Raw genomic sequence first — 141,174 nt, forward strand, 5'->3', positions numbered from 1 at the left:
CCATGTGGTGGGGGAGGATTTGAGAAGAGGGAGAGTCAGAAAGGGGACACGAACCCCCAGATTGGTTCTCCTTTGGGATACATAGCGTTCTGGAGACACAGGCAGAAGGCTTTCCTGGAGGGCATCCCTGTGCAAAGCCTGGGGCAGGGGGGACCCCCACTGCCACTCTGTGTCACCTGGCATGAGGATCCCAGGTCAGCTCAGCAGCAGGAGGCTGGGGTGTGGGCTGTCACTTACCCCCAAGCATGTTTAACTCTGTCGCCTCACTGATACGCCCTGGGAGCCCTGTGGGGGCAGCGGGACAAACATCATCATCTCCATTTAAAGATAAGGAAATGGAGGCCCGGAAAGACGAAGCGCATCACCCGGGGTCACAGGCAGTGTCCCTTCGTAGGGCTTGTTTTCTGTACCAGGTCAGTGCTTGATTTATGTTTGCAGGTCCTTTGGATAGTTGGGTGAGGGAGTAAACGAACCTCCCACCACTCACTCCTTAAGGACCCCTGTACCGTGTTCACATCCCAACGGGATGCCGAATGGATAAAGCTATGAGGAGAGGCAGGAGTGCAAGCAGCTCACTGGGTGCCTTGTGCAAATTAGAGCCCAGAATCCTTCCTGTAAGCGATGCAGGGAGTGCAGCCTGGAGGGGGGGCGCCAGGGCTGGAGTGCGGTCCCCTTGCGCAGTGAGTAACCTGCACGACCATCCACAGGGGCCCTCAAGTGGGAGGGCAAGATCTGCACCGTGGATTTCCCCAGGGTGGTCGAGAGGGCGGTCCTGGGCCCAGACCTTGGAGACACAGTCTCAGCCCAGGGGTGGCCTAGAGGGGCAGTCAGCCACCCACTCACCGGCCAGCACCTCCACCAGGACCTTCCTGAGGGTGTCGGCCTCATCACCATAGAGACTCTGGCACTGGTAGAGGCCGGCGTCGTGGGCTTGAAGATTCCGCAGCGTAATGGTGAGTGTGCCCCCCAGGGCATCATCCACGATGGCCGTGCTCCCATTCCACCTCTTCAGGAAAGACAGCAGCCACGAGCGGTGGGTGCTGACGACCCGCTGGCACGTGCCCTCTTCATCCAGCTGGCGGCACCAGGCTTTGCGTCTGCCCCAGTGCTTCAAGGAGTTGTAGGGGCAGGAGACCTGCAGGGACCGGCCCGCCATGCCCTGGAATACGGTGGTGTTGTGGGCTCGGCACAGCTCTGGGGAGGAGACATTCACTCACTCTTCGCTCATTCACCAAACGTTTATTGAACACCTACTGTGCGCAGTGAACAAGGAGACAGAAGTCTTGCCCTTAAGGAGCTCAGCTTCCTGTATAAGTTGGGAGAAGGGGCACGGTCCACCATGAAACCCAGGTCCCCAGTCCGGCTTTAACACCGTTGGACTTGCTGGGCATTTTTAAAGAACTGTCCCTCTCTGGACCTATTTCCAGAGACGTCGGCCTTGAAGTTACCTCCGGTTCTCTTCCGCCCATTTTATCCCTATCACATGGGACCAAGACTTCTCCTCCAGGCTCTCCGTCTCAAGGGAGCGGGGCCAGTGGCCCCCTCGGGTCTGGGCTGGATGCCCGCCTCCCTGCCCTGGCCATTCGTGCTCACTCTGCAGCGGCCCACGCGGGCCCTGGCCCTGCCATCTCCTCCTTCTGACCTTCAGTTCCCAGCTTCCCTATTTCTGTGGCTTTGTTCCCCTTTCAGGAGAGACTCATCTCAGAGCTATTTTGGGGGGAGACATGAGGCTGCTATTTTGGAGACCCGTCTTGGCGTGGGGGAGATAGGCTTAAAGCGTGGTCTATTGCCAGGGCAGGGGCTGCAGGGGGTATCATCCGGAGCCCTCTGCCTCGACTTCCCCTCTCTTGGTCCTCCCTTACGCCATCCGCAACCATATGGCAAAAGAGACTTGGAAGACAAGATTAGGGTGCAGGTGGCCTGCCTTTTGAAGCAGAGAGACCTGAGGGAAGAGGGAGGGGGCATCCCTCTGCCTCCAGGCAGCCCCCCATCGCCCCCCATACCACTCCCCGCTAAGAAGCCTCAGGAGCAGGGCTCAGCTGGGACAGCCCCTCTGCTCACCATGTTTGCCTGTTGCCCTAGGGGAGCAAGAGGCACCTTACCCCAATGAAAAGAGGTAGTTGTGTGCAAGAACCTGGGGTGTCAACCCCCCATCTCCCTTCCAGGCCTGAGGACAAGAGGACCTTCACGTCAGCACAAGATGTACATCCTCAGTTACGGGTTGTTTTCCTCCTCTCTTTCTTCCCTCCCACCCTGCCATTCCTCTGGGGCCAGTGGTGCCTCATCTTCGGGGCTCTTACCGGTGCCCCCCCAAACTTCCCCCAACTGCTACCTAGTGCCTGAGGTACCACCATCAGAATTCCTTCCTTTTCTTTGTGGCCAGAATCCAGCAGCCCCTCATACTCCCACGTGCGTGAAGAGTCAGACAGTGGGTTCTCCTCCCGGGGAGGAAGGGAGAGTATGAAGAATGCGGGGCGAGTGGGGAAAAGCAGGGTGCAGACCATGCCGAGGACGTCAGCCGCCTTTATAGTTGGGCCCAGGGCTGCCCGCCCACCCACCCACTGGATACTCAAGAAGGGGAAGGAGAGAAGGCCTGGCCAGCGGCAAGACGGGCTCCTACCTGTGACAGCCACCAGGATGAGCAGGCGGAGAGGCTCCATGTCAGGCTTCCCTGGTGGAAGGCAGACACAGGGGACCTTGTGCAAGATCTCGTCTTTCCCTTGAAGTGCGGAAAGGAGAGGGGCAGGCGCGTCGAGTGCTGCCCACAGGAACTGGGCTTTTAGGGATTGAGAAATAGTCAGGACTGGGGTCTGGTTTTATGATTCAGGGAGGGGGTGTGGGGTGGGGGAGGAAGGGAGAGGAGGGGCCAGTCACTGCTGCCCAGGCGGCAATGGGAGGCTGAGGATCCCAGACCTCTGAGAGGCCAGCCTGCCCCACTGCCCGTCCCAGCCAGGGGGACCCCACATGGCAGGGGCTGGACAGTGTCCAAGGCTGTGGAGCCCAGCCCAGGGACCACAGTCCCCACTACTGTGCCCAGACCCTGCTCCAGCTTCAGTGCCTATCACACTCTGGCTGCAGCCTTGCAAGGACCAGGGGCCAGCTGGACCCTCATCTGGGACCTCCTAGTCCTTCCCTCCAGGCCAACATCCCTGTAGTGTAGGTAGACTTCAAGTCCTCCTTCCTCACTGCCTGTGTGTGCAACCACACCCCCCCCCCCACAACCTCTCTGTATCTCAGTCCTTACATCTGTATAGTGGGAATAAGAATAGTGTGTAGGGTTATTGGGAGGATAACATGGATTTCTACCGGCAAAGTGCTTTAGAATAGGGCCTGACACACGACAAGCACTCAGCAAATACTAACTAGTACTATCATCCCAGTTAAGGTGGGGGGAGGAAGGGGGGAGATGGGCTTTGCACGAGGGGGAGAATTTCTCTTCCACCTGCCGTCTCCTGCCCAAGCGTATCCTTTGCACAGCTGGGCGCCTCCACACACACCTATGGGACAACACAGGATGTGACATTTGCTGGAGTTTCCAGGGCTGGAGGTGTGCTTTCTCCACAGGTGCAGGGGTGGGGTGGGGGCACTTGAAGGGTGATCCAGGCACAGGGGTTTGCAGGTACAAAGCCACCAAAGTGTGAAATGGCTCTCAGCGGTCAGTCCTGGGATGGGGTGAGGGAGGAGTGGTAATTCCCAGGGGCGGGAAGGTGAGTCCTGCAGGGGGAAGTAGCAGAGAGGCCAGGAAGGGTCCACAGGCACCCACAGATCGTCAGAGTCTACTCTGGTTTCCTGCAAGCACTCACTGATTTGTTTTTATTTGTTTCTTTACTGTGCATCTACGGTATTTACAGGGAATGCGCCTAGAGATGGGGGTTAATGATGAACATAATTTAGTCCTTCACTCAGGAAACCAGCTCCCCAGTCTTGACTTAATGGCTTAGGGAATGAAGGGTCTGAGGCCACCTGAAAATCACTGGATAGGTCCCCTTCTACGGTCTTTTTATAAAGTCAGGATTATTGGCATATCATTTACATACACAAGAATTCACCCCGTTAGGTGTCTACCTCTATGAATTTTTTTTTTTCAACGTTTATTTATTTTTGGGACAGAGAGAGACAGAGCATGAACGGGGGAGGGGCAGAGAGAGAGGGAGACACAGAATCGGAAACAGGCTCCAGGCTCCGAGCCATCAGCCCAGAGCCCGACGCGGGGCTCGAACTCACGGACCGCGAGATCGTGACCTGGCTGAAGTCGGACGCTTAACCGACTGCGCCACCCAGGCGCCCCCGAATTTTGACAAATTCATACATCTGTGTAACAACCGCCACAATCAAAATATAGGACACTTCTATCAGCCCCCCAAAAAGCTCCCTCGTGCTCCTGCTAGCCAATCTCTTCCTTTCCAACTCAGGTCCTGGCAACCACTGATCTGACTTCTGTTCCTACGGCTTCCTGCCCTTTCTAGAATGTCCTATACCTGGAATTGTTTGATGTATAGCCTTGAGTTTGGCTTCTTTCACTTATGATAATGTATTCAATACACAGGAAGTTGTGCTCTTCAGTAATTCATTTACTTTTTATTGCTGAACAGTATTTCATTTTATGGCTGATGCATACCTTGTCTATCCATTCACCAGCTGATGAACATTTGAGTGGTTTCAAGTTGGGGGCGATTATGAAAAAAGCCACCATAGACATTCATGCACCTATATTTTGTGTGGTTATATGTGTTATTTCCCTTGGCTAAAACCCTAAGAGGGGTCACGTGGTAAGTGTGTGTCTAACTTTATAAATGCTGCCACACTGTGTTGCAAAATGGCTATACTATTTTTGTATCCTTGTCAAGACTTGATATTGTCAGGATTTGGAAAAGCCATTCTAATAATTTTGTGGCTATATCTCATTATGGTTTTAATTCTACTTTCATAATAACTAATGATGTTGAACATCTTATCATTGCCTGCTTTTTTTGAGAGAGAGAGAGAGGGAGGGAGAGGCAGTGCATGTGTATGGGGAGAGGGGCAGAGGGAGAGGGAGAAAGAGAATCTTAAGCAGGCTCTATGCTCAGCATGGAGCCCAATGCGGGGCTCGGTGTCCCAACTGTGATATCATGACCTGAGCCAAAATCAAGAATTGGACGCTCAACTGACTGAGGCTTCTGGGACTCAAACCCTTGCTCTCGAGCCCCCACCTCTCTCTCACCTCTGACTCCTCTCAGACTTGACCTTCTTTCTTTGTATTTGGACCATTGTTCTCTGACACTTCTAGCTGAAGCAGTTCTCCCATCCTTAGCATCTCATATTTTCTCAGACGGGGATCTTGGCCCCTGTCTAGAACCAGTACCTCCTCTCTTCAGGGCAGACACCTCCCGGGGAGTGAGGGTGTGTGTCTTCGCTCAAGTGCATGTGCCGGGATTGCTTTAGGTCATGGGCAAGCAGCAGCCAGTAGGCTAGGGGATGGCAGGCCCAAAGGGAAGATCTGGACGACAGCACAGGAGCTAGGAGGCAGGGATCCAGGCACTGAACCTGCCTCAGGTCATCACGGACATCACAGGACTGAGACAGAAGTGCAGGGAACCTCATCTGCCATGCGGTTGGATCAGGACTGGTCCAGATCCTGCCAGGATTGGGGAGGGTACCTAGCCTGCCTTTGGGGGCCAAGTGTGGGGATTAGAAGGCTGGATGGGACAGATGCAAAGTGGGGATTGAGCACACAGGTTTGGGCTTCTTACAGACCCATGCTTAATCCCAGCTCTGTTATTTACTGGCTGTGTGGCCTTGGGCAAGTTCCTAACTCTCTGGGCCGGCTTCACTATCTGGGTATGTAAAGGTAGGGCATGTTAAGTGATCAAAAAGGAAAGAAATAAGAAAAGAAAGAAAGAAAGAAAGAAAGAAAGAAAGAAAGAAAGAAGAAAGAAAGAAAAGGAGAAAGAAAAAAGAAAGAAAGAAAGAAAGAAAGAAAGAAAGAAAGAAAGAAAGAAAAGAAAGAAAAAAGAAAGAAAGAAAGAAAGAAGAAAGAAAGAAAGAAAGAAAGAAAGAAAAGGGCTAGAATTATTTTCCTTCCTCTTCCCTATATTTCTCTCTAAAATCTTCCTTCTTCCTGTCTATCTCCATCCCAGAATTTCATCTTCCATTTTCAAGATGGCAGCTTTCCCTATATCTTGTCTAGCTGTCTGTCTGTCTGTCTGTGTATCTCCCCTGGATGATCCCCAGGAGCTACTTTCTCACCTGTCTCCTCTCCTCCCGTGTCTTCAGGTCCTACTCCCCACCGCCCCCACCACCACCACCACACACACACCTTTTCCTCCGTGCTTACCTTGCCACAGACTCACCTGTCCTCACATCTTCTTTATCCATTCATCCATCGATGGACATTTGGGCTCTTTCCATACTTTGGCTATTGTTGATAGTGATGCTATAAACATTGGGGTGCATGTGCTGCTTTGCAACAGCATACCTGTATCCCTAGCAGTGCAATTGTGGGGCCGTAGGGTAGTTCTATTTTTAATTTTTTGAGGAAACTCCGTACTGTTTTCCAGGGTGGCTGCACCGGTTTGCATTCCGAACAGCAGTGCAAAAGAGATCCTCTTTCTCCTCATCCTCACCAACATCTGTTGTTGCTGAGTTGTTAAAGTTAGCCATTCTGATAGGTGTGAGGTGGTATCTCATTGTGGATTTGATTTATATTTCCCTGATGATAAGTGATGTTGAGCGTTTTTTCATGTGTCGGTTGGCCATCTGGATGTTTTCTTTGGAGAAGTTTCTATTTATGTCTTTTGCCCATTTCTTCACTGGATTATTTGTGTTTTGGGTGTTGAGTTTGATAAGTTCTTTATAGATTTTGGATTTATACATTATCTGATATGTCTTTTGCAAATATGTCCCATTCTGTCAGTTGCCTTTTAGTTTTGCTGATTGTTTCCTTCACTGTGCAGAAGCTTTTTTATTTCTTAGGGACAGCTTTGTTATTCACGCTCTTCAACTGCCCATTTGAGTCTGATCACCAGAAGACATGAATAGCCTCCTCCCAGCCCTCCTGGACTGACTTTTCTGCTGCCTTTCACCCCCGCTGACCGTGCTCCACTGCTGTCCCCACCCCTGCCCCATGCTATCCCTGTTCAGTCCTGCTCTGCCCCTGAGAGGCTGCCCCTTTGGACTCCATCACCCCAGCGCCTGGCCCCCTGGCTTACTACTGCTGGGTCTAGTGGAAGGGAGCTACAGGCAGGGGTTGGCAGTTAGGAGGAGAAATAAGTTGGAGTACTTACTTTCCCCTACTCCCTCCATGTCTGCCATGGCTCACACAGTGGCTGCCTTCCTCCGGAGCCATAACTCTGATTGGTGGTCCCTCTTCCACGGCTCCCGCTCTCACTTGGCTCCAAGAAGACAGTTCTCTCTCCTTGTTCTTTCAAGTTGGGGTGTTAACACTCCCTGTCTTTGGATGCATCGCCGTCCCTTGGTGGCCCGCTCATCCTTGTCCACTCCTCTATACGAACCCTGTTAAAATGATCGGCAATTGAACTCTCTTGTGCTTGCTGCCTGCTCCTGGAAGGGAACTTGCCCGACAGCTACCCCCTCCTGGGCATTCCTTTCCCTCTTACCCAGGAAGTGGGAGAGCCTGGAGCCCTCTTCCCAGGGGCACATTCATTTATTCCACCTATTTTCCAAGCTCCTACCACATGCCAGGCTCCATGCTAGACGCTAGGAAGGTGCATTGAGCACAGGAGTCACTGCCCCTTTGTTGCTAGATGCGGAAGTGATGTTGATATTGCAAATCTGTATTGGCAGGATTTTAAGACAATACCCTGGGTTCAGGGAGTGAAGGGAGACCTTTAAATGAGTCATCAGAGAGAGCTTGGGGACATTTCTGGTCATCTCAGGCAGAAAGGCACATCTGGGCCTCTGTTCTCAGTGTGAGTTGAGAAGTCAGGACGTCTGTTAAGGTGGAAGTGAGGGTCCAGGCTTGGACCACAGGGATCTGCCAACTGAAGGTGGGTCTTGCCATGGCCAGAAACAAAATGCCTTAAAAGTAAAAGAGAATTATTAGAGAATTGCAGCCTTTCTTTAGATTTTTTTTAATGTTTATTAATTTTTGAGAGAGAGAGACCCACAGTGAGAGCCAGGGAGGGGCAGAGACAGAGGGGGAGACACAGAATCCGAAACAGGCTCCAGGCTCTGAGCTGTCAGCACACAGCCTGACGTGGGGCTCGAACTCATGAACCGTGAGACCATGACCCGAACCCAAGTCAGACGCTTAACCGACTGAGCCACCCTGGCGCCCCAAGAATTGCAGCCTTTCTTAAAAGAAAGAAAACAGTTCCTCCCCAGTGGGGCGGATTCCCACCCCCAGCACTGAGTGGACCCCCCCCTAGTGGTGCTGTGCCCTTGTAATGCCCCGGACTGAGTCAGTCCACAAGTCCTTCCCTCTACACCCGGAGCACATTGGGCAGTCTGGGATCAACAAGGAAGTAAATCCTGAGACCAATGTGCATCTAGACCAGCCCTTCCTAACAGTATCTGACCACAAAACCCTTCTAAAAGTACTCTAAATTTTCAGACAATCCGCAGGAGCGCCAGAGTTACATTTACGCCTGGATTAGAGTAGAAAGCAATGACAGTCCTAAAGATAAATTCGTTGCTGCAAAATTTGATAATTTTCAAAACAACTTTTAAGCAGAATTTTTAAAATCACAATTTAGAAAAATCAGGTAATTTTTAAAGACCTAGTACTGAAATCACAGCAAGATAAAATGCTTATTAAATAGGGTTGTTAAATACATCAGTGATGTCCATGATTCCTTGGTAAATACTCCTTGTGCAGTTGAAACATCGGACCCACAAGCCACAGGCAATTTGCCCCAGGATCACCTGCCACAGTCATGTAGCACGCAGATTCAGAGGGAGCTTATTTCTATCATAATAACTATATAAAATGTGCTTAGCATTTTAAAAATCTTTTGAAAACTGTAGTCAATTAATTTTTATATGAAAAAATATAAAAATTAACTTTAAAAAGGTAAAAGTTGTCCATAATTCCACACTTAAAATACATGAGTTGGGGCACCTGGGTGGCTCAGTTGGTTAAGAGTCTGATCTTGATTTCAGCTCAGGTCATGATCTCACGATTCGTGAGTTCAAGCCTGGCATGGGGCTCTGTGCTGACAGCATGGAGCCTGCGTGGGATTCTCTCCCTCTTCCTCTGCTCCTCTCCCCCACTTGCAGTCTCTCTCTCTCTCTCTCTCTCTCTCAAAACAAAAACTAAAGAATAGAAAAAAAGAAGAAAAAACAGACAAGAATGTATGGAGTGCTTACTATGTGCGGGGCATTGTTCTAAACACCTTAAGTGTGTTTCGCCATTACCTGTGAGGTAGGTAATATTATTGTTCCAGGTAACCAAGATCCAGAGAAGTTAAATAACTTTCCTGAGGCCACACAGCTCATACAGGTGCAAGTGAGGTTTAGATCCGAGCAGTCTGGCTCCAGAGCCAGTCCGCCTAATCTTACTGAGTGGAATTTTCCTCCACTCTAATACCGCTCCCTGGAGATAATTTCTACTGATATTTTAGTGTTTGTTCATCTAGCCTTTTTGCTATGGTCACACAGAGACACAAACACAAAGGAGTTCATGCTAGACATATTATTTTGTGGCATTTTCACTTAATCTATCTGGAATATCTCTCCATATCAACAGATGTCTACATAATATTCCTTGGTATGAATGTAGCATAACTTCTTAATCAACCTCCCATTAATGGATATTAAAAGAGTTTCTAAGAGCCAACTTTTGCAAATTGTGATAAACACAACCTCCTTTTCCTTACGTTAAAACGTTTGAAGAAAATATGTTCCTAGCATGGGTTATTTTCACATGACACTTACTAATGTCTCTTAAAACGCTAATGTTTTGTGGTGCATTGGGAGGTGAATCTCAACACTTCTATAGCTGCAGGAAGCTTCGGGTTGCGATCCACTCCTTCTGCGTTCCAAGTCATGTAGCAGAACCCGCCATTAGTCACCCTTCCACCCCACATCGCCAGACCCTCCCCACAAACTCAAATATCTCAGCCTGGAAGACAAGACCTAAAACAGCAGGGACCAGAGAGATTTGGAGGATCCATTCTTTCCTCCCGCTCAGGCTCGGCTTCTTGACTTCTGAGTCTTTGGCTGAGGAGACATACTCCTTCAGTGAAGACACTAATGACCAGCAGGGGGAGGGCCAGGAAAACTAGGTTGAGGAGAGATTGGCTGAGGGTTTGGGGGTGAGCCAGCCTGTAGATGCCAGCCATTGACAGCAAGGTTAAGTGCAGAGTAAAGCTTCAGATTGTTGTGATGACTTTTTGTTGGTGTTAGCCTGGGGTTCCTTGAATGAAGCTCCTTGAAAGGACCCTCACCAAATCTAGCTGGTGGATTTGTTACATGCATGACCGCCGCAGTGGGTGGGAGAAGGGGCTTGTTTCGAGAAATCTGTAAAGATTCCAGGGAGAGAGAAGCCCAGGCAGAAGAGATAGTAGCGGTTAAGAAAAAGAAGGCCAGCCAAGTTTCTGACCTTCGGGAAGCTGTGGGAATTTAGAATTTACGTTAAGAACTTGTTTCACTGAGGCACCTGGGTGGCTCAGTTAAGCATCCCCCTTCAGCTCAGGTCGTGATCTCGCGGTCCGTGAGTTCGAGCCCCACGCGGGGCTCTGGGCTGACAGCTCAGAGCCTGGAGCCTGCTTCGGATTCTGGGTCTGCCCCTCCCCCCGCTCACACTCTGTCTCTCTCTCTCAAAAATAAACATCAAAAAAAAAAATTACAGTATACTTAGCACCAAAATGTACATATCCTGCCATGCTTACATTTTTTTCTGTTGTTCTACGTTGCATAACCTCCTGATGTAATAGGAACCTGATAACAGCAGGTGCATGGTGGTTTTATACTGTTACAGAGAAAATGCCATTTGGGGTGCCTAAATTCATTCACAGAACTAGATTTTTGACTGTGATTATTATCACGAACTCTCAGAATTAAAAAATATGAGGTATGTATCTATATATCTATGTCTATATCTGTATCTATATCTATATCTAAATCTATACCTATATCTGTTCCTGTATTTCTGTATCTACATATGAAGCATTACAGACATGTTTGAAGTCCCCAACCAATATACTGGGTAGAAATGTTTTTAGTTGAGATTTGAATTTATTTGATTGCTCATGAAGTTAACCATTATTTATGTTTTTCATTTTCTTGGGTGTGATTTTCTTCTCACCTATAAGTTGTCCACTAAAAATGGTGTGTCCTTTTACTAATTTATAAATCCTGGCTGCTAATCTTTTATCAGTGATATGCATTGCAAATTCCATTTCCCTGTCGGCAGCTTCTCCTCCCACTTTATTTCTGGTGTCTTCTTTTTGTACTCGAGTTTTTCATTTTAATATAGTCAAACACCACATTTCCCCTTGATGGTTTGAGCTTTTGATGTCTTGCTCAAGAAATATTCCTGTACCCTGAAGTCATGAAAACGCTTACATTTTTGTCTAAACATTTTATTGCTCAGCTATTGACATGGAGATTTGTAACCCACCTGGAATTCATTCTTGTGTAAGACATAGGCGGGAATCTAATTTTCTATTTTCCCCATATGGATAGATGGTTGCTCCCGGACCATGGCATATTCCTCTCCTCTGCCCCTGTTTCATATGCCTGCTCTGGCAGAAAATCAGGTTCCCACTTCTCACCCCCCAATTCTGTTGCCCTGGTCGATTTTCTAGTCTAGGATCACACTGTGGTTGTGAGAACATCACACTAAGTCTTGGTTTCCGGTCAGGTGAGACCATCTCCTTTTCCATTTGTTCTTCAACTTTGTCTTGGTTCTTCAGTTTGATTATTTATTGTTTATTGGTAACAAACTATCCCAAACCTTAGTGGCTTGAAACACTGACCAAAACAGAAAACAGACAAGTCGATGAACAAAACATTGACATACTGTGGGGCATGCATAAAGAGCATAGTGGGGGGCAAGGTGAAGGGAGGGTCCAACTGGCAGGCCCTCCGAGGATGGTGCCTAAAGCCTGCTGGTGTCCCAAAGGTCGAAGAGCATCTCTCTCCTGTGGGGCCTGAGCCTTGGGTGGCAGAAGGGGTGGTCCCCTCCCTGGGGCACGGCGGGCAGGAGGGACCCAGGCCTTTTTATCTGGGGACACTGGTTAATCAAGAATCCCTCTCCTCAAACTCCCCAGCTACATCAGCCACAGCCCTACCATCCCTTCTTGGCTCCTGGAGTTCTATCAGAAAAGGTCACGCTTCCCATCCTCTCCTAGCACCGTTAGCATTCTTCAGCTCTTGCCATGATTGCTTGCTGTTACTATTTTGTCATACGTCTACCCACTGTGCATGTGCGCGCGTGCGTACATGCAATGGGAACAGGGACCCAAAAGCACTGTGGCTAAAATTTCAGGTCTAGGATCCACCATTTATTAGCTATAAGACTTTGGGAAATTACTGAACTGTCTGCGTCTCAATTTCCCCATCTTTAAAATGAAGGGAAAGCACTTACCTCATGAGGTTGTTTAAGTCATTAAGGTATGTAGAGGAATGTGGCTATAAGAAACACTCCATAATTGTTGGCTTACTAGACTTAATCACCGCCCCTGAGCAGTGGCTGGAGGTCAGCAGGCCCCTATAAATACTGTGTAATGCCTATAACTCCAGGGGTTCTAGTCTGAGTAAATCCTTTAGCTTTGGACAGTGGCGGGAGGAACCTGACCCCTGGGATGGCTCGTGGTGTTATAGCCAGGAAACCCGAGTCGAGAAGACCATGGTGAAGATGGGCTCCCCCAGTGGGTTTGTAGACTAAAATATAGACCAAGAGGCACTGTCAGGAGCCTAGCACAACAGAGGACCAGAGGTCTAATGAGGCCGTAGGTCAGTGCTGATGGCCCTCTCAGAGCAAGGCCGGGTAGGGTGAGAGGTCAGGATACAGCAGGTGCCCAGCCTCTGGTAGTCAAATCTGGAGCACTGGAAGGGCAGGGAAGAGACCTGAGGAGCCAAGGTGATGCTCAGAACATCCTGCTCTCCACCTCTTTCAACTCGGGGTTGTTCCCAGATGTCCCCAACAGCCACAGACTCGGGACAGAACCACATCCTCAACACTGAGAACCTGGGATGTCACAAGTGACAAGGAATTACTTTGCCTTCCTCCCTGAAGAAGACCTCATCATCACACCCCAGCCTGCCAGACCTCAGACCACCCACCCTTTTCCTCTCCAACCCCTCTCCCTTCCTGGCCCTGAAGCAGCCACACTCTCAGGTCCCATCCTGGAGGCGAAGCTGATGTCTCACTGTGACTGATGGCAAACAAGTTCCTGTCTGACAAAACCATTCACACTGACCAATAAGCGGTGAATCCCCTGTCCTCCAAGAGATTGGGACAGACACTGTATGACTCACTGGAATTTTGCAGAAGGAATCTGGCCTCCCACTGGCAGTTGGATTTGATGATCTTTAAATGTCACCCTTGAGAAGTAATGAATCGGCAATTCAAGAAATCTTTCCCATGACATGGTAGGACAGCACCCTCTGCCCCCATGGCCTAGAATTCCCACAATCCAGAGTCACTCCTTGGAGGTGCAGAATAAGAGGGCCCATGTCTCCGTAAGAGCCCTGTGGAAGTGTACGTGGGCAAAGCAGGAGGTGGCCCTCAGCCTGCTCTGTTGGAGATGAAGCTAGCAAGGGAGTTGATGGTTTCCATGGAAGGGGAGGGAGCCCAGGTCAGTTCCCTACAGTGGCTGCAGGGGCCACTATAAGGAAGGAAGCTCTCATGCCTCCCACCCCTGCCCAGCAAGGCCAAGTGTTAGGAGGGACTCTTGAGTGGAGGACACTGCCCACATACTGGCAGGGTCATTTGTGAGAATCAAAATCAGGAGGTCAGGAAGGAGCTCTGGTGGAGGAAAAGAACTTTCCAGCCTGGCTTAGCAGCCCTGAGAGGTAGTTGGGGGTGGAGGGGGAGTTTCATGAGGAGAGTCACCAAAGAGGAACTTGCACAGTGTGTCAGGGTTTCACAGCCCCTGGTCAGGAAGGAAGTGAGGGTCACAGAGTGGGGCGAACATTGGGTCACTCAGAGGCACTGGGATCCAGACCCTATGTAATTGGACTTTGCTCTAATAGCCCTCCTCCTAGACCCTGGGGAGGGGAGCAGGCAGGTGTCTAGAAACCCCTTCTATGGGCCCCAGAGCCTGCCCAGCACAGCCTTTAGACTCAAAGCTTCTCTCCTCTGGAGTGGTAAGGACTTTCTTCTCCTCCCCCTTCCTCACCTCCTTTGTAGGAAGGGATGACCTTTTGCTGGTTTGGGACCATCTTTGTCCCACCAAAGTCCCCGTATCACTGGTAGGGCAACCCCACGCCTCACAGGTACTTGTTGAGTGCTCACTGCCCAGTGAAGTCTGCCTTCAGCTCCTGAGTTTCCCCCTCCAGGGCAGTCAAGTTGGAGGGCTGGGGTCTGCTTCCAGAGATGCTGGCATATTCCACAGTCAGAAGGGGGTCAGGCATGGGCCTCAGGTTGGGGTGGGTGTTGACATAGATGGAGTCCTCAAGGTCAAAGTTGTTCAGGTGGGTAAGTGAAGCATAGCAAATGGCCCCAGAGTCCTCGTCAGAGCCCATCTGTTGATTGGAGCCCTGGGAATCAAAGAAGATAGATGTTCATTGTACAGATCATAGCTGGGAATGGTCAGTGGCCCCCAGGCTGCCCAGAGCTGGGTGGAGAACAGAGACAGGGATAAGGTGTGGGACAGAGTATGGACCTTGCAGAGCCTCTGGGAATAGCTGAAGCCAGCAGAGTTGCCATCACTGACGATGTTTAAGAATAGGCTAAGGAAGGCTATGTTGGGTATGATCCATGGACCGGCATTGCCTGGCAGCTTGTTAAAATCTCAGGTTTCTTGGGGCGCCTGGGTGGCGCAGTCGGTTAAGTGTCCGACTTCAGCCAGGTCACGATCTCGCGGTCGTGAGTTCGAGCCCCGCGTCAGGCTCTGGGCTGATGGCTCAGAGCCTGGAGCCTGTTTCCGATTCTGTGTCTCCCTCTCTCTCTGCCCCTCCCCCGTTCATGCTCTGTCTCTCTCTGTCCCAAAAATAAATAAACGTTGGAAAAAAAAGAAAAAAAAATTAAAAAAAAAAAAAATCTCAGGTTCCACCCAAGATCTATTCAATCGGTCTCTGGGGGAGGGGCCCAAGAAATTCTGTTTGAACACGTTTTCCAGGTGACTTTTATGCATACTCAAGTTTGAGTAGCGCTGAGCTAGAACAGCACTTGGTAGAGGTGCCATTTGTAGAGTTGATTCCAGCATTACAGAGGGTTGAACCAGATGGCTTTAGATCCTCCCAATCCTGCAATTCTGTGGTTTCAAGAGTCTTAGATCTTTAGACAAGACACACCTACCCAAGGGCAACAGCTCGGCCCTCAGCTCCCGAAAAGAGAGCACTTAGGGAGCCATGCTTGTGCCGGGAGGCCCTCTTCCCCCTAGCCGACTGGACTGATGGAAGCCACACCATAGGCTGGCTCTGGACCCATGGGATGGACCCCCATTAATAGCTGTCTCCTGTGGGGGTGAAGGTCAAAAGCTGAAGCAGTCAACTTCTCTCTCTTGAAGAGGTTTGAATTGGGAAATATGGGGCAATGGGTATGTGCAGATGAGGCAACATCAGGAGTCACACGTGATTCCAGGCCCAGACTGAACAGAAACTACAAGTAAACACAAGCTGGGGAGCTAAAAAAGACAGTAACACTGACAGCAAAGATACCCAGGAAACCTGAGATCGCCTCTGCCCTGACGAGGAGTCTTTCCGGTGTTCAGTGGTCTTTTCCCTCTGGACTGAAATGTTGTCATAGATGTGGAGTTTGTCCTCACCTGTGAAGAAAAGAGTCCAGTTTGGGGCAGGGACCGCTCCCTAGGCTCCAGTCTCCTGCGAAGGCAAAGGGGATGGAGGCCCCCTCTGGGCAGAGGGGACCCTGGCAGGGGAGGGGCTGGGGCCCAGGCCCGGAAATCCCACCCTGCCCAGGACGTTGCAGGGAGGTCACAGTAGGGTCGCAGGCCCTGGCCAGTGCAGAGGAGTGTCCAGGGAGCAGAGGTTAGTGATAAGGAGCAAAACAAGCTGGCGGCCTGTGGCTCCTTTGCATAAAACTGGTAAGCTTAATCAACTCAAGTCACTGAAAGTTCCAAACTGAAACATCAATTTAAGTATAATTTATTTGCTGGGGAAGTTATCTATAACGTCTTTCAAATTTTTGGACCAGGAGCCACAATGAGAAACATTTTATCTTATTCCGGCACATACGAATACACACACTCACACACTCACACTCCTACACATACGTGCGCCCCCCCCCACACCCCTAAAAGTCCAATGAAAAAATATTTGTCCTTCCAGAGTGTACAAACCACTGTGACATTTTACCTTTTTATTTTGTTTTATGGAAATAGTATTGTGACCCACTAAATTGGCTTTGCACAGTTTGAAAAGTACAGATAGAAAATTTTACAATCCGGGGCACCTGGGTGGCTCAGTCGGTTAAGCGTCCGACTTCAGCTCAGGTCATGATCTCACAGTCTGTGAGTTCGAGCCCCACGTCGGGCTCTGTGCTGACAGCTTGGAACCTGGAACCTGCTTCGGATTCTGTGTTTCCCTCTCTCTCTGCCCCTGCCCCCCTCTGTCTCTCTCTCTGTCAAAAATAAAACAAACATAAAAAAACTTTTTTTTAATTTCACAATCCATTACTACGTTAGGATTTTTATAGCTTGAAAAATTAAAATCAATACGGCCCAGCATAACCCTGACTTGCTTCCACATTTCAATCTTGTCAACAGACACAACACTGGATTATATGGTTAATAAACACACAGCACATACATGCTAAACAAACCAAACAACAAAAACTAAGGCAGGAATCATTGAAAGGCACTAATCTGATAAGCCTTGCGCAAAATGCTGATGGCATGACATGTGGTTAATGCTAAAAACTTACAACTCAGAAGACTAAAAAGTCCTTCTTGTGCTTTTAGGGAGACAAAATTTAAAAACAACTGTGGCAACCAGGGGCGCCTGGGTGTCTCAGTCGGTTAAGCATCCAACTTCGGCTCAGGCCATATCTCCCAGCTCGCGGATCCGAGCCCTGAATCGGGCTCTGTGCTGGCAGCTCAGAGCCTGGATCCTGCTTCGGATTCTGTGCCTCCCTCTCTCTCTCTGCCCCTCCCCCTTCTCTCTCTCTCAAAAATACATAAAACATTAAGAAAATTAAGAAAACATAAATAAAAACAATAGTGACAATTAAAAACCAATACCGTTGACCAGAAAGGTTTTTAGATAAATTTGCTTAAAAATCTTTAACGATAGGTGGCTCAGTCAGTTAAACATTCAACCCTCGACTTTGGCTCAAGTCTTAATCTCACAGTTTGTGGGACGGAGCCCTGTGTCGGGCCGCACACTGTCAGTGCAGATTCTCTCTGTCTCCCTCTCTCTCTCTCTCTGCCCCTTCCCCTGCTTGCACTTTCCCTCTCTCAACAGAAATAGAGCTTTTTTAAAAAATAAAAAAAGTAAATCCTTACCTATAAAAATATGGCAAATTATACGATCCCAAAATGATAGCAGAATGCCCCATTTTAGGCAAATTAGGCTTAGAGGAAGCTGACCTTGAGCCTCTGAAGAGAATGATCCTGCCTGCTGTTCTGCCAAGCAAGAGCACCCAGGGGATCCTGGCCACCTTGTCTTGCGGGCCTCAATTTCCTTGGTGGTAGCATGGGCACAATGAGCCTGGTCCTCACAGCTCACGGGCACGAGGACATCATGGCCACGCCCTCAGGGGTCTGCTCTGAGCCAGCTCTGGGCTTTACCTTTCCCGGCACTTCCTCGGGCTTTCTTGAAGTACAGGATCATGAGGACCATGAGCACCAGCAACAGCAGGACGGCCACCGTCGAGGTGGGAATGATGAGATGCCAATTGCTTTCAGAGCTTGGGAATAAGGAACAGCCAGCAGGGTGAGGAAAGTGGGAGCCCACCTTCTACGGGGAAGCCATCCCTCTCCCCACGCGTGTGGTGGTCATGACAGCCCCTCCCGCTGAGCTGGCCAGGAGGCGGCCCCATGGTCAAGGACTCTGCCCCGTAAGCCATGCACGTCTAGCCACGTCTGGGCTATGTTTCCTCCTCTGTGAAAGGGAAATGGTACCAATGCCTGCTGTCTTTGCTCCTTTTCCCTTTTCTGGCTGCTGTCCCCTGACTTGCCCCCGGGGCCCCTGTTGCAGGGTCTGCACTCACCCCTCCAACCTGCTCCCCTAAACTATTCTTGGTCCCGGCTCTGTCACCTCAGCCTGCCTGTGAGAGGCGCTCAGCTCTCAGAGAACACTGGTTTCCTGTGACCCACAGTTCTGCCACATGATAAACACATCTGGATAGGGCCTGTCTTAAGTCGAAGGCAGAACACAAAGACAGGCTTTGTCACACCACCGCAGGCTCCCCAGGGCGGCAAGCGTCGAAGCCCTAAGCCCCGGAGGCAGCCACTTTAGGGACACCTCTCAGCTCCACGACCAGCTCCACCTGGTTTCTGGACATAGTGCCTTGAAGCAAGGAACCATGGTTTGTGAGAACCCCGGGTTCCCATCGCAGTGATGGTGGGTGGAGAGACGGCAGGGAGGATGGAGTCTGGAATAAGAGCGGCTATCAGGTCAGTCCCGGGGGGTCGGGGCCTAGAACCCATCAGGCAGGAGTAGAGAAGAAATCAGGCCGTGGGTTGTAGTAACGACAGAGTGCCCCCTTCCCCCGGACGCCTGTGGCCGGAAGAGGGGAGAGGCCAAGGAAGAAGCTCTGGGCACATGCCTGGCGCTGGGCCAGACACAATCCCACTTAATCCTCACGGCAACTCCGTAAGACGGTGGTTCTGCCCCGAGGCAAACTCGGCAGTGTCCGGAGACATTTTGGTTTGGTTGCCACACCTGGGTGGTCTCAGGGAGGTTTGTGCTGTTGCTGTCCCATGGGCAGAGGCCAGGGACGCTGCCGCACAGGACACCCCTCGCCACAAATGTCAGCCTTGCCCAAGGTAAGCCACCCTGCTGTAAGGTGAGAATGTCCACTGGCCCCATTTTGCAGATGCCAAAACTGAGGCTCCAAGAGGCCTGAAGCAAGTGACCTGAAGCATTCTGCCCCCCTGAGAGCCAGGCGTCTATGGGCATGCGGTAGCTGGAGGCATTTCACACAGTCGGCCATGGAGGGGGAGGAAGTGGAGGACAGAGAGGACCGGGAGGCAGGTGACAGTACCTGTCGGTGACAGGGCTGGCGGCGGAGGTCCAGGCTGTGGTGCCCCTGGTGCTCGTGGTGGTGAGCGTGGTTGTAGCTGAAAGACACGACCACGAGAGGAGCACTCCCATGTGTTTGCTCCCCATTGCGGGCTCCCCACTTCTAGCCCGTGGCCCTGGGGAGGAGGGGCCCACACAGGGCTCTGGGCCAAGTGGGGGTGTTACTCTGGGTGATGTGGACGTAGAAAGCTGTGGAAGCCCAGGAAGAAACTCTGGTGAAAGCAGAACCCATTTCTCTTGGGTTTTCCTCACAGTGACGTGCCACCGTGCAAGTGGCTTTAGATGAGGACCACACTATCACTTGGCTATATTCCAGTCTTTTCTGTGTTCTTTGAACATATCACGTACTCTCCACCCATAATGCTTCCCTCCCACCTGCCCCCACTTTTGTCTGGGGGTCCTGCGCCTTCAGTAAGGCCCAGGCGGTATCACCTCCTCTGGGGAGTCCTCCAGGAGAATCCATACCACTGCTTTCTCCACCCACCTGGTCTCTCCCTTCCACTGGGCCGCCACCCAACATGCTTCCATTATGCTGCCCACCACCCACCCTCCTAACCCTTTACCTATGTATCTGCCTTCCTGGGGTGGGCGGGTGCTGTGGGCTCCTCCAGCACAGGAGTGGGTCTCAAGGTTTCCGATTCCCCTTCTAGAGCACAACCCCTGCCCTACATGGGGGAGGGCGGTGAGCCACAGCTTAGGTGGTGACCGGCCAAGCAGCTGACCTGCGTCCTCCGGGTGCCCAGCTCACGGAATGGCTGAGCAGGCTTGGAAGGAGGGCAGGGGTCTGGGAAGATGCCATTCAGGCTCCAGCCATCACAGAGAAACTCCGTGGGGGGGGGGGGGGGCAGGTTTGCCACTTGGAGGTTGTTTTTTTTTTTTATTTTTTTTAACGTTTATTCATTTTTGAGAGACAGAGAGAGACAGATCATGAGCGGGGAAGGGGCAGAGAGAGAGGGAGACACAGAATTGAAGCAGGCTCCAGGCTCCGAGCCGACAGCACAGAGCCCGACGTGGGGCTCGAACCCACAAACCGTGAGATCATGACCTGAGCCGAAGTGGGACACTCAACCGACAGAGCCACCCAGGTGCCCCAACCACTCGGAGGTTTTCAAGAAATACACCGGGGGCCTCAGATGGGGAGCACCGCCAAGCTCCCCACCTGAGGCTTATGGTATCTCGACTATAAGGGGCAGGGCCAGGGTGAGGACCCATGTCTTCTGAGCCCTCGGCCGCCGCACCTCCCAACCTCACCCTCGAAGCCCCATGTCTGCCTCACTGACTGGCTGCCTCCTGCCTGTCCGCCATTTGTTAACCCAACTGGCTTCCTGGGACTCAAGCACAACCCTTTGAGAGAAGGTTAGGGGGTAGGGTCAGGGGTGGGGATGCCCAGGAGCGGCCCAGTCACCAGCCAGTCTCGTCAAGCCTGAGGGAGCCTTGGGGCGCCTGGGTGGCTCACTCGGTTAAGCGTCCGACTTCAGCCAGGTCACGATCTCGCGGTCCGTGAGTTCGAGCCCCGCGTCAGGCTCTGGGCTGATGGCTCAGAGCCTGGAGCCTGTTTCCGATTCTGTGTCTCCCTCTCTCTCTGCCCCTCCCCCGTTCATGCTCTGTCTCTCTCTGTCCCAAAAATAAATTAAAAAAAAACTTTGAAAGCCTGAGGGAGCCTTACGGTCATTAGAAATCAACGGACGAGTCTTGTCAGTAGCAACAAACCTGTTCAGAGACACATGTGATGGGAAAGGAAGAACCAAGTGAGCCAGCAGGTCTGAGTTCTGCTGGTTCTGCCTTTAATTCACGGTGACCTTGGGCAAAGGGCACTGGTTTTCGGCTGCGAGAGCCAAGAAGAAAATGCGTTTAGAGTCTTCTCTAGCTCTAACACCTGTGGTTCAGGAAGGCTGAGGACCACACGAAGAAGGGCAAGAACTCACCCCGAGATACCACCAGACGGAATTTTCTGAGAACAGAGATCTGTGAGGATTTGTAGAATCCACAGGAATAAAATCCGGAGTCCTTCACCCTGAGCTCAGTCATGGTGACGACGAAGTAGCCTAAACTGGAATAATCCTGAAGAGAGTTTCGAGGATCTCCGGACACTCTCGGGAGCCTGGTGTTGGAGGCTAACACGATACAAGTATCTGCTGCCATGTCCCTGCACCAGACTCTCATCACGTTTGAACCTGTCCAGGGCGGGTACAGGCACTTCACAGAGACCGTCTCCCCTTCCAGTTTGTGCAGCAACAGTGACTTCTGTTCCCAGGAACCTGAAAAGAAACTCGGGTCAGGGAGCAGTTCATCTGCCACTGCGGGGCCAGGAGATAGGTGCCTTCCTCCTCAGAAAGGGCCCCAGAGGCAGCCTCAGGCCACAGCCCCACCCCGCCCCTGTCCCCTTCTGGCCTGCCTCACCCGGCCACCTCCCCCTCCTCTTGCCCTGTTCCCTCCCTCGGTCCTCATCACCTGATGCCAGGAGAATCAGGACAGAGAGCAGCAGGTGTGTGCCCCCCCCGGCCATGGGCCCTCTTCTTGAGCCGGGGTGGGAGAGGGAAGTCCCGAGGACAGGGAGCTTCTGGCTTCTGGGGGACAGGGGTGGGGATTCAGCAGAGCCACCCTCGCTGGTCCGGGGGAAGAAGCGTGCTCCAACGGGGCAGGAGGAGGCCGGGGAGGAGGGGACCTTCCCGCTGCAGGTGCTACACGTGAGCCCCAAAAGGCGACAACCCCGAGACTGGACTGAGGCTCCAGGGGACTCTGCGTCTACTGCTGTGGCTCTCTTGTGCTCAGCCTCTTCCTCCTTGTCGCACTGGGGTTGGGATGTAGAAAGCTGTGGAAGCCCAGGAAGAAACTCTGGTGAAAGCAGAACCTGTTTCTCCTTTCTTTCTCCCCTCTAGCTGACCACTTCCTCCCAGCCCTCAGCTACCTCCTCCCCGCCCGGTAAAGCAGTGGCTGACGGGGAGTGTCCCAGTTAGGGGACCTTTGGAGGTGCCCAGTGGTCTGAGCCTTCTTGTCCAGGCCTGCCTGGGAGCTGGGGGGGTTGTGTGGGGACTGGAGGGGCAGAGGAGAAGAGAGAGGGAGAGTCATTTCCAGGAAGAGGTGCAGGGAATCAGGGAATATTCTGGCAAGGGTGGGAAAGAATGAAGCGGGGGAGCATAACTGGCAGGGGGGGGGGGGAAGAGGATCGGGGAGGCTGGAGGGGAGTCTCCCCACCCCAGTCACCCCATGTCCCCAGCTCCCAGCCTGCCATAATCACTCCCCAAGCATTTGTCCAAAGACCACAGTAATCAAGCACGTTTTTAAGAATAATTGTCATTAGAAGAGCCACGGAAAAACAATCACCACAGGCTGTGTATAGTTAATAAACAACGAAGAAAGGAGGACACCTTGTAAAAATGCAGTGTGGCAGGTCGGGTTTGTGGGGGCACAGATTCTGAGGTGGAGGTTAGCACGGGAGGCCTAACATGCCCGGGGACCAAGCCGGGAAGAGAAGGACAGGTCAACAGGAAGCTCAGGCCTGCAGAGATCTGAAGACAGGATGCTCTCCAGGGTGGCAAGGAGATGCCGGGGCTTTGGAGCCTGCGACAGCCGGTCAGGGGTGACGGGCCACCCTGGGAGGGGGGACTGCCCTTGGTGAGGCCTCTCTCTGCAGCTGAGGCAGCCCCCTGGGGGGAGGGGCGGGCAGAGGAGGCCTTCCGCTCTCCCTATTCCCAGCCCTGGGGTAACAAGTCCATCAGCCTGAAGGAGGACGATACACTGACTCAGTTTGGTGCAGACTGAGAAAACTTTTGCAGCCATCTGGGAGGACCGTGACCTTGAGGCTTGCTTGCCGGACTTCCAGTGGGAGCGCGTGTGTCCCACGGTGACAGATGTGTCTTCTATGTTCCGCAGAGCAGACATCCCCCCTAGCTGGGTTTTCTTTACGTGTCCCGGCCCTTGGTCACGACAGGAAGCCCTCCACGGGCGTGTCCTGTCATCACAGTCGATTGCTCAGGAAGCTTTGTTGCCTTAGCCACTAACAGCAGCAGCAGCAGCCTGTGTGATACCCCCCCCCCCCATGCACCCCCTGCCCAGGATCTCCTGAGGATCTGGATCCTCCTGCAGCTCCAGGGGAAAAAGGGTAAGGACAAGGAGAAAAATGAAAGGCTGGGGCTTTCAGGAAAACGTCCCCGAGCACTGGAGGTCCAAAGAGGCCACCCAGGCCCCAGCGGGGCTGGAGACCCGGGGCGGGGGCTCTGTATTCCTTTCCCAGTACCCTGTATCCTTCCTGGGGAGTGCACGTGGGAGCAGGCTCCAAGGGTGGGCACCTGGCACAGGCTCACCCAATTCCGGGAGCCCCTCATCCTCGGCAAACAGGAATGGGGGGGGGTCCCCTAACAGCTACCCTGACATCAGGGCACAGCCGAAGGCCTCTGCCTAGGTCCAGCACCCACCGCCTGAGGCCTGCCCGTGTGTCCCTCTGCCCTCCCTAGCCCCTTTCAATTTAGGGCACAACAGAGAAATAGGGCCCAGAGGGCTTTAGTGTGGACAAAGCATACGCTAGAGCTGGAGAAGAGCTTGGGGACGAGCAATCAGGAGGCATTTCCTCGGTGGTAAGAGGTTCCTGTCACTCTACTTGATCCTTGAAAGCAGTCTTGGGAGGTAGAGTTAGTGTCCTCTTTCACAACAGAGGACAATGAGGTCCGATAGGGTTAGTTACTTGCACAGGGTCACACAGTGACAGGGGGCATCCCTCAGTCCCCGTCCTGAGCCCTCTGCTGCTCTCCCACAGGCGGGGCTGTAAGTGTGCTGTTGCAGGATCTTGAATGGAGTGGGGGTCTGGGGGAGCTGTGTTCCCCAGGGAAATGAACCCCCTCCTAGTTGCACACCAAGGTCGTGGGCACGCCCTCCCGATAGAGAGGACCGATATCACTCTGGGTGCGCGCGCTTGTGTGTATGTCCTGACACCGGGCTTGTGGGTTCCTCAATCTGAGTCCCTCCTCTAGCGCCCCCTTCTGGACGCAGGAAAGAGATGCCTCTTCCCTGCGGTCCTCCAGGATTACGTTCTGACCCTTCCTGTCTCCCCACCTCCATTCTGGAGTGGCCCCCCAGCCACCCATCAAGGCCCTGGCTGTGTCACTCTCCTGACAATGACATCTGCTGTCCCTCCTGGGAGGGCCCTGCTCCAGGGGGAGAGTGGAAATGCCACACTGATCCCTAGGTGCTTATTCCAGTTGCTCCAGACTAGTAGGGCCCCTGCTCCAGGGGAGGAATCCAGCCCATACTCTCCAGCCTTCACGGCAGGCGAGGCCAAGTCTGAGCGGAGGCCAGTGAAGCAGAGGCCAGACTCCCTGCCCTCCTCTAGCCCCAGGCGTTCCTCCAGGCTGTGCTCAGCTCCAGGCTGTCCTTGCTGGGTCCCACGTGGCTCCTCTCTTCCCAGGGGACAATGAGTCCTTGGGAGCGGGTGGGCGATCCACCCTTTTCTGAACCGTGGCCTCCCCTGCGGTGGACTTCGGAGGGCCCTCTGCCTTCTGTGAGAGCTCAGGCCTGCAGCTGGGAACCGAGGGGAAGAGCCCTGAGTACAGCCCCCATCTGGGGACAGGCTGGTCCTGCAGCCAAGGGGCTCTGGGCAGCCTGGTCACAACTGTCCCTAGAGGGCCTGCCAATGGGTGACAGGCCGCAGTGGGTTGGTGGCCCAGGACTTCAGGGACAGGCACTGCGGTCAAGGCAGGGCACATCCAGAGACCCATCAGAGGGCACGGGGCCCCAAGGGTGGGGAGCTTAGGCCGCTCTGGGGTCCCCTGCTGCCAAACCCCTGTGGATCTCCAACTCTTGGTCACTGTTCCTTCTTCTCCTCCAGGGCGGGGCCCCGGAGACACCGGCTGCCTCTGAGACTCTCTCCTCCCCACGCACGTGGGGAAGCTTGAGGTGAGCAGAAGGCGGCTGAGGGCACAGGGTTCGGGATGGGGAGGGAGCAGCGGCCCACCCGTCTGCTCCCCTCTGCTGCATACAAGGGGCTCCTGAGCTCTCTACAAGGCTTCTCTGCCACCCAGCGGGGGCCTGGGACTTAGGATCCCCTCGGTGGCTTGCCCTGCAGTTTTCGGCCTCGTGCCCTCCATTCTGAGCGTTCTCAGGTTCTTGGCAGCCCAAGGGGTCTGAGCGGGCCAAGAGCAGCCTCTGGTTCTGCGGGGGGGAGGGGGGGGGCCTGAGTCCAGCATCGGTCTGGCTCCAGTTCACACAGGTCCCCATCTTAATCCTCCCCTGGCCTCCTAGGGCCCTTCCAGGAACAGCTTTCCTACTCCATAGTTAAGTGGCCTCGGACCAAGCAGGTTTCCACGGAGGCTCCGGGCTTCCAAGTGGGTCCCTCCAGGCTCTAGCAGGATTGTCGCACACCCTGTAGCCTGGGAGGACAAGGACAGAGATGAAGGGCAGGGCTCCGGTGCTCCCCTCCCCCCACCCTCCTGGGCCAGTCCATCCCTCCTTCTGGCTCTGCCCTCCACTTTCTGCTGGGTCGGCCCCGGGAGGGTCATGCGGCACCCTTCCTGTTCACCCACCCTCCTCCCTCCCCTGGGTGCCAAGCAGTCCTTCTGGCCGACAAAGGTGAGGACACACCGCCTGGGAATGGAGTGCAGGCGGGTGCTTTGGAAAGTGTGTCAAGCCCCAGTGCTCTGCCCTCAGGAGGCTGGGAGGGTGGGCTGTACTCACTCCCCATGTGTCTCTTCTTCCAGAACCCATAGACCACGATCAACATCACAGGCACTGGGAGGAAGGTCAGCACCCCCAGGAGCACAACGGGATATGAATCCTGGTGCCTGAGGGGACAGGACGGAGCGGGGAGGAGGTGAGCACCCAGCTCCCTCCTCCCAGACCCATGTCTTCCTGCGTGCGGCAGGAGAGGAGCCAGACCTGGAGAAATGCTGACAGGCCTTGGCCGGGGTGATGGCCTCCCTTCCTTGGGAACCCAGCTGTGGCAGGAGGAAGTGAGGAGCCTGGGGGTCAGGGGAAGAGTCCCAGGTGGAGGGGAGTATCTCCTCCACTGTTTCCCCAAATCCGCTCACTGCTGAGGACGAGGACAATTAAGGGACCCCCATTTGTGACAGAGGAGACTGAGAGTCTTGCTGTCCTCACAGTGGGAGCCTCTCGTGGTGGCCCTTCCTTCTGCTGTCCTCTGCAGCTGATGCAGGAGGGGCACAGCCTGTAACCCCTTGCCTGTAGCACTCCGTGTACACCAGCCCTCGGCACCTCCATTCAAATATTTTTTGGCCTGAGGACTTTCTCTTGTTATTGGAGCCCTCTCTCCCACCCAGGACAGGCAGCCCTCTACCAATGGCCAGTGGGAGTAGGTGTATTAATACCACAGCTCTCTTGCCCTGCAGGTGGGCGTCTGACGCAGGGCCCCAGAGCCCACCCCATGGGCTGAGCTCTGCTGCCCACAGTGGTGGTGGCTTGATTAGGTTCTCTACTGGCTCCCTGTCTCATTTCCCCGCGCTCTTTCCAGCATTCCTGGTCCCAGAGGTGGCTTCCGGGGGAACCCAATTTAAAGCATCCCCTATTTCCCACTTCCTACTCCCGAGGCCCATCCTTGTCCTGCCCCTACCTTCTCCTCTTCATCCACAGACTCTTAGGCTGACCCCTCCTCAGCCCTCACTTCCCACTGCCAGCCCGTATGGATGGCACCACTCCTTCCCAGCTTCTGGCGTCCTACCCACCCGCCATTCAGCAGCAGGCCAGACGGGCCTCCTGAAAGGGAAGGCCGGCTCGAAGTGGAGGCCCCAAGAACGGCCGCCATATCCGGTCAAACGTCATGCAGCCCCACGACCCCCGGGTACCTGTCAGGGGATAATTTGTTGATGAGAGACCCACGGGTATGGCACGTTCCCGTGGTGGGTGATCTGGCACGCGGGGGCCCAGCCCCGGTAGACACAGACACTGGGCCGGCAGAGGAGGCTCCGGCATCGCTGGGGGGCACAGTCACGGTCTGGGACCCCACGGTCCTCCCGGGCCCCATGGTAGAGGAGCCAGCGCTGGTGAAGCTGTAGCCTGTCATGGAGGTCAGTCTGATGGAGCCTGAGGCAGCGGAGGGCACGAGTCTGGTCATGGTGAAGAGACCAGGTGTGAGCGCTGTCACACTGGTGGTGAAAGGGGCATCGGGGCCTGAGGTGGGGGCTGGGCCCTCGGTGACGACAATTCCACTCTGGAGGATACTGGCCAGCTGTGGAAGAGGAGTGCTTCTCTTGATGGCGGAGGCTAAGGGGCCAGAGAGGGAGGAACGTTAGATCAGGAGGGGGTCTCGCTGATGGGAGCGGATCCCCGTCTCCCCTCCTGGGTCTTGTACCCAGGGCTCTGCTCTGCTGAGTGACCAGCTGTTGGTCAGGGAGAAGGAAGAGACTTTCTGTTTCTTTAGCCTGCCCTGTCGGGCCACCTGGGCCCAGAGGACACTCTCCTCCCCGCCCCCATCTCTCCAGTCACTTCCAGACCCTCCTCATTCCTGTGGGCCAAAGAGACTTCTTCACTATGATGTTGAACAGGGACTTTTCCAGGTGCTCCATAGTTGGCAAGTAGGGCCCAGGGACTGAAGACAGGGAAGCAACTGGGCATCAGTTGGGCGTCCGATTCTTGATTTCGGCTCAAGTCATGATCTCACAGATTCGTGAGTTCAAGCCCCGTGTCAGGCTCTGCGCTGGCAAAGTGGAACCTACTTGGAATTCTCTCTCTCCCTCTCTCTCTCTCTCTCTCTCTCTCTCTCTCTGCCCCTCCCCCACTGGCACAGTCTCTGTCTCTCTCAAAATAAGCAAACGAACTTAAAAAACAAAACACGGGGAAGCACTAAAGGCCCAAATTCCACAGAACACCTCAAGCAGCAGAGTCAGATGCCCTTCTCAGGGGCTTATGAAGAAACACCTGCTACGCTCACCCATCACCTCAGCCTTTTACATCCCGTTTTCGAGAAGGTTGGCGCTTGGATGGTAGAAGACGAGGGGGTTGCAGAAGGCTCCAGGTCCCATCTGGGGCAATGTGGAAACTATATCCGCAGAGAACAAGGGAACTGGAGAGAAACAGTGGGGGAGAGGGCTGCCATGGGCTGCCACGTGACATGACTGTGCATCACACGGACACATTCCAAAGGGCCAAATGGCCACCATGGAAGGTGCCCATCTTTCTGGGCAAGGGATCCCCAAACAAGCAACATTGGTGAGAGTGGGGGTAGGGGAAGAGGCTGACCTGGAGCCAGATCTCCACCATCACCCTACGCAGCAGTGGGGACACCCCCAAAGACCCTCCAGAGAACTCAGCATCTGGACACCCACCTCACAGAGGATCCCAAAGGGCTGGGTACAAAAGAGTGACATCCGACAGGGAGAGAGAACTCCTACAGTGGGCAGTGAAGACACACTACCACTCCCCTGCCTCCGCCCCTGCCTCGGTGCACCAGGGGGTTGGCAGGGGATGGCAGGGAGAGCGGACTGCCAAGAACCCCACCTTCCCTACCTGCCGAGACGAAGGAGAGGGAGTTAGGCAGCAGGCTACCCCCTTCCCCACTCCAGGTGGCTTGGTCTTCAGGAAGGAGTGGAGGGGCATATATTGCTAGAAGATTAGAGTTTTTAAACGGGCTGTGGACTTTTCTGTTTTCCTGATAACCGAAAAGGTCTGCAAAGTCGGAATCTCCCCAAACGGCCTTTAAGAGGTGGACCGTGAGATCTGACAAGGGGAGGGGGTGCTCAAAGAGAAAAGTGAAACCATTCCGTGTTTGTATCCCTGCAAAGGCAGAACTGGAGAGGGGGGATCAAGATTTGGCTCCACATCTCAGAGACAGTAGTTGCCCCGGCTCAGTCCCACAGAAAAGGAAGATACAGAGGGATCAGGAGAATGCGGAAGGGCGGATAACAAATTTCATCATCACTGGCTGCTTTTTTTTCAGATTTTCTTGCTGGTTCCTCGCCGTTTCCTATCGTATAAATTTGGGGGGGGGGGGGAACCTCGGGGCTTGGCCCTAACTCTCCTTTTCGACACTCAAGGGAGAGCTTTTACATTCCCTTGATTTTTTTTTTAATTTTTTTTTAACGTTTATTCATTTTTGAGAGACAGAGAGAGACAGGGCATGAGTGGGGAAGGGGCAGAGAGAGAGGGAGACACAGAATCCGAAGCAGCCTCCAGGCTCCGAGCTGTCAGCACAGAGCCCGATGTGGGGCTCAAACTCACGAACTGCAAAATCATGACCTGAGCCGAAGTTGGACGCTCAACCGACTGAGCCACCCGGGCGCCCCTACATTCCCTTGATTTTTTTTTACAGCTTCATTGTGACACCAGTCACATCCCACATACTGCGCCCATTTACAGCACCAAATTCAAGGGTCTTTAGTATATTCAGAGTCCCGCAACCACCACCACAGCCAGTGTTAGAATATTTGCATCATCTCCTCACCTTTTAGCTGTGACTCCTCTACCTCCTCCTTTTGTCCCCCCCCCCCCCCTCCGGCCCTAAACAACCACCAATCTGCTTTCTGTCTGTATAGATTTCTCGAATCCCCTAGACTTTAAACTGTCTTCACGGAGATACTTCCGAGTATATCCTCAGGTCTGACCTCTCACCTGAGCTCCAGGCTGCACATCTGCTGCCCACTTGGGGCTCCAGGAGGCACCTCAAACTTAACAGGACAAAATACAGCTCTTGGTATTTCTCCTCCAAACCAGCTCCTCTCCAGATTCGCCCTACTCAATAAATGGTACCGTCAGGCACCTCGCTGATGGACCAGAAAGCCTTAGGGTCACTCCTGATTCGTCCCTTTCGCTCACCTCCCACACGAGCAGATCCCGTCTTGCCTCCGGAGTGTACAGGGCGGGGGGCAGGAGGTCTGAACATCATAGATTTGAGCCCCTCCACTTCTCCCCGCCTCCAGGGCCCACGTCCTACTCTTAAGACACTGTCATTCTCAGCCAGAACACCCAACAGGGGTCTCTGTGCCCATCTCTTACCCTCTTCCACAATCCATCCTCCACAAAACAGCCATTAGGCTCTTAAAGACAAGCCACAACACACCCCTCTAAATTCTCCAATAGCTTCCTATTCTACTTGGAATAAAACTCAAACTCCACATCAGAGACTTTAGAGCTGCTGTTTGACTCTCCAGCCTCATCTCCTGCCACTCTGCCCCACACTCAATATGGACCAGCCACACAGGCCTGCCTTATACAGGCCCAGCTCCTTGTCACCTCAGGGCCTTTGCACATGCACCTAGAATACCCTCTGAAGGACCCATATTTCAACAGGGCTAAAAAGCTCTCATCACGCTGGGCTCTGCTTGATGTCATCTGCTCAGGAGAGTCCTCTCTGGTCTCCAGCACCTCAACGGCTCCCTCCGCCACTGAATTACTGAATAAAACACTGACCTGCTTTATTTTCTTAAGAACGTTTATGGTTACCTACCATTATTTGTCTGATGATGTGCGACTGCCTGTGGTCTCTCCCAGGGCAGGGCTGTGTCTGCGTTTGCTCACCCCTCTATCCTCAGAGCCTAGAACAGTCCCTGGCACATAGCTAGGGATGCAGTGAATATCTATTTAACAGAAGATGGAATAAAAACAAAGCACACAGCGCCCTAAGTATGAATCCTGTCTCTGCCACCTGCTAGCTCTGTGACCCTGGACAAGGTGAGATCCACAGAGGGCTTTTTAGATCTCATTTTCTTCATCGGTAAACTGGGGACAATAACGCCCATGAAGATGTCAGTAAAAATTGCGAAACCCTGCGGCACCCCAGGCCCACGGATGGATGATTATTCTTACTATATCTGCTGCGAATGGAGACTGGGGCAGGGAGGACACCCTCTACCCTCCCGTGCCCTGGCGGGCCGGCTCACCTGGAGACACCTCCAGAAGGAAGCCCGTCAGAGGGTACAGGGTCCCCGAGCTGTTGCGCATGCACCAGTACCGGCCCGAGTCCTGGCGCCTGAGGGCCGCCATGGTGATCTTGACTACCTTGGCCTTGGCGTCATCCTGCAGCAGGTAGCGTGGCCCCTGCGTCCAGACCCTGGTGAATCCAGGCTCGCACTTCTTCCTCCTGATTTTGCACCATACCTTGCCCTCCACGTGGTTTTTGCGGCTCTTGTAGGAGCACTGCACAGACAGAGTCTCCCCTTCCAGGTGCTGCACTTTAGTGTACACGTTCTCGGCAGGGACACCTGGGGAGACACTACTGGTGAGCGAGGTCTGGCCAGAGGTGGGGAAGGAGGCCTCTTGAAGGTCGAGGTGAAGGGAGAGGAGGTGGATATTGCCTGGAACTCACAGTTGTGGGGAGAGACACAGTCCTACGCTGAAAGATAGGGGAGATGCACGGGTATCTCCCCCAGTCAGATAGGGGAGATGCACGGGTATGGCCAATAGCTAGCTCCCAGTCTGAGAGGGGAGACACAAGCCACTCCCTCACGGAGCTTCCAGTCAGTTGGAGTAGACATTAGCCCTGCCCTCTGGGAGTTCCCAAACTGAGGAGGAAGACAATAGTCGTGGGCCCCTGGGGAGTCCTAGAATGGTGCAAAAGCTATAGGACTAGCCCTCAGGGAAGTCCCAGTCTGATGGTGGGGACACAGGCAAAGCCTTCAGGGAGCCCCAGACTAATGGGAGAAACTCAGCCCTTACACTCAGGGAGCTCCAACTGACACAGCCCCTTTCTTCATGGTATTCTCTAGCCCAACGGGAAGGTAACAACCCCATTTGCAGGGTCTTGTGGGAAAGACCCACGTCTTTGAGACAGAGGCACTGACACAGGTGCACAGCGAGACAGATGTACAGACGCAAACAGAAGTCACTAAGTTATAAAATTCCAGAACACAAGCAACTCAGGTAGATAAGAAAGTCCTGCCTTTGAAAAAAATTCAGAGTAAAAATGATTCACCAAGAAGTTTGTTTTAGTTATCTTCTAAATAGCAAGTTGTCTTAGTTCCTTTCATGTGGTATTTCATTTTAAAACGTTCTAGTTGCATAAAATCCATAGATTACAAACGCCCAAACAGGCATCTCAATTCTCAGTGGGGTGCAAACCAAAGAATTCACTGTTCGTCTACAGCATGTTACAGTCTCGGCCTAGAAACAAGATGTGGTCCGTGCATTTCACAATCCACAGCCTGGCAGGAAGAGAGTGGAACTAGAAGTGGGGGGTGGGCAATCAGGGGACAGGGAGAGAGAGAAAGCTGTGGTGCGCTCCCTCCACCCCTCTGCCCAAGGTAAGCTCAGTACTTACTCCTTTCACACCCCCAGAGCCTTTTGCACACATACACACGTTTCTCCCCAGCAGGACAGAGTAGAGAGCACACATTTTAGAGTCTAAAAATATATGGGTGGGCGCTTGGGCGGCTCAGTAGGTTAAGCGTCCGACTCTAGATTTCGGCTCAGGTCATGATCTCAGGGTTCGTGGGATCGAACCCCTTGTGGGGCTCTGTGCTGACAGCGTGGAGCCTGCTTGGGATCCTCTCTCTCCCTCTCTCTCTGCCCCTTCCCTCTCTCTCTCTCTCTCTCTTAAAATAAAATAATAATAATAAAATATAAGAATTAAAAAAATATGGGTTAAAACCCTGGTTCTACCATTGATAGTGCCTGGAACGTGGCCAGCGCACCACGTGCTTCCGTTTCTAAAATGCAGGTCGCTCCAGATTTCTCCAGTAGAGCCCAGAGCTGTGATAGCCAAGGACCCGGCACAGGATTTGAGACATCTGCCTGTTTCCAACCCAGCTACAGGAGAGCTGAAGCTCAGGGTAAGGTAACACCCTCTCTAAGCATCACTTTGCCCTGCACAAAGTGAAAGGAATGACCAAACTAAATTATTTGGGGAGAGGGAGGTTTGGGGGACCCCAAGATTGCTCCGCACAGGAGCAGAAGGAGGGGCTCCCTAGGGGAGGTGCATGGGTGGGGTGCCCTTGGAAAGGGTCTCCAGGGTGCTGGAGCCCATTTGAGCCCACCTTCCACCCCTCCCACAGGCAGTCACCAGAACTGAACAGGAAATGGTAACTTGGTTGCCATGGCAATAAGGGAGGCAGGAATGGGTGAGGCCCCCTCAAGGAGCATTTTGTGGGGTGGGCGAGGCCTTCAGAAATCGCTTCCGCTCAGGACAGGGGGATGGGGACAGGGGGTGGTGGCACAAACAACTGAGGGAGTTAAAGCACACACACGTGGTGCAATGATTCTTGTAAGAATCAAACAGCCCTTTCCCAACAAGGGAGGGAGGCTTTCTGTGTGAGGAAACTGAGTGTCCACGGTCAGAGGTCCTGAGCAGGCCTGGCAGATGAAGGGGCCCAACCAGAGAGGGTCTGGAGCTTTATCTTGGTTTGTGAGGCCTGTGGTAGCTTTGCCTGGGGCCAAATATAGGGATGCAACCTTCTCACTGTTCTCTGGTCAGGAGCCTCTAGGCCAGCCCCATCCTTCTCCTCCTCCAACCCCACAAAGCATGAAAGCGGGGAGGGTCTAGGAAAAGGCCACTCTCTCCCCGCCCCCCCCCCCCCCCAAGCCAGCTCTCCTGCCCTCTGGTCCTCTCACCTGAGACAGGGCCCTGGAGCCACAGTAGCAGCAGCAGCAGCAGCAGGAATGCGGGAGCCATGGCTCCATCCAGTTGGGGACAGTCACAGGCCAATAGGGGGCCAGGGACACCCCCCGCTCCAGGGTTAGGGCCCCAGGCCGCTGCAGGACGTGCCACTTAGGTCTGCCAGGGAAGGACCTGGCGTTCTGAAAGCGCAGTTGCCCATTTAGGGAAGTGAGGAAGTTGTAGGACCCACTGTGATCTGCAGACTGTGGGGCCCCGCAGAGTCTACTGAGCGCGAGGGCGGCGCTGGTTGCTGTTTACGCCCTCTTCTCCGAAACTTCGGGCAGGTGTGGCTGCTCCACCCAGTCTGGGCCCCCCCCCCCCCCCAGCCCGGGGACAGCTCTCGGGGTCAGAAGACTCCCCACCGTCTTCAACCCCCTCCCGGAAACTGGCTGACGGGGGTGCCCCTTAGTCTGAAGCAGGGGATCCGTCGAGGGGGCTGGGGTGAGTTTTCTGGACCCTGAGCTACAGACTCCCTGGGATTCCCTGGGCTTAGAGACCCAGGGGCAGGGGCTTGGGGCTAGGGCAGGGCACCTTGGTTCCTAAACACACACACACACACACACACACACACACACACACACACAGTTTTCTCCAAAACACATTCACAAGGAGATTCGTGTAAACTCACACTCATTCACGCAAGCCCTCTCATAAAGCGTTTCTGGCGGTTCCCTGCCCCTCCCCCTCTCTGCCAGGTTCCTGGCTGGTCAGAACCAGCTCACACTTGCGAAGAACCCCTCACGTGCTCACAGGCGATCTTACTTCTGTCACGGTTAGAGTGACAGGAGGAAAAGATGCAAATTGTACAGTGCAGTTTGGACTCAGGGAGGGGCTTCTGTGCTGTCACACGTGGGGTGCACACACACACACACACACAAACACACACAAGCTGTCTCTCCTTTTGACAACACACTTGTCTCCTAACCTTTATCCCTCTCTCCAGCTCTCCTACCATCCGGTCTAACCGCCCACCAGCTTTCGCGACGCCCCCTCCCTCCCGCAGGCTCCCCTCCCCCGCCTCTCCAGAAACCACGCCCCCAGCCCCTGGGCTCGCCCCGGCCCCCCTCAGGCACGCGCATGCCCACTGGACTTCCTCTAGCTCAACCCTATCTGGCCCAGACAGCCGCCAGGCTGCCTCCGAAATGACCCAGCATTTGGCCCAGGACCCCACCCTTCACTCAGTCCCGAGCGCTAAGAATCAGGAGGACAGCCTTCTGACATCCAGGAGCTGTGTCATCCGCTGTTTTGGGGGTGAGGGGACCTACACGATTGTGTGTGCTCCCCCTACTCACCCATGCCAACTTTCTTCTCCTTGGACAGGACTCAGTAACACATCTTAAACTGAGCTTGAACTCCCAAATCCCAGACCAAGGACGTTTGATTTTTGTTGACTCCAAACTTTAAGTCTCTTCACTTACTCTTCGTTCATTCATTCGTTCGTTCGTCTCTACAATCTTACACGCCACGCAAGGCGCCTGGCATTGGGGGTATAGGAATGAGTACACTTGTCACTCCAGACCTCTCAGCTCGCAATAGACGTGTTACACTTTCCTTATTCGCCCTTCCTTTTTAATACTTCTTCTCAGTCCTCAGAACCCGGCGTTCAAAGGCTATCTGCCCTTCCAGCACATGGGGTCTTCCTTCCTTCCTTCCTTCCCTCCAGCTCAGCACGAAGTGGTTTCAGGAGTGGGGGGTCCCAGTTATCTCTCGCGGGGACGTGTTGCCTGGAATCACAGTGATATTCATCTGCAGGGTTTTTTTTTTTTTTTTCTAGTAACTTAATCACAGTGGTTAATCACAGAATTCATTAACTTAGTGATTTTATTTTTTCACATAGATGTCTTGAATCTGCCTGGAGTCCATCTTTGTATTTAGTGTTAGGCAGGGATCCAGTACTTTGGGTTGCATGGACTCGGCCAGTTTTCTCAAGGATGTCTACCAAATAATGGGCCCTTCGCCCCATCGATTCGTGGCGCTTCCTTATAAGGTATGTTCCTGTGTATATATGGAGCTGTCTGGAAGTCTAGCCTGTGCCGTTGTCCATTTGTCACTTCTTCCTGTTCCAGCACCTAATGTCAGTTGTATTACTTAGTAGTAGGTCTTAATATTTGGTAGGATGAGTCCTATCTTTTTTTTCACGATGGACATAGCTATTTATGCATCTTTATTTTTCCATATAATTTTACAGTAAGTTTATCAAGTTCTCTAAAAATTAAACCGGGATGTGGGGCGATCTGGCTGCGATATGTCACCCCACCGATCACCAGGTTTGATTCGGTTGATCTGGCTGGCTAGGCGGGTGTTCCCTTTCTCCCTGACTGCTCCATGAGCGTCCCTCCTGAAGCTGCTTGCTTGGTCAAAGAGGATGACTTTCCCCAAAAGAGGAGGACGGAGGCCCGTTCTTCTCTCAAGGGCATAGAGTAGCTGTGCTCCCCTGCTAGAGGCTCCAAACAAACTCTCAAGGTCTATTTGAAGGAGAATGTAGGGTGGTCAAGCTTCCAAGACTCAAGACACATCCAAATGAGGTGCATGTGTCATTCTGCCTTTCTTTGAAAAAATAAAAAGTAAAATAAAATAAAATAAAATAAAATAAAATATTAAACTGAAAGTGTGTTTCAGATTACAGTTAGAGACTTATAATTTGGGGGAAATTGACATAACATTATTGTCTCTTTCAAGATCATAGATCATTTGTATTTATTCAGATCAAAGTTAAATTAATTCTTCCTTAATACATCACGGATTCTGTTGCTACTATGAATTGTATCTTATTTTGATTAGATGGTCTAGCTGATTATTTCTAGTGTAGGTAAACACTTTTGATTTTTGTCAGTTGATCCTATATCCGGAAACCTTGCTAAGCTCGCTCATGAGATTGAATAGCTTTTGGATTCTACTTATTTTTTCTAAGTAGATGATGCCAGCATCTCAAATCGTGACGGGTGTCCCTCTTCCTCGCTTCGGCCCTCCTTATGGCTTTGGCCAAGACCTCTAATACTACATGAGGCATTGGCGGTAGCTGTGGAAATCCCTGATTTGAATGTATACTTTCTTTACCTAGTTATATTTACTGTAGTCATTGCTATACAGTCTTGACCAAATTATTTCTTCCTATTTCTAGTTTATTAAGGTTTTTTTTAATAATAACAAATGTGTTGAACTATTCCGATGCTTTCTGCATCAGTTTACTTTCTTCTTGTAGTTTATTGATTTAGTTCATTTAGATTTCCTGACGTTAAACAGTCCTTTTGGTCCTGAGATAAACCCCACATGATCATAGCATTCGTTTTTGTTTTTTGTTTTTTTTTTTTTACCACACTGTTGACTTCAGTTAGCTAATATTTATTTTGGTTTTTACTCTATGTTCATCAGAGATAGAAACCTATAATTTAATTTTCTTGTTTTACCTTTTACTGGTTTCAAGATAAGATGACATTAGCTTCTTGAAATGAATGGGGTAGCTTTTGCTGCTTTTTTATTTTTTGCAAGCATCTTGTATAAAATATGAATCAAATGTTTCTTTTTTTTAAAGTTCTTTCTTTTTTTGTAAATGTTTATTAATTTGTTTTTGATAAAGAGAGAGAGAGAGGGAAGGGCAGAGAGAGGGAGAGAGGATCTGAAGCAGGCTCCACGCTCAGTGCAGAGCCCAACACAGGGCTCAACCCCACAACCCTGGGATCATGACCTGAGCTGAAATCAAGAATCAGACACTCGGGGCACCTGCATGGCTCAGTCGGTTGAGCATCTGACTTCAGCTCAAGTCACAATCTCACGGTTCGTGGGTTTGAGCCCCATGTCAGGCTTTGTGCTGACAGCTTGGAGCCTGCTTCGGATCCTCTGCCTGCCCTTCCCACCCCCCAAATAAATAAACATAAAAAAAAAAAAAAGAATCAGACACTCAACCAACTGAGCCAGCCAGGCTCCCCACATGTGGCAAACTTTCTGAGGCCCAAAGTATTATACTGTCAAAGTCCCAAAGTATTATGATCACATATTTGAGTGACAGTTTGGCTTGATATAAAATTCTAGGTATAAACTTCTTTTCTTCAGTCCTTTAATAATTTTACTCAACTGTCTTCTGGCATCCAGTGCTCCTCTTAAGAAGTCTAATGTAGATCTAATTCTCACTGTTTTGTCAGTGATCTGAAATTCTTTATAATTTACTCTTTGTCTTTGATGTTCTTACACAAGATGGGATGTTCTTTGATGGGTTTAGGGCTGTGTGTGTGTACATGTGTTTCCTATTTGCCCCTCTTGGCAAATTTTGAGTCCTTTTGGTCTGAGATCTTTCTTTTTTCTATAATTCTGAGAGATTTATATTGACTTTTTCTTCAAATATTTCTTCCTTTCCATCTTTTTTCTTTCGCAAGGATTATTAGTAACCATATGTTGGATGTTTCATGTCTCTTCACTCCTCTTTGATTCTCTTTGATTCTTTAATCTCTTTACAGGAACTTTCTGGGAGAATTCCTTGACTTTTCTTCCAGCTCGTGCTCCAGCCACATCTGTTTTTTTTTTTTCAATTTTTAATTTTTTTTCAATTTTTTATTTTAGAGAGAGAGAGAGAGCACAAGCAGGGGAAAGGGGCAAAGGAAGAAAAAGATAGATTCTTTTTGTTTTAATATTTTTTATTTATTTTTGAGACAGAGAGAGACAGAGCATGAGCAGGGGAGGGACAGAGAGAGAGACACACAGAATTGGAAGCAGGCTCCAGGTACTGAGCTGTCAGCACAGAGCCTGATGCGGGGCTTGAAGTCACAGACTGTCAGATCATGACCTGAGCTAAAGTCGGATGCTTAACCGACTGAGCCACCCAGGCGCCCCAAGAAAGATAGACTCTTAAGCAGACTCCATGCTCAGCACAGAGCCTGACACAGGATCACTCCCACGACCCTGGGATCATGTCCTGAGCCCAAATCAAGAGTCAGATGCTCAACTGACTCAGCCACCCAGGTGCTCCTGCTCTTTATATATCACATATATTGTGGTCTTTATTTCAATCATAATATTTTTCACAACTATTATTTTAATTTACCAGTGTTAATGGTTCTTGCTCTTGATTCATGTAATTTATGTCTTCCCCTTACCCTTTTAGGCATACCACTAATATTTACCTAGAATTATTGTGCTGTCAATTGTCATCGTTCTCCTTCGGATGGTCTCTCTTGTTTAGTATGATGTCACTCTTCAAGGTAGTAGTTCTCCTAAGACACCAAGTTGTTTTGACTTTTGAATTCAGATTCCTCTGGGGTGATCATATGCCCAGTCTGGTGATAGTAGAAGAATGGAAGGCTAAATCCTTCTACCTAGTAAACTTTAAAAGTGGGAGGGGGGGCCTGGGTGGCTCAGTCAGTTGAGCCTCTGACTTCAGCTCAGGTCATGATCTCACGGTTCGTGAGTTGGAGCCCCGAGTCGGGCTTTGTGCTGTCAGCACAGAGCCTGCTTTGGATCCTCTGTCCCTCTTTCTCTTTGCCCCTCTGCTGCTTGTGCTCTCTCTCTCTCTCTCTTTTTTCTCTCTCTCTCATTCTCTCAAAAATAAACATTTTAAAAAGGTGAGATAGGTAAGCCCTAGAGCACAAGGGTACCCCTTTGTATACCCACATTGCTGCCATTCCCAGCCTCTGGCCAGGGTTTCACCTTTAAACACTTTGGGAGATCCTCTTTAGTTTCTAACCCACCTGTCTTGGAGTTTGGAGAATGAAGGGGTTAGGGATCAAATGCCCATAGGCAGTTGATCATCTATCTTCATCAATACTCCACTGCTTTTGCTGGCCACTTGATCCCCTAGAGCACCTGTGACCTAAGCTTTTTCAGCCTGCTTCTACAATGAAGGGGAGGTTATGATGGTCTCAAAGCTCATGACTGCAAGAGTCAAGAGCAGAAATCAAAAATTTCTTCTCACCTGTTTTTTTGCTATGTTTCTGGCTACCATCTGCCCATCTGTGGTCACTTTCTACACCTCAGTACAGCCTCTGGCTTCCACATTATGTGGGTTCCACTGATCTCATTCCAAAAATCCCATGTCTAACTGAATTTTCTACAGTTCTTTCAGAGTTAATGACCTGTATCCTCCTCCTTATTCCTCTCTCCCCAGTTTTGAATCTGAGCCTTGGGGACTCCTCTGTAGCACCCTGTGCTTCAACCACCTTGGAAAGAATACTTGGGTCCCCTTTTCCTGATTCTGACACATGTGCATGAGCTATCTGGCCATCCCTTCCCAGGACCCTCCCTTCTGGTGTTGGTGAGACCCTTGCCTATCTGAGCTCAGAGCCATTGAGAGAGGGTGAGTAAGAGGTTCCCTCTGGAGAAGTGATCAGAACTAAGGAGGACACAAAGAAGGTAATTAATGCTCCGGGAACCAGAATAGAGAATACTATTGGCCTTCAAAAACCTTGAGAGGAAATGGAAAGGGGACACAGCTAGCTCTTTAGGGTCCCTCAGGCCAAGGGTAACTGATGCCTGGGATCTTTGTAATCAGCTGAAGTCCAGACTGGCACTGGGCTCAAAAGGGAGCAGTTTCTCCCCTGAGCTGGTGGGAAATAAGGGGATAGGGCTAGGACACGACGGTACAGGGTCTTCCTGGATAGACTTGCCTCCTAGGACACCCAGCCAGCCCTCTGGTCACAGAGCCACCCTGCTCCTGGCCGCAACCCTGACCTTCGCGCTCTGCATCTCACCTGAGGCCAGGAGTACAGCAGGACAGGTGGGCAGGAGCAGGTGTAGGGCTCCCCAAGCCATGCTACCCCAATCTGTTTCTGAAGATGAGAGAAGGGGCACCTCTGGGGAGAAGGAAGCATAACATAAGCCTGATTTTACCCCAGCTTCCCAGCATCTCTGAGCCAGAAGAACCGAGAAAGACCAACACCTTGATTGGAGAAGTGAGTACCTGACAGGTAGGCTTTGCGGGGAAAGGGGAGGGAGGAGCAGCCAGGCCTGAGTAGGGGGCCACCACCTGCAGGGTCTGTCTCTGGGCCTAGAGACCTCAGTCCTGCCTCAGTGGCTGTCTTTTGCCCAGCTTCTCCCCATGTCTGTCATGCCACACCTTCCACCCCATCACATTCCTCCACTGTTGCTGCAAAACGCTCTGAGAATGCCCAAGAAGAGAACCATAGTGAATGAAGAGGCCATTCCTCTATTCTTTCTCTCCATGCACTGCTTGCAGGTGGTCAGGGGGCAAGACAGGGACTCCATACCCAGGCATGGAGTCAATGATGTGTTTTCATCCTGGGGTTTCATCATTAGGATGGTCCCTGGGAAAGGTGGGGGCCAGGGGAGGAGAAGCACTGAGCATGGGTATCAGAGGGGAAGGTGGAAGGGACGGGTCCAAGGAGGGGGGCTCAGCACCAGCTCCATCACTTCTCATTCCCTATAGGCGCTCCACCAACATTGTTTGGAACAAAACTTGAGTGGGTGAAAGATGAAAAATGTGTGTGTAAAACATGCAGAAGAAAAGACAGCCAACGTTGGAATGAACTGAGCAACGAGATAAATAAAGTGGTAAAGTGTAAAATAACTATCCGTGAGTCCATATTGATATAAATGAATGACTGAATAAATTTACAGATAAGTGAATTCCAAAGAAGACTTCCAAATAATTTATATAGATACTCTGTCCTCAAGGTTGGCGGGGGCGGCGAGGGCGGGCGTAACCCCCACCCCTTCAGTATGGGCTGTCTGTGGTGCCTTCCTTCCAAAAAGAATAGCGTGGAAAGAGGGAAAGAATAACTTCACAGTGGACAAACCTGGCAAGCACCATCTCAGCCCCATGATCGAGATTAAGACCAACCATGATAATCATGTGGGTTGTAGGTACGGCCACCATGATCTGATGAGAATGGCATTTCCCTCTGTGGTATCCTCCCAAACCCCTAGCCCCATGAGAGAAAATATCAAACGAGTCTCAAATGAACAACAGGTATTTTTTAAGAATTTGGTTTGATTGAGGCACAAAGGACAGCAAACGCGGCCATTTAAGGGACGAGTTTATCTAAGGTCAGCACACCGACCATGTGTGGGGCCCAGTGTGTGCTGAACTCATATGGCTGGCTTTCCCAGTTGGTTATAACCTAGCACTTCCTAGGAAGTTCAGTCTTCAGAGAGTCCTGTTCTGGTAAAACAGGATTGTCTCACTTCCCTGAAACAAGTGGACACCCTGGTCTGCTCAAGGCCACACATGTTCCTGGATCTCTCTGCTCTGGTCCTGCTGTAGAACTAGGCCCCAGAGAGCCCCCAGGAGAAGAGTAACAGCAGAGGCAGGAGGTGGGAAGTTGGAATCTCTGAAGAAAATGAGCAGGAGGCCTGGAGCCCAAGCTCTCACTGGCCCAGATCAGAGGGGACAAGATGGAGGAGATGTCTACAGCCACTTCCTGTCTGTGACCACATGCTCTCACCACGGAGCTAATGTGAGCACTCAGCTACCCTTCATTAATTGGACTTCTAGACTCTGTTAGAGGCCTCAGCTTGCATTAAGACCCCACAGTCTGGGCCCACCCGTGTCTCTAGCCCCCAGTGTGTCTGGTTCCCCCATAGCCCTAGTCCTGACCGCCATGCTGGTCCTGCCTCAAACCGTGCTGAATGCCTCCCAAAGCTGCTCCCCAACTAGCCTCACAGGCATCGGGCCCCAAGGGGGTCCTCTTGCAAGAAGCTGGTGCAGAGGACTCTGGCCTGCAGCCACCACCCCACTCCCTGTATGCAGTGTCTGGCTGCTTACAACGGTACCTGACTCTGTGCTGTGTTCTGTCACTGCCCTACTGTGGACACTCTTCATTCCTCTCCAGACAGACTGTGAGTCCCCTGAAGGCCAGGCAGCTTTTTTCATTTACTGCATGAGCCTTGATTTGCTCGATGCTGTGGCATCGTCCGGACATGCCCCTTGATCTGATGGGGAAGGGACCATGGAGCACATCTCCAGCCTCTTGTGGAGACTGAGCTGCAAAGTAGGTCAGTGACTTGTCCAAGGTCTCACGGAGATGTCCCAGATGAGCCAGGGTGCATGTGAACCCTAGCCCCCAACACACACCCAGTGCTTTGCTCACTGATAAGCGGCCCTCATCCACCCTGGCTTCTGGCAGTGTGTCCCTGTCATCCCTCCTCCAGATGGGCTCTACTTGCCCTTGCAGACCCAAGGACAAGGCAGCATTGGGGAACACTCGGTGGGGAAAGAGGGGAAAGGATCGAGGCACCAAAATAATATGAGCCTATGCGCCCTTTCTTTGAGAATGAAAAATTAAAAGTGTGAGTCTCTTTTTACTGCTTTAATTGAATGGAAACTATAAACCAAACTACCCAGGTGTAAAAGTACCACGTGCTATAAAAAGTTTTAATCCATGTTAGTAAGAAGCTAAGTTTATAACAAGGAACTGAAAGCTTTGTTAACCCACTGGTTCTGTTGAAGGAAAAAGCTTAAAAGTAGGGTTGTCTGACAGAATTTCCTGCTGCGGTGGAAATGTCCTGAATCTTCCGTCACAGCCCCATAGCCAATAGCCACATGTGGTCATTGAGTGTCTGACATGTAGCAGGTGCCACTGAGGAACTGAATTTTTATTTTTCATTTAATTTAATTAACTTAAATGTGAAATAGCCACGTGTGGTTGGTGGCTAGAGTGTTAGCACAGCTTTTGATAACTGAGGTCAATTTGAACAACACTCTGCCCTGCTAATGAGGGGCAGACTTCTTTGTCGTGTGCTGTTTGTGAAAGTCGAAACTATAAAGCTAATAGAAGATCACGTATGAGAATATCTTTGCACATTTTCTTTTTTAAAAATTTTGTTGTTGTTTATTTCCGAGAGAGAGAGAGAGAGAGAGAAAGACAGAGAGACAGAGAAAGAATCCCAAGCAGGATTCGAGCTGTCAGCGCAAAGCCCATTGTGGGGCTTAAACTCACAAACTGGAGATCATGACCTGAGCTGACACCAAGATCTGACACTCAACCAACTGAGCCACCCTGGCGCCCCTCTTTGCACATTTTCTAAGAGACTATATTCAAAATATTATCGTGCTGCAGATTGGGAAGTACATCTTAAATAAGATCATCAAACCCAAGTCATAAAGGGAAAACAGGTGGATTTAATTACATGGTCGCCCGCTGGCTTCCCAAATATCAGCAACATGACCTTCAGAGAAGAGAAAGCTGAGTTTATTGCTGGTGGCGGTCAGGGAGAACATCGCCTCGGCAGAGCTGCGGGCAACATCTTAGAGGAAGGCAAGGTCAGAATTTATTGAGGCGTTCAGTTCAAGGCAGGCTTTGCAGAGCAGGGGCTGCACCAGGACTGGGGACAGATGGCAATACAACACTCCAGGATTGGCTAGGAACAGCAAGGTGAGGCAGTGGAGGCAGCGATTCAAAGATTCTTAGGGTGCAAACGACCTCTTGATGCTCGCCACATTGAAGAGTCACTGGATCTTCCAGGAAGTTTCTATAATGAACAATGAAACCATTTGCCTGGGCGAGAAAATGCCTGGAAAAGTAAAGTAATACTAACCAGAACAGTGGAATAGCAAAGGCGCGTTAATATAGACGGTGAGATGTGGCGAAGGAGGCATGTAGTTACAAGCAGTTTACGCTCACAGCCTAAACATTCATTTTCCAAGCGAAGGCTATCGTGGACAAAAGCAACATTGGCGAACAGCTCCATGTGGACCCTGGCCTCCTGCCTGCAGCCACAGGAGCCATGCGGGTAAAGGTCTACAGCTACTCAGAGTCGGGACGGACGGACTTGTCTCTTCCTAGAATGAGAGAGAATGTCGGTGAACACAGGCCACTCACCACCGCCTGATGCCCCTGGGAGACAGTTTCTCATCACCTCCCGTAAAGTGATAAGGGAAGAGGCATTCTGCTGACCCCTCAGAAGAGAGCTGCAGGCCATAACACCCCTGAGTGGCAGTCGCCAATGGGTTCCTCAGCAGCGGGTTATCACACGGCTCGAGGCAGTTCTCTGACCCCTTTTGTTTTGGTGTATGGGACCAGGACCCCACGGCTCATTGTATCTATCTTCTTTTTTTTTTTTTTTAATTTTTTTTAACATTTCTTTATTATGGAGAGACAGAGCATGAGCATGGGAGGGGCAGAGAAAGGAGGAGACCCAGAATCTGAAGCAGGCTCCAGACTCTGGGGCTGTCAGCACAGAACTCGACGCGGGACTCAGACTCACAGACTACAAGATCATGATCTGAGCCGAAGTCAGATGGCTAACCAACTGAGCTACCCAGGCGCCCCACGGCTCATTGTATCTTCTGCACCAAATCACTGAGGCTTGGGCCTGGGCTTGGCTTGATGTGTGTTGCCGGGTAACAGATGAGAGCCTGAGGGAAGCTATTTGCAGTGTCTACAACTGACTATGAATGAATATCTAAATGAGCCAAGAGGTTATTAAGACTCAGCAAGCAGAACATGGGGCATCTGGGTGGCTGGGTCGGTTGAGCTTCAACTCAGGTCATGATCTCGTGGTCTGTTGAGTTCGAGCCCAGCATCGGGTTCTGTGCTGACAGCCCGGAGCCTGGAGCCTGCTTTGGATTCTGTGTCTCCCTCTCTGCCCCTTCCCTGCTCGTGCTGTCTCAAAAATAAATAAACATTAAAAAAATATTTTTTAAAGAATCAGCAAGCAGGAGAAAGGAAGTTCAACAGCAAAATGATCAGAAGAAAGTGTTGTAAAACAGTAAAAATCCAAATGCCTAAGAAGCCCACGGATAGATGTTTGACCTCATTAGTTATCAGAGTTATCAGAGAAACACTCAAGTGAAAACACTGAGCTTTCACGTCGTACTCAGCAGACTGGCAGGAACTAGGAAGTTGAGTAAGATTCAGTATTGATGAAAATGTGAGAAAGTTCTGGAACTTCCACGTGGAATAAATGTGTGACTATCCTACATTCAGTGTCCAACTCCTGAATGCATACTCTATCGTGGTTACTATTGTTTGTGTCCTGTTTAGGAAATATTTGCCCACTCTAAGGTCCTATTTTCTGTTTTCTTTTAGAAGCTTTATTGTTTACACCTTTCATTTTTATGTCTATGATCCATTTTAGTTAATTTTGTGTATGGTGTGAGAGAAAGGTAAAAGCCTTTCTCACCCGCCCCAGGTGATTGCCCCATAAACCATCACCATCTATTGGGAAGACCAACCTTTGCCACTGAATCACAGAGGCACCTGTGTGGTAATCAGGCGACAACATATATGGGTGTGTTTCAACACAATGGAATCATACATAGCAGTAAAAATTTTAAAAAATCAAAGATTTAGATTTACATAGAGTAACAAGGACAGGATCAGAAGCAAGATTGAGTGAAATTTATAAACAGAGTTATAGTTTTCAAAACTACAGTTAAAAACAAACATGCGTTGGGGCACCTGGGTGGCTCAGTCAGTTAAGGGTCCAACCTGGATCAGCTCAGGTCATGACCTCACACTTCATGAGATTCAGCCCGTGGGACTCTGCACTGACATCACAGAGAGATGCCCTCTCTCCCTCTCTCTCTGCCCCTCCCCCGCTCATGCACATATGCACACATGCACTTTCTCTCTCAAAATAAATAAATAAATAAATAAATATTTAAAAATATAAATAAAAATAAACATGCATTAAAGATTCTTTTAAACTCATATTCAGTGAGTGAACCAGGCAGATGTTAGATCTGGTTAGAAAAGGAAGTCAAGAAGCATATATTTATATGGAGGAAAGCAATGTTGAATTGCAAGGGGAAACAAACCAGTTTGGTGTTTATTTCCGCCCCTCCCCCACCTCCATCCACAGCAGGGGAAGGAAGAAAAGGACAGAATCTGCATGTCTGTCACTTACCTATAACTTACATAGCTATAAAATAGCTCCCACAGAATCAGAAACAGAGAACCCAAGGGAGAGTGTGCTAGAGACAATGCAGTTTTCCACTAAAGTGCACATTATATTCTATTATATAAGAGAATGAAATGTGTATCGGGCGCCTGGGTAACTCAGTCGGTTGACTGAACTGAAGCTAGCTTGGGAATAAACTTTATATTGTTTAGAAATGCCCAGAAGGGCGTGGATGAATAGACAGAGCACAGAGGGGTCTGAAGGGAATGAAACTACTCTGTGTGGTACTCCAGCTGTGGGTACATGTCAGTGCACATTTGTCCAAACCCATAGCATGGACAACGCCAAGCGTGAGCCCTAAGGTGAACTATGGGCTTTTTGGGTGGCACTGATGTGTCCATGTAGATTCATGGATTCTACCACTCAGGGACAGGATGTCCATGGCAGGGGAAGCTGTGTATGGAGGGGTGGGCAGGGGTTAAAGCGGAACACTGTACCGTCTACTCGGTTTTTCTGGGAACCTAAAACTGCTCTCAAAAATAAAGTCTATTTTTTTTTAATGCCCAGAAGAGTGATGGTCTTGCCATAGGCTTTAGCAGGGGGCCAATGAGGTCTCTAGCCAAGCAAGGCAGTAAGAGGACAAATATAAGTGTCATCTGAATTACACTTTGTGAGTCCCAGTTGTTGTACTTAACACAGAAATCAATTGCCGTGCCCTTGGTCTTGATGACTCCCCCTGGGTTTCTTTGCACCCAGCCCTCCACGCTCCCCCACCTGGTACTGCTTTTCTCCCTCTGGGTAAGAGAGGGGCTGGGCAGAGATCTCACAAGAGAAGTTCAGGAAGCCTCTTATTTACACTGAACAGAGTGGAGTGTGGTATTTGTTAGGGGAGGAAGGCATGCCCGTCAGCTCCTGGAAGGTTAAGTCTGCTTCCCTGGGTGTGCTGTGTCCTGGGGACACTCCGGGAGGCTGCCTTGCCTGAGGAGGGACAGAAATGAACAGTATTTGAAAATGATGCGTCCATGTCAGCCCCAGCCTGCATCTTCCTCCCTCCTCTGAAGGAAAGGCTGGATTGCCAGTAGCAAAAATCCTCACCCCGCCCCTTCCACCCTTCCAGGGAGCCAGCCCAACCCCATTCACGTCACCCCCAGGGGCGGGCCCTGCCTCCTCTCCAAAGACTTCTGAGCACAGAAGTGAGGAAAGTCAGGGGATGGGTTCTGGGGAACCCCCGGGAACCTCTAAACCCACATCTGCAGCTGTTGCCTGTGTCCATTCATTCATCTCATTCATTTCCACCCAAGCCTGTCCCTGGCCCTCACTCGCCTGAGCGAGCCCCGGGCTTTCTGGACAGAGGCAAACAGGACTGAGAACAAGATGAATCCACATGTCAGAACAGTCGCCAACACCGGCAGGTCCTGGGAAAGGGCGAGCACTGGAATCCTAGGTTTGGCCCCCCAGAGTCCAAAAGGGTGGGGATCTGCCTGCTCCTGGCCATGAGAGCAGCCACACAGGGGTTCGCACCCTTTGAAGATGAGGCCTCTACTTTTCCCAGGATCTTAACCCTGACTCTCACCCCAAAGGAATCTACCTGGTCTCCTGCGCCTAACACCTCCCTTCTCCAGACTTCCTGCATAGCTGCTGGGTCACTCTGCACCCAGACCCTCACTCCTCCCCTCAGGGGACCTAGGAAAAGCCCTTTGTGTGCCCCACTGCTTATAGGACAAAGTGCATGTGACTACATGGCCTTCAAAGCTCTCCACCATTTGAATTTATGGTCCTGCGTTAACCTTACCCTCTTCTCGCCACTCAGCCCAACTGTCTACCTCTGTAGGCAGCACACTCTGTGCATGCGTTCCCACAACTTGCCCCTGGCATGGAACACCACTCCCTTTGTGCCTTCAGTGTTTCTCCTCCTCCAGGTAGTGTTTTCTGACCCCCACCTCTGGCCCCCACTCCCCAGCAAGTCTGGGTAGGGATGGACTTCTGTTGATCCCATTCCTTTGACTCCAAGGAAGAGGCTCTTGATTACTCAAATTGCACTGCACCTGGGCCACTTTTTCCAGGTGGTGCCTTGTAAGCAGGGGTATAATACACCTGTATGTCTTTAGCTCCCCAACCCCCAGCTCCTCTCCTCTGGGGCTGGTGGATGGGACTTTTGCTGCCTTGAGGTGATGACATTCAAGGCTTGCACTGGGGCTTCAGGATAGAAATAGAAGCAAAGGTCATTCTTCCTGCTAGGGTTCAGGACTCCCTTGGTCCACCTGGAGCAGGAGAAAGTCCTCCGTGTGGTCCAGCCTGGCTCTCCGGTGTCCACACGTGGGGCCTGAGCTGAGGGCCCCAACTAAGCCTTTACACTGCTTTACTCTGGCCTCCATGTAACAACCCTCATTCAGACACAACTTACCCTGGATCCAGATTGCCTTTGTTGGTTCTCTTGGCTAGTGCCATTTTCTAGAAGAGATAAAAAGCCTTTCTGAGCCTTGACTGACACTGGGTTCCTACTGGGTGCCCAGATAATGCTTGAGGAGGATGGGTCAACATATCCTGAGTTTGCCAGCCTATCTGCACAATCCAGCCACTCAGTCTGAGCCAGAGAGGGGCCTTCTTCTCCTACATGCTGAGTGGCCCTCTCCCAAGTTCGTTGCCATGGGACTAGACTCTGTTTGGGAGGGAAACATTCACACGGTCCTAGCAGGTCAAAGGTAGGGGCGTTCAATTGCATCCATTCCAACCCCCCAAGGAACAAGATAACAGGGAGTGCCCAAGGTCACTCAACAGACAAAACCAGCACTGGGACCCTCATTTCCTGACTCCATTCCTATATATCCTGTGACATACAGCTGGTCTCAGCCTTCAGGGTCTTTCAGCTCTCAGCACCCACGCCCACCCAGACCATCACAGTCACGTGATTGCTCATCTGCCACAATAGTCCTTCCGCCCTTGCTTCTGCCCCAACATGGAACTTGCCCATGAGACCAAGAACCTCCCTCCTGCCCTCCAGGGCCCACCTTCTGTCCTCTCAAATTCCCATTTCAGGCCTCCCTTCCTACAGTGGGATTGGGTGGACAATGTTATCACCTCCAAATATTCCCCCCCCCCAATATATTAAGTTTCTTTCTGTGGTCGGCAACTGCCATGCCCTCCCTCACCTGGCAAACTGAAGAAAAAGTCAAGAAGAATAAAGAAGGACTCCCCACAATCCACTGAGGGAAAGACTATCTCTGGGCACACCAACCCCTCCCCAGAAAGAAACCTTTTTAGAAGATTATGTTTTGTTTCCCTTGTGAGACTAATAATTCCTTCAGGCAGGAGCAATCTGTATTAGACTCGGTTTCCTTAGCCACAGTAGCCTGAAGTTCTCTGTAATTACTGGATGAAGCTACTATTTATTAGTCCTCCACAGCATCTTTTGTGGCTTGATGAAAGTAATTATGCTTACATTTATCCTGTACTAAACTTGATACACTTCTCATGCAAGAGTCCGGGATCGGTCACTCCTGATTATTTTTCTTGTTGTCTTTATTAAGATTTGAGTAAAGGAACCAGGCGGAAGGATAGATTCGGACCTGGTGGGCCCATGCCATCTGCTGGTGTCTGGGGTGGGCGAATTCTGCCAAGTGTAAAATATAAGGCCTTTGTTTCTCTGAACTCAATAAATACAGAAGAACCCAGAGAAATGGAGCCATTGAGTATCACCGTGGAGGAAGCCAGAAAGGGGTGAGAGACTTACTCAAGGTCACTGAGGATGTTCAGGGCACAGGGAGAATGGGAATTGGGCCAGCACACCTCCCCTCGTCCTGTTACAGCCCCCACCTCCCTGGGTGAAGAGCAAGGTGTTAGTGCTTCCACAGCATCCAGACACCAAGACCAAATTAATAAAATGTCCCTGGGGCGCCTGGGTGGCTCAGTCGGTTAAGCGTCCGACTCTTGATTTCGGCTCAGGTCATGATTTCGGCTCAGGTCATGATTTCACGGTTCATGAGTGCAAGCCCTGTGTCAGGCTCTGCACTGATGGTGCAAAGTCTGCTGGGGATTCTGTCTCCCTCTCGCTCTGCCCCTCCCCTGCTTGCTCTCTCTCTAGCTCTCTAAACAAATAAATAAAAATAAACTTTAAAAAAAATAATAAAAAAATAAAATGCCCCTGAGTAGAGGGCAATGAAACCCCTTAACTGACCGCATAAATCCTTTGCAACCAGCCGGTTAATTACTGGGTGTCACTGGATGTTTCTAAAGTCCTGGGGAATGACTATATTCTATGACGTGGGCTCAATATCTTCCCTCCGTCCTGCCTACAGCCCCATCAGTTTGCATAGTCAACTCTTTATTTCCAGATACTTTGCCGTCCGATTTAAGCCCAGCCCTCTCGTGATAGTCACATATTGGGGTTAGCAGGGCGTGGGCCAGCAGTGTCCTGTGGGGTGGAGGCCCCTCCAGCCCACCGGCTCCAAAAGGGAATGTTTCTCAAGAAGCTTGAGGCAAAATTGTCGGCCTCACCTTCCCAGCTCTGTGCTTTCCCAATAAACTGGCGGTGTCCCCACCAATAAGAAGCAACTCAAGGTCAGCGAAAGGCCCTTCATTTTGCTCTCTAGAATCTATCCCTCATCCACTACTTTTTAAATCCCTTGAGAAAGGGGGCAGCTTTCTATTGGCAAACTGGGCCCATTTCCAGGATTCACCGAGAACCATCCAGTCAAGGCGGGTTTCTGCAGGATCCCGGCTGCACCAAGTACCCGCTGAAAGATACAGCAAGTAATCTGACTTCTCGGAGCCTCCCACCCTTGTACCATGGGGGCAGCAGCACCTATTTCATAGAAGGGAGATGGACGAACCCAGTACTTGGCACAAAGTCGATGCTCAGGTGTCTAGTTCCTCTAGCAGGCTCTCTGACGTAGAGTAAGAGAATTTTTGAGATCACCTAACCCAACTTTCTTTTCTCGACAGGTGGGAAAGCTGAAGCCGAGGGAGGAGCTAGGTAGGACTTTCGCAAACTGACAGAGTGGGCGTGGAAGAACCCGGTGCACTGCTTTCAGGTCTGGAGCTTTTCCAGTTGCTTTCTCTGTGCCACCTGGCATCCAAAGCAGCCCTCTCAGCCTGTGGCTGAGGCCAGCCTCCGAAAAAGCCATTCCTTTCCTGGCCAGGGTCGCGCTGCTTCTCACCTTTGCACTGTTTCAGCCAAATCCATTTGGACAGGACATGGGGGTTCTGAGGTCAACCACACACCAGTGCAGCCCTAAGTCTTGCCACTGGAGCCCTGCCATTGTGACCTGGAATATGGGTTCCGTGGGACAACCTTCAACAGGTATCCCTGGTCTGGGCCCGTTTAGGTCTTTGTTTCTTTCTTTTCTTCTCTTTCCTTTTTTTTTTTTTTAATATTTTTTTTTTTGGAGAGAGAGAGAGAGAGACAGACAGACAGATAGACAAAGCAGGCTCCAGGCTCTGAGCTGTTAGCACAGAGCCCAATGTAAGGCTCCAACTCACAAACCGCGAGATCATGACCTGAGCCAAGACCAAAGCTTAACCGACTGAGCCACCCGGGCGCCCCTGGGTCTTTGCTTCTAAGTGTAAGAGCACACCACTGTCTCTGGGGGGCGCTGGCTCCTCACCCGCTGCCAGGCCTTCAGGCTGGAGTAGAGCATGACACTTTAAGAGCAGGCTGTGGTCAAGGTCTCTCCATCTAGCAGTCACTTTTGTTTCTCCTCTTCGCCTACAGCTTGGAATCCTAGAACGAGAAGTCAAAGTGTCGCACTGAGCAAATGTTCCTTCCGCCATCCCTACATCCACAGACCCCACCACAGCTACAAGGTCGCAGATCAAAAGTATTAGCAGCTCCATCAAGCACTTAAATATTTAAATATTAATATGTAATAGTACAAATATTTATTATTATAATTATAAATATTATTCAATATTAATATTTAATAACATAATATTAAATATTAAATAAATAAAATTATTTAAATAAATAATTTAGGATTTCTGTAAATTATTTTGAAATGGTTCAGCAATTTTATATATACATATATACGATATGCAATTGTATAGTTATATATCATGATATAATATAAACATACATATTTATAAATATACGTAATATGTGTTAATATATGTAATGAATTAATAAATACATTTATATTTACAATTAACATATTGATAAATATGTATCTCAGCAACGTACACACATATGGAGCAAATAATGCAAAGTATCAATTATGGTTGAATGTTTTGATCTAGGTAACAAGTTTACGGTGGCTATTCTTTCCGTATTTTGTAGACTGAAAAATTTTAATAATAGAATGGTAAAAAAAAAAAAAAGTGAAAGAGAACTTGACCCGTTTTACAACCCATGTTCTATTCTACCTGTGCTTCCCCAGACACGGCCCTGGCTTTCCAGCACCCAGTGCTTCGTCCCAGCCCCTGCCGTCCCCAGGCTGAGTGCTCTCCCCCACTCCTCTCCACCCACATCCACCCCTTCTGGTCCTAGAGGGAGTCTACCTGGACAGTTCCACCTGCGCTCATCTCCTTCCCTTTTCAACCCTCAATACCTTTGATCACCCTGCCCCTGTTTCCACTACCACCCCCACCACCATCATCACCCACCATAACTTTAGTTAAGCACTGATTATGCTCTAAATACCGATCATTAGAATTGTACATCAGTCTGCTGTTTAACTCTTAGGAAAAACCCCCTTAGGACAACACTTAGGTACCATTTACAAATAAATATTGAGGACCCTGAGGTTCAGAGGGGTTGGAGGACTTCCTGAGAGGACAAATGTAGAAAGTGGTAGAGATAGGATTTGAACCCAGCTCTGTCTGATTCCAGAACCCTCTTTTCCACACTGCCTCCCTGTGCCTTGCTAGAGGGACTTCCTTCCACCATATGTTTGTATTCATGCTGTGGCTTTGCCCTTTTGTTATTTACCTTTGCCTTCTACTAATGCCTCCTCTACCTCAGTGCCTGATTCCTTTAAGGAGAGACTGTATCTTACACTTTCCACCTCCCAGGAAATCAACACAGCGATAAGAGATTGTTCAGTTCACTTCGTGTAGTTTTCTTAACTTCACGGTGTACTGTAAAAAGCTCCAGATTCTGTTTCATCACCCAGTTCCTGCTGGGACAGGGTTAACTAACAGCCTGCATCCATTACCTTCTCTTCCCTTTCCTGTGTCTAGCCCACACCCTGATCCCATTCAGTCTCTCCTAAAGAAGTGAGAGAAACCCCTCTTAGCAGTACCATTTGGCCGTCTCCATCCCTCCCCCTGCATCTCCTTACCCGAGGCTCAGAGCAGCAGCAGCAGCAGTAGCCATGGCCACCCCAGAGCCCTGTCCCCTCCATCCTATCCCAGGATCCACTGGGTACTGGCTGTCCCAGGGCTCTTCCCATTGTTGGAGGATGTTGCCCCTCAGGGATGTCTTCCATGTTCCCAGAGAGGCTTGACTATTACTTTGCAGTTGAGAAGGGAAGTGTGAAGAGAGAGCAGCTCGGGAAAATGCAGAAGAAGAGAAAAGAGCAAACACTGCCCTTGTGACATCTTCCTTCCTGCTGCTATTACGTCACTGCCCATTAGTCAACACTCAATAGTGTCCCGTTCTCCACTATGCCAAGTCTGGACCCACCCCTCCATTCCACTCACCTCTTCAGGTCGCCAGGACATTCCATCCCCGGCCACTGACCACTACATCCTGCAACCCCTGTCTGGAATGACAGCATGCATCCAAATTTGGCTTGTCCTCCAAGACGGAGCTCAAACCTTTCTGATGATCTGCCTTCTTTAATCTTACTCCACACCACAGTTCTCAAGTATGGGCACGTGGCTAAATCACTCAGGAGGCTGGCAAACATACACATGCCTGAGCACCAACCCCCAGAGATTCCAATTTGCTCGGTCTGGGAAAGCTCTGGAATCTGCATTTTAACCAGCAGCCCAAGGGTTTCTGAGGCAAGTGGTCCAAACAGACAATGCCTGCAAAAGCTCCGTTTGAGGTCAGACGGGCCCCAAGGCGTTCGTCAGGCACCCGTCCTGTGTGCAAGTTGTGCGCATCCCTAAGCTCCCAGCCCAGGCAGAGGCATGAAGCCCGCAAACATGACAGTGCTAGCAGTAACCATGACAAATCAGATATTTGTCATCTTTTGGTTCTCCGGCACCCAATACCTTCTCCACCTGGGGGACATGCTTCAGTGCACGACTCTCACTAGGGCACAGAGCTCTACTTCCTCTACTATTAAGGGTGGAGGCAGAGATTTCTCCCGCCCCTCTCCCCAACATCTATGTGCCACACATGTGACTTGAACTAAGTTTGGCCAGACGCAATATCCTGTCCAGGATTCTGGATCCTGAAGGTGTGATACAAGATGCAGAGCCAGTTGGAGATGGCTGTCGCAGAAGAAGTTTAAGCACTGAGGGCCCAGGAAAAACATGGTGCCAAAGACAGGGTGACTTCAAGAGTGCAAGGGCAGGGGCACCAATGGCAACATCACTAGATTGTGTGACATTGTGAATTATAAGAAATACGTGTTTGGTCATTCAGATAATCGAAATATATTTCTCATATATATTTGGACTTCATCCACATCGTCTGGATCATAGCTCCCAAAGTCCTTGAAATTTCATGAGCCATTAGAGCAGTGGGAGCATCTTTTGTCATATTTGGTCTCTTGTCCTCACTTCCTGGAAACACTTCAGAGCCATAAAGGTGTCATGGATGTCCTGTTGTTCGTAACAAGCCCCTTGCTGCTACCTCTGAGTTTGTCAATGCGGTGACTTTTGGAAATCCTGGAAGGGATGGGGCTGTTTCCTGGGGAACTAACCTTGTGACAAGGGTTGAAACTTTCAGTTCCACCCCCTAATTTCTGGGGAAGGCAGAAGGGCTTGAATCAGTCACAAATGACCAATGAGTTCATCAATCATTCCTGTGTAATGGAGCCTCCATGAAAAAAAAAAAAAAAAGAGGGGGTTTGGAGTGCTTCCAGGCTGGGAAACCAGAATGTTTCCATGTGCCACTGTGCTGGGCTCCAAATTCCATGGGGACAGAAACCCCTTTGTTCAGGACCTTGCCTTATTTATTTTTCCGGCTGTTGATTCATACCCTTTAATAGTCTTTTATAAAACACCAGGAATCTAGTAGGTAAAATGTTTCTCAGTTCTGTGAGTTGCTCTAACAAATAGATGGAATCCAAGGAGGGGATCACTGGAACCTCCCAGAGCAGGTAGATTAGAAGCACAAGTGATAGCCCGCGCTTGTCAATGGCATCTAAAGATGGGGAGGGAGAGTCTTGTGGGACTGAGCCCTCAATCTGTGGAATCTGATGCTATCTCTGGGTCGATAGTATCAGAATTGAGTTGAATTTCAGGACACCCAGCTGGTGTCCCAGAATTGCCTGTTGATGTGGGGAAACCACCCCCTCCCGGAACATTCACACACACACATTGGAATTGGGTGCAGAATTCTAATCGGTGATCCAACCCTTTGACTGTCTCATGCCATGACCTTAACTGTGGCCTCTGCAGTCCGTTGCCTCTTGGTTTCCCCAGGTAGACTTCTGCAGTCTGTCCCTTTTATAAAAGAGTGCACTTTTATTCTCACTCTGCCTTCCTCCTCTGTCTGCTCTATAACTCCCCTGTAGCTCCCATGCTCACCCATGAAATAGATGTTCAGGCCCAGCCATGTCTTGCAAACTCTAACAGATTTAAATCAGTATTTTCTGATTTTCTACTTCTTCTGTTCTGAAAGGGAGAGGGGCCTATTTGTGGGCCACCATCCCTGCCCCTCGTGTGACACAAGGACAAGGGGCATTTAGACATAGGCAGAATTCCACCATGGACCATTCTTTATGGCTTCCAGGCCCTTGGTCTTCAGCAAAGGAACTCTAGCCTTTGTTCTTGCTAGTAAGTAGTGACTTACTGCTCATGCGGCCTCATTCTAGTCACATACTTCTATTTTTTTCATTTAACGTTTTATTTTGTTTTATTTTATTTTATTTTATTTTATCTTAGCTTATTCTATTTTAATTCCAATGTAGATAACATACAGTGTTATATTAGTTCCAGGTGTATAATGATTCAACAGTTCCATACATTACTCAGTGTTCATCAAGATAAGTGGACTCTTAACCCCCATCACCTATTTCCTCCATCCCCTCACCCACCTCCCTTCTGGTAACCATCAGTTTGGTCTCTATACTTAAGAGTCTATTCCTTGGTTTGGCACTCTCTTTCTTTTTCTTTTTCTCTTTTTTTTTTCTTTTCTTTCTTTCTTTTTTTTTTTTTTTTTTTTTTTTTTTGGCTCATTTGTTTCTTAAACTCCACATATGAGTGAAATCATATGGTATTTGCCTTTCTCTGACTGGCTTATTTCGCTTAGCATTATACTCTCTAGGTCCATCCTTGTTGATGCAAATGGCAAGATTTCATTCTTTTTTATGGCTGAGTAATATCTATTGTGTATCTACACCACATCTTCTTTATCCATTCATCTATGGATGGACACTTGGGCTGCTTCCATAGATTGGCTATTGTAAATAATGCTGCAATGAACTTAGGGGTGCATGTATCCATTCAAATTAGTGTTCTGTATTCTTTGGACAAATATCTAATAGTGTGATTCCTGGATCATAGGGTAATTCTATTTTTAATTTTTTGAGGAACCTCCATATTGTTTTCCACAGTGGCTGCACCAGTTTGCATTCCCACTGACAGTGCAAGAGAGTTCCCCTTTTTTCTACATCCTCACCAACACCTGTTGTTTCTTGTGTTGTTGATTTTAGCCATTCTGACAGGTGTGAGGTAATATCTCATTCTGGTTTTGATTTGCATTTCCCTGATGATGAGTGATGTTGAGCATCTTTTCATGTGTCTGTTGACCATCTGTATGTCTTCTTTGGAGAAATGTCTGTTCACATCTTCTGCCCATTTTTTTTCTTAAATTTTTTATGTTTTTATCTATTTTTGAGAGACAGAGAGTGAGCAGGGGAAGGACAGAAAGAGAGAGAGGGAGACACAGAATCCAAACCAGGCTCCAGGCTCTGAGCTGTCAGCACAGAGCCCGACACGGGTCTTGAAACCATGAACTATGAGATCCTGACCTGAGCCAAAGTCAGACGCTTAACCAACTGAGCCACCCAGGCACCCCTGCCCATTTTTTCATTGGATTATTTATGGGTTTTTTGGTGTTGAGTCATGTAAGTTCTTTGTATATTCTGGATACTAACCTTTTATCAGATATGTCATTTGCAAATAATGACATTCAGTAGATGGCCTTTTAGTTTTGTTGGTTGTTTCCTTTGTTGTGAAGAAGGTTTTTATTGTGATATAGTCTCAATAGTTTATTTTTTGCTTTTATTTCCCCTCCCTCGGCTGATGTCAGAGAAATTATTGCCCGTGTTTTCTTCTAGGGTTTTTATGGTTTCAGGTCTCACATTTAGGTCTTTAATCAATTTTGAATTTATTTTTGTGTGTGGTATAAGAGAGTGGCCCAGTTTCATTCTTTTGCATGGAGCTGTCCAGTTTTCCCAGTACCATTTGTCAAAGAGACTGTCTTTTTCACATTGCATATTCTTGCCTCTTTTGTCAAAGATTAATTTACCATATAATTATGGGTTTATTTCTGGGCTTTCTATTTTGTTCCATTGACCTATGTATCTACTTTTGTGCCAGTACCATACTGTTTTGATTAATACAGCTTTGTAATATAGAAGTCAGGAATTGTGATGTGTCCAGTTTTGTTTTGTTTTGTTTCTTCAAGATTGCTTTGGCTGTTCAGGGTCTTTTGTGTCTCCGTACAATTTTAGGATTGTTTGGTCTAGTTCTATGAAAAAGGCTGTTGGTGCTTAGATAGGGGTTACATTAAATCTGTAGCTTGCTTTGAGTAATATGGACACTTTAACAATATTTGTTCTCCCAAACCACAAGTATGGAATATCTTTCCATTTCTTTGTGCCATCTTCAAATTCTTTCATCAATGTTTTATAGTTTTTAGAGTATAGGTTTTTCACTCCTGGTTACATTTATTCCTAGGTATCATTATTTTTGGTGCAATTGTAAACGGGATTATTTTCTTAATTTCTCCTTCTACTGCTTCATTATTAGTGTATAGGAAGACAATGGATTTCTGTGCATTGATTTTGTATCCTGAGACCTTACTAGATTCATTTATCAGTTCTAACAGTTTTTTGTTGTTGGACTCTTTAGGGTCTTTTTATAGAGCATATCATGTCATCTACATATATAGTGAAAGTTTTACTTCTTTCTTACCATCTTGGATGCCTTTTATTTCTTTTTGTTGTCTGATTGCTGTGGCTAGGACTTCCAGTACTGTGTCAAATAAAAACAGTGAGAGTAGACATCCTTCTCTTGTTCCTGACCTTAGGGAGAAAGCTCTCAGTTTTCCCCCGTTGAGTATATTGTTAGCTCTGGGGTGTTTATGTAAGGCCTTATTACGTTGAGGTATGTTTCTACGCACTTACGTTTTGGCCTTCATGGGTATGTTCTAAGGATCCAGAGATCAAATGTTCCCCTGACAATGCACCCAATCGACAAATGAGATTCTCTATAAGTCCTATGCTTTGGATCTTATCTCATCCGATACCTTCCCAGGATACAACCTTTTGGTTGACTTGATTTCTCTATCCCAAATAAGGAATTCTTACCATGGTGTCTTGTCTTCTCCTCATTCCATGGTTTTCAACCCCCCTCTCTGGAAGTATGGGAAAGGGCCACAGATGAAAAGAGAAATTCATGCACCTGATTCTAGAGGAGAGGAAGGCCCAGGGGCAGGGAGAACAGGATGCTTCTGTAGTGGGAGCTCCTTCCAGGTCAGGCCTGAATGTTATGGCCCAGGGCAAGAACAAGGGCAGAATTAGCAGCAGTGCCCTCTGTATACACCGCACAACCCCCACAAGACAGCGACGCTGAAGAGCATTGGACTCTGTCTTTATTTAAGGCAAATCTGGAGCCGCTGGTAGAATGGGCATGTTTGCAGTCGAATCTTCTCTTCTGAGGGGACGAACTCACACACCCAAGGTTATTAGTGAATTAACCGAGCTGGGAAGGTGGGACCTGAGCCTTAGAGAAAACCTGTGTCACAGATTCAACTCCTGTCACTGTCCCTCCTTCCCTTCCTCCTCACACCCCTCCTCAGGCAAAATTGAGGTCAGAGGTTACTCTCATGGGTTCGCAGGCCTAGGGTCCAAATGACCTCTGTGTCACAGCCAACAGGACCGTGAAGACCAGGCTCTTGCTCAGGACTCCACACAACACGATAATGACGATGCTGGTCACAGAGACCCTGGGGGAAAGAAGAGACAATGAAGCTGCTACCACCGAGGCACGCCTCACACTTGAGTGTTTACAAAAGTCCTTCACGCCCCTTCTCTTAGCTGCTTAGGTCCTCCCAGCACCTGTCCCCATACTGACCAGCCCTGTGCCTTTAGTGTGTCCCATTGCCTAAAACTGCTGACTAAAAATATATCTAGTAAAGAGCATAGGCCCACGTGCAGAAGAGGCTTGGGGTGGGATGGGGGGAGGGGCGGGGAGGGCTGCCAGCTTGGGCTCCTCTTCCTCACTGAGATGCAGCAGAGAGCCAAGTTCCAGAAAGGAAACCTGGTTTCTAGTCTCAGCAGCAGAGCCTAGTTCCTTGGAGGGCCTCACTGCTCTGGCCTCTGTTTCCCCATCTGTAAACAGAAGCCAGTCCTCACCAAAATCCCACCATGATTTTTTTTACAGATTTTAGCATAATGATTCTAAAAGGCCTGGGAGGGGCGCCTGGGTGCCTCAGTCTATTAAGCGACTTCAGCTCAGGTCATGTTCTCATGGTTTGTGAGTTCGAGCCCCGCATCAGGCTCTGTGCTGACATCTCAGAGCCTGGAGCCTGATTCGAATTCTGTGTCTCGCTCTCTGTCTCTCTCTCTCTCTCTGCCCCTCTCCCACTCGCGCTCACTCTCTCTCTCTCTCTCTCAAAAAATAAAAATAAACATTAAAATAAATACATAAATAAAAGTCCTGGAAAAGCATTAGTGGATACCATAAGAAAGAGATGCCCATGAGTGAGGAAACTTGTCCTGTCTGGACAGACAGTGATATGGAAACGGATTACAGCACAGCTAATCTGCATGATAAGGCACGGGGTCAAAAGAAGTAGGCGGCAGTGAAACAAACAGAAGCCCAGCTGTGGACCTAATGTGACGTACAAATTTCACATCTAAGGAAATTGGCAGCCCAGGAGGAAGTCAAGGATTGTTTAGGAACTAATCTTGGGGCATCTGGATCGCAATATGAAGAAAAAGTCATCTTTTATACAATTTATAACATACAACAAAATACATCCCTCCCCCTCCCCCGCAAGAGGGACTAAAGATTTAAATAAAATGGGAAAAAAATAGTATCGAGGAAATAGCATCGAGCACATCAAGGAATAAAACAAAGCAATCGTTTAAACATCAACACATCTGCCCACGCAAAACTTAAAATCGAATGCGCGAACTCGCTGGCAAAGGGAGAAATGAGAGAATGGCCGTGGAAAGAGGCAGAGGCCCCTTTACGCTGCCAGGGGACTGGGAGCCTTCCTCCTTCACCTGGAGCTACACCTCCCAGCGGATGGTCAGGTTCAGTCCCTGGTGCTCTGTGAGGCTCTGTGGCTGGCGGTTACAATATCGCCCTACTTGGAGCGGGCGCAGCCGGCTGCTCAGCTGGGCTAACTGGGTGTTCAAGTCTCCTCTACCCTCCCAGCCCTATCACACTCTCATGCCCGGAGTGCCTGGAGGGCATCCACTCTTGAAGGCCATCGCCCACCGCACCCCTTTCTGAGGCTGCACACAGACTGCCCGACCACTGACCCCACCCCAGTGCCTGGGAATTCGTGTGCCCCTGGGCCGTGCCTGAGGGAAGACTGGGAATTCAGGAGTATAAACACTTCAGCTCCCACAGCCCCTGATGTACGCAAGGCCCATGGGTTCCACCAGAAACCCCTTGCGGGACTGAGTCCCAGAGTTCCCCACTGTGGGACAGGGCGTGGTAATGACACCCTTGCTAGGCTTCCTTCTTTTTGCCCTTTTTTTTTGTGCTTCCTATATTTGTACAAGACCTTTCTCTTTGTCTGCTTCTGGGGAACGCACCCTAAGGCAGGGGGACAGTGTCTTCCCCTGAGATGCTCCCCCATCCGGCCCCAGATTGGAAGCTCGCTTCTCCCATCACCTGGGCAAACAGCCTCCTGTACTAAATCATCTCTTTTTTCAAACAGTCCAAGGGCTCCTGCTTCCCTGGCTGGATTCTGACTGATAGAATGGTTCACATTAGTTAATAAAGTTAATAGAAGAGACGCAGCTTCTGGTAACAAAGTGGGCAAAAAGTATGCACTCTCAATTTCCATGCTGGAAAATCAAACTAATTTAAAAAGAAAACTGTTGGGTGGCTCAGTCGGTGAAGCATCCAACTCTTGATCTGGGCTCAGGTCACGATCTCAAGGTTTGTGAGTTCCAGCCCCTCATCGGGCTCTGTGCTGACAGCATGGAGCCTGCTTGGGATTCTCTCTCTCCCTCTCTCTCTACCCTGCCCCTGCTAGTGCTTTCTCTCTCTGTCTCTCTCTCTCTCAAAAATAAATAAATAAACTTAAAAAGAAAAGAAAAGAAAAATATCCATTCTCACTAGATCGTGTATTTAGTCCACAAAGGTTTAATAAGCACCTACTGTGTACCAAGCACTTAGGCTGGTACCAGCAAAACAACCATTAGGGGTGTGGGGAGGAAGGCAGTGCCTGTACCCTCCTGGAGCTCCTCGTGCATGGTAGGAGAGAGCTGAAAGCAGGCGTCAGTTCACATCCAATTTAGCAGGAGTATTTTCCACATACTAAATCCTTATAGGCAAAGGATCCCCACAGTGATAACTGCTTCACTTATACAGTGTGGATCGCAACACAAAGTGCTTCCAATCTTCGGAGGACCATTTGGCAATATGGATACAGAGTGATATAAACGTTCACATTCTCTGAAGGGAATTTCTTTTGAATAAATCATTTAAAAGAAGAAAAAGGATGTCTGCAAAAATGTTCATCTCAGAGTTATCAATACTATCAAAAATGATGAGGTACCTGGGTGGCTCAGTCAGTTAAGCGTCTGACTTCGGCTCAGGTCATGATCTCACGGTCTGTGAGTTTGAGCCCCCTGTTGGGCTCTGTGCTGACGCTCAGAGCCTGGAGCCTGCTTCGGACTCTGTCTCTGTCTCTTTCTCTCTGCCCCTCACCTGCTCACACTGTGTCTCTCTCTCTTAAAAATAAACATTAAAAAAAAAAAAGATGGGGTGCCTGGGTGGTTGAGTCGGTTGAGCATGCGACTTCAGCTCAGGTCATGATCTCGCAGTTTGTGAGTTCAAGTCCCACGCCTGGTTCTGTGCTGACAGCTCAGAGCCTGGAGCTTGCTTCAGATTCTGTGTCTCTCTCACTCTCTGCTCCTCCCTCGCTCACGCTCTGTCTCTTTCTATCTCTCAAAAATAAATAAATAAATAAATGTTAAAAAAAATAAAAACCATCTCAGTGTCTATAGACAGACAAGTGAAGACATAAGCTCTGGCTTTTCCACTGATAGAAAAAGATGCATTTGTTGAGATGACAATCACAAAGTCTAGCAACATCAAAGAACAGTTTTAGCATGGAAAAATAATGGCAAGTTTGTAATTAGAATTACTGCCATGTTAAATATGTATGAACATGAAGAGAGACTAGAAAGAGAATGTGGTGGGGCGCCTGGGTGGCGCAGTCGGTTAAGCGTCCGACTTCAGCCAGGTCACGATCTCGCGGTCCGTGAGTTCGAGCCCCGCGTCGGGCTCTGGGCTGATGGCTCAGAGCCTGGAGCCTGTTTCCGATTCTGTGTCTCCCTCTCTCTCTGCCCCTCCCCCGTTCATGCTCTGTCTCTCTCTGTCCCAAAAATAAATAAACGTTGAAAAAAAAAATTAAAAAAACAAAAAAACACATTAAAAAAAAAAAAAAAAAGAAAGAGAATGTGGAGTTAGGACGAGTTAGGTCAGCGGGAATATTTCTCTGTTAATTCAATACTTAATGATAAACACATTCAAAGATAAATCTACATTGAATAATGAACTGTAAAGAGGGGCATGCGTACAAAGCTAATGGTTCTTAACTTTGCCTGCCTATTAAGAAATCTCCTGAAGGTCTCATAAAAATAGTGAGACCAGCCCCATCTCCAGAAATACTGATCTATTGGCCTACAGGAGGGCACATGCATCGGTATTAAACACAAATCAAAACAAAAGTAAACACTCCAGGTAATCCTAACACATAGCAGCCGCTGAGAGCAGTTGGGCTAGGTTCTGGCTTCCAGCTCCACATTTTCTAGCCTCCCTACTTCTGATTAGACAAGGAAACAAGCCAGAGAGGGTTTGTGACTCACCCAAAGTCACACAGCCAATCAATCTGGCTGGCACTGGAACCCAGGGGCCCTCACTCTGAGTGCTTTCTCCACTACACCATTAGGCCCATGGAGTTGGCTGAGACCCATGGGAACTGAGCAAAGCTACCCTTTCCCTCTTCTTACTCCTCTAGTGTGCAAGGAAACAGGTGAACCGGGGAGAGTGGCAGCCGCTCCAACAGCCTCCTGCCCACTCTAGCACCACTCGCTTCCTCCCCGAGGAAGTTTCACCAGACTTGGGGGACTCAGGTCTGTGCCTGCCCTCCCCTGTCCCCCAACCATCACTCTCCACATCTTCTCAAGCACACGGACTCGGAATCAAACCAGGGGCCCAGAGACCTGAAAACATAGCTGGTGACATCTGTCACATTTGTGATGTTGACTCCAAAGCCAGGAGAGGAGAGGTCAGCAGTTGATTTGGGCGGGAGTTTGGTCACAGTCCTGGGTCTGTCAACGAGTGTGCCCTGGGCTCTGGTGGTGGTAGGAGGAAAGGTGGAAATCTGCAGTTTCCGGGTATGATTCTCGTCCGAGGCAGTGGTGTTTAAAGGATCTGCAAGAAAGCACATTGGATAAACAGATGGATAAATTGATGAATGAATTGTCAGGAAGTGGGTGGGTGGAAGGAAGGAAAGAAGGAACGAAGGAAGGATGGGAGGAAGGAAGGAAGGACGTAAGGAAAGAGGGAGAGATGGCAGGGTAAATGAAACTGAGGAGGGAAATGAACATGGCCATCCTGAAGCAAGTTTTGCTTTTGCTAAGATTAAAGAATTAGTGTGAGGTCAGCGTGGGTCAGAGACAGGAAAAAGGAAAGAAGGAAGGAAGAAAGAGAAGAAAAGAAAGAGGGAGAGGAGAGGAGGGAGGGAGCAGGGTAAGGAGGGAGAGAGAGGGAACAAAGGGAACTGTCAAGCTACTCCTGTCGTTGCAATTGCACTTGCCTGCCTTCACCAGTCCATCTGCCTCCACCTTCTTCAAGAATAATTCCCCAATTACTTGACCTTATACCATTCTCTGCCTTGCAATCACCAGAACCTGTAGCGTATTGCTTTTCAAGTTATCTTTTATTAATAGATTGCATATGAACTTTGCATTCCTTAGGCTTAGGATTCCCCAGGCGTTAGGAACTAGAACCTTCCTCCCTTTCCTCTCCTTCCTTAATTTCTCCAGTTAACATCTACCGAGGCCCTACTGTGTGCCAGGCGCTACATTCGTTGCTAGGGATACAGAGCTGAGAAAGGCACAGGCCATTTTCTCAGGGTGCTCAGAGATGAGCATGGGAGGCAGATAAGTCAACTGGCCACTACTATCCAGTGAGACCGCATCACCTATGAGAGGGGACCCAAGGTGAGCTCTGGAGCTTTGCTACCCAAAATGGGAGCCATAGGCCAGCCTTAGTGGCAGCATCACCAGTGAGCAGATCAGAAATGCTCAATCTAGGTCCTGCCCTAGACCTATGGTGTCAGAGACTGCTCTTTTGAAATAAGATCCCGGTGGTTTGTGCACACAGTAAAGTTTGAGAAGCACTGCTTTGGAAGCACACAGGAAGGCCATCAGATGCACCCTTGGGAAGGAAATAGCAGATCACAGAGGCTTTCCAAAGAAATGACTTCCACGTGGGGACCTACGGAATGAGACTAAGTTATCCAAGTCTACCACTCATCTTTCACTGTACCCCACTTCCTACAAGAGCACCCCAAATTAAGCTCTGCTACCCCAAGAGGAATCTCGTACATAGAAGGCCCTTCTTACTATTGGCCCAAATGCCTTTCAGAGACCTCAGATGAGAGACAAGGAACTTCTGGGAGAAGCCAAGATGCTAGAAATCCTAAGCCATGACCCTGTTGGTGCTACCACCACCACCCATACCCCCACCTGCCCTGGCTTTCCCCATCCTCTTACCCCCCTTCAGGTCACTTACCCTTGATCACCACCACGTGGAAAAGGGGGGACAGGACATCCGGCTCTTTGGAAAGGTAGTAGATCACACACCGATACAATCCTGAATCCTCCACTTGAAGATTGGTCATTTGGACGTGCAGGATGGCCTCACTGGGGATGTCTTCTAGGAAGTACCTGCCCTCCCGGACTTGACTAGGATTGCCTGAGGTACTCGTTGTTAAGGCCAGCGTCACAGGCTTCCTTCCATCTATCAGCTTCTGCCAAGCTTTCTGGCTGTAGGAGTACCTCTCGGTGGAGAAGGGACAATTTACATTCAGGGTCTCCCCCTCTTTTATAAATTTTTCTTCTTTTGATTCATTTTCAGCTTGGAGTTCTGTAAGCAGGGAAGCAGAGTTAGACCCTGTGAGGAATCCTCTTTTTCGGGTTCAACTACTCATTTTTCAGATAAGATCCTCAAGGCCTACAGAGAACATGCAACCTTCCCTGCGAGCCACATTAGACTCCAGATCTTTTTACTGTGAGTAATTTTTCTTTTACTCCAAGAGCTAGACTGCATGGTGTTGTGCAAACTTTCATAAATGATTGGTTTTGAGAGGGAAAAAATGCCCGATTGGAGACGGAACATGAGACATGTGCCGAGACCATGCACGACAGGGGTATGACAGAAGGGAAGATCATAGAGAAGGACATACAAGGTGATGAGTGGACGTGAAGGCATGATACTAGCCGAGAGTGATTCCTCCAAACAGCTAGGGGAACTGCATCTAAGTAGGGGACAGAGATCAATTCTGGTCTGGTCTAAGGAAGCTTTGCCAACAGGAGGGCCAAGTTGAGTGGAAATAGGAAGATCCAGATCTGTGTTTTTGGTTGGACACAACAGGGTTCTGTAACTTTACTGGGGGTCTACGGTTTATCCACTCAAGCCTGGGTTCCTTTCCTCTTTAGAACACCAAGTAATGGGCTGGACAGTAATGTTGGGTCACGCTGTGGGTCAGGCTACCACTACCTACAACTACTACTGCTTTTATTAATACTACCGCACGCACACACACTCAAATCCTCAGGCAATAGCTCTGAGAATGCCCATTGAAAAATGCCAACAGCTGCCCCTTTGATGGAGTGCCTGGGCTATCATCACAGCCCACCTGTATGTTCATCCCAGTGTGGGCCAAGAGTTCCAGCAGGCCCTCCGCCTTACCTTAAGAAGACTCAACTCAGAGACTCCTGGGGATTTTGAAAATGAAACCAGGCCAATTCTTCTGGGACCAGACTGCAGTTCCTAAGGAAACCTCAAAAGCAAGCTCCCTGGAAAGTCCCATGAACTCTGGTCAGAAATGTCCCTCCAAGAGACAGGCAAGGGGACTGGTTAACTCATTCATCAATGCGTGGCTGAGAGCCTGCTGTGTGCCAGGCACTGTGCTGAGCTCCGAGGAAGATACACACCTCCTCTGTCCACCCTCTGTAACATTAATGTAAGAGGTTATAGATAAATTATTTGCCAACTGCCTGGACAAGGTGGATGCTATGCTCTGAATGTGTGTGTCCCCCACCTCCCCAAATTCATATGTTGAAATCCAAGCCCCCAAGGTGACGGTGTTAGGAGATGATTAGGTCATGATTAATCCCATGAACGGGATTAGTGCCCTTAACAAAGAGGCTCCAGAGAGCTCCCTCGTCCCCTCCACCCTGTGAGGACATAGTGAGAAGTCCAAAGTCTACCACCCGGAAGAAGGCCGTCACCAAAACCCAACCAGACAGGCAGCATGATCTTGAACTTCCAGCCTTCAGACTGTGAGAAATAAGTACCTGTTGCTTATAAGCCACCCAGTCTGTGGTATTTTGTTAGAGTAGCTCAAACAGACGAAGAGAGTGGGAGTTACAGGAGTCTGAGATTATGCACGAATTTGCCTGTCCTTTGTGAGAGGAGACAGTAAGGAATCAGTGCTGGAGTGCTATGTGTGCACCATGTATACCACTGTGAGAAAGGAATACCTGATGTTAATAACCAAGAACAAAGAACAAAGAACAAATACCTTTTATTGCTAAGTGTTTAAAAGTACTATCTTGTTTCATCTCCCTGGCTTCATCACTGAAGCTTCAAAACGGATACGGTTGATACCTGTCATTATTCCTATTTCATAGATAAGAAAATTGAGGCACAGAAAGGTGATTTCATAACCCAGAGGTTATTAAGTGATTCACCCAAAGTTCCACAGTAGAAAGTGGTAGAGTCAGGATTCAAGCCTGAATAGTCTGACCCTAGACTTAGGTCCAAACCTCGGAGCTAGGTTGGCCAAGGAAGCTGTCTGGTTGGGATGAGAGCAGTCTCATCCAACGCCTGAATAGGTACCTAGCAATATTGGAGCTAGATGGAGTTTTTAGGTTACCCCCAACCCACCCCCATAAGACACAATGACATATACAGGGCTGGTTTTCTCCCACACAAATACACAAGCGTCAACCCTCCGTCTCCTCCCAGTTCTCCTTTGGAGAAACATGAATATGACACAAGGGAATGAGAACCAAGCTCTTGTCTGCCCATCTAGGTTATCACCCCAGCCCCGAGCAGATGCAGCATGCCGTGTGTGTGCAGGCTCTGCATGGTGAGTGTCTGTGATCTTGCTCAAAGTAGGTGGTTCCTGAAAAACACCCTTTCCTTATAATCTTTCCAAGGCAAAGCCTTCTTTTCCATGCTGTTGACATTTTCCCTCTCTCTGGTTTTATCCCAATTTATTCATAAGGATTGGGGTGGAGGGCAACTAAAGCCCCAAATGCTTTCATCTTTAGTGAAAGCATGAGCTGTACCACAAGAGAAGTGAGAGTGTGGTAATGGGGCAAATCCACCAAGCTAGGGCAACAATACCCTCCAACACCAGTAAACAGCAGCCACCTGTGGTTACAGCTCCCATGAAAATGGGCACCAGGCCCGTTCTCTTCACTTCTGTTCTGCTATGCCTCAGCAATAGCAGATTTCCCAGCCCATAGGTGGGCCCTGGGAAATATTTGTTTAATTATGTCTTTTAGGGTTAATAGATGGTCAACATCAGGGGCGCCTGGGTGGCTCAGTCAGTTAAGCGACCGACTCTTGGTTTCAGTTTGGGTCATGATCTCGAGATTCATGGGCTTGAGCCCCATGAGCTCTGCCAGTGCAGAGCCTGCTTGGGACTTTCTCTCTCCCTCTGTCTCTGCCCCTCCCCTGCTCATGGTCTCTCTCTCTCTCTCTCTCTCTCTCTCTCTCTCTCTCTTTCAAAATAAATAAAACTTAAAAAAAATAGATGGTCAACATCAAAAGCATCATGAGGGACTATAAAAAACAAAAGCTTCAAACTCAAACATTATTTCGGATCATGTCAAATTTAGGTTTGCTCTATCATTTTCCCATCCAGGGTTTTGCATATCTCTGACAACATCAAAACACACAGATAGCCCGTTTCCCTAATTCACCCCTTTTATTTCTGTTCTCAGGCCCTCTATATTCTCCCGATTCTGTTAAGTTTGGGCAGAGAAACCCAGTCTGGTATGTCTACCGGTTGACTCTATCCTGGGTGGCCACTTCCCCTGGAGCTTCCAAAGAAAAGGGAAGCTTTTTCTGTGGTGGGATCCCCAAGGTTCTGGGCAGAAGCCTTACCGGGTTCTTCACCTTACCTGAGATGAAGACCATCCACAGCAGCCCCCAGAGCCCAGCCTTCTTCATCCTTCATGTGTACCAACCCCAACAGCCACGGTGGTGCCTGGGACATTCTGACCTAGAGGCTCCAGAAGGTTGCACAACAGGATATGAAGCCATTACTGGGAGGTACTGAGGTTGATGCTCTGTTTCCGTCACTGGTTGCCTTGGTTCCAAACGTCAAGGACAGCACAGGAATCCAGAGACAGGGCTCAAGTCTCAGGCTTCTCTGAATCCCAGCTTCCTGTTCTCAGGGGATATTGACAATTGCCTTTTCAGCCAATCTTACAAAATTTTAGTGAGAATAATACTTGATGTAAGCAAAAGTAAGGTGTCACTATTATCAGGGAACTAGAGGGCCACCTTGCTCTCTCGAGGCCGGGTCTCCATCCCATCCAGTTCAATGTAGATAAGTGTACCACGTACATGGAGGGGTGGGTTTGGGATAATAATGCCTCACTTTTAGGGCTATTATGAGGATGAAATGGGGTCCCTATGAAAAGTGCCCAATACTGTACCTAATGCACATGTTTTTCTACATCCTGTCCTTACTCACCCCCACCCTGATTCCCTTGGCTTTTTCTGACTGGAGGCTCACCCCCTCTCCTCCTGGCTGTCCCACACCCTGCGCTTGCCCTCAGCCCCCTGTCACAGACGTGGCCTCGGAGCTCATGTAAGTGTAGGAAACCCCAGAAATGATTGGAGAGGACATGGCCGCTATTAAACAAGAATAGACTTAGTTTTGTTTTGTTTTTTTTAATGGAAACAGGATATAGGACAGGACAGTGATGGAAGAAGGAAAAATTCAACAGTTGTCATACTAGAAACAATAAAAGGCAAATTTCATGTTGTGGAAAATCCAATCAATAACAGAAAAGAGTCACTTCAGAAATACACCCAAATGTGAAATGAATATAGACATTTTGAAGAGCTCAGAAATACGTTACAGGGAGAGTCCTAGAAATCCAATAAATTGTCTACAAATAAGAGATGCTCCTGAATTATAATATGGAACAATGAGTCATAAATGAGGATGTATATAAATACTTTCAGCACAGTATAGCAACTACACTCAAGAATGCCATATTGCATATTCAGAAGTTGCTAAGAAAAGAGATCTGAAAATTCTCATCACACACAAAAGATTCTGTAACTGTGTATGGTGACATATGTTAACTAGACTTACCATGCTGATCATTTTGCAATAATACAAATATTGAATTATTATATTGTATGCTTGAAACTAATATAATGTTATATGTCAATGATACCTCAATTAAAAAAAACACTTGCTAGATCTGAAAAGAAATCTGGAATTGGAGATTGAAAGTCCAACAAAGGCAAGGAAAAAATTCATGAAGGGAGACCAAGGAAGCTTTCAGGTGAAAACTTTTAATTTCAATAAAAAGGTTTTTTGCAACATGGAACTCTGGGAACTCTGAAATACAGTAGGGAACTTCCTCAGAAAGTTAAAAATAGAACTACCCTAAGACTCCACAATTGCATATCTACTAGGTACTTACCGAAATAATACCTTTGGGTATTGTACCCAAAGGATACAAAAATACAAATTCGAGGGGGCACATGCACACCAATATTTAGCAGCACTATCGACAATAGCCAAACTATAGAAAGAGCCCAGATGTCCATCGACTAATGAATGGATAAAGATGTGCGTTGTGTATACATACGCGATGGAATACTACTCGGCAATCAAAAAGAACGAAATCTTGTTATTTGCAACTCCGTGGATGGACCTAGAGAGTATAATGCTAAGCAAAATAAGTCAGTCAGAGAAAGACAAATGCCATATGATTTCACTCATATATGGAATGTAAGAAACAAAACGGGTGAACGTAGAGGGGTAAGAAAGAGAGAGGCAGAAAACTGTCAACTATAGAAAACAGAGTGCTGCTGGATGGGAGGTGGGCAGGGGGGTGGGTTACATGGGTGATGGGGAGTAAGGCATACACTTGTGATGAGCACCAGGTGTGGTGTCGAAGGGTGGAATCCCTATCTTGTACACCTGAAACTACTAATACACTGTATGTGAACTAACTGGAATTTAAATAAAAACTTGAAAAATAAATAAATAAAAAGATTCCTGCGGCTAAACAAAGAGGGGAAAAAACACCTTGATTCCTTCAAAAGAACTGAAATGAGCAGGACTCAGGCTTCTTTTCTAAGCAACAAATGCTAAGAGGCAGTGGGATGATGTGTAAAGAACATTGGGACTAGAATTTTATGCCCACGCTGATTGCTATTCGAGTATAAAAACAACTAAGAGGTACGGTTATGTCTGCAAATTAAGAAAAAAATCCAAGGTTAACTTTGACTTTTTTTTTTAATGTTTATTTTTGAGAGAGACAGAGAAAGAAAGAGAGAGTGCAAGCAGGGGCAGGGCAGAGAGAGAGGGAGACACAGAATCCGAAACAGGCTCCAGGCTCTGAGCTGTCAGCATGGTACCCGACATGGGGCTCAAACTCACAAACTGTGAGACCATGATCTGAGCCGAGGTCAGAGGCTTAACCGACTGAGCCACCCCGGTGCCCCAACAAACTGCTTAATGTAGTAATTTCTAAAATATGCATAGTAATAGAGACACTGAAATCATATTATGACACCCTGCAAAGATTATTGTACTTAAGGTTTTACAAAGTTCCTTCTATTTCTTGTTCTATAAATAATATCAGAATCTAGTCTTCAGACTGTGCTTGGATTGAAATCTGCCAGACCCACTGTGTGTTTTACTCCTTCTGACCACAAGGAGGAAAAGTAGATGGAGGTTTTGAAATTTTCTGACTCAGAGAGGAGCCTACGTGATTTTTTACAGGGATGAGTCAGATTAGTACAGTTCATTTAACGAATCCCTTTTCTTACAACAAATTCCACACTTAAATAAATAACACAACACTTTCTAATTTTTTGTGTCTTCACATACTTTGTTTTGTGAGTCAATTTCCTACGAGATTAAGAGAGAATTTTTTTTCAGTGGTATTAGTTTTTGCTTCGTGTACTTTGAGGCTTTGTTATTTGCTGTGCGTACATTTCAGATCGTTAAATCTTCTGGGTGGATTGATGCTTTTATCATTATACAGCATCTATCTGTAGATATTCTCTTTTCTCTGAAGTCTACTTTAATCAGATATAAATATAGCCCCTCCTGCTTTCTTAAAACTTCATGTTGAGGCGCCTGGGTGGCTCAGTAGGTTGGGCATCCGACTTTGGCTGAGGTCATGATCTCACAGTTCGTGGGTTTGAGCCCCACGTTGGGGTCTGTGCTCAGAGCCCAGAGCCTGCTTCGGATTCTGTGTCTCCCTCTCTGTCTGCACCTCCCCTGCTCGCACTGGGTCTCTCAAAAATGAATAAAGGTTAAAAAAATTTTTTTTTCGCTTCATGTTGGCATGGTATAGTTTTTCCATTCTTTTTCTTTCAACTTACTTGATTATTGACTTTGAAGGGAGTTTTTTATAAGCAGTATCCGGTAATTGTGATCTCTCCACTCTGTCGATCTCTGTCTTGTGAGGGGCATATTTCGACAGTTTAAATTTAAGGTAATTGGGGTACCTGGGTGGCTCAGTCTGTTGAGCGTCTGACTCTTCATTTCAGCTCAGGTCATGATCTCTCGGCTCATGAGTTGGAGCCCCACATCAGGCTCTGCTCTGACAATGTGGAGCCTGCTTGGAATTCTCTCTCCCTCTCTCTGCCCCTCCCTCACTGGTGCTGTCTCTGTCTCTCTCAAAATAAATAAATAAAACTCAAAAAAAAAATCAAAAATAAATTTAAGGTAATTATTGATATGTTAGCTCTTTAGGACTTGCTTTCTATTTCTTTCCTGTTGGTTCTCATTCTTCTGTTTTCCGTGGGGGAACCTCCCTGTAAACAGCCCGAGGAGGATTTCTAACTAGCCCTGACGATCACAAGAAGCAGTTTGCAACTTTACACCATCCTAACTGAAGGTAGCACCCGAGAGCATTTAATGAGAATAAAATCTTTCTCTGCCTGTCCTGTCTGTTCGTTTTGTGCATTTGAGGTAAACATAATGTAAATATTCTCTACTCCTCTATCCCTAAGTTTTCTGAATGGTTGGATGACCCAAAGTATTTTTTAAACAATTAAAAAAATTTTTTTAACATTTATTCATTTTTGAGAGACAGAAAGAGACAGAGCATGAGCAGGGGAGGGATAGAGAGAGAGGGAGACACAGAATCTGAAGCAGGTTCCAGACTCCGAGCTGTCAGCACAGAACCTGACATTGGGCTCGAACTCATGGACTGTGAGATCATGACCTGAGCCGAAGTCAGATGTTCAATCAACTGAGCCACCCAGGTGCCCCAACATGGAGAATTTTTAATTCTCAAACTAGCTTTCCCATCAGGCTGCTATCTCTTAAGGCTTCTCATTTAATCATCTTAGGACTTGTGACTTGGGGTTTCTTTTCATTTCACTGAAGCTGAGTCAAAAGTTTGCTTTCACACTTAATCCTTTGGCAGCCAGAGCACCAGGAAGGTTTATTTTTAAGGTACCGTGAGCTTTTTTCTATTTCCTTGTCAAACATTATTTTCTTTTTTTTTTTTAATTTTTTTTTGCAACGTTTATTTATTTTTGGGACAGAGAGAGACAGAGCATGAATGGGGGAGGGGCAGAGAGAGAGGGAAACACAGAATCAGAAACAGGCTCCAGGCTCTGAGCCATCAGCCCAGAGCCTGACGCGGGGCTCGAACTCATGGACCGCGAGATCGTGACCTGGCTGAAGTCGGACGCTTAACCGACTGCGCCACCCAGGCGCCCCTCAAACATTATTTTCAACACTATCACAAAAGCCTGTACAAATATTATTCTGTTTTTTTTTTTTTTTTTTCTTCACCAAGTGGCCAAAGTCAATATGTCCCAATCGTCATGATGGGGTAAGGTAGCAGTTTCTTTCTTCATATGGATTGGTTAAGTGCATATCTGTTCTAACCTAGCTGGAATATATGTGTGACATTTTTAAACAATGGGATGATGCTTATCTTCTTTTCTGGCTCAAAAGAGGGCTCCACGGGGTCTAGGACACAGATCTCTCAGATCTGCTGCTGGTGTCTCTAAGAAGGCTCAATGAGACTTTTACTGGGAGTGGAAAAATCTGCACACTGGGACCAATTGTGGCCACTGGAACCACGGCCCTTGCCCTGATGAAATGCATTGCTGTGCGACACTCAGAGGAGTAGGATGCAAACATCCTGTCCCCCTCCTTCAGTCCCCCGGTCTCCCTCCAGCCTCCCTACTGACAAAGCACAACAGGGAACCAGCAGCTAAAGAAGTCTACTTTCAGAATCTCAGCTCAGACCAGAGTAGAGAGAGATTTAATCTGGGAGACAATTGAATAGCCAGCTTGCTCATAATGAACAAACAAGCCTCCCCCAGGTCATGGCATGGGAATCTTTCATGAGACTTGCTGACGGTGACTTTGAGCGGAGAACAGCCTTGGACGTGAAAACTCTTCTGCCCGCTCTGAAAACACACATACAATTAAATGTGAACATTTTTTTAACTCTGGGTGAAAAAAAATCAACCTCTATGTAGCACTCATTATTTTGTAAAGAAAAAGCCATTCTAGTTCTTCCTGAATACAATAAGATACTCAGCTTTTTGAGACTCAATTTGTCTTAATAAACTGACTGCTATTTCATTTTTGATGTTCACATAGTGACAGTTTGACCACTTGTATGTGGGGGGTGATGCTTTAAGCTGGCTTTTGTGCCTTTTACCACCACACAGGATGTCAAATACGTCCTCACTTGACAACACCAAGGTGGCACAGGCTAATCTTGAGTTCTCTCTTCCCAAACATGGAGTCAACCACCCTCCAAAAAGCTGAGAAGGCTTTAAGAGGAGAACAATATTAGGAACCAATATCTGGGACCAAGTAAAAACTATTAGTTGTTTCTCATGAGTATAATTATTACTGATGCAATCTTGCTTTATTTATTTTTTAATATTTTTTCAGGTTTTTATTTATTTATTTTGAAAGAGAGACAGAGAAAATGAGAGAGAGAGGGGCAGAAAGAGAGAGGGAGAGAGAGAATCACAAACAGGCTCCACACTGTTAGCTTGAAGCCCAATGAAGGGCTCAAACTCACAAACCATGAGATCATGACCTGAGCAAAACCAAGAGTCAGACACTTGACTGACTGAGCCACCCAGGTGCCCCTGATGCAATCCTGAAGTGGCTTTAAGCCACTTCAGAGGAAGAGCCAGAAAATACTTTAAAAAAAAAAAAAAAGGATTAATAATTTTTAAACTTCCCATAAAGAAAATCCCAGGACCAGATGACTTCCCTGGCGAATTCTACCAACCATTTAAAGAAGAGTTAACACCAATCTTTCACAAACTCTTCCAAAATATAGACAAGCGGGAACACTTCTCAACTAATCCTTTTTTTAAAATGCATTTTTCCATTTCTTTATTTTTGAGAGACAGAGCATGAGCAGGGAATGGGCAGAGAGAGAGGGAGACACAGAATCTGAAGCAGTCTCCAGGCTCTGAGCTGTCAGCACATACCCGGACACAGGACTCAAACCCAAAACCGTTAGATCATGACCTGAGCCAAAGTCGGATGCCTAACCAACTGAGCCACCCAGGCGCCCCTCTTCTCAATTAATTCTATGAGGCCAGTACTACCCTGATACCAAAACCAGACAAAGACATTACAAGAAAACTATAGACCAATATCTCTTATGAATATAGACATAAAAGTCCTCAACAAAACACAACCAAATTGAATGCAACAACGTATAAAAGAGAATTATACAACATGACCAAGCAGAATGTATTCCAGGGACGCAAGATTGGTTTAACATACGAAAATCAGCTAATGTAATACACCATGTAATAGAATAAAGGAGAAAAAAAAACACTTGGTCATCTTAACAGATGCAGAAAAAGCATTTGATAAAATCGAGCACCTTTTCAGGATAAAATAAGAAACCCTCAATAAATTAGAATAAGAAAGGAATTTCCTAGGGGTGCCTAGGTGGCTCAGTCGGTTAAGTGTCTGACTCTTGGTTTCAGCTAAGTCATGATCTCACAGTTCGTGAGTTTGAGCTCCATATTGGGCTCTGAACTGACAGTGCAAAGCCTGCTTGAGATTCTCTCTCTCTCCCTCCCTCTCTCTCTGCCCCTCCTCTGCTGATGCATGTTCTCTCTCTCAGAATACATAAATAAACTTAAAAAAAATTTTTTTAAAGAAGGAAATTTCCTCAAGTTACTAAAGGGCATCTATGAAAAACCCATGACTGATAGATACCATATTTAATGGTGAAAGACTAAAGCTTTCTTCTTAAGATCAGGAATAAGACAAGGATGCTTCTCTTGCTAATTCTATCCAATACTGTACTAGCGATTCTAGCCAGGGCAATTAGGCAAGAAAATGAAATAAAAGACATTCATATTAGAAAAAAATGAGGTAAAACTATATCTATTCACAAATGACCGGATCTTCTACATAGAAAATTCCAAGGAATAAAAAAAAAAAAAAAGGAAAGAAAGAAAGAAAGAAGCACTAGTAAACAATTTCAGCAAAGCTGCAGGATACAAGATCATTATACAAAATTCACTAGTATTTCTACACACTAGCAATGAACAATCTGAAATTGAACTTAAGAAAACAATTCCTTTATGATAACATCCAGGAGTATAAATATTTAGGAATAAATTTAACAAAAGAAAGGCAAGACTTGTACACTGAAAACTTCAAAACTGTTGAAAAAAAATTTCATCAGAATAAATGGAAAGACATCCTTATTCATAGATTGGAAGACTTCACATAATTAAAATGACAATATTCCCCCAATTTATCTACAGCTTAAATGAAATCCCTGTCAAAATTCTAACTTTCTTTTTTCAGAAATTGACAGCAAGTATATAAACATGTACACATAAATCAATAGGTTAGAATTGATGGTGTAGCAGTAAGCCCAGACATCTGTGATCAGTTGATTTTCAACAAAAGTGATAAGACAATTCAATAAGGAAAGGGTAGTCTTTCAATTAGTTTGCAAAAGTGCACATTTGAACCCCTTCTTCACACCATATACAAAACTTAACTCAAAATGAATCAAAGATGTAAATGTGAGAGCTAAAGTTATAAAACTTTTGAAGAAAACAAAGGAATAGAGGCACCTGGGTGACTCAGTCGGTTAAGCATTCGACTGGATTTTGGCTCAGGTCATGCATGATCTCATGGTCTGTGAGTTCGAGTCCCGTGTCGGGCTCTGTGCTGACAGCTCAGAACCTGGAGCCTGTTTCAGATTCTGTGTCTCCTCTCTCTGCCCTTCCCCTGCTTACACTCTGTCTCTCTCTCTCTCTTTCTCTCTCTCTGTCAAAAAGAAATAAAACATTAAAAAAAAAAAGATTAATGGCAAAGACCAAGCCAAACCCAACAGAAAATAGAATATATAATCCTGAAATGCACTTTTAGATGTATCCAAATCCACTTGAACTTTACTGTCATTTTCTATTGAATCTTGATATAAAATCACATTAATTAGATTTCTGTCTTTCATGATCTCTTTTTCTTGCTTTTAAAAAACATTTTCTTAATCTTAAAACATGTCACATATTGTCCTGCCATCCCATGTTTGAATTATACTTGTGCCAAACATAAGGTAATGTTAGGATGCTTCAAAAATTCTTGGTCTCTCTTCTTTCCTGGCACATTGTGGGATTGCAGTGCCCTGTGCCCTTTGAAGCAAGTATGGCATGTGATTTGCTTTGGCCAATGAATTATGAGCAAAAACCATACATATCAGTTGGAATGAGGCTTGAAGAGTCAGCACAGAATTCACCACATTTCCTTTTCCTCTAAAGTGGTTGTAGAAGCTTCTATCCACCAACTCTCTACTGTGGATAATGTCCACTATAGATTTATTTCCTTACTTTTCCATCTTGCATTTTAGGAAGAAGCAGCATGTTTATATTTTGACGAGTATACATAGGTATAGAGCTTGTGGGAACCGTACGAAGACTGTACTTTTTTAATTAAAAATTAAAATCCATTCTTTATTCCATTGGTCAAAAGTACGTATGTGTATATGTCTTTGTATATGTGCATTATATATATAATATATATTAGATCTTTAATTTGGATTCAATCCCTAAAATATACTAGTATTATTTTCTTTGACCACAATCCATTTTAATTTTGAACTCTAGTTTCCTTAAAAATATTTAGATAGGGGTGCCTGGGTGGCTCAGTTGGTTGAGCATACAACTCTTGATTTCAGCTCAGGTAATGATCTCACAGTTTGTGGGTTCAAGTCCCACATTGAGCTCTGTGCTAGCAGTGTGGAGCCTACTTGGGATTCTCTCTTCCTCTCTCTCTGCCCTTCCCCATCCCTCAAAATAAATAAATAAACTTTAAAAAATTTTAGATAGAAGTATTCACTTTCACAGTATTGCATTAGTCCAAACTTTATTAATAAATGGGGACGCCTGGGTGGCTCAGTTGGTTAAGTGTCCGACTTCAGCTCAGGTCATGATCTCGTGGTTTGTGAGTTCGAGCCCCATGGTGGGCTCTGAGCTGTCAGCATTCAGATTCTGTGTCTCCCTCTCTCTCTGCCCCTCCCCTGCTCATGCTCTGTCTCTCTCTCTCTCTCTCTCTGTCAAAAATAAATAAACATTAAAAAAAATTTTTTAAATAAGTTCATAAAATATGACTAGATTATGATTAACAATGAATTCAATTATATGGAGAATTATTATAGAAATACTATGTTTTTGAAACTTTACTGAAAGGTCCAAGTAGAATGATAGCACTGTGCTACACAATTCTCAATTTTACATAGATGATAAGAAACAATTTATATGGACACTAGTTTTTTATACAGTAACCAGTCTGACAATGGCGACTTTAAACTTTTTTTATAAAATAATTATATCAGAAACCCTCAGCCGTGTAAGTTTTAGTGGGGGAAAAAATGTCATTCATTCCACAGTAACTGCACTATTATCAAATAAAAGGAACACAAACTCACTTGCTTTAAAGGAATAAAGTTTTTTTATTTTATTTTTGAGACAGAGTGCGAGTAGGGGAGGGGCAGAGAAGGAGACACAGAATCCGAAGCAGGCTCCAGGCTCTGAGCTGTCAGCACAGAGCCCAACATGGGGCTCGAACCCACGAACCGTGAAGTCATGACCTGAGCCAAAGTTGGACGCTTCCCGGACTGAGCCACCCAGGTGCCCCAAAAGGAATAAAGTTTTAAAAATTAGATTAAAATTTTCCAAACTCAGATTTTTTTTGCAGGGGTTGGGATAGAGATCCAAAAACAAAACAAAACTCCTCAGGTCACAGCCTGGTATAAAGCTGAAGTCACCACTAGGGGAAGCAATTCTTAGCTGAATTGTTCTTACCCACCCCTTTGAGCTCTCCATATCCTAAGCATAAACAACTTGAGAGGCAATATGTGAAGATGTGCTGGCTGACAATTTTCTAGAGCTATGAAAAGTCAGTAAGCCACAGACACCGGTTATCATCAATCAGGCAACATAAACAAAAAGAAACCAACATCTTAGCATATTGCTGAGAAATTAAAGAGCCCAGAATAGAGAGGAAGCAGCCACCACTTATGAAGAACATTAAATGGCAAACTTCTCAGCTGCAATAATGCAAGCCAGAAGGCAATGGAATAAAATCACCAAAACGTTGGGAAAAATAACTTACACTAAAATTGTATACCTAACAAAACTCTCAAGAGTGACAGCTGTTTTTGTTAAGATTGGGTTCAGCTATAAGAATAGAGAAACTCGGGGCACCTGGGTGGCTCAGTCGGTTAAGCGTCCAACTCTTGATTTCGATCTTATGGTTTGGTTCGTGAGATTAAGCCCTGTGTCGGACTCTGTGCTGACAGTGCAGAGCCTGCTTGGGACTCTCTCTCTGCCCCTTCCCTGTGCATGTGTTCTCTCTCTCTCTCTCTCTCTCTCTCAAAATAAATAAACTTAAAAAAAAAACCCTCAAAATAACAGTGTTTAACCCAATTTAGAGATTTATTCCCATCTCAGGTAATGAGACAGCTATGCTGTCTCAGAGATGGATGGGGATTGTGCTCCCCAAACTTTTCAGGCCTCGTGTTTCCTCCAGCTCAGTGTGCTGCCATCCCCAGATGTGGTTCTTCTGTTCATGATCTAAGGCAACAGTCACCATTTCAAAATGCCTGTTCTTTACAGAAAATGATGATCACAGACGATGGAAGTCATTTTTTATAAAATAAAAATTTGCCCTTGTGTCAGCGTGCAATGTATTTTGTGATGTGCTGTTGGTCTGAGGAATCCACACTTCTGGGACATATGGTTCAGAGTCTGGAGGAATGATCTAGCCCTAATTTACATCCTGGCCATGGTGAGAATCAGACCAGGTCCTCTCCTCTCTTTCTCTTGAGACTGTAGAGCATCTGAAAATTATCTATAGCAATTATTGTCTGCTAGTCTTCCCAGACTTGGAGACACTATCTGAACTGTCATCAGTCATTTCTATCCTTCTTTTTTTTATTTTTTATTTTTTTTAAATTTTTTTTTTCAACGTTTATTTATTTTTGGGACAGAGAGAGACAGAGCACGAACGGGGGAGGGGCAGAGAGAGAGGGAGACACAGAATCGGAAACAGGCTCCAGGCTCTGAGCCATCAGCCCAGAGCCCGACGCGGGGCTCGAACTCACGGACCGTGAGATCGTGACCTGGCTGAAGTCGGACGCTTAACCGACTGCGCCACCCAGGCGCCCCCATTTCTACCCTTCTAAAATCCACAGGGCATTCCTCTCTACATGCTCCTAATTAGTCTGCTTTATATTTGACAGTTGCCCAGGCAAGTCATAATCAGAGGCCAAAGGGACACCTACTACTCTTAGCACTGGCTGCTGGCTGCTCAGGGCTTTCCAGAACCTCCCACCACCAGACCAACTCTGAGGTAAAGGTCAGGAATGCTCTTAGACATGGTCATGACTGGCATTCTAGGGAGGATCTCTGGACTATGGGCAAGTGCCCTGAGAACACAGACCAGAGTACTGGGAGGGTGATGCAGGGGCTGGTCACAGAAAGACAGATTTCCTCTCATCTTTGCTCCTGGATCCCTGGGCCAAAAGAAGGGGACAGAGGCAGAATGGGAAGGAGAAATCAGGAAATAGGGACAGGGACCGAGGAAAGGTGCAGGCTTGGTGAGGAAGGGCAGGTTTGTGGGGCTCAGGGGACCAGATCAGGGAATGGATTCATTCCATATTCTGAACTTTTCCTCCTCCTTTCTCTTCAGGTCATGCAGAAATGAAAGGAGAACATCAGTGGCGCTGCCTCTAGTTCAGTCTGGACCACAGGATCCATGAGCATTTCCAGCCAAGCCTGGACATTCAGGATGCATACTCGCTCCCCTCCCATGCATTTCTACTGGGCAGCCCCTGACCAATAAGCCACACAGCTCCCATGAAGGCAAAGTCCCAGACCTTGTGTGCATCTAGCACCTGTGATGCATTCCTTCCCCAGACCAAGGAATCTCAGACCTCCGCCTTAGCCTGGAGGACCCCCTCCTGCAGGGTTTCCCTCTAGTATCTCTGGCTCCGTAAATCTGCCAGTCACCACAGCTACTGCTGGAGTCACCTACAGTTCCTGTTCTCTCCCTCATTGACTGCCATGGCCAGTCAATTCTATCTCAACCTAATGCTCTTGCCTCCTCCTGCCACTTCCCTGGTCCCATCTCCCATCTACTCCCTTGTCACCTCTCCCCAGGCCACCACTGGAGCCTCCAGAAGCTGGTCTTGCTTCACACTCTGTCTGCTTCAATTCAGGCTGCTCACAGTTCTCAGACCAATGTTCCTGAAGCATATCTCTACCTAGTTAATTTGAAACTATCCACGGTTCAAAGAAGTCAATAATAAAAAGGCTACTAGCCTACTGAAAGATGTGCAAAGGACATGAACAAGCAGTTCACAGGAAAAAAGCAATGTAAACAGTCTGTCGACATCAGAAAGAGGATCACCCTCCCTTACGACTGAAAAGATGCAAAACAAAACAATGCCACAATATGATCTGGACCTATTAGATTAGCAAACAACTGGAAAGGTGATACCATTTAGCATTAGCAAGGGTTGGGGGGGGGCACCCTCGTGCACCTTTGGTTGTTAGAAGTACAAGCTGGTGTAACCCCCGAAGAGAACAATTCTGGCAACATCGAAAGAAATGCACATACCCACCAACCCAGCTAGAAATCTGCCTTATAGACGTGCCGCAAAATTGCAACGAAGTTTGTTGCATCACTGTTGGTAAGAGCCTTTTAAAACTTGCACAATCATTAGGGAAGTGCTTGATGGAACTGCAACAAAATGCCCTGCTGCTGATAGAAAGAATGAGTCTAACTGCCACGTGTAGATAAAGGGCAATCTCCAAGATCGAGGCCCAGTAATAAATAAACAAACAAATAAATAAATAAATAAATAAATAAATATGCAGGACTATATTGCGTGGTGTGTTTAGTGTAAAAAATGTGAAAAAAGGTAGGAGTATATGCTCTTAGAAAGATATGCCATTTTCTGAAGGAGTACATAAAAATCAGTTAACAGGTTGCCTTTGAGGGGGAAATCTAGAAGTTTTAGGGAAGGACAAGAAAGATCTTTACTTTTCATCGAACACTTCTAAACTGCTTGGAAATTTTTGTCACCATGCGCATGAATTTTTTTTTTCAACGTTTATTTATTTTTGGGACAGAGAGAGACAGAACATGAACGGGGGAGGGGCAGAGAGAGAGGGAGACACAGAATCGGAAACAGGCTCCAGGCTCTGAGCCATCAGCCCAGAGCCTGACGCGGGGCTCGAACTCACGGACCGCGAGATCGTGACCTGGCTGAAGTCGGACGCTTAACCGACTGCGCCACCCAGGCGCCCCTGCATGAATTTTTTTAATAGCATTTAATCTTCAGGTTCACAACAAAACTGAGCAGAAGGCACAGAGAATTCCCATATACCTCTTGCCCACCCCACAGAGTCCCCCATTATGACCATCCCCCACCAGAGTGGTACCTTTGTTGCAATCAATGAACCTCCACTGATACATCAGTACCACCCAAAGTCCATACATTACATTAGAGTTCACTCTTGGGGTTTTATATTCTACAGATTTGGACAAATGTGTAATGACATGTATCTACTATTACAGTATCACACAGAATAGTTTTACTGTCTTCTGTGGGATCTCTGTGAGGGATCTCTGTGATCCCTCTTTCCCCACCTAACCCCTGGCAATCTCTGATCTTTTTTACTGTCCCCATAGTTTTACCTTTTCCAGAATGTTATGTAGTTGGAATCACATGGTATGTAGCATTTTCGGATTGGCGTCTTTCACTTAGCAATATGTATTTTCCTACGTGTCTTTTCATGGCCTGATAGCTCATTTCTTTTTAGTGCTGAATAATATTTCATCGTCTGGATGTGCCACAGTTTATCCGTTTACCTACTGAAGGATGTCTTGTTTGCTTCCAAGTTTTGGCAATTATACATAAAACTGCTATCAACACTCATATGCAGCTTTTTGTGTGGACATACGTTTTCAACTCCTTTGGGTAAATAACCAAGGAGTATGACTACTAAATTCTATGGTAAACATATGTTTAGTTTTGTAAGAAGCCACCAGTTTTCTAACGTGGCTGTACCATTTTGCATTCCCACCAACAATGAATGAGAGCTCCTGTTCCACCTTCTTCCAGCATTTGGTATTGGCAGTGTTTTGGATTTGAGCCATTCTAATAGATGTGCAGTGAACTCTATTAATTTTAATATTATTAAATATTAAGTAATTATTAATATTAATTTGCATTTCCTTAATGACATATGATGTCAACATCTTTGTGTATGTTTATTTGCCATCAGTACATATTCTTTGAGAAGATGTCCATCAGGTCTTTTACTCATTTTTAAAAAAAAATTTTTTTTAGGGTTTATTTTTGATGCAGGGAGACAGAGCACGAGTGGGGGAGGGGCAGAGAGAGAGGGAGACAAAGAATCTGAAACAGGCTCCAGGCCCTGAGCTGTCAGCACAGAGCCCAACATGGGGCTTGAACCCATAAACCACAAGATCATGACCTGAGCCAAAGTCAGACGCTTAACCAACGGAGCCACCCAGGCACCCCTGGGTCGTTTGCTCATTTTTGAGTTATTTGTTATTGTTGGTTTTTGAGAATTTTTTGTATGTTTTATATGATAGTTCTTTATCAGATATATCTTTTGCAGATACTTTCTTACAGTTTGTGACTTGTCTTTTCATTCTCTTGATAGTGTCTTTCACAGAGCATAAGGTTTCTTTTTTTTTTTTTTTTAATTTTTTTTTTCAACGTTTATTTATTTTTGGGACAGAGAGAGAGACAGAGCATGAACGGGGGAGGGGCAGAGAGAGAGGGAGACACAGAATCGGAAACAGGCTCCAGGCTCTGAGCCATCAGCCCAGAGCCCGACACGGGGCTCGAACTCACGGACCGCGAGATCGTGACCTGGCTGAAGTCGGACGCTTAACCGACTGCGCCACCCAGGCGCCCCAAGGTTTCTTTTTTTTTAAGTGGGCTCTATATCCAGTGTGAGGCTTGAACTCACAGCCCCATGATCAAGAGTCTCATGCTCTATTGGCTGGGCCAGACAGGTGCCCCTAAGCTTTTAATTTTAATAAAGTCCAGCTTATTAATTATTCTTTCATGGATCATGTCTTTGACATTGTACCTAAAAAGTCATCATAATACCCGAGGCTATCTTCTAGGAGTTTTATAATTTTATGTTTTACATGTAGGTGTATGATCCATTTTGAGTTCATTTTTGGGAAAGGTGTAATGTCTGTTTCTCAATTCATCTTTTCCATGTGACTGTCTAGCACCATTTGATGAAAAGAGTATCTTTCCTTCATTATGTTGCCTTTGCTCCTTTGTTAAAAATCAGTTGACTATATTCACCTGGATTTACTTCTGAACTCTCTATTCTGCTCCATTGACCTACTTGTCTGTTCTTTCACCAATACCACACTGTCTTGATTACTGTAGCCTTTTATAGCAAGTCTTGGGGCACCTGGGTGGCGCAGTCGGTTAAGGGTCCGACTTCAGCCAGGTCACGATCTAGCGGTCCGGGAGTTCGAGCCCCGCGTCGGGCTCTGGGCTGATGGCTCAGAGCCTGGAGCCTGTTTCCGGTTCTGTGTCTCCCTCTCTCTCTGCCCCTCCCCCGTTCATGCTCTGTCTCTCTCTGTCCCAAAAATAAATAAACGTTGAAAAAAAAAATTTTTTTATAGCAAGTCTTGATGTTGGGTAGTGGCGGTTCTCCAATTTTGTTCTTCTTCTCCAATATGTATCGGCTATTTTGAATCTTTTCCCTCTCCATATAAATTTTGGAATCATTTTGCCAATATCCTCAGAATAACCTGCTGGGATTTTGATTCAGACTGCATTGAATCTATCTATAGACCAGCTGGAAAGAACTGATATTTTGACAATATTGAATCTTGATATATACATGGACATGGAATATTTCTCCATTTATTTAGCTCTGCTTTGATTTTTTTTAAATCGGAGTTTTGTAGTATTTCTCATAAGGATTGTGTACATAACTTTGTTATATTATATCTAAGTATTCCGTTTTTGGTGGTGATAATATAAATGGTGTTGTATTTTTAGTTTAAAATTCCACTCACTCATCACTGATATATAGAAAAGCAATTGACTTTTGTATGTTAACTTTACAACCTGCAAACTTGTTGTAACTACTTACTAGTACCAGGAGAATTTCATTGTTGTTATTGATTCAGATTTTCTACATAGATGATCATATCATCTGGAAATAGTTTTTTTCTTCCCTCTCAATCTATATACCATTTGTTTCCTTTTCTTGTCTTATTGCATAAACAAAGACTTCCAGTACAATTTGAAAAGCCGTAGTTGGAGGGGACATCTTTGCCCTTTTCTAATATTAGTGAGAAAAATATTCATTCCTCACTGTTAAGTATGATGAGAGCCAGTGTTTTTAATGTTTTTTTTTATCAAGTTAAAGAAGTTCCCTTCTATTCCTAGTTTGCTGAAAGTTTTCATAAATGGGTGTTGAATTTTGTCAAATGCTTTTTCTCCATTTATTGATCTGATCATGTGATTTTTCTTCTTTAGCCTATTGATGTAATAAATTACATTAAATGATTTTAAAATGTTGAAACCAGCCTTATATTCCTGCACTAAATCTATTTGGTTATGGTATAGAATTATTTTCATATATTGTTGAATATAATTTGGTAAGATTTTATTGACGATAAAATCTTCATTCATGTACATGTTCATGAAAGATATTGGTCTGTAGTTTTCTTGTGATCTCTTTGGTTTGAGGATGAGAGTAATTTTAACCTCATAGAATGAGTAGGAAGTAGGGTCTCTGAGTCTGTCTTCCAGAAGAGATTGGAGAGAATTGGCATAATTTCATCCTTAAAAGTTTGGTAGACTTCACCATTAAACCCATTTGGGGTTTAAACAAATGGTTTAAACAGGTGCTTTCTGTTTTAGAAAGTTATTATTGATTTGATTGCTGTAATAGATATAGGCTTATCCATATTGTCTATTTCTTCTTGTGTGAGTTTTGGCAGATTCGGTCTTTTAAGGAATTCATCCATTTCATCTAGGTTATCAGATGTATAGGCATGGAATTGTTCATAGCATTCCTTTATTATCTTTTTGATGTCCTTGAAATCTGTAGTGATCCCCATCATTCATATCTGCTATTAGTGATTTGTGTTTTCTCTTTTTTTCTTAGTAAGCCTGGCTAAAAGCTAGTCAATTTTATTAATCTTTTCAAAGAATCAGCTTTTGGTTTTGCTTCTTTTCTCTACTGATTTCTTTTCAATTTCATTCATTTCTGCTCTAGTTCTTATTATTTCTTTTCATCTGCTTACGTAAACAAAATTTGCTTCTCCTTTGCTCTTCTTTTTCTAACTTCCTAAGGTAGAAACCTAGATTATTGATTTTAGGTCTTTCTTCTTTTTTAATATATGCAATTAGTGCTATAAATTTCTTGGGGCTCCTGGGCGGCTCAGTTGGTTGAGCGTCCGACTTCAGCTCAGGTCATGATCTCACGGTTTGTGGGTTTGAGCCCACATCAGGCTCTGTGCTGACAGCTCAGAGCCTGGAGCTTGCTTCGGATTCTGTGTCTCCTTCTCTCTCTGCCCCTCCCCCACTTGTGCTCTGTCTCTTTCTGTCTCTCAAAAATAAATAAATGTAAAAAAATTTTTAAATAAAAAATGCTATAGGGGCGCCTGGGTGGCGCAGTCGGTTGAGCGTCCGACTTCAGCCAGGTCACGATCTCGCGGTCCGTGAGTTCGAGCCCCGCGTCGGGCTCTGGGCTGATGGCTCAGAGCCTGGAGCCTGTTTCCAATTCTGTGTCTCCCTCTCTCTCTGCCCCTCCCCCGTTCATGCTCTGTCTCTCTCTGTCCCAAAAATAAATAAACGTTGAAAAAAAAAAAATTTAAAAAAAAATTAAAAAAAAAAAAAAAATGCTATAAATTTCCCTATCAGCACTGCTTTCACCGTATCCTACAACTTTTGATAAGTTGTGTTTTCATTTAGTTCAAAATAGTTTTTTAATTATCTTGAGATTTCTTCTTTGACCCATGTGTTACTTAGAAGTATGTTGTTTGAGCTCATGTATTTTGGGATTTTTCAGTTATCTTTCTGTTATTGGTTTCTAGTTTAATTCTACTGTGGTCTGAGAATAGACATTGTATAATTTATGTATTCTTTTAATTGGGTAAGGTTTTATGGCCCTGAATGTGGTCTATCTTGGTAAATGTTTCGTGTAAGCTTGAGAAGGATGTGTATCTGCTGTTGGTGGATGAAGTAGTGTATAGATGTCAATTATATTCAGTTGATAGATGGTGTTGTTGAGTTCAACTATGTCCATACTGGATCTGTCCATTTCTGATAGAGGGGTGTTGAAGTCTCCAACTATAATAGTGGATGTATCGATTTCTCCTTGCAGTTCTATCAGTTTTTGCCTCATGTAACTTGACACTGTTGTTAGGTGCATAGATGGTAAGGATTATTGTGTCTTCTTGGAGAATTGACCCCTCTATCCTAATATAATTTCCTTCTTTATCCCTAATGATTTTCCTTGCTCTGAAGCCTGCGTTATCTGAAATTAGTATGGGTAGTCCTGCTTGCTTCAAATCTATTTTTCATTTCTTTCTCTCTTCTTCAGGTATTTCTTTTACACACATTACACATTTTGTAGCTGTCCCACAGTTCTTGGATATTGGCTCTGGTTTTGTTTGTTTGCTTCAGTCTTTCCTTTTTCTCTTTGTTTTTCAGTTTAGGGAGTTTCTATTGATATATCCTCAGACTCAGATATTCTTTCCTCAACCATGTCCAGTCTACCAAGAAGTCCATTGAAAATATTCTTCATTTTTTTTAACATTTATTTATTTTTGAGACAGAGAGAGAGCATGAACGGGGGAGGGTCAGAGACAGAGGGAGACACAGAATCTGAAACAGGCTCCAGGCTCTGAGCTGTCAGCACAGAGCCCGACGCGGGGCTTGAACTCACAGACCACGAGATCGTGACCTAAGCCGAAGTCGGATGCTCAACCGACTGAGCCACCCAGTCGCCCTGAAAATATTCTTCATTTTTGTTACAATGTTTTTTACTTCTAGCAATTCTTTTTTATTTTTCACAGGATGTCCATTTCTCTCCTTATATTTCCCACTGTTCTCGTATGTTTTCTGCTTTTTTCATTACAGCCCTTAGTGTATTCATCACAGTTTTGTTTTTTTTTTATTTTTATTTTTTTTACTTTTTTTTTTTCAACGTTTATTTATTTTTGGGACAGAGAGAGACAGAGCATGAACAGGGGAGGGGCAGAGAGAGAGGGAGACACAGAATCGGAAACAGGCTCCAGGCTCTGAGCCATCAGCCCAGGGCCCGACGCGGGGCTCGAACTCACGGACTGCGAGATCGTGACCTGGCTGAAGTCGGACGCTTAACCGACTGCGCCACCCAGGCGCCCCCATCACAGTTTTTAAAATTCCTGATCTGATAATTCCACTATTCTTGCCATATGTAAGTCTGCTTCTGGTGCTTGCTCAGTCTCCTCAAGCTGTGCATTTTTGCCTTTTAGTATGCCTTGTAATTTTTTCCTGATAGATAGATATAATGTACTGAGTAAAAGTATCCCGGTAACGAGGGCTTTAGTAATGTGGTGGTAAATTGTAGGAGGAGGGCAAGACTGATTAGAACTCAGTCTTTTAGTGAGCTCATGCCCTTAGACTGTGAACTTCACACATGGTTCTCCGTTTTTGCTCCCCTCCTTAGCGGGGACAGGATAGCTAAAGGCAGCTACAGTTGAGAAGGCTAAAGCATCCTGACACTGGAGTTGAGTATTTTCCTTCCCTCAGCGTAGTTGGACTCTGATAAAATCCCAGCAGTTTAGGCTCTGATAAAATGGTTTCTCTTGAGAATAGATCTCAAGGAAGAACAGAATGCTCTGGTATGTTTCAAAATGATTCCTTTTTCCCTCCCCCTACTAGAGCACAAGGGAATTTTTCTCCAGTATTCCCTGCAAGAACCTGGTATAGATCCTGAAAGTAAAACTCATTAAATTGTGGGACCTCCCTAGTAGTGGCCCCCTGGAGCCTTTATCTCTCAGATTTGTCCACACTGAGCCTCCAGCAATTCATCAATGATTGTTCAGGTTTTCCTACCCTAGTACTGGTCCCAACAAAGGTTTCTGCCCTTGGGGTTTTACTCTGTAAGTTGTGACTTTTTGTATTTTGTATCCACCTGTATGCCTCTCTGATTTGGGGACAGCATTCACTCTGGGACCTCGCTTCTCTGACAGATCTAGAAAGAATTGCTGATTTTTTTAGTTTGTTCAAGATTGCTGTTAAGATGAATGACAACTTCACCCTCCTTATATGCCAGACTGGATACCAGAAGTCTTATTTTTTTAAGGGCATTTAATGTAAATAAGTTCTCATAATGCCTCACTGCTACTAGAAGTTTCTATCTCTTTGGCATGGCTTTATCTGTGAAGTGACTCAACCATTATTCAACTTGATCACCTTTTGTTCTAAAAAATTAATATATGATCCACAAAGGAGTAGAAAGCTGTAAAGATTTTGGAGAATGCCCCATCCATTCTGGTCTTGTAATGTCAACATGCAAAGGTCAGCCATGAGTGTTTGTCCCATTGTGTGATTCAACCCCACATGCAGAAATGGGAATAGAAGAGAATATGACATAGGAAAAAGCACAGAATATAGTAGTGATATGTGTGCCTGGAAAAAGTCATGTGGATGTGTACACGTGAATGTGTGTTTGTGTTTAGCCCATAAGTATGTGTGTGCATCTGTGTGAAGTGTGTGTGTGTGTGTGTGTGTGTGTGTGTATACATGAGTAGGTGTGTGGTATATGCGTGAGGGTGTTTGTATATCCTTACTCTCAGAGCCTTGAACATAACATTGCTTGAAGCCCATGGGGAGTGGGTTGAGTGTGCGGGGTTTTTTGGTAAAACTGAGGAAATGAAAACATTCCAGATGAAAGCAGGATATATGTGAGCTGTGGGAGAACATGCCTTTTGTCTTGGGTCAGGGTGGTAACCCTTAGGAGTCTGGCTGACGGACAGGGAAAGCTGACAGAGGAGCTACCAGTGATCAGGAGCTCTCCTGGGATCTGTGCCATGCTCTCTGGTCACTGGGAAGATGAACCCTTGAGAGGACCGCCACCATTTTCCAGGCTTGGCCTCCACTTTGGTGAGTGTCCTACAGGGTCAGGCCACCCTCACAGGATGAAGTGTCAGTGTCCCAAGCCATGTTTGAAGATTCTTGGGCATTGCTTTCCTCAGGTGCCTCCAGTCCCAAGAAGGGTATAGTGAAACCTTGGAGTCACATGACTTCCAGAAAAGCCCCCCACCCCCACCACAGGTTCCCAAGAGCAGAGCAGTTTAAAGTTGACCTCCTACTCCCTTCAGGATCAATTTGCTTATTGACAACTGTTCCTGAGAAACATGTTTATCAAACGGAGTAGTGGTTCCTTCACAGTATTACGGGTGTAGCTCTTTTGAAGATTTTTGCAAATGCTTGGGTCCTGCCTCTGTTGGGTAAAACTTTGAGTAGCTCAGAAGTAAATTTTGTTCCATTAGTTTTTACTATTTTCCTACTTATACTGAGTATTTATCCAGTTTTCAGTATATCATATGCAAATTATCAAACTCAACCCTTGTGAGTGCTCTAGCCCGTTTTCCCAGAATAGAAAGTTATTTTCTGTATGATATGTCTGTCTTAGAAATAAATGAATGAAATGGGAGAAGAGTCATATAGAGTCCCATACACTTCTGCTGAATTTTAGTTCTCATGGCACTTAAATCACAAAGCCCTATTCCTCTAGAGCCCCACCATTTAGGTTTATAGTTCTACTACTCCACCTTTTATGAGCCATCTGAATTAAGTTGCAAAACCTCTATAAGTGTTTGATTTTTCATCTCCAAAATGTTTAACATCAGTGGTTCCCTCACTGGTGTTTCTAAGGATTATATGAATTAATCTTCTGAAAGGACTGAGAGCAGGGGTGCCTGGGTGGCTCAGTTGGTTGGGCATCCGACTTTGGCTCAGGTCATGATCTCATGGTTTGTGAGTTTGAGCCCCACGTTGGGCTCTGTGTTGACAGCTCAGAGCCTGGAGCCTGCTTCAGATTCTGTGTCTCCTTCTCTCTCTCTCCTGTCCCTCCTCTACTCATGTTCTCTCTCTCTCTCTCAAATAAATTTTCTAAAAATTAAAAAAAATTTTTTGGAAGGACTTAGAACAGAGTCTGGTACATACTATTCAATAAATTCCAGATCCGGAAATAGTAAATATTTACTACCTACTGCTATAGGTCAAGCACTGTTCTTGGGCTGGGGATACCAGAATAAACAAGATGAACAAAGTCCCTGTCCTCAGAGAGCTTACTTTCCAGTGGAGGGGAATGGAATATCACGTGCTGACAAGTGTTAGGGAGAAAAAAGAGAAAGTGGGGAAAGGGAAGGTGTCCTGGTTTTATACTGTTTTTAACTCCGATCAGCTGGAATTGCAGTTCTCAAAACTCGGTTCCCTCTGTGGATCCAGGTTAGGGTTTGTCACAAGAGCAACCTGCATGAGATTTGGAAGAAGCGAAAAGGCAGACATGGTGCCCTGAAGGCTGGTGTTGGGGCTATACCGACACTGGTGTTGCTACACTCACCTGGTCGATGTGGGGCAGCTCCTGGTCCATAGCTCCTGTGACTCAGCCTCCAGAGTCCTGGGCCTGGAGCCACAGCTCCTCTGGCAGGCCACCCTCGCCGCTGAGGTTGGAAGGCAGTGGAAGGCAGTGGCCGGCCCTACTTTGTCTTTCTGGGTCTCCATCTGTCCTCACTCTCCCTTCCTTCAAGTGCAACTTTTCTTTCAGTTGTCAGCACTGCTGACACACAGTGACGTTAGGCCAAACTCCAGCTGCCAAGTTCACCTCACAGACTTGTTCCCCAGATCTCACCATTGTGTAAGGTCTGCGCCGTATAATTTCCATAATCCCAAATGATTCGAGATGCTTCCACTTCCCCAAACATGGCCTGACTGATCAGAGGGTGCCATCTGGAAGTGGGGAGCTGGTATTTCATACAGGGGACAGAGAGGCCTTCACTGATAGGGAGACATCTAAGCAAAGAAAGAAAGGAAGGAACAAGGCATCTACTGTTCTGGAGGAAGAGCATTCAGGCAGAGGGATGAAAAGTACAAAGACCTGGGGATGGGAGTGTGTTCAATAAACAGCAAAGAGGTGAGTAGTCTGAGCCAAACTGGAAAGGAAGAGTGTTTAGAGAGGGGTCAGGGAGAGGGAGGGGCCGGATCTCAGGAGACCTTGTGGGCCATTTTATGAATTTAGTCTTTTACTCTGAAAAGGGAAGCCATTGAATGGTTTGGAGCTGATCAACAGTTTAAAAGGATTATTTCTATTGTAGGGACAACACACTGTAGGGAAATAAGGGTAGAAACAGAGAAATCAGCTGGGAAGCTATTGCAAAAATCTAGGTGAGAAATGATGATGGCCTGGTAGAGGTGGTGGCAGGTGACCAGATAAACAATAAGGTTTCCTCAGGGACTGGATATAGGCCATGAGAGAAAGAGGGCGGAGTACAGTGTAGCCCCAGTTATTGGCTTGGTTTTTAACTATTTTCTTTTTTCCTAGAAGGACACTAGTTAGAAAAGTTCTAAAAGAAAATTACATGAAATATGTGCTGAATCTGGTAATAGAACTTTCTTAGCATGACCCAATGGCAGAAACCATACGAGAAAGATTGGAAAATCTGATGGTATGAAAAAGTTATAACAGGGGCACTTGGATGGCTCAGTCGGTTAAGCGTCTGACTCTGGATTTCGGCTCAGGTCATGATCTCATGGTTTGTGGAATTGATCCCTGCATTGGGCTCTATGCTGATATCTTGGAGCCTCTCTCTCTCTCTCTCTCTCTCTTTCCCCGCCCCTCCCCTACTCATGCGCGCTTGCTCTCGCATTTTCTTTCTCAAAATAAATAAATAAACGTTTAAAAAATTATAACATACGGGCACCTGGGTGGCTCAACCAGGTAAGCTTCCGACTCCGTGAGTTCGAGCCCCACATGGGGCTCTGCACTGACAGCTCAGAGCCTGGAGCCTGTTTCAGATTCTGTGTCTTCCTCTCTCTCTCTGCCCCTCCCCCTCTTGTGCTCTCTCTATCTCTAAACAGGAAATAAACATTAAAAAGAAGTTATAACATAAAATAAAGTTACAACACAAAGTAAAAGGACAAACTAAGAAAAAAGTCTATATGTGAACATGTAATATCCAAAGCATTGTTACATGTAATATGTAATGTCTTTGAAATCAACTAGAAAGATATAAACATGAATGGAAGAGGGATCTAAGACATCAGTGAGAAATTCACTGGAGAAGAAATACAAATGGACAAAGAGCCAATGTGAAATTGTTCAACATACCTTAGTGATCAAAGAAATGCAAATTAAAACCACAAGGGCACATATTTGTTTTACTACCAGACTGACAGGTTGTGATATCACAGAACAGCCCTCGAAATTAAAAAATAAAGATGCCAGCAAGAATTAAAATACCCATGAAAGGACTGGAATAGTAAGTTGAGGAAATCTACCCGGAAGTAGAAGTAAGGGAGAAGGAGACTGGGAATGGGAGAGGGAATGAGAAAGGCAGAGAAATGGCAGAGAAAAAAGAAGACAGCTGGTCCAAAAGGCTACTATTTGAATAAAAGAAGTTCTAGACTGTGTTGTATACCTGAAACTATATATGACGCTGTATGTTATCTATACTAGTGGTTTTTTAATTAAAAATGTAAAAAGGATACATAGATAGATAGATGATAGATGAAAGTTCTAGAAAGACAAACAGAGAAAACAGAGGAGGAAACCATCCCTCATCAAACTCAGGAAATTTCTAGATTGCAAAGGCCACTCGCTGTGCGGAACAAATGGATAGAAGTAGACCTGCTCTGAGTCTCCTTGCTGTGGCACTGGAGGGCGCTGGGAGCAAAGACGAGTATAGCAAAGTGGGAACGATAGATCACTGGTCAGAGTTCTCATGATGGCCTCAGCCTTTTTAACAATGGTGGAAACTAGAAGGTAATAGAGCAAAGCCTTCAGAATTCTGAGGACAATGATTTCCAACTCAAAATATTAGGTCAGCCAACCTACTAATATCAGGGTGGAAAAGGACATTTTTAAGATCTAAATGGTCTCAAAATGTATTTTCCATTTCTTCTTTCTCCGTTGTCGACAGCTGGGTCCCACCAGTACAAAGAAATAAACAGAGGTACTGGAAACAAGAAAATATAGCACAGAAAGACAAAGAGAAGCCCCGGGGTCATGAGGGAGAGAGACCCTGAATGATTGCTGTGCACCAGGTGCCGAGGGCAAGGTGTCCACACTGGGGCCACAGAAGGCTGCAGGAATGACATTTTTAAAGTTTTTTTAAACATTTGTTTGTTTTTTGAGAGACAGAGAGAGACAGTATGAGCAGGGAAAGGACAAAGAGAGAGGGAGACACAGAATCCAAAGCAGGCTCCAGGCTCTGAGCTGTCAGCACAGAGCCCAACATGGGGCTCGAACTCATGAGACATGAGATCATGGACTGAGCTGGAGTTGGACGCTCAACCAACTGAGCCACCCAGGCGCCCCATGGAATGACATTTTTTAGAGGAGAATCAGTAGAATACTTGACATGTCAGAATGTCTTGAGAGGAGATTCAGACACGTGGCCAAGAATTGGGGGGCTGAATTATATCATAACATAAAAAAATAAAAATTTTAATAGGCAATTATTTAAATTCTAGTTAAGACAAACTGTCATACAGAAAAGGAAATAGTAATAATGGCTTACTGCATGGGACAAAAGTGCATGAAGAGAAAGACAATTTTTTTTTCTTGAGATTGCCTGGAATTCACACTGAACACTTGGACCTCTAGCACCCTGGTAGAACTTCAGCAAAATAACCCCCTCTACCCACAAGGGAATCTGTGCACAGCACACCCCCAGAATATTGTCCCCATTTTGCAACCATGATGAAATTAGATTAAAAATAAGTGACAAAAATATGGCTGAAAGTAGATATTTGAAAAATTAAAACCACATTTCAAAATAACTTGTGGTTGAAATTCACAGAGGAATGGACAGAGGGAGTACTTCCTAAAATGTGAGATTATTCCTTTCAATTTAGGGACCAGACAAGCATCCTCATTCTCCTTTCCTCCAGCCATCTTTGTGCTGAAAAGCCAAGACAATGACTTAAGACAAGAAAAACAGAAAGCATAGGGATCAGAAGCAGGTGTTAAAACTCAACATTGTGTGCAGGTGAGATGATTATCTACGTAGAAATTCCAAAAACATACACAATAAATCATCCAAAATAACAAGAGAAATTATCAAGTCAACCAATATAAGATAGAAATACAAAACTCAATTATGTTTCCATTCACCAGGAATGATTACGAGCGTAAGTTGTGTTTATCTTTAACACAGAATTACATCAGCTATGTAAACTTGTCTTTATAGTCTGACTGCCTTCTGATTTATTCCGTATTTTTAACTACAGCTGCCTCATCTTTCATCTCATTTTTTACTTTTTACCTCAGTAAACAGAGGCAAGTCTCCAATCTATGCTTTCAAAGAAAGTTACCCTAGGTTCTTTCATATGAAAACTCTTTGGGTTGTCTTTATAAAATTAGGACAGTTTAATGAGGCATAAAATTACTGGCTCACAATATTTTCCCCTCTTCTCAAGAAAGGATAATTTGTTGTCTTCTAGCATTTAGTGCAGTGGCAGAAAACTCTGAAACCAAGATTGCTATTAAGTCCTTTAGAAGTAACCCTTTCTTCCCCTCCCCACGTTAATGCTCATAGATTTTTCTTAGTTATCATAGAAAAAAATTTTTGCTAGATATGCCTAGAAGAATATGGTTGGCACTACTAGTATTCAGCAGTATTCAGTTTACTTTTATTTCTAGACACTTGGGAGGATCATATTTCTCAGCCTCCGTGGAATTGGACAAGGCGATATTGCTTGCTTTACTCAAAGAAATGTAGATGAAATGCACTTCCAGATGAGAGTGCAGAATTGCTGATCTTTCTGGCAGTTTTCCCCTGCTGTTGAAGCACTTGTTGACTTGGCAGGATGGTACGATTGAAGCATCCTGGAACACAGAGCTAACCTTGGAGGATAATACCTTGATCGTGTGCCTAGACCTTCAGGAGACATTGCACAGGAGAGAAAAAATCTTTGGCATTGGGAAGCCACTAAAAGTTAGGGGTTGTTGTTTTTTCTTTTTTTTTTTGCTCCAGCATGAAGGAGCCTATCCTCACCATAAGATACAGATCTCTTTTCATTGATTTTTTCTTTTGATCAGTACATGCGGTTTCTTTGCTTCACTTCAAATTTCTTTTACAACATCTTAGGTGATTTTGTCCAAGTATAAGCTAATGTTAGTCTTCTGAGCACTTTTAAGATAGGCTAAGCTAAGCTATGATATTCTGTAGATTAGGTGTATTAAATTCATTTTTTACTTACAATGTGTTTATGGGAGCATAATCCCACCGTAAGTCAAGGAATATCTGTATTTTATATCATGATGACTTAACCAAAGGAGCAACTGTGATTCAAGAATATTGGCAGCTAGGCTCACACACTCTCCCCACCCCACGTAGGAATGTTACAGGGATTCATTTTTAAAGGGGAATGGCCAGTTCATGAGAAAAGTACTACAGATACTGAGAGTGGGATGTCCTTCAAAAAGAAAAGCGGTTTAGCCTGATTAATCTAGATCAGTGGTTCCCACTGGGGGTGATTTTGCCTTCCAATGGGAAATTTGTCTATGTTTAGCCAAGTTTGGTTGTCATGACTGAAGGGGTGGGTGCTACTTGCATCTAGTGGGTAGAAGCCAGGGGTGCTCCTAAACATCTACAAAGCATAGGACAGCCTCCAAAGCAAAGAATTATCTGGCCCAAAATGTCAATAGTGCCAAAGCTGAGAAACTCTGCAGCAACATTCAGCAACCCACACATGCAAATTCCCTATCACTTTTATGCTGCAGTCTTTCTTCTCTAACTTTTCATCTTTAAAAATTTACAAATATACACCAAAATATAAATAATAATGAATATGTGTAACAATACATCTTAAGAAAGCCTCTAATATATAGCACAAAAACTTTAACATATATAAAGGAACATGAGGAAAATAAATAATGCAGGGACCTGAATTAAGCAATTCGAAAGCCTTATACATCATATCTTTAGAAAGAAAAGAGAAGACATCCATGAAACTAGGACAGAATACTAGACAAAGAGGCTCTTCTGAGAATAAAAATAGTACCTTTGCAGTTAAACATACAATGACAATAAGATAATTCAATAGAATAATTGGAAGATAACACTGGCAAATGTTTGGGGAAGAATAAAGCAAAAAGAGGTGAAAATTAACAGAGAAAATATGAGAAATATGAACCACCAACCCAAGAAACCAAATAAATGAAGAGACATCCTATATTCACGGATTGGAAGACTCAACACTGTTAAGGTGCCCATTGTTCTAGAAGTTCAACATAATGCCCCATAAAGAATTTTCTTGTAGAGGGGCGCCTGGGTGGCGCAGTCGGTTGAGCGTCCGACTTCAGCCAGGTCACGATCTCGCGGTCCGGGAGTTCGAGCCCCGCGTCGGGCTCTGGGCTGATGGCTCAGAGCCTGGAGCCTGTTTCCGATTCTGTGTCTCCCTCTCTCTCTGCCCCTCCCCCGTTCATGCTCTGTCTCTCTCTGTCCCAAAAATAAATAAATAAACGTTGAAAAAAAAATTTTTTTAATAAAAAATTAAAAAAAAAAGAATTTTCTTGTAGAAATTGATAAGATGATTCTAAAATGTTATGGAAAAGCAAAGGACTTAGAAAAACCAGAAAGAAGTGGTGGAAAAAGAACTTGGAGGACTTGCACTAGCTGATTTTAAGACTTACTATAAAGCAATAGTAATTAAAAGAGTGTCGTATTAGCTAAAAGATAAATATATCTATGGAAAAGAATTGAGATTTCAGACACAGATCTATTTTGTGTATTTAACTGATCTTTATAAAGGCATCAAAGCAACTCAATGGAGGAGGAAAATCTGAAACAACTGGATATCCAAATGAAAATAAGTGAACATCAACACACAAAAATTAACTAGATGTTGATTTTAGATGTAAACATAAAAGCTAAAGCTATAAAGCTTCTAGAAGAAAAACATTTCAAAATGCTGCTATAACATTTGGGGTGGCCAAAGATTCTTAGGACTTAGAAAACATTAAAGAAAGAAATTGGACTTTATCAAAATTAAAATTGTTTGTTCCTCCAGAGACACTATTAAGAAAATGAGGGGCGCCTGGGTGGCGCAGTCGGTTAAGCGTCCGACTTCAGCCAGGTCACGATCTCGCGGTCCGTGAGTTCGAGCCCCGCGTCAGGCTCTGGGCTGATGGCTCGGAGCCTGGAGCCTGTTTCCGATTCTGTGTCTCCCTCTCTCTCTGCCCCTCCCCCGTTCATGCTCTGTCTCTCTCTGTCCCAAAAATAAATAAACGTTGAAAAAAAAAAAAAAAAGAAAAAGAAAATGAACAGGCCAGTCACAGACCAAGATAAAATATGTGCAATTCAAAGATTGGAAAAAAGATTTATATCCAGAATATCTAAAGGATTCCTAGAACCCAATACTAGAAAGAAAAAGATCCAACGAAAAATGGGCAAAAGCTGGAACAGGAACTTCCTAAGAGAGGATGTGGTAATGGCTAGTAAGCACAGGAAAAATGTTCATCATCATTACTCATCAGGGAAATGCAAAGAGAAACTACAGTGAGATTTCTCTATGCATCTACCAGAATAGCCAAAATTAAAAACACTGTCAATACCAAAAGTTGACAAGGATGTAAAGGAACCAGAAACTCTCATATATTGTTTGGTTGCGGGATGAGAGAGTATGAAAATAGTACAATAACTTGGAAATTTGCCTAGCAGTTTCTCATAAAGTTAAACATATTCTTACTCTACAACCCAGCAATTCCATCTCCATGGTATTTAACCAAAGGGGAGAAAATGCATGTGATGAGCTGAACTGAATACCTCCAGATTCATGTGTTTAAGTTCTAACCCCTTGTACTTCAGAGTGTGACTGTATTTGGAGTTAGGGTATTTAAAGAGTTAAGCCAAGATGAGGTCAGTAGATTAGGGAGGACCGAAATTTAACAAACCTGGTGTCTTTATGAGAAGAGAGGAGGACACAGATAAGTACAGAGGAATAACCACGTGAAGACACAGGGAGAAGACTGTCATCTACAAGCCAAGGAGAGAGTCCTCAAGACACCAGTCCTGTTCATACCTTGACCTCAGACTCCTAGCTTCCAGAACTGCGAGAAAATTAATTTCTGTCATGTAAGCTATCCAGTCTGTGGCATTTCATTCTGGCAGCCCTGGGAAACTGTTACAATGTATGCCCATACAAAGACTTGTTTGAGAATGATCACAGCAACGTGATTCATTTTAGCCACATCACTCAAATGTCAACAGCTAAAGGGATAAACAAATGAGGTATATTCATCCGGTGGAATATGACTTAGGAACATAAAGGAATGAATGCACGTAGCAACAGAGACGAAACTCAGAAACACTGTGGTGAAGGCAAATGCCACACAAAAGATCATGTACTCTATTATTGTGCTTCTAAGAAGTTCTAGAAGAAACAAAGGTAATAATCTATGTGGAAGAAATCAGAGTAATGTGGCTGCCTCTGGCAGTGAATCTGTTCTATATATTGATAGGGGAGCGGGTTCTGTGCATTTGCCAAAGCTCATCAAATTATACATTTCAGATCTGTGTGTTTCACTGTATGTAAAATAGTAATTAAAAATGTCAACCTCAATAAAATCGTAAACAAAAACAATGAAAAGGAAAAGGAAAGAGAGACTTGGAGGATATGTCCATAAAGCCTAACATTTGTGTAATAGAAATTTCACAGAAAGAGAAAAAAAACAGAAAATGGAAGAAAGATTATAAAAGAATTAAAGAAAATACACCTCAGAATTAAGGATATGATTTTCCAGACTGAAGAGGCCCACTGGGCACTCAGCACAATAAATGGCAAAAAAAAAAAAAAAAAAAAAAAAAAAAATCCACATCAATACACATCAGCATGGAATTTCAGAGCACTGGAGGAGAATGGGGGAGGGGGACAATCCTAAAAGCCCCAAGAGCAAGAGAAAAAAACCAAAACTCATCATCAGTGGATTGGAAATATAAATGGCATCAGGCTTCTCAAAAGTAAGGGAAGATGTTGGAAGGAATGTTCCAGTAAAAAGGATAAACTCAGAAAGAGAAAGGAAATTCAGGAGAGAGCACGTCCAACACCAAGTGGAAGCCAAGGGCATGCCCAAGAAGATGGCGAGGAGAAATCACAGAAGGTTGTGCATCAGGCTTACAGGGAAACCAGCACATCAGGAAGATGCCTGGCAGGTCTGGGGTGTCTCAAGGGAATGATCCAATGGATGACTTCATGTGTTTGAAACTCCGAAATGAATTTTACACTTTTGGTAGAGAGTTTAGAAATTAATCCATGGTGAATATGCAGAAAATAAAATAAATGAAAATAAGGCAAGTTGGGATATAATCAAAAATTATACTGAAAGAGTGCCTGGATAGTGCAGTCGGTTAAATGTCCGACTTCAGCTCAGGTCATGATCTCACCGTTCATGGGGTCGAGCCCCGCATTGGGCTCTGCGCTGACCGTGCAGAGCCTGCTTGGGATTCTCTCTCTCCTCTCTCTGCCCCTCCCAATGTATGCTCTCTCTCTCTCTCTGTCTCTCTCTCTCTCAAAATAAATAAATTAGTAGGTAATATCAAAATCTGGAAAATGAGCAAATAACAGTATAAGATTTGTTTCTTATCTTCCACAAGTAGAGACATAAATATCAGAATAAACAGATAAGAGATGTTCCTTCAGAGGAATGGGACCTGGGCGCACAGGGGTACAGTGTGAGACTGCTTTGGATTTTCAAGTCTGGTACAATTATTTGCCTTTTCATTTTTTTATTTACTTTTTTTACTGAAGTATAGTTGGCATACTTTTTAAAACCGACATCTAGGGGCGCCTGGGTGGCTCAGTCGGTTAAGCGTCCGACTTCAGCCAGGTCACGATCTCGCGGTCCGTGAGTTCGAGCCCCGCGTCAGGCTCTGGGCTGATGGCTCAGAGCCTGGAGCCTGTTTCCGATTCTGTGTCTCCCTCTCTCTCTGCCCCTCCCCCGTTCATGCTCTGTCTCTCTCTGTCCCCCCAAAAAATAAATAAACGTTGAAAAAAAATTAAAAAAAAAAATAAATAAGTAAATAAAAATAAAACCGACATCTAGGGGACATACCATTATTTTCCTTTTTAAACAACAGCAATCATGACACATGTCAAATTACTTAGAAAAGTGTTTAAAACTGTTTCTTCACAACCAGGTGCCTCTTTTTTTTTTATTGTTCATAGCAGCTTTATTCACAACAGCCCCAAATGCGAAAGAACCCAAATGTCCATGAACAGTGGAATGGATGAATAAATTACTCGTTCTGCCTTTTAATTCATTGCCATACTGCCCCTCCAGGAAGACGCTATCAGTTATGTCCTTCCCTTTTCCCTACACATCTCCAGCCCGGAATATGATCATATTTATTTTAATCTTCTTTGAACTAACAGGCAAAGCATGGGGTCTTGCTTCATTTCTCATTTCTTTGATTATCAGCCATTTTGGACACATGTTCATACATATCATTCATTCGTTCCTTATTCTGTAATGAATGATGTGTTCGTAGCCTTAGCCCTTTTAAAATGGAAACATCTGCCTGATTCTTACTTATTTAAGAGAAAGATGTTTGGGCACTAAAGCTATTGACCCTTTCATCTGACATATAGGATGGAAACACTTTTCATTCATGGTTGTATACTTTTAAAATTTGCGTCATTTTTGGAAACAGCAAATATTACATTTGTATGTGGTATGAACGAAGGATATTTCCCATATCGGGAAGAACAGGAACCGAAGCTGGCTGCAGTGGGCATTGGTGGCCGGGAGACCAGCTGAACCATGAGCTGGCAGAGAAACAGGTAACCCAGGAGAGGAGGGAGAGGCACAGGTTAGGGGGAGGGTGCCTACCAGTTGGGTTTGGTCCACTGGGTGGAAGAGGGGCAGCCTGGATGCCCAGGAAGAGTCTCACAGGTGGTGGGTTCTTGCTTTGTGGACATGGTGTTGGAGAAGGCAATGGGGGGGGGGGTCCTCAGCTCTGGGGTGAGAGGTGCCGCCACAGTGGTAGATTCAGGTGCTGGGAGGTGTCTTCCGGAAACACAGGAATGGCCTTTTCTTGGAGGCCCCAGGTCTCAGTGGTCATGGAGGATCAGGAGGAGGTGGGGGGACTGTAGGCTCAGTGGGGAGTGCTCAAGGGCCCTGGGGTCTTGGTGGGGCCAGGGGCAGCCACTTCTGCTACTCCCACAATGCCGGCGGAGACCTGAGAAGCAGGGAAGGGGGTTCAGAAACACACTCACCGTCTATTCCGTGCCTCCTTCATCTGTCCTGCTTCCGGCCCCACCCCCTGTCCATTCCTGAAGTCTCCCCTTGTCACCAGGCCCTCATCTTCTTCTCCCTGCCCATGCTTTCCCCTTCAGGACAGAATGATACAAAGTCCTGGGATGGGAGTTCTAGAGCATGAGCTAAGGGCTCAAGGGTTAGGACGACCCTTAGAAGGGACTTCGGGGTGTGTAGGTCTTGTCGCTGACGGAGGTGATGTCTGATGGAGGTGATGAATACCTGTGTGTGTGTGTGTGTGTGTGTGTGTGTGCGCGCGTGTGCATGTGTCTGGTACATCAGCGTGGTTAGGGGAGGATGCCTGAGACCAGCCTCAAAACTGGGCAACCCAGCTGCTGTGGGTAGACATGACCCCAAGGGCCTGAGTTTGAATGTCAGAGAAGACGGTGGCTTATAACAACCAAATGAGTTCACAGAGACAGACGAGGTGAAAGAAACATTTAAATTGATACAAGTTACAATTGATAACAATGCCACCTGTGTGACTCCTGGCTACTTCTGTCCTACAGCACCTCTCTCCCAGGAGACAAGCTTTCCCCTGCCCCACTGGCCCCACTCACCTGGGCTCTGTAGGTCAGAAACAGGAGGAGGGCTGTCAAAGCCATGATCTTGGTCACGAGGAGTCCACACAACAGCACCACGAAAGTGCTGTCAGGCAGGCTGTAGGAGAAGGGAGAAGGAGGAGGGGAGGATCCAGGCTGGGGAGAGCAGCCCCTGAACTCAGCATGGGGCTGGAGCCTGTTTATGGGCCAGACGCAACCCCAGCTCACTGGGGTGAGCCACAGGGACTGCCTGGAACAGAATCCTGAGAACGCAGGAACCTCGGGTGCAGGGAGAGGTTAGCCAGGAAATAAGCAATGATCAAAGTTCTCGTTTCTCTGGGTGATGCTATCAGGGCATGCCACATCTCCAATGAACAGGGAGAAGGCCATTGGTCCCGAAGGAAAAGCAGAGGGAGAGAGCGCCCACAACTATAGCCGGCACCCAGAGGTGCCCATGGAGAATCTCTAAGCCCCAAAGGAGCACTGGACCGGGAGACAGAAGGCCTGGATCTTAGTTCTGCTTTGGGCCTGAAGTAGCTGAGTAACTCTGGACAGGCCTCATTCTTCTTGCCTGTGAATCAGCACTAATGGAAGATGTTGCATTCTGATATGTAGCTATTTCTGCTCCATCATGGGGGAAGTTTAGAGTCATTCCTTCACCCTTGGGGTGAGACCTGAGACCTTGGGACCCCTTTCAGACGTCTAGGTCCCCCTGGTCTCCTGAATCAGAGCCCGTACGAGTCACCAGCTTCCCAGCCCCCTCCCTTCAGGTGGGACCCCAGATCTACCAGTCCTCAGAGCCATTGATGAAGGTTGAAATGGTTGTCACTAGAAAAGTAAGTGTGATTGATGCCCACAGAGAAGGCAGCGGCAGCCTAGAGTCCCCAGAGGGAGAGGGGTCAGCCCCCAAAGCCTGAGAGGAAGAGGGGGAGGGGCCAGAGCCAGCCTCCAGGGTCCCTCAGGCCAGGGCTGACTGGGCTAGGGAGCTAGGGAGCTTCCCAGAGCTAGTAGAAAGAGACAAGCAGGGGCTAGGGGAGGCCTGGGCTGAGAGAGAAGCCTAATACTGGGTCCCCAAACCCCCAAGAGCAGGGAGAGTCAGGAGCCCTCCTGTGGAAAAGGCACAAGCCACTTGTCCCAAAGGCATGGCCCTTTCACCATCAGAGTCTCAAGACACTTCTGGTCTGAACCAAGGTCCTGAGCAACCAGCTCAGGTCTGGCCTGGGAGAGACCTAGGCCACAGGACCCCACACAGACACCCCGTGCCTATACAGGGTGGCCAGTTTTGGGGGTCGGTGGCTGAGGTTGGGTCTGAGCCATTGTGTGGACAAGGGCTCTGTGCCCAGTGGGCCCCAAATTGTCTTATACCTGCTGAGACAGGACACCCAAGGATGGAGGCAATGGCCTGAATATGGGGACTAGGGACTTAACTGCCCGTAGTCAGTATGGAAGGGAGCAGGGAGCTGGTGGGATCTGGGGAAGGAAGCGAGGGAAGGAGGTGAGCGGTTTCATTTCCCCCACCAGACACCCCAGGCAGGCCCCTCCCCTCTCTGCAAAAAGCTCACTTGAAGCCACCACCAAACTGATGTTTTTGAGGATAGTGATGCTTTTCATAGGACCTCTGTCTATTCCACACCAGTACGCTCCTGAACTTTTCTTCGTGATCTCTGTTACGATGACACGAAAGAAGCCAGCAGCAGGGTTGTCCCAGATGAAATGTGGAGGGCTTTGGGCCATTACCTGGGGACTGGTGCTGGTGACTAACTTCAAGCAATAACCGGGTTTCGACCAGGTTTTGTTCTGATGCTCACCTAGCAGGGGGGCGGATGGGCATTTCACAGAGAGTACCTGGTCCTGTATGGCCCACACCAACTCATCCTTCTGGCTCTGCACCCAGGAGCCTAGGAAACAAGTCCTCAGGTGAGGCTAGGGAATGGGACACAGCCACACTCACAGCAAGAGCCCAGATGGCCCTCCAGCCCCAGCACCACACTGCCACCCTGTCCCGCCATCCCACAGTCCACTGCACACCTCTCCTCACCAACCTCCCTTCCTCCTTCCCTCCCTCCCTCCCTCTCTCACCCTGTCCCCCTGGAGCCACCTCCTCCCCCTGTCCCTTACCTGAGGCCAGCAGCAGCAGGACCAGCCACAGGTGTAGGGCCTCCCAGGTCATATCGCCCTCTCCCTGTGCTAGGGTGTATGGAGGAAGGGGTGTGCAGGGTGGCTACAGCATGGAGAGACCCAGGAGCCAGGTCTGACCGTGCCCAGATGTCCCAGCACATTGAATACAAGATTGAGAAAGGAAAGGTCTTGATTGGGTAAGTATGAGGCCTGCAGGGCGGGTTCTGTGGGCAGTGAGAAGGTGGGGGCCTCGTAGGGGAACCTCCAGCCACTGAGGGAGGGGGGATCCCTGCTTCAGCCTCGCTCAGCTCAGCCGGATGGCCCAGACACTGTGGCTGTTGCTGGCTCCCCCTGCCCACCCCACACCCCACACCCCACCTAGCACTTACAGGGGAAGCTAGGTAAATAAGAGACCATCCCACTTCTTACAATCTCTGTTCCTTTCCCTTCATCCTTTGAAACACCTGACTTTATCCACCCACCTCCCACAAGCCAGGGAAGAACTGGCCGAAGGCAGGTAGGGACTATTAGAGGCCGCACCAGCCCTTAAGTACCTGTGGTCCCCAGGGAGAGCAGAGAGGCCCTGCCTGGCCTGCAGGGCATGGTTGAAACCCAGGCACACCTACAGGTAGACTCCTCACAGCCCCTGAGATCCATCGTGACAAATAGGAGCCATAGGAAAAGGTCCCCAGGCAGTCCAACCCCAAGGCAACTCCCCCGACTATCACGCACCCTTCTCACACACCCCAAAGGTCAGCTCCAACAACTATGGCACCGTATTAAACGCCCAAATGCCAAATCCCACATGATGTCGCGTTTAGTGGTCTCTTTGGTGGGCAGGTTTGTAGGAAGATCACCGGGACTCCACATGATATTGGATAGAAAGCACATTTCCCATCTACACTGTCATAAACAGTGACTGCTGTGGTGGAAATAAGCGTGAAGCAATCAGCTAGAGCTACTAAGATTTTATAGAAGTTGGACCTGGGCTGGGTGCGCCCCCAGGCACCTGAACCATCCACCTCTGACCGTGATCCCAGGGGGGCAACAGTCGAGACACCGGGCGGCGGACCCCCGACTCCCTCCTGGACTCACAGCACCCTGACTGTCTCCCTTGGTGCAGGAGGCTTGTCAGATCCGAGTTTTTAATCAGTGCCCTTTGGACAAACTTTGCACAGGTGCTAGGAGGGAATGTCTGAGTAGTGGGAGTCCGGATCGTGAGGGAAATCTGCGTTTTCCATTCTGAGGCGTTACCCAGCAGGTACAAGGAGAGAGGGGAGGGGATTTCAGTTTTATGGAATCAAAGCAAGGGGAAAAGGGACTTGAGGAAAAAGAGCAAAAACAGATTTGCGACGTCGGGTTTCCAAAGCCTGGTCACGAGAGTATTTAACTCTGGAGTTCCCAAACTTGTCTGCACCTTAGAATCACCGGGGGCTCCTGAAAAAACTGTCAAAGTCCAAGCCACCACCAGACCAAGGAACCTAGCCCAGTGGGGGTGCGCCCAGGCATCAGTGTCCATGAGGCTGCTCGCGTGACCTCAGTGTGTAGACAAGTCTGGGGACCAGGGATCTAATTTAATTTCCACAAAATCCTTGGGAAGCAGTCGCTACCCCATTTCACCATAGGGAAATTGAGTCCCGAGGAATCTTGGTGATTTCCTTAAGGTTCCCTGGTGAATTGGCATCGCTGAGCTCCTTCTGCAGCCAGTGCCACCTACCCTGGCCCCCCTCACTTCCCCCTCCTCCCCTCACCACCCCCCCTCCCGCCCCCCCAAGACAGGAAGCACATTAGGAGTTGGGCCGTCCTGCAGCGCCACCGAAGTCAGGGGAGAGCTTAGCGGAGACGGACGGGCTACCCTGCCCCCTGCTGGCTGGAGAGCGCCATTACCACATATGACATTCTAGAGTCTTCCCTTTCCCCCTCCCTGCACTGCCCCAAGGTCACCTTCCTCTTACACTGCCTTCCCCGTGGCCCTCAGCCCTTCTAACCTGCTTTGCTGTGAGACAAGGAGATCCCCCCCTTCGCAGCAGACAGGGAGCAAGTGGAGGGTGGCGTCACCATTTCTCTGAGCTGGGGGCTCCGCACCAGTGTCTGAGTCGGGGGTCTTAGATTCCCCGAGGATGCAGACAGTGCACAGCATCTGGGCCTTCAGACCTGGCCCGGCCGGAGCGCAGTGGGATCCCCAGGGATGAAAACAGCAGAGACAGGACCCCAAATCAATCTCTGGCCCCCAATCCTGGAAAGGTCACCTCTTCAGAGGTACATGTCTCTCTCTCCCAGGAGGAGCCTTGGCCACAGGGCTGTGTGGGAACTGGGCTCTGGGAGGTGGCCAGGAAGTGTGGGACTAGGGTTTGCTGTCAATGAATGGCGCTGTCGGTGGCCCTGGTAGAGGAAATAGCCTTGGGTGGCCCCGGTTACCTCTGGAATCCCACTCTGTTGACCATCTAGGGAGAACCTGCCTTCTTCCTCCAAACCCAAGATTCAGGACATGAGAAGAAACTGGGAGAACCACAATAGTCCCAGGAGAGGTAAGGAAAGGCAACTCCGCCTGCCTAGTCCTCCCTCCCAGCATGGCTGCAGGGACACAGGGACTTGTCGAGCACAAGAAGCCAGAGGCACCATAAGAATGTCCTGAAGGGAAGGGACGGAGCAGCAAGGAACTGAAAGCACTTTCATTCCCAGGACAGAAGGCCGCCGGGCTGCTCGTTCTCTCCAGAAGGACATCATACGGGCACCAGGCCTGGGATAAGAATGTTTTGTCTGGTGCCAGACGTACTCATGACCCAGTATGGAATACCCTGCAGGTGCACGGCCTGTCAAGATGCCAAATACTACGTTGTATGTGCTTGCTGTTATCAAACAATTTGCAAAAAATAAAAGAGGCTTGAGCCAGGGGACCCAGGCGTTGGCTCCTGGAGAGTCTGAGCCCCCTGCTTTGCAACTCTCTCCTCACCACACCTTCAGGCCCTGTCTCTCTACAGCTGGCTCCAGAACAGGGACCTGAAGGTGGCCGTTTGCCACACGGCTGAAGAAGTGCCACGGGAACCGAAGGGAACTTTGGAGCCGGGAAGCTCATCCTTCGGGATTTCTGCAGGGTAAATATGGGGAATTCTACCTCACCTAGTTAGGACTCATACATTCAGCTCTTGCAGACTTTATTAAAGAGCTCAAGGGTAAGAGTGAACCGTTCTGCGTTTGAGGGTTTGTTTTATTTGGTAAAGAATCATTGTTATTGGTTTACGCCCTCTGGCAAAAATGCTCTGAATCAGAAACAATGGAATTTGGTTTTCTGTGCTTTGCACTGCACTTATCAACAAGGAGAAGCCATCCCTCTCTCTCTTCCCATATGGTCTTTATGTAATTTAATTTCCCTGACTTTACAGCCCTTGCAGTCAGAATCGGAGGAAGATGGGGGCACTGGTCCTCGCAACCCCTCACTGGCTGAAAGCGATCATGAGCTTGTGGATAATGAGGACTGGGAGCCCAGCTCCTAGGCCCACCACCAGAGGGACAGAAACTTACGGGGGTCCCGGGTTAATGGCCCAGAGATAGCTGCAGCTCAAGCTTCCGCACCCCTGCCTCCCGCACTGCCCCACGGTCCTGAGCAGGTCAATCCTTTTGAGGAAACTAAATGTTCTGCTTATACAGAAAACCCATTTGTTGATACCTCTGCTTGGAGCATCACAGTTCCTGTTTCCCCCATGATGCAGATGCTTCAACAAGCTAAGGCTGCAGGGACACTGAATTAATGGCTAGTATGCCTGCAGTTTATCCCGTTAACATTACCCAAATTCCTCCTAATCAATATCCGCAGGGAGGGCAACAATTTGATCAGGTTCCTTTAAGTTTTAAGGTAATCAAGGATTTAAAACAGGCTTGCACACAATTCGGTGTTAATTCCCCTTATACGTTGGGATTGATGTCTGGTTTAGCGAATTCAAAGCGACTCTTTCCATGGGACTGGGAGGTCCTAGGTTGCAATGTCCTACGTGCTTCTGAATTTTTGCAATTTAGAACTTGATGGGATGAAGAAGCACAGACACAGGCCCGGCGTGATGCCACCATCAATGCTCCTGTGCCCATTACCCGGGAGCAACTTACCAGGCTGGGCAATGGTTTTGGCATACAGGTTCAGCTTCAGTACCATGATCAAGCCGTGATACAAGTTAGATTGTGCTTCCTTGGTGCCTGGGAGAAAATAGCTACCCTGGGACAAGCTACACCCTTTTTTGTTCAAGTTAAACAGAGTCCTAAGGAGCCCTATGTAGATTTCATCCCTGGACTAAAGGATGTTATCAGGCGGGTTTACCTGATCTCTTACAGCTGCTGGCTTTTGATAATGCTAATAAGGAATGCCAACAAGCTTTATGCCCAGTGAAGGCTCAAGGAGGTGATTTAACTGATTATTTAAAGGCCTGTCAAGATACCAGCTCAGAGGGCTATAAAATGGGGCTACTGGCAGCGGCGATTCAAGGCACTGGACCTTACAAACAGTCCAAGTCTTTTCGCTGTGGCAAATTGGGACATTATAAAAGGGATTGTCAACAGCCTAGTCTTAACAATTCCGGTGATCCACCTTGGCCACCAGAACAAAATACTAAACCTCCCCCTCCCCAACCTCCCCAACCTCCCTGCCCCTGCAATAAAGGGTATCATTTTGCAAATCAATGTAGATCTAAATTCCATTAGAATGGAGATCCCCAGCCAGTCTGGGTCGGGAAACAGGATATCGCCCCCCCCACCCCCACCCAGGGCCCAAATGTAAACAATGTGGGGAATCAGATTCCATGTTGTTATCCTGTGAGCATCGGGACTTATCAGGCAAATCCATGACCTCCTCCAGGTCACAGGAGGGAGCGCTGCATTAGATATCCCAGCCCCAGATTCTCTGGTCCTTGAACCTTCCATGGGAACTTATAAGGTTAAAACTGGGATTTATGGCCCTCTTCCTTCAGGGTTCCTTGGCCTTCTTATTGGACAAAGTAGTCTTACATCCAAGGGAGTTCATGTCCACTTAGGAATTACAGATGCTGGTTTTAAGGATGAAATTTTAGTAATGATTAGTACTTCTGTTCCTTATTGTGTCATGGCAGGAGATCGCATTACTCAACTATTGTTTTTGCCTTACGTTGCTTTAAATTCCATGCCCATAGAAGAGCAGGGAGGGTTTGGATCTTCTGGCAAACAAGTATCTTGGCAAACATTTCTAAAGGACAGAAGGCCTGAGATGAGCTTACAAATTAACGGAAAACCACTTACTGGCCTGCTAGATTCAGGAGCTGATGTCTGAGTTTTGGCCTAAGAATTGGCAACTTCGACCTGTATCCACAGTCTTTACGGGTATAGGAAAAGCTATTGATATCCAACAGTGTTGAAATTTTTCTATGTAAAGGGCCTGAAGGCCAGGCTGCTACTATCCAGCCTTATGTTACTGAAATAGCTTCTAATCTGTGGGGAAGAGACCTATTAAGTCAATGGGGAGCATATATTAATACTCCTTATGTTTCTCCTGCTGCAACCAATATTATGTCCAAAATGAATTATAATCCATTCAAAGGGCTTGGACAACAAGAAAATGGGCATATGGAGCCAATTATTGCCAAAATGCAGTCTCCTTATATAGGGCTGGGATATCCTGTACAGAATTCAAATTTAGAGTAAAGGCCATTGTTCCTGAACAACGTTATGTCTCACCATTAAAATAGTTAACAACCACCCCCATGTGGGTGGTACAGTGGCCTTTTCCGAAAGAGAAATTAGAGGCTTTAGAGCAATTACTGCAAGAACAATTGGATGCAGGCCATAGAGAAATGTCGACCAGTCCATGGAATTCTCCTGTGTTTGTGATAAAGAAAAAATCTGGGAAATGGAGAATGTTGACTGACTTAAGGAAGGTAAACGAGATCATACAACCTATGGGATCTTTGCAACCTGGGCTCCCATCTCCTACTATGATTCCTCAGAACTGGTCATTAATTATAGTAGATTTAGAAGATGGTTTTTTCACAGTTCTACCACAGCCAGATGATAGGAAAAATTTGTTTTTTCTATACCTTCATACAATCATGTGGCTCCTGTGAAACGCTATCAATGGGAAGTACTTCCGCCAGGTATGCTTAATAGCCCTACTATGTGTCAGCATCTTGTTAATCCGCCGCTTTCACAATTACACATTTGGTTTCCACAGGTGTTGATTATCCATTACATGGATGATATTCTTTTTGCTGCAGAAATGCCTACACAGGTAGAAGATCTTTATCAGGCCGCTAGATTATTGTTACCCAAATATGGCCTAATAATAGCAGAGGAAAAGGTGCAACCCCAAGATCCCTTCCTTTATCTTGGTGCAAAAATTCATAAGGCAACCACCATTCCCCAAAAAGTACAGATTTGCCGAGATACTTTGAAAACTTTAAATGCTTTCCAGACGTTACTAGGAAATACAAATTGGTTGCGACCTGCTTTGGGAATCTCGACTTATACCTTATCATCTTTTCCTAACATTAGCCAGTGATCCCAACCTTAACAGCCCTAGGGGCCTCACAGAGGCAGAAGCTGAATTATAATGGATTGAAAATCATATACAGCTCACTCGTATTCGACTTAATGTTCCTCTTCAATTATTGATTTTTCTTGCTCCACATTCTCCAACTGCAGTCTTATGGCAGGATGGGGGAATCTTCGAATGGCAGTTTTTACCAAATAAGGACACTAAAATTCTTACCATATAGCTGGATAAAATTGGGAATATAATTTGGAGAGGCCAATCCCGATTACGTGTGCTTAATGGTGGTGATCCCTCCTCTATAGTTATTCCCTTACCGTGTCAACAAATTGACATGGCTTACCAAACTAATATACAATGGCAAATAGCTTTATCCGATTACGTAGGGAAATTAGACGATCACTATCCAAGGGACAAAATTTTGTCATTTCTCAAGGTTACATCGTGGATTTGGCCAAAGATAATTCGAGACCGGCCTTTAGCAGATGCTGACACATATTTTACAGATGGAAACGGTCATGGTAGAGCTTCTATACACAGTCCTATCTCTAAGGCCTGGCAGACACCCTATACATCTACCCAAAAGGCTGAATTAGCAGCTGTTATAGAATCGTTGCATCTTGTACCTGCCTCCCTCAATGTTGTGACAGATTCACAATATGTGTGGCTCACAGTCCTAAATATTGAAACTGCACATGTTGTTCCACGAAATGAATCACATCATCTGTTTTTGCATCTACAAGAATTAATATGACATAGGCAACACCCTTTATGTATCACTCATATTCGCAGTCATTCTAACCTTCCTGGCCCACTAGCCTTTGAAAATTCCATTGCGGATGACTTTTTACAAGGCACCTTACAGATGACACAACAGGAGCGTACGCTTCACCATACTAATGCTCGAGGACTTGCCCGTAGACACGCTGTAACACACGCTCAGTCAAAAGACATCGTTAGTGCCTGTCCTTCTTGCAAGCCCCTCACTGTGGCTCCATACACCTCCAGACTGAATCCTTGTGGACTACAGGCAAATGAACTTTGGCAATCTGATGTTACCCATATTCCTGCATTTGGTAAGCTCTCTTAAGTGCATGTTACTGTGGATACCTTCTCCAGATATATGTGGGTCACAACAGGTACCAGAGAAAAGGTGATACACGTTATTGCTCATTTCCTTAAAACCTTTGCAATTCTAGGTATCCCACAACGCATTAAAACTGATAATGGCCCTGTGTATATATCTTATAAGGTACCCCGCTTCTTTGCAGCCCAACAAATTACTCATCTTACTGGCAATCCCTATAACCTTCAAGGTCAAGGGATCATAGAACTGACTCATCAGGTGCTTAGAAACGTGTTAATTAAACAAAAAGGGAGAGGAGAAGAAGGACTTAGACCTACACCATGGGAACAATTACATCGTGCCTTATATACTTTAAATTTCTTGGACATACGAGGACCCCATACATGTTCTTCTGCTGAGGTACACTGGCACAGGCAAAATGTCACCCCTGTTCATCAGCCGGTATATTGGAAAGATGAGAAGGGACATTGGGAAAAGGGAGAGGTTGTTGTGTGGGGTAGAGGGTGTGCTTATGTCTCTACAAATCAAGGCTACCCGTGGTTACCCAGTCACGGCTTGAAACCCAGGCATGAGCCAATCCAAGCAACCTCAGTTCAACATGACCTCACCAGTCGAAGAATTTCACAGAATGTCCATCCAGAATTGGATGTGCCCAATGCACCATGGCCTCTCCCAAGGTGCACTAGGACGGCTCAACTTCCTACCTGGGGACAAGTTAAGAGGTTGACACATGATGCTGAAAAAATATTGATGCAGACTCGCAGCCCGCAAGTCATCACTCGCGGCCATCACTACTACGGTAAGTGCTGCTAACTATGCTTACTGGGCTTATCTCCCTCATCCACCTCTCAGTCAGGGTGTAAATTGGTATGACTCCTCCATGCCAATATATACAAACGACACTGAATGGACATCTGGGCCATTTGACAGCAGAGGACCACATAGGCCAAATGAAGAAGGTACTGTTACGGATAATTATCCTATAGGGATTGAAGGTCCTCCTATATGTTTTGGTTATGGGAAACACTGCCTCAAAAGTAAGCCTCAAGCATGGCTATCTATTATTAAAAATGGGACCCACCACAAACATATTTTCTTACTATCAGCCCATTCTCTCATTGGCTCCAATCTTACAATTAATGACACTCCTCCAATGCTTCCATCTTGTGCTACTCGTACATTGTCAGAATGGGATGGATGGGATCCCAGTCATTGATTGGAGCCCTATGGGCTCAGCTCACCTTAAAAATTCATTACAAAATCTACGATAGTATGTTCATAATCATACTGTCAGCACCACTGCCAATGACTCAATCGTTTGGCACGGTGGAGGATTTTCTGCGCCCAGTCCTCATTTACGACAAGGACCATTACAAAAGCATATATGGAAATTAACTGCTGCCCTCCACCCTTTACATCCCTGGAAGGGCACATATTATAACAACAGCTCTAGCAATATTTCTACTTTGCCCTTCATGGTCAATAGTACCCAGTACATACGGGCTTGTGTCCGTTTGCCATACGCACTACTGACAGGACAGATAGGTTGGAATGATTCTGAGTCCCTTATAACTTATATTAATTGCTCATTATACACCTGTCTTAACAATTCTATACCCTTCAATATGTCATCCGAAAGCTTGTATTTACTTACAGCACACACTGGCCTGTGGCTGCCGGTTCACATGTCTCGACCACGGCAACATGCTCCAGAAATGCATCTGATGGACCACGCTCTACGGCTCTTCATCGATCCCGATGGTTTGCTGGAATGCTTGTTGCAGCTATTATAAACATTATTGCTGTGACTGCCGCCGCAGCTACTGCGGCTGTCTCGTTGCACCAATCTGTGCAGACAGTTACGATTGCACAACGATGGCATGAGAAATCACGCCGATTTTGGAAGACACAGTGGGATAATGACAGTAGACTGTCCAGTGAGATTGCAGGCCTACAACAGGCTGTGATATTGCTGGGGGATCAATTAGTGAGCCTACAAACACAAAAATCATTAAAATGTGATTGGGACACTACATCAGTATGTGTAACCCCATTACCATTTAATAACACTAAATTTCCATGGAATGATGTTACGAGGCACTTGCTCGGGCAATCTAATGTGTCCAGGGACACTCAACATCTGCAAGCAGAGATATATGAGACTTTCAAAACAAATCTGGACATGTTATCCGGTTCTTAGATCTTAGAAAGTTATATCAGATGGATTGAGAAAATTAAACCCCGTAGAGCATATTAAGATTTTTAGTCTCTATTGCTAGTCTGTTTGTATTAATAGGCAGTGTATTTATCCGTGCATGTGCAGTCTGGTGCCGGGGACAACGAGCCTGTCAATGGACCAACTGACAGCTCAGGTTATACAATGTCCTCCTACAGTCATTGTATACAAACAAAAAGGAGATGTTGGAGAACAAGAAGCCAGAGGCACCATAAGAATGTCCTGAAGGGAAGGGACGGAGCAGCAAGGAACTGAAAGCACTTTCATTCCCAGGACAGAAGGCCGCCGGGCTGCTCGTTCTCTCCAGAAGGACATCATACGGGCACCAGGCCTGGGATAAGAATGTTTTGTCTGGTGCCAGACGTACTCATGACCCAGTATGGAATACCCTGCAGGTGCACGGCCTGTCAAGATGCCAAATACTACGTTGTATGTGCTTGCTGTTATCAGACAAATGGCAAAAATAAAAAAGGCTTGAGCCAGGAGACTCCTGGAGAGTCTTAGCCCCCTGCTCTGTGATTCTCTCGTCACCGCACCCTTAGGCCCTGTCTCTCTACAGGGACTCAGTTTCCCCGGCTATAAAACAAGAAAATTGCACCTTCTGTCCCATCAAGTCTATGAGGTCAATAGCTCTAGTAAACTTCTAAAGCCTTTCCCTGGGTGCTTTTTCCCTGGGTTTTCCTGCCTGGGGCCCCTCTGGTCTGGGGTCCCTACAGAGGTTTCTAGCAGTCCAGAAGAATGTTCAGGGCCAAATGTCTGAGTTGAGTGGGCCTGAGTTTCTTGTTTCCCAACCCCTCCCACCACTCCCAGCCCCCCAAACACACACACACACACACACACACACACACGGTCAGGCTGATCAATCCTCCCATACTTCCGAAAGCTCAGCTTTAATTCTGTGTCCTCCAGGGCCAGGTACAGGACTTGCAGGTAAGACCCTGCATGGTGGGAGTCTGGTGGGTGGCTTTTGTTATCTTTTAGGTAGAAGGAGAAGGCAAGGATTCCAGACACTGAAAAAGGTCTGGTGGGTTTGGTGACAAAGGATATCATGTATTTGAAAGCCCTTATAACTTTCCAGTTTGACACAAACTTGGGACAGATATGAAACTCTAGCACCATTGATTCACATGTGATATTTATCCAAGTTTTACAATATCGTACAATAGAGGAAAACGCAAGTTCTTTGAGGGGTTTTTCTTAATTATAGAATTTTTCCATTTTTTTCCATCTTGACCATGATAACAGTTTGTTTTTATTTTGTTTAAGGTTTTATTTATTTTTGAGAGAGACAAGAGCACGAGCGGAGAAGGGACAGAGAGAGAAGGAGACACAGAATCAGAAGCAGGCTCCAGGGTCTGAGCTGTCAGCACAGAGCCTGACTCTGTGAGTTCAAGCCTCGAACTCACGAACCGTGAGATCATGACCTGAGCTGAAGTCAGACGTTTAACCTACTGAGCCACCCAGGTGCCTCATCATGAGAATGGTTTTAAAACATGTGTGTGACCCTGAGCAGTCATTTAAAGAAATGAGCCTGCCCTTACTTTGATCTGAGCAAGCACACAACTTTCTTGTCAGTGAAACCGTTAAGACAGGTCTGGGGCAGAGAATAAGGGCCTGTCTTTTGGCGTGGTTAGCTTCGTACCAGGTCAGGCTTTCTCCTTTTTTCTTCCTCTTTTTCTCTCCTCATGCTGCCATCTGCTAGGGTGTGAGGTCCCCTCTGGTCTGGGCTCCGGGGGCCAGCACTGTCACCACCGGCTGTCACTGGCCTCACCCAGCCACAGGACTCCACCAGGCCGCTGTATAGGAAAAATCCCCTCTGATCCAGGTCTGTTATCTTTTGTACATATTGTCGAATGTAGTATGCTAATATTTTGCTCAGGATATGCGTGATCATGAGAGATATTGGTCGGCCATTTCCCCATCCTCTAATTCCTTTCTCTTATCGGGGTAATTCTGGCCTTATAAAATAAGTTGGGATGTGTTGTCTATTTTCTTAAAGAGTTTAAATTTCATAGTGTGTCTTAAAGATTTGTGGCATTTTGTCTTGCTAAATAACTAATTCCTCAGCCTCTCTTGGAGCTAGAGGCCCAGAGGCTCTCACTGGCAAATTCTATCAAATTTTTCTATGTCTGAAATAGTTCCTGTTGTTATAATAGATTATTATTTATTTTAATTTTTTTTTCAATGTTTATTTATTTTTGGGACAGAGAGAGACAGAGCATGAACGGGGGAGAGGCAGAGAGAGAGGGAGACATAGAATCGGAAACGGGCTCCAGGCTCTGAGCCATCAGCCCAGAGCCCGACGCGGGGCTCGAACTCATGGACCGCGAGATCGTGACCTGGCTGAAGTCGGACGCCCAACCGACTGCGCCACCCAGGCGCCCCGATTATTATTTATTTTAAATGTTTAATTCAGTATTGACTGTATTATGATTTTTGGCACAGTGCTTACTCTTAACTATGACTTTATTATTATTTGTTTACTTGTATGTTAACTTCTTCTCTCTTTTCTGCCTTCCCCGTCCTGCTAAACACCCTTCTCTGAATATAGGCTGCATGAATGCAAGCTGTATCAGTCTATTCCCTGTGTCTGAAATGGTAGGCTCTCAGTAAATATTTGTTGAATGTAGGTGTGAATGAATGAATAAACACTGAGAGAGTCTTCACTCGACCAAACGTTAAGCTCCTGAACCTTCTCCTAGGCCCATCCTTGTAAAATCCAGTTTTGTTTTAATGTCTATTTATTTATTTTGAGGTGGGGGGGAAGAGGGGCAGAGAGAGAGGCAGAGAGAGAATTCCAAGCAGACTCTGCACTGTCAGCACAGAGCCCAACGTGGGGCTCAAGCTCATGAACTGTGAGATCATGACCCGAGCCGAGATCAAGCGTCGGACACTTAACCTGCTGAGCCACCCGGGCTCCCCGTAAAGTGCAGTTTTAGCGAGAATCCTGCTCTTTCCACACTGTTCTACACTCCTTCTAAAGCTCAACATTGATTCTGTGTCCTCCAGGGCCCAGGTACAGGACATGTAGCCCACCCTGCCGTTGAAGACCCTGCATGGATATCCTTGACATCTGATAGAGTTCCTCCCCCTCCATCACCGCTGTGATCTCTGGTCACCCCAGCCTGTCCTCAGCGAAGAATCCTGTCAGGTCAAGTCTGTTTAGCCAGAACCTCCCATTCCTCATTACTCTTGGTGTTTTCTCTCAAAAATGTTCCATGCACTGACCCCCACCTGCTCCCTGGCTGTAAATCCCCAGCAGCCCGGGCTGTATTCAGAATTGAGGCTGTACTGAGGTCTCTTTTCTCCTACTGCCACGGTTCCTAAATAAAATCGGTTTTTTTTTACCACTTGACTTGCCCAGCTCTGGTTTTTCTTTGACAACTCTCCTTGTGTTCTTATGGGTTTTCAGCTAACATCCTTGAGTTTTTCAGGGAGATAACTACACAACCAGCCAACAATGGTGACTTGGCCTCTTATTTTAAGTTTATATTTTCCATTTTATTTTCCTATGTAATTATAGTTGCTGGTACTTCAGAAACATGTTAAACAATACTTTTGACATTGAGCATTTTTATCTTGATTCCAACCTTTAACGTGACTCCTCACTAGTGTGATTTTAGCTGATTAATTCAATAACTCATTTATTTGTTAAGAAAGCAATTTCCTATGCATACAATAGTAAAAAGATTTGTCTAGAATGGATGTTGAATTTTACCAAATGCCTTTCTCCCATTGATCAATATCTTCGTATCGTTTTCTCCTTTGATTTACTAAAAAAGAATCAAGCATTGATCTAACTTTGATAGCCAGACACACTTGTATTCACATAATACAAGATATTTAGTCATGATATATTATTCTTTCCATATACTTGTGTTTTTAATTTGCCGTGTGTGTGTGTGTGTGTGTGTGTGTGTGTGTGTGTATAAATTTGGGCCTTTTTTCTTTTTTGGTCAAGTTTTTGTAAGAATTTAAACTTATTTTTATCTTGTCATAATCTGCCAGGAAGCATTTCATCTTTTTGCTTCTTTGTAACAGCTCAGATGTGATGAGCACTGTCTGTCTCTTGAAAGTATCTTGGGACTTACCCCTAAATCAGCACGTAGACTGATTTGTAGGTGGATTTTTTAACACCCATACAAGTATCATCCATGGTGAATTGTCAGCTGATGATTTTAAATCTTGACCTAATTATAACTCATATTTTCATCTTAAAAAACTCATTTCTGGAAGGCAGAAGAAATGGTCCCAAAGATACATTTACTTCCTCATCGCCAAAATCTATGAGTATTGCCCTTATCTATGGCCAAAGGTGTGAGTAAATTAAGGGTCTTGAAAATGGCCTTTACCCTGGATTCTCTTGTGGGTCCTGAATGCGGTCACCTGCCTCCTCCTAGGAGAAAGGCAGAGAGGGTTAGAGTCTCACACAGAGAAATCAATGTGATTACAGAGGCAGATATCAAAATGATGGGGCCACAGGCGCAGGAATGCAGACAGCCACCAGCAGCTGAAAGAAACAAGGAAGGATCTTCCCTAGAACTTCTAGAGAGAGTGTGGCCCTAACAACACCTTGATGCTGGACTTGGGGTCTCCATTTCTGTTAAGTAACCCAGTTTGTGGTGATTTGTTACCGTGGCCTTAGGAAATGAAAGGTCATCCAATCAGGATTTTTACATTTTTAATTTTGCAATTAAAGAATTACATTCATTCATTCATTCATTCAATCATATGTTTTCTAATACATTTCATATTTGTGATTTCAACCAATTTGTCACTCCTAAGGGAACATAGAAGTATTTCCTTTTAAAAATCTTTTTTTGGGGCGCCTGGGTGGCGCAGTCGGTTAAGCGTCCGACTTCAGCCAGGTCACGATCTCGCGGTCCGTGAGTTCGAGCCCCGCGTCAGGCTATGGGCTGATGGCTCAGAGCCTGGAGCCTGTTTCCGATTCTGCGTCTCCCTCTCTCTCTGCCCCTCCCCCGTTCATGCTCTGTCTCTCTCTGTCCCAAAAATAAATAAACGTTGAAAAAAAAAATTAAAAAAAAAAATCTTTTTCCAGCAGCCTATTTATTCATTTCATTTTAGTTCAAATTTTTTCTTTCTGGATGGACAGTCTTGTTTTTCACTATAAGTTTATGTTATCTATTTTATATGTATACATACTTAAATATAAATATGTTCTTATAAAATATTTAACATTATATGCATTTTAAATTTACACTAATTGCACTGATGTAAATTTCTGATTTATGTTACAACTAAATACATAACAAATCATAAATGTATAATCAAATTATTAGAAATAATAGATTATTATTTTAGCTAGACAGAAGATCTACATACAAAAATTAATTGCACATGTATTCACAAAAAATAAGCAATTATAAAATATGATTTTATAGTGACATTGTTTGTGGTCACCTTTATCACCAGGATGCCATAATTAGGGAAATTCCTCTTTCTATGGATTTGTCTCACCACCATTTATTAGTCCTTTTATTTTTTTATTTTTTTTAATGTTTATTTATTTTTGAGAGAGAGAGCCTGTGAGTGGTGGAGGGACAGAGAGAGAGAGGGACAGACTATCTGAGTTGGGTTCTGCAGTGACAGCAGTGAGCCCGATGCAGGGCTCGAACTCACGAACTGAGAGACCATGGCCAAAGCCAAAGTCGAACACTCAATCAAGTGAGCCACCCAGGTGCCCCTAACCACCACCATTTGTTGGTCCTTTAAAAAAAAATTAACAATCAACAGAAGTGCCTGGGTGGCTCAGTCCATCGAGCGTCCAAGTTCAGCTCAGATCACGATCTCACGGCTCATGAGTTCCAGCCTCACACCGGACTCTCTGCTGTCAGCACGGAGCCTGCTTCAGATCCTCTGTCCTTTCTCTCTGCACCTCCCTTGCTCGCTCTCTCAAAAATAAATAAACATTAAAAAAATTAACTGTCGGGGCACCTGGGTGGCTCAGTTGGTTAAGCGTCTGACTTCAGCTCAGGTCATGATCTCTCAATCTGTGAGTTCGAGCCCCGCGTTGGGCTCTGTGCTGACAGCTCAGAGCCTGGAGCCTGCTTCAGATTCTGTGTCTCCCCTCTCTCTCTGCCTCTCCCCGGCTCGCACTCTGTCTCTCTCTCTCTCTCAAAAATAAATAAACATGAAAAAAAATTTTTTTAACAAAATAATAAAATAAGGTAACTAATAACTTCACAGAAAGTAAAAAGCTGTACCACAAAGGAAATGTAATCATTATAAACTACATGACTGGGCTCTGAAAAATATATGTACATGGTCAGAAAATATAAAATCTAAAAATTAATTCTATCGGTAACTCTATTTGACTACTGGGAGAATAAAGGTGAGGGAAGGGACCGACAGGAGCATGATGGGAAAGAGAGGATCCCTCATTCTTCCACAGGGCGCATTTCATGTATACTACCTACCCCTGTCTAATAGAGAAATATCGGTATCAGGGTAAATATGAAAAATACTTCAAAATGACTCCCTAAGGGAACACCTGGGAACACCTAGCTCAGTCAGTCGAGCATCTGACTTTGGCTCAGGTCATGACCTCGTGGCTTGTGAGTTCAAGCCTCACATCAGGCTCTCTGCTGTCAGCACGGAGCCCGCTTTGGATCCTCTGTCCCCCTCTTTGCCCCTCCCCCGCCCACATTCCCTCAAAAATAAATAAGACATTTAATTAACTAAATTAAATAAATAAGACAATTAATTAACTAAAAAACAAAGTTCTCTCTAGGAAGAAAAGGATTGGGGTGTAGACTGTTGGGGCATAAAACTGACGCATTGTTATTAATATGAGTTTATAAACGTACAATTTTTGGAGCTGCAAGTTTGGAAGATATGCATGTGCATTCTTTTGACGAATTTTCAAAACAAACTAATACTGCAACAGCCACTGTGCGCGGTTTCTGTGCCTAGATGTGGAACTGAGCCACGATGACTTTTTTCAAACTGGATGTTAATTAATCCGCCCAGCAGAATAGGTGATTGTCTTTTCCCTAAAATTCCCCCAACCCTGGTTGTCATCATTTCTCTTAACTTTTGTCACTCTGAGGAGAAGAGTAGTTTGGCACTCGTCTTAACAATGTCCACTTTGAACAGATTTTCCTTAACGTGGTTCATTTGTATTTTCTTCTGTAGGGAAGTACTTGCTCGTAACCTCACTCCTTTTTTCTATCGAAATATTCATTTTCTCTTATTATTTAAAAAAACTTTTTTAGGGGCGCCTGGGTGGCGCAGTCGGTTAAGCGTCCGACTTCAGCCAGGTCACGATCTCGCGGTCCGTGAGTTCGAGCCCCGCGTCGGGCTCTGGGCTGATGGCTCAGAGCCTGGAGCCTGTTTCCGATTCTGTGTCTCCCTCTCTCTCTGCCCCTCCCCCGTTCATGCTCTGTCTCTCTCTGTCCCAAAAATAAATAAACGTTGAAAAAATAAATAAAAAAAAAAAATTTAAAAAAAAAAAAACTTTTTTAAAAGTTTTATATGAACTCGAATAACCCTGTATCTGCCAATTAGGAAGGAAACCTTAACTCAGTGTTGTGATTTGCCTTTAAATGCTGTTTGCCGTATCTTTTTATAATGTCCAAGTATTAATTTGTATACAGGATGACCCAGCATTTTCCCCTATATCGTTTCTGGCATTGGGGCCATGATTAGCAAGTTCTACTCTAGGGGGGCCTGGCTGGCTCAGTCAGTTAAGCATCTGACTCTTGCTTTTGGCTCAGGTCGTGATCTCACGGTTTATGAGTTCGAGCCCCGCACCAGGCTCTATGCTGACAGCGTGGAGCCTGCTTGGGAATCTCTCTCTTCCTCTCTCTCTGCCCCTCCCCTGTCTGTCTCTCTCTCTCAAAAAATAAAATTTGAAAAAATATATTTAAAAGAAGAAGATTCTACTCTAAATGACATAACTTTTATTTTTCTTTCCTTTTAGAAGTTTGCTGTACTGCTATTTGATGTCTATATATATATATATAGACATCGAATTATATATTAAATATATATATAATTAAAAGTCAAGGAAACATGATATTGTGAATGTTGATTACTAATGATGGCAGACATTCATTAATACCATGTAACAGGCACTTCTATAAATGGAAGGGCTTAATCATTTATTCCCAGAATAATCATATCAGTGATCCATTGTTAACTATTTAAGAAAGGAAAAAACTGAGACTTTTAGAGCTTTAGAAGTTTCCTCAAAAACTTCCCCTGGGCACCACGGACCCATGTTGACTCGGCAGAGAACAGCTCAGAGCCAACCCCAAACTGGAGGCACCTAGACATAATGGTATGTGGGCAAAGAGTGATCTTGGGGGACTGCAAGGAGGAGGCGTCCCTTCCCAGGGGTCAGCAGCGACCAGACAAAGGGGACACTGGTGTGGGAACCACTGCTGCACACCCTCACACAAGTTGACACACATCTATGCCCGCCGGGGCCAGAGCCTCCTTCCTCCCCTTCAAAAGGGTGCCCTCCACCCCCGCATTTTGTCTGTAATTAGGTTAAGAGAGGAAACACTGAGCCCAGCTGAAGGCCAGGAAACGAACCGCCAGGAGCTTGCCTCTGCAAAGGTGTATGCTTTGGTTTCCTGCCCTGTCCCCGGGCCAGACTTCAACAGAAAGTCCCCGTCAGAAGTCAGGAAGCTGGTCTGGTTACATCTTTACATCATCACGTGACTTTGAGCAGGTCAGACTGACCCATCTGGGCCTCAGTTTCCCCATATGAGGGGAAAACAAAGCACACCTCCCTGCCAAGCCCACTGTGGAATTAGGAGAAAGCACACACGAGCACCCTACGTGCGCTGATGGGTGCAAACGGGTAGTGGGCGTCGTCTTGAGCAGTCCTTTCGGTGCCACAACCCCATCCTGCTTTTCCCTGGTCGTTTCTAGGAGAGTCAGGTGCCTCCCATGCCCGTCCTCTTTCTGCCCCTTCATCCTTATCCTCAGTCTCTGCCCCCTCTCACTGCAGGAGCAGGGCTCTGCGCCCAGGCAGAGAGGAGGGCAGGAGTGGGGGGCAGGGTGCAGGGGAGCAGGGGACTTGGAATTAACACCCTCAATACGTTCAAATTCCCTCTTCAGGCATGAGCTCTGAGTAGAGTTCCCTGGTGGTCGCATGTGGAGTTACATGTTAGCACAGGGCTGTGGGTCCTGATCTCTCTCTCTCTCTCTCTCTCTCTCTCTCTCGATCTCTTCTTTCTCCCAACATTTGTTTGTATGTTTCATATAAAACCTCTTTGTAAACGGCATCATTTTTTAAAGCTTATTTATTTATTTTGAGAGAGAGAGAGAGAGAGCGAGAGTGCATGGAAGGGGCAAAAAGGAAGGGAGAGAGAACCCTCTCTCTCAGCACAGACCCTGAGGCAGGGGCTCAGACTCACGAACCGTGAGATCGTGACCTGAGCCGAAATCAAGAGTCCGACGCTTAATCGACTAAGCCACCCCGGCGCCCCGCGTCATTTTTTTTTTTTTAATTTTTTTTTTCAACGTTTATTTATTTTTGGGACAGAGAGAGACAGAGCATGAACAGGGGAGGGGCAGAGAGAGAGGGAGACACAGAATCGGAAACAGGCTCCAGGCTCTGAGCCATCAGCCCAGAGCCCGACGCGGGGCTCGAACTCACAGACCGCGAGATCGTGACCTGGCTGAAGTCGGACGCTTAACCGACTGCACCACCCAGGCGCCCCCCCGCGTCATTTTTTAAAAGTCGTTCCCTAAAGATGCTGGAGCCCTGCATCTATCTACGCATCAATGACACAAACAGCGCTCTAGTGCCCACAGGCAGGAGTCGAGGATTTACAGGAGACTGGTGGTCCAGGCTCCTGTGTTCCATCCCCCATTGACCCGTCCCTCCACCCAGCCGGGCTCTCTTTGCCCCCAGCTCCACTCTCCCTTCCTTTGCCAGGGACTCTCCCTATACTTGCTTACCCCTCCCCTCTCCCCTCCAGCACCCACAAAGCCTCCCAGGGAGGAAACACGTCAGTGACCCACCAGGCAGGACCGGGCTTGAAGTTTCTGACGACCCCCAGGGCCAGTGGGGTTTAGTGGAGTCTTGCACAGATCTCCAAGTGCCCCTGAGCTGGTCACCCACCTTCAGCGTGGCTCGCCCTGAAGAGAGGGGCAAGGCCAGGGTCCTGCAAAGAAGAGGCACTGCACAGAGGGAGGAGAGTGGACAGCCCGTGACCACAGCTTCCTCCTGGCTGTCCCAGCTCCTCCCCCAAAGGGCAGGCCCTGAGGGGGAAGGGGCAGCGGGGCACAGAGGAGAGAAGCAGCCTCTATGGACACCCAGGAGGTGTGCGCCACGCAGGGCTGTTCCCTCCTGGTCCGGATTTACAACTGCCACCGTTGGTCTCCGCTTGCCTCTGCCGGCCGGGTCGGCGCTCCCCGGCTCTCCCACTCCCCAAGCTGCCCTTGGCCTTTCTCATTTTATCTATCTCGGAGGTGCTGGGAAAGCTGAGGAGAATCAGACCAGCCCCAGGTCCCCTCTCCCCAGCGTCCCCCATGTCCCCTGCCACCAGCACGAGAAGAAACGGCCACATGGTCCAGAGAGCCCCGCTCCCACCCCTGCTGCTCCTGTCACTGTTGATCCCAGGTGAGGAGGAAGGCGAGAGCCTGGGGGGGAGAGGCGAGGGTGGTACAGGGACTACAGGACCGCGGGCTCCGGAGCAAGTGCTCTGTGTCCGGGGCTGCTGGAGGAGCAGTTCCTGGTGTGGCCCTGACCTGCTGCCTCCTCTCCAGGCTCGTGGGCTGTACCAGACGCACAGCCACTTCACCGAGTGGCGGGGCAGACGCTTTCTGTGAGATGCCAGTACCCCCCCAAGGGCTGGCCCTACGAGAGGAAGAGCTGGTGTAAGGAGCTATCGGCGGTCAAGTGCACCAGGTTAGTCACCAGCTCCGGTCCCCGCAGGCTGGCTCAGGCCTCTCGATTCTCAATCTGGGACAACCCTAGCACTGGCCTCTTCATTGTCACCATGACTGGGCTGAAGGAGGAAGATTCAGGACACTACTGGTGTAGAATTTACCATGCTTCCGGCAACTCTGTCTCTAAGTCCATAAGGTTCTATCTGACGGTGTCTCCAGGTAAGCCTCTTCCTAGGGGTCCCCTGGCTCCCTTTGGGTGCCTCCTAGTTTCTTAGTCATGAAGCCAGGCTGCCCCCCCCCCATTCAGATCTCTTGGGAAGGCTGTTGGGAACAGGTGTCCCAGGGACTTGAATGCATGTACACACACACACACACACACACACACACACACCCCTCACTCACTGTCTTGATGATTTACAAGCCTCATCAAAGGTGCCCAAACAGATCATGGGAGCATTCTGACCCTGAGCTCATATGACCTGGCCACAGGGGAGCCCGAGACTGCCTGGCATTCTTAGAGAAGGCACCTGTACCTGGCACATAGTAGGTGCTCAGTAAATGTGTGGCCCTGGCCACAAACCACCCCCCGCCCCACCATATTGGTATCATGTTGGTCTGTCTATTCTTCCTGGCCCAGATCAGGGGTCAGCAAACTCTGGTCTGAAAGCTAAGGATGATTTTTAAATGGTCGGGGGGAAAAAGTCGAAGAAAAATAATATTTTGTGTCGCACAAAAATTACAGGAAATTCAAATGCCAGTGTCCACAAATAAAGGGTTTTTTGGAACACAGCCATGCCCATATGTTTATATATGATTTAAGGCCATTTTCATGCTACAGGAGCAGCTGTTCCAACAGAGACCATATGGCCCACAAGCCTAAAGTAGTTACTCTCTGGCCCTTTACAAACAAGTTGGCCAACATGAGTCTGAATCAGAGCTTCTCAAAGCATCTGTGGTTGCAACGAACTGAATGTTTGTGGCCTCCACAAAGTCATGGGTTGAAATCCTAACCTACCATGTGATGGTATTTGGAGGTGGGGCCTCTGGGAGGTGATGAGGTCATGAGGGTGGGGCCCCTAGGAGTGGAATTAGTGCCCTTACCAAAGAGATCTCCAGCAAGCTCTCTCCTCCTCTTTCTGCCATGTAAAATGATAGCCTGCAGAGGGAACTCTCCCGAACCCCACCACACTGGTACCCTGACCTCAAACTCCCAGCTTCCAGGGTAAGAAATAAAATTCTGTTGTTTCCAAACCACCCAGGCTGTGACACTTTGTTATGGCAGCCCAAGCAGACTAAGACAGTGGTGGAGGACCTTTTCAAAACGTCTCCAATCCATCAATGACTATCTTCTGGTAAAACACAATAGAAATGAATTACTAGAAAAATTAAATGAGAGAAAAACACACACATACAAAGCACAAGCCCAAAATGCTGATTTGATTTTACAGACATAAAATTACTTTTCAACAAAGACAATCAGAACAAACATAAGGGGGAAAAAAGTTCAGTTATAAAAACGGTTCCCATTGATTATTGAAAGTATGCATGTGGGTGATGGATGTTGTTGTTAACATTAGAGCTGAAATCCAACAAGGAATTCTAAATCAATTCCTACAAGCTCAGTATTTTTATTTTTAATTTTTACAAAAGGAAGCGAGCGATGCTATATTTTCAAAATGCATCCTCGATCCTTCATCAGGGGCTAGTTCCAAAATTTTATTTTATAGAGTTCTGTTTACATTTGAAATACCTTTTGATGAAAAAATGGTCTCTGGTTCTATGAATTTCCTATCATGTATCTTCTTTGGACAGATAATAAAATGCAAAACATTCCATCAAACTATCCAGGTTTCTCTACAAGCACTTTTGCAGACAAGATCGCCTATTTTGCTGATAATTGTTACTGAATTAAGAACATGTCATGAAAGTTTATAGAAACTATCCTTCTAAGCCTCTAACTTTTGTTTGGCGCTTAGATTTCATTTGCCGTTGAAAAATATGTTGCGTCCTTCCCTGGCATGGAATAGCCTCAAAGCTGTGATATAACCAAGCCTGACCATGTGATTCCCATCTTTAAAAAGTTAGTACTGACCTGGTTTCTATCTTGCCAAGATAGTAGGAGTCCTTTTCGTAGCTCAAACATTCTCAACAGAACTGTCACCCTCAGTAATGAATCACTGCAGCCTGGCATACAATAACAACTCTGAGGGGCTTCCGCATGATCACATAATAAAGAGAACGATTTCAAATTCAACGCGTTCATCTTTATGTAATTCACGATTTTTCCCACTTTGGTAGGCACGCGTGCAGCTCAGCTGATATTTTCTCAGAGCAAGAATTTGAAGGAGGCGGTGCACTGGCTTACACTCTGGTGCAAGGCTCCTTCATCTGAAGGACTGCTCCCGCGTGTTTTCCTGTCACATAGCAGCTATCAGAACATACTCGGATGCGAAACTGGAGCCCCAAACCACTGGTCGATAATAAAATCCTCCATAGTTCTATTCAGCTCAGGGCTAGTTGTGTTTTTGACAATGAAACGAAATGATACAGAGGAATGCCTTCCTCTCATCATGTTCAAATTGCACGTCGTCTAAAAAGAATAACTATGTTTGCGATGTGCGTGCATTTTGCTCAAGTTGCCGTGAAAAACACCTTGCTAACTTTATTTGTCCCAGGAGTTGGTCTTCCTCCTCATTAGCCAATTCCTGAGTATGTTGAGCTAATGTGTCAATAAAGTGATATTTAATTTCCCTTCTTTGCCACAGACTAGCTCAACAAGGCAGAGCAGACACCTCTGTTACAGTCTTTCCATAATGTTTTGACACCTGTAGGTAGACATTTTGTCTTAGCAACACAAAGCGTTACTTTACAAGAAGCCCACAGAACTCTAGAGTCACTAGGTGAAATACTGACTGCTTTGAAGAAAGTTGTCATTCAGGACTCTTTTAAAAACAAATAGCTCATTTTGAACTTGTGGTTTAATGTTTTGTAAATGTCACTTGCTTTCATGATGTACTTGTTCCTTAGCCTCTTCACTGAACCTCAACAATGAACTCAGTGGGTTTGAGTGCCTCACCATTTATTAGAACTACAAACCTCATGCTATTTATGAGTGCCATAGTTTCCTGTTGCTGTCATCACAAATTTCCACAAATGTAGTGGCTTAAAACCACACGAATTTATGACTTCACGGTTCTATAGATCAAGAGTCCGGCATGGGTCTCACTGGGCTAAAATCAAGGTATCAGCGGCAGGCTGTATTCCTTTCTGGAGGCTCTTAGAATCTACTTCTTACGCATTCAGGTCTTGGACAGAATTCAGTTCCTTGTAGCTATAAGACCAGAGTCCCGTTTTCTCACAGGCTGCATAACTGAGAGCTTTCCCAGCTTCTAGCCGCTTCCACACATTCCTTGGCTTGTGGCCCCCTTCCTCTGTCTTTAAAGCCAGAAGCCGTTTTCAAGCTGCACTGCTCTCTGACTACAGCTGGGAAACATTCTCTGCTCTTAAATACTAATCATTAGCTCAGGTTCGCCCAGAATATCTCTCCCCTTCAAGGTCCTTAACCTTAATCACATCTGCAAATCCCCTCTGGCCATGTGGGGTGACACTCACGGGCTCCTGAGATTAGGAAGTGGACAGGGTTCTGCTTTACCATAGCGAAGGATTCCATGTTCAGACATAACCAATGCAAACCCTTTGGAATGATCTCAGAAGGAAAAGTATCTTTGGAATTAATTCTGCTATCACCATTTGGTTTATTATTACTGCTACATCCCGAAAAGATGGGGCTTTTCTTGACACAATGCTCAGTGGCTTTGTTTTGCTCTCTGTTAACTTAGTACTAGAATTAACTAATCACTACTCTACATTAGCTAATCATGTTAAACTCTAATTTAAAACAAAAAAATGGATAGGGGCACCTGGGTGGCTCAGTCGGTTGAGCTTCTGACTTCAGCTCAGGTCATGATCTCATGGGTCGTGGGTTCGAGCCCCCCATCGGGCTCTCCAGCCCGCCAGAATGGATCCCACTTTGGATCCTCTGTCTCTCTCTCTCTCTGCCCCTCCCCTGATTGTGCTCTCCCCAAAATAAGTAAATATTTTTAAAAATAAATTCATAACGGATAGATTGAAAATGTCAATGATTATAAAAATTTATAAAAATAACTTTTTCAGGTCTTGATACACTTTTGGGTTATAGTCGAGCAACGAGCCTTCAGGGATCACGGTCCCGCTCTGCTGCTGTCATGCAGCCTGCCCCATGTGTTACTCTCCGTGACAGTTTGCCAGTACCTCAACTGATTGACATCCTGTTCCACCAGACCGGTTTACTAATCACATGCTTGGACCTTGAGGCAATGTCAGATTGATAAATTCCAAGATCCTTACTCCTGATTTCTATATTTACCTTGTGCAGGCAGGTTATAAATAATTTGTGGACCAGCATCCACCCACAGATCACACGCTGTAGCTCAGGACTAGAATTTTCCCTGAGTGTCATGAGAACCTCTTCTAGGTTGGGCACACGGGTTGCTCCCAGTAGTCACTCTGGGCAGCCTCAGAGAGAGTGCCCTTGTGCGACAGGGTCATGGCCACATGTCCATTGACCTGGGACTCTCTCCAGGGAAGCCCCTGGGCCATGGGATGTCCCAACATCAGGTACCCTCTCCCCCATGCCTCTCCCAGCCCTTCCCTCAGCTGTTCCCTTCATGGATCCTGGGTGGATGGGTATATAGACCTAGCTGAGGACACCGAGAGTCCCCATTTCCTGTCACAGCATTGGGGCTGACAGCACTCGTTTCCCTTCTGGGCCTCACCCATCCCCAGTAGTCATTATTCTCTCTTCATCCTTAATAGCCCCCATCACCTTTCCAGAGATGGCCTCCCACCAGCCTCCATCAAGAGCTCTGAGCACTGGTAGGTCTGGGGTCTTACTGGGAAGGCAGGGCAGTGGAGGTAGGGGACAGGGAGCTCGCAAAGGTTTCAGAATCAAGAGGGGGCCCCATAAAATGTACTTACCCAGATCATTGAGGCAGTGGGGTCTGCGGAGGGACCCAGAGTTCTGCGGCAGAACCAGGAAGGACAGGGGTGGGAAAGCAGTCTGAAAGTTCCCCAGGGAGGAGCCCCTTCCCCCTAATAGCGCCAGAAGTATGAGAATGGGAAGGGATGTCAGAGATGAGAGCCACTTAAAGACAGTGACTGTTTCCCCACTTGGGGAGGCTCGGAGCTAGACAGTGCCCTTCCAAACGTGTAGACATGCTTGGAGAGAAGCCCCGGCCTCCTGACTCCCATTCCAGTGCTCTTTCTGGAGCCAAGAACACCTCCACAGGCACTGAATAGAGCCTAAACCACAGATCTGTCTAGTCTTAAGCCATGGGACTTCATAGCCCAGTCCCGACCCCAGAATTGGTTTTTTCCCAGGCTCTGAGCTTCTGTTCCCAGTTCAGCCCAGGTCCCCATTCCAGCTTTCCTGCCGGCTAGAACAGATGTGCTGTCCCTCCAGCTAACTCAGATTCCTTTTCTTTCTCTGACAGCTTCTGCCTCCACGCAGGCCACCCGGGCTTCCCGTGACCTGATCTCATCACAGAACCAGAGCTGTGTGTCCTCCACTGGAAGAGCCAGAGAGGCCCCCAGGGCTTCCTCTGCCATCACTGCCCCTTCACAGTGAGTTCAAGGGTGGGACCCTCACGCACACGGCCCTGGCTCAGGAGCCCACAGCAGAGAGTTGCCACCCCAACCGGCTCCCCTCCCCTCTGTTTTCTGTTCTCCAGGCAACAAAACTGCACCCTCCACTGTCACCCTGCAGCCCCCGGCGCTCTGGTCTCCGTGCTCTGTGGACTCCTTCTGGCCAAGAGCGTGGTGTTGTCAGCCCTGCTTGTCTGGTGAGTGGGTTTGGGTTGGGCTTGGGAGAGAATGAAGCAGGGAGGGGCTTCCGTCCCTGGACAGATGGTCAGACAGGGAATCAGCCAGTGAACACAGAGGCAAGAAAAATGATCCCCAGCAGGGCTGTCCAAATTAGACCCTCACTGACTGCCTGCTCACCACAGGATCACCTTTGTCTTTCCAAAACTCAGATGCTTTGTCCACATGTTTCCGCCTGTTTTCTCCTCCCCTCTTCTCCTCCTCCTTTCCTTCCCCTACCCCTCTCCCCCTCTGATTCAGTATCGCTGACCTGTCCAACCAGGAAATCCCTCCCACTGCCTGCCCTTCCAGGAATGCCTGCCCAAACCCAGGGCACAGCCCCTTCCCAAGTGGTGACAGAGGGAGGGTATGCACAGGAGGGAGGGTCACGTCCAAGGAGAAGGGGATGCACAAGGCAAAGGTAGGTGGGGCTGAGGGAAAGGTGTGGGGACAGGGACCCATCAGGCAGAGCGCAGGCTTGCTGAAGGGGGGACAGCCTGTGGGGAGAGGGCAATAGGCTCAAAGAGTGGGTTTGAGTCACTTCTTGTATTTCTTCACCCCTCCCATGTTAGGGCCTTAAGGAGTCGACATGCGCAACACAGAGGGAGGTCTCTGATGTACCCAGCTCGGTCCAGACTCCAGGCCTCAGGGCCCAAGAAGGATGGCCAGTATCCCCCAGGCTCCCCGGGGGCGCCTCCCTGACCTCTGAACCCTTCGCTCCTTGCAAAGAAAAGGCGGAAGTCCCCCAGAACTTGATCCAACACCCTTGGCTACACCCCTCACTCCAGTGTTGAGGATTTCTCAGCCTGGCCTCCTCCCAAGGTCCAGGCCCACGGCTTGCTCACACACAGCTGGCATCTGGGCCAGCACCATCCAGGGATGGGAGCCGAAGACCAGTGCAGTGGCTGTCCACCAAACTGGAGCCACCACGGTGGGCCACTCTGACCCCACCATCTTCTCCCCTAGGCCTCCCCCTCATCCTCCTGCTCCCTGCCTCCTCCTCTTCCTCCTGTCCTTCCCCCTCTTCCCCCACCCCTCCTCCTCTCCTTCCCCCTCCTCTCCCTCCTCCTCCTCCTCCTCCTCCTCCTCCTCCTCCTCCTCCCCTTCCCCTCCTGTCTGTGGCCCCACAGCTCAGCCAGGATCCCAGGTCACCCCCAGCATTTCTCTCTCCATCCCTGTTTGCTCAGCCACACTCTGCCAAGACCTCTGTTCTGCTTCTCTCTGTGGCTTCTGCCTCTTCCTCCTCTTCCTCCCCCTTTGCAAATCCCCAGCACCTGGCACCTGCACCCAGGCCACTCTTTCAGTCACCTAACTGGCGTCCTGCCTTTGGTCTCCACCTCTTAGATTGTTCCCCCTTATCCGTCCTTTCTCAACAACACCTCTGTGCATTTCTACTGCACAGGAGGTGGGGGCCTCTGCTCTGCCAAGTTCAACCACCCTAGTCACCATCACCACATCACTATGTACCACACTTACTGTCCTTGCAGCCACCAAGATGGCCACCGGCTCTGGAGAGGAGTCACCCCCCCCCCCCTTGTCCTGCACAAGCTGAGTGGGAGGCTCCACAGTGGAGGCCACCCTGGTCTGACCCGAGGCACTGCCCCTCGTAGGACTGCTGTGTCTCTGACACTTACTATCTCGGTGTCGGACTTCCCAGACTGAGCCTCTAAATTTATCTTTTCTCTCCTGTCCTTCCTCTATTTTTCTTTATTCCTACTTTCTGGAAAAGTTTCTCAAGGTTGCATTCCGGTCCTTCTATTCAAAGGTTTACCGTTTATGCTCTCACACCTTAAAATGTCTAAAGGGTCTATTTGTTCTCCGAATGTTCCTTTACGACATGCGTGTTTGCTTTGGCGACGCCATTTTTTCTCGGGCAGTGTTAAAGTTTTAACTTTTGAGGGTTGTGGCGGTTTATTTTTTTAAGCCTTGTCTGTTTTCTGTTTCCCCCAAATACCTTTTTCTATCTTTCGTTTTCTCCTTTCGTTGACCGCTGTCTTTCCTCAGAACTTTCTGGAAGCCTCTGCTGCTTCTTGGCAGAGCACCGGTATTTAAAAGCTCGGAGGCCCTGTGTGTGTTACAGAGATTTGTGAACTCTACGTTGATTTGGCAAGGGTGTTGTTACGGGCTGTTATGTGCCCTCCTCCATTTATATGTTCAAATCCCAACTCCCAAGGTGATGAGGGAGGAGCCCTCACAAACGGGATTCTGCCCTTACAAAGCTCCTGGCAAAGCTCCCTGGCTCCTTCTACTCTGTGACGACGCGGTGAGGGGACAACCCTATAGGAACCAGGAAGGTCTCACCAGACACACAATCTGCCAGCAACTTGGCCTTGGACTTTCCAGCCTCCAGAACTGTGAGAAATAAGAGCTGCTGACGCCCCTCGGTCCGTGGCATTTTTGTCTCAGCCACTAAGCGGACTAAGACCAGCACCGCTTCGTTTTTTTCTGACGGCTCAGTGTCTCCAAAAAGGTGCTTTGAACCGTCCTCCTGGGGATATAAGCCTGGTTCTAGGCACCAGCTGTGGCAAAGCAGCTTCCGTTTTCACTCACTCGGGCCCCAGGTGGAACACAGTGTCCTTCTCCAAGGTGCCCTGGGAGGGCGTCTCTGTGACAGACCCTCGTCAGAGACTACCCTGTGGGTTCTCTGTCGGGAGAGAGAGAGAGAGAGCGAGGAGGGAGAAAGGATGGGGGCAGCTGACCCACTCACTCTGTCTCATGGGGGGGCAGAGAAGCTAGGAGCCAGACTGCTTCTCAACCCCAGTCCCCAGCTTGTAGTCTGCGTCCTGAGGTCGCCCCGCCTCCGATTCCTAAGGCTTCCTGGGTTTCTAAGGTAAAAAAAAGACTTGCTTCTTATGACTCCCTCCCCCACGTTTCTCTGGTCCATTAAAGTCGTCCAAATGTTGCCCAGCTTTAAGACTTCCATGGAGCTCTCCCTTCATCCTTGAGGATGGATTTATGCAATGCTTGCCCATTTATCACCACTTCCCTCACACAGCTTGCCCATCTCTTCAGCAGGAGCAGAGGGGCCTCAAATTTTCCATCCAATCACCCCTTCCAGCTCCCACCACCCTGGGCAGGAAAGAGCGAGATCCCAGATCTCCACTTGCTCCTGTAAAGACTCCCGGCCTCTTCTGCACCCTCCATCACAGCCAGTGCTGGGACCCCCAGACCTGCGGCTTCATTCCTTCCTTCCCTGCCCACCCTAGTCCCAAAAGCCCGGGGCTCCCTGGTCCGCCCTCATCACCCAGGATGGCATCTCAGTAAGACCTTATGAATTCATCAGATGAGCCCCATTTCCCACTCTTCCCCAAATTCGTGCGTCTTTTTGCTCTGCCCTCTGAAACATGAGCCCTTGTGAGCTCAACCTCTCTGAACATCGCCTTCCTATTTTCAAGGAAATCTGCACCTCCTAGGAGAACACTGCTCTCTCTGTCGTTCTGGTCCACGGTGGCATTTCACTCTCCTTCACCACTAGGCCGGGGCGGGGGAGAGGGGGGTCCTTTTCATTCCTCACTGCCGCTTCCTACCTTTTTATCCTCCCTAAAGCAGCCCCACAATCTGATTTCCTGCCACCGGACTGTACCGTAGACCACGTCCATCAGTGTGGCATCTCTATATAATCGGGAGTCCCCCTCTTCTCACCGGTCTTAACCCCTGGCTCACTGTCACTTCCCATGGCTACTGTCACAATGCTTGGTGAGCTGAGGCCCATTTGGACTCATAGATGATCCTTCCAAATCCCTGGCCACCTGGTTCCTGACCTCCTCTCCTGCAATGATCTCGTCCCCTTCTCTGCCTCAGCCTCCCATTCAGATGGTCAGCAGGAATAGCGGCTCCCCTCCTTGGTCTCAACTCTGAGCACCCACCTGCCAGCCCCCACCTGTCTCTCTAGCTCAAGCCAACCCGATCATGGTGTCTCTTCAACACCACTGGGATCCCTGACCCTCTAGTCCTGCCAGCTCGTCCCTCTCCCTTACCTCACTCGTGCCTTCCTTTCCCTTGGATTCCATGGCCCATACTCACAATCACTCTTTGGCACAGAGTCTCAGTTCCTCTTCCCCCTCTGCTGTCATTGAACTCCCCTGGCACACCTCCAGCCCTGGTTGTATCCAGCTTTCCATTTCTCCATCCTGCAGCTTGTCCTAAGGCTGAATGTGGCCGGAGAAAAGCAACTTATCGTGCTGAAGTGTCTCCCTGTAACCACATGGTCTCCACCCTAGACCTCTATTCCATGCCGTCCTCTGGTCCCTCAAACTCCAGTGCCCACTCTTCACCCTCTGCTGGTGTCCTTGCACCCAAACTCACCAAAAACAATGAGGCCTATTTGGTCCCGCTGCACCTGTCAATCATCCCCCTTCTTTACCCCAGGCTCACTCTCTTCTCCCTGTTCCCAATGCAGGCCAACCTCTCCACATAAGACCCATCCCATCTTCTCTTGTCTACACAAGAAAATCACTCCAGAAGTTCTCTGCCCTCTCACGTGTCACAACAGTCAGAATACAAACGGGCTTAAGGGCGCCTAGGTGGCTCAGTCTGTTAAGCATCCGACTTCAGCTCAGGTCATGACCTATTGGTCTGTGGGTTCAAGCCCCACATGGGGCTCTGTGCTGACAGCTCAGAGCCTGGAGCCTGCTTCTGATTGTGGGCCTCTCTCTCTCTCTCTACCCTGCCCCTGTGGGCACTCTCTCTCTCTCTCTCTCAAAAATAAATAAACATTAAAATTTTTTTAATAAATAAAAATAAATGGACTATGACATATTTAAAAACCCTCTCTTGACCCCATAGCATCTCTACCTACTCCTCCACATTCTATTGCCCTTTACAACCCAACCATAAAAGGAGTGGAAACACTCTCAGCCCCCAATATATCTCTTCTTGTTGTCTCTTGAACCCCTTCCAATCGGGCCCTTGTGCCACTCCCTGCAACATCTTGCCACAGTTTCCAGTGACTTCCACATTGCTAACTCCAGAGGCCAGTCCTCAAAACTCATCATATTGGAAAGATGAACTGTGCTGGATGTGACCCACCACACCCCCTTCTTGAAATGCTTTGTTCCCTTGGTTTCCAACAACCAGCAACAAAATCATGTTGTTTGCCTCCCAACTCATTTGATGCTGTGTAGTCAGTTACCCAAAAACTCGGTAGCATAAGACTACAAATGACATGTTTATGATCTCAAAGACAGCTCTGGGGGGAGTCAGAAATCTGGGAACATCTTAACTGGGTGCTCCTGATTCAGAATCTCACATGCAGTTGCAGTCAGGACATCGGCGAGAACTGGAGTCATAGGAACACTTGACATCTTGGACCACTTCCAAGATGGCTCACCCAATGGGGATGGCTCACCCACACGGTTGTCAAGATGAGGCCTCAGTTTCCCACCATGTGAGCCTTACTTCATGATGTGGGAGATCACAGAGTGACCGATCCAAGAAAGACTGAGGAGGAAGTCATGGTGCCTTTCATAACCTAGTCCCTGAAGTCATACATCATTACTTCTGCCATTCTATTCATTAGAAGCTGGTCACTGGGGCCAGCCCACACTCAAAGGGAGAGAGATTGGACTCCACCTCTTGAAGGAAGGGATACAGAACCACACCGTATATACTCTGGCCACAAATTATTGACATTTCTCCCACATTCAAAATACACTCATGGGTGAAAGGAGTTGAAAGGTAAAAATGAAAAAGATACACACATCCCCTCCCCCAAAGGCCTCCGCAAATCTCACCCAATTGTGGCATCAGCGTTAGGTCCAGAAGACTGTCGTATAAATCAGGACCAGGTATGGCAGAGGAACCTCAAGGACAGTCCCTGGCATACAGCTCCTCAGTTTTCAGTATGAGGACCCGTGGGCTGAAGAGACAAGTTATCTGCCAGATGCAAACCCAACATACAATGGTGATACGGGCCTGGGATAGCACCGAGAGACATCCCTGGTCAAAAGAGGGGGAGACTGGAGGCAAATGGAGCACTGATCCACAGAAAAACTGGAGCTCGGCTGGGCAGATGTTGGAAATTCCATGATCTGGGCTCTGGCCTACATGTACCTGGGAATAATTGATCATGGGTCTTGGCTCCACCCCCTGGGGTCTTGCTTCTGCCCTCTGAAGCATCCTTCACCTTCCAGGAAGGCAGCCTATATGTACAGCTTCATAGTTTTCTCAACTGCTTCTTTCCAATAGAATCTGGGGGGCACAAGGGTCTACAAGGGTCTTTTTTCTTAGTTTTATACTCTGGTCCTTTCAGTCCACACTGGTAGTGTTTTGTGAATAGCATTTTCTTTTAAAAATGCGTGGGTCTCCTGTGAATCTTATTGAAATCCACTCAATTAGACAAAAGCCACACTCACAAATGTCTTCATTTGTGAAGATAATGTCTCTTCCATACCTTGGGCTTTTGCTGAGAAGCTGAGGGAAAATGTCTTTTAACTCTTTAGAAGCCCTCTAGTTTCATTGAAAGAATCTGTGAGGCACATACTGTCAAGCTCCTTCGAGGGCATTAATTACCTTTCTCTTCCTAAGGTCTCAACAAGGGATTTCACAGTCACCTTTGGTTTCATCTTTAGACCTATTTTCCTGACAGCACTCTGGATTTCATTTTAGCCTCATTACTGTCCAAAGATACCGAGAATTTCCAAAGCCATCAGGTTCTGGCTCCTTTGTGTTGAATAACCCTGCCTGTAGTTTACGTCCCTGCTCTCACATTTTCCAATAAGCCACAAGAAGAAACCAGGCAGCATCCTCAACACTTCGACCGGAAATCTCGGCTACACCAACCCAGTTCATTAGGTATTTTTTCTACGTGCCACATCACTGCAGGTGGCAATGCTGCTAAACCTTCTGCCACTTCATCGCAAGGATCCTTTTTCCTTCTCCGCTACTGGCTAAGCGAGTTTGGAGAACATTCTTAAGGTCTGTATCAGTAGAAAAAGGAGAACTGATAATATCCACGTTACTAAGCTATTTGCATTTCTAAGTAGGATGATATATTCATAAAGCATCAGGCATACGGAGGACACTGAACAAAGGCCGAGCTTCAGAGGGAGTGGGGTAGAGTAGAAAGAGGACCCACCTGTTACACAGCAGAGGCAACTCAGAGCTGATCTCGGCTGGAGGGACAGATAACCTATGGGGAATGGACTCCAGTCTTCTTGGTGGAGAGCAGAAGGGAACACAGGAAAGAATCAGGGTGAGGAAACTGACCAGCCTGGGCTGAGAACACATGCATATTCACTACCACCCCTCTTCTGGCCAACAGTGGCCAGAAGTGGCAGCCTTCTGGGGCTCCTGGGTGGCTCAGTCTGTTAAGCGTCCGACTTCGGCTCAGGTCATGATCTCGCGGTCCGTGAGTTCGAGCCCCGCGTCGAGCTCTGTGCTGACAGCTCAGAGCCTGGAGCCTGTTTCAGATTCTGTGTCTCCCTCTCTCTCTGACCCTCCCTCGTTCATGCTCTGTCTTACTCTCTCTCAAAAATAAATAAACGTTAAAAAAAAAAAAAAAAAGAAGTGGCAGCCTTCCTCCTTGCCAGGAGGCTGTGGTGACCAACCCAGTGTAATGGGACAAAGAAGGGGCTACCTCTGAATCTGGTGCCATTCTGTAGCAGTTCCTGCCCTCCCACCCTGCTCTGGCTGCAGGTGGGAAATGCACTGGAAACCCTGCTGGAACTCAGGAGCCCAGATGCAAGTTAAGCCACCTGCTTCTTCAGCTGGTCATTGACCTTCTCCAGACCCATTTCCTCACTGGTAGGGAGATACATATTACCACCACACTGCTGTGAGGATTTAAATAAACAGTGCAAGTGGACAAGCCTTGCAAATTATAAAATTATGTGAATATATATTGTTTCCTAAGTTTTCTTCCAATTCTAAAACTGTCCTGGATACACACATTTGATCTCCAGGGGACCAACTTTTCTGCTTTGCCCTGTTTTCTCCACCGTTGCTTTTCTTCTTCTTCTTCTTCTTCTTTTTAAGTTTATTTATTTTTTAGACAGAGAGAGACAGAGCGTGAGCAGGGGAGGGGCAGAGAGAGAGGGAGACACAGAATCCGAAACAGGCTCCAGGCTCTGAGCTGTCAGCACAGAACCCAACGCGGGGCTCGAACCCACGAGCTGTGAGATCATGACCCGAGCCAAAGTCGGACACTCAACCGACTGAGCCACC

At 47.2% G+C, this 141,174-nt stretch overlaps 5 protein-coding genes and 2 long non-coding RNA genes across 13 annotated transcripts in view; 2 read left to right on the plus strand and 5 right to left on the minus strand.

Moving 5' to 3' along the window:
* Positions 1–2,865, minus strand: part of TREM2 (triggering receptor expressed on myeloid cells 2) — a 4,804-nt gene extending 1,939 nt beyond the window's left edge. Inside the window, exons 1-2 of one of the 3 annotated variants that reach the window (XM_045498139.1) lie at positions 2,621–2,864; positions 844–1,194 (exon numbers count right to left, since the gene is read on the minus strand). In XM_045498139.1, the coding sequence (XP_045354095.1) occupies positions 844–1,194; positions 2,621–2,660 (391 nt within the window). In that variant the 5' untranslated portion in view covers positions 2,661–2,864. Of the gene's footprint in view, positions 1–843; positions 1,195–2,620 lie in introns of all 3 variants that reach the window. The other 2 variants (XM_045498137.1, XM_045498138.1) reach the window with 2 other exon arrangements.
* An 8,644-nt stretch (positions 2,866–11,509) lies between these two features.
* LOC123608351 lies at positions 11,510–23,355 on the minus strand. 2 transcript variants are annotated; one of them, XM_045498144.1, is made up of 5 exons: positions 21,240–23,355; positions 19,277–19,352; positions 17,859–17,977; positions 15,781–15,878; positions 11,510–14,649 (listed from the first exon to the last, which is right to left on the minus strand). In XM_045498144.1, exons 1-5 carry the CDS (start codon positions 21,475–21,477, stop codon positions 14,401–14,403), a joined length of 780 nt encoding a protein of 259 aa, XP_045354100.1. In that variant the 5' UTR covers positions 21,478–23,355; the 3' UTR covers positions 11,510–14,400. The 2 variants fall into 2 exon arrangements, with proteins under 2 accessions (XP_045354100.1, XP_045354099.1); XM_045498143.1 differs by having other exon boundaries at positions 15,772–15,878.
* A 443-nt stretch (positions 23,356–23,798) lies between these two features.
* On the minus strand, positions 23,799–34,796 carry TREML2 (triggering receptor expressed on myeloid cells like 2). Of its 2 annotated transcripts, XM_045498140.1 has the most exons (5): positions 33,799–34,796; positions 31,134–31,454; positions 27,105–27,522; positions 25,981–26,087; positions 23,799–25,676 (listed from the first exon to the last, which is right to left on the minus strand). In XM_045498140.1, the coding sequence occupies exons 1-5, from the start codon at positions 33,857–33,859 to the stop codon at positions 25,582–25,584; spliced, it is 1,002 nt and encodes a 333-aa protein (XP_045354096.1). In that variant the 5' UTR covers positions 33,860–34,796; the 3' UTR covers positions 23,799–25,581. The 2 variants fall into 2 exon arrangements, with proteins under 2 accessions (XP_045354096.1, XP_045354098.1); XM_045498142.1 differs by lacking the exon at positions 25,981–26,087.
* An 889-nt stretch (positions 34,797–35,685) lies between these two features.
* LOC123609716 lies at positions 35,686–41,416 on the plus strand. The gene is made up of 3 exons (XR_006717926.1): positions 35,686–35,831; positions 40,666–40,737; positions 41,217–41,416. It is a non-coding gene; the product is annotated as an uncharacterized LOC123609716 (long non-coding RNA).
* A 2,474-nt stretch (positions 41,417–43,890) lies between these two features.
* On the minus strand, positions 43,891–69,708 carry TREM1 (triggering receptor expressed on myeloid cells 1). 3 transcript variants are annotated; one of them, XM_045498145.1, is made up of 6 exons: positions 69,589–69,708; positions 65,963–66,316; positions 64,387–64,597; positions 52,237–52,352; positions 49,038–49,084; positions 46,544–47,611 (listed from the first exon to the last, which is right to left on the minus strand). In XM_045498145.1, exons 1-6 carry the CDS (start codon positions 69,635–69,637, stop codon positions 47,486–47,488), a joined length of 903 nt encoding a protein of 300 aa, XP_045354101.1. In that variant the 5' UTR covers positions 69,638–69,708; the 3' UTR covers positions 46,544–47,485. The 3 variants fall into 3 exon arrangements, with proteins under 3 accessions (XP_045354102.1, XP_045354101.1, XP_045354103.1); XM_045498146.1 differs by lacking the exons at positions 46,544–47,611; positions 49,038–49,084 and adding an exon at positions 43,891–44,260; XM_045498147.1 differs by lacking the exons at positions 46,544–47,611; positions 49,038–49,084; positions 52,237–52,352 and adding an exon at positions 59,548–59,918.
* A 34,606-nt stretch (positions 69,709–104,314) lies between these two features.
* On the minus strand, positions 104,315–106,579 carry LOC123609717. Its single transcript, XR_006717927.1, has 3 exons — positions 106,417–106,579; positions 106,107–106,196; positions 104,315–104,416 (listed from the first exon to the last, which is right to left on the minus strand). It is a non-coding gene; the product is annotated as an uncharacterized LOC123609717 (long non-coding RNA).
* A 19,942-nt stretch (positions 106,580–126,521) lies between these two features.
* Positions 126,522–136,482, plus strand: NCR2 (natural cytotoxicity triggering receptor 2). The gene is made up of 6 exons (XM_045500856.1): positions 126,522–126,844; positions 126,991–127,332; positions 131,968–132,027; positions 132,645–132,774; positions 132,882–132,992; positions 133,584–136,482. The coding sequence occupies exons 1-6, from the start codon at positions 126,754–126,756 to the stop codon at positions 133,711–133,713; spliced, it is 864 nt and encodes a 287-aa protein (XP_045356812.1). The 5' UTR covers positions 126,522–126,753; the 3' UTR covers positions 133,714–136,482.
* Positions 136,483–141,174: the final 4,692 nt, after the last annotated feature.

Source organism: Leopardus geoffroyi, chromosome B2, assembly GCF_018350155.1.
Source record: "Leopardus geoffroyi isolate Oge1 chromosome B2, O.geoffroyi_Oge1_pat1.0, whole genome shotgun sequence".
Classification (NCBI taxonomy): Eukaryota; Metazoa; Chordata; class Mammalia; order Carnivora; family Felidae; genus Leopardus; species Leopardus geoffroyi.

Bases quoted from the DNA above. Each gene is read 5' to 3' on its own strand.
- LOC123608351 (XM_045498143.1), bottom strand. From the start codon at position 21,477: ATGAGAGTCTGGTGCAGGGACATGGCAGCAGATACTTGTATCGTGTTA. The intron at 19,353-21,239 runs GTGAGTTCTTGC...CGTGTCTTTCAG, and splicing joins CCGTCTGGTGGTATCTCGGG to CTACAACCACGCTCACCACC. The intron at 15,879-17,858 runs GTAAAGCCCAGA...TTTTCTTCACAG, and splicing joins CCGAGGAAGTGCCGGGAAAG to GTGAGGACAAACTCCACATC.
- TREML2 (XM_045498140.1), bottom strand. From the start codon at position 33,859: ATGGCTCCCGCATTCCTGCTGCTGCTGCTGCTGCTACTGTGGCTCCAG. The intron at 26,088-27,104 runs GTACCCGGGGGT...CTGTCCCCTCAG, and splicing joins AACAAATTATCCCCTGACAG to GCACCAGGATTCATATCCCG. The intron at 25,677-25,980 runs GTGAGTACAGCC...TTGTCCTCCCAG, and splicing joins GAAGAAGAGACACATGGGGA to GCTACAGGGTGTGCGACAAT.
- TREM1 (XM_045498145.1), bottom strand. From the start codon at position 69,637: ATGAAGAAGGCTGGGCTCTGGGGGCTGCTGTGGATGGTCTTCATCTCA. The intron at 66,317-69,588 runs GTAAGGTGAAGA...CCCTGCTTACAG, and splicing joins GTGGATGGTCTTCATCTCAG to AACTCCAAGCTGAAAATGAA. The intron at 47,612-49,037 runs GTAAGTTGTGTC...GTCCCTCCTCAG, and splicing joins AAAGGCAATCTGGATCCAGG to GCAAGGCAGCCTCCCGGAGT.
- NCR2 (XM_045500856.1), top strand. From the start codon at position 126,754: ATGTCCCCTGCCACCAGCACGAGAAGAAACGGCCACATGGTCCAGAGA. The intron at 126,845-126,990 runs GTGAGGAGGAAG...CCTCCTCTCCAG, and splicing joins CCTGTCACTGTTGATCCCAG to GCTCGTGGGCTGTACCAGAC. The intron at 132,028-132,644 runs GTAGGTCTGGGG...TTTCTCTGACAG, and splicing joins ATCAAGAGCTCTGAGCACTG to CTTCTGCCTCCACGCAGGCC.